The following is a 144,179-nucleotide window of genomic DNA, read 5'->3' as shown; positions in this document are numbered from 1 at the left end:
TCATTTCATAAAGAAGTAAAAACTAAAATGAAATCCCAAATAAGTGTTTTCTTTTTCAGGGCCAAACATTTTTTGTTATTATAGACATGTTTGATTATAGCTCCTGATAGAGCTCTCAACATTTGGTAAGCCAGGATTATAGTGAGTATACACTGTTACAGATTGCTGATTATCACAGTTGCTACTGTTGTTAATAAGAAGTATTCAGTAAGTACCTCCTATATATGCAGCGTGATGCTCCAGAATGCAGGAGATACAGCATTTACATGTGGCTCCTGCTGGCAAAGGACATATGGTTTGGTTGGAGGGATAGTATTAATGGCCCTAGTGTAGTCTGAGATCATGAATTGTGTGGTTCTGACAATGAAGGATCAACAGAGACTCAGGGCATTAGGGTGCTAAAGTATACTGAAGTATTGAAGCTGGTCCTTGAAGACTGATTAGGCTTGAAGTATGGAATAACAGTATGTGGGTTGTAGTCATTATCTATTGCTATTTCATATATCAGTTTAGAACAATATACATTTATTATCTCATAGATCCTGTGGGTGGGGAGTCCCTGTGGAGCATAGTCGAGTGATCTGACTCAGGGTCTCTCATGAGATCAAAGTGTTAGCCAGGACCAGGGTCTCAACTGAGGCTCAAACAGGGAAGGAATCAATTTCAGGCTTTCATGACTCTTGACAGGCTTCAGGTCATTGAGGGCTGTTGGAATGAGGGGCTTATTCCTCCTGGCTGTTGGTGGAGACTGTGCTTAGTTCTTTACCACACGAACTTCTCCAACACGGCAGTTTGAATCATCAGTCAGCAAGAGAGAATCTCCTGGCTAGATGGAAGTTACTGTTGTATGTAACCTAATCAGGCCAGTGACCTTCCTTCACCTGTGCTGTATTTCACTGGTCAGAAGCAAGCTCCAGGTCCTGTCCACATGCAAGGGCCATGCTACTGTGCTTTCTGCTGTGGACCAAGCCTACAGGAGAAAGATGAGCACTGAATAGAGCATAACACACACAGAGGCATTGGGGGGACCATGAGATGCTTCAGATCAGGTACAGGGACAGTGTGATATGGGCAAGGAGGGGAGGCACAAGTCCAGTGGCTGAGACGCTTGCCTGCAAATAAAAGGTGGCTCAGGGATCTATGTGACCAGAAAACGCCATGAGAAATACCCACATGGATCTCCTATAGTGTTCTTGCTAAAAACATTTAAACTCAAATCTCATCAAACCTTTAGACATAACTCCAGTTATAGGAAATACAGGGACAGAGGACCAATAAAATAATGCCAGCAGGAAACAATCTGGCAAAATCCTTGCTGCTGCTGCTGCTGCTGCTGCTGAGTCGCTTCAGTCGTGTCCGACTCTGTGTGACCCCCGAGACGGCAGCCCATCAGGCTCTCCCATCCCTGGGATTCTCCAGGCAAGAACACAGGAGTGGGTTGCCATTTCCTTCTCCAATGTATGAAAGTGAAAGGTGAAAGTGAAGTCACTCAGTCGTGTCTGACTCTAGCGACCCCATGGACTGCAGCCTACCAGGCTCCTCTGCCCATGGGATTTTCCAGGCAAGAGTACTGGAGTGGGGTGCCATTGCCTTCTCCGGGCAAAATCCTTAGTGAGACGTTTCTCATGACAAGTGGTCTGGTCTCTCCGACAAACCAATATTATGCAAATATAAAGGTTTAGGAAGGCTAGTTTAGATAAAAATAGAACGCAACACTTGGATCATGGTTCTAAAAAACAACTATGGGAGACATTTGAGATGGACATTTACATTTGGAAATTATTAATTATGAAGCATTGAAGGGTAAAATGTCATGAAAACCATAACTTATTTTAAAATGGTTCAGAAAATACACATACATAGCCTTGTGTTGGAGAAGGCAATGGCATCCCACTCCAGTACACTTGCCTGGAATATCCCATGGATAGAGGAGCCTAGTGGGCTGCAGTCCATGGGGTCGTTAAGAGTCAGATATGACTGAGCGAATTCACTTTCACTTTTCACTTTCGTGCATTGGAGAAGGAAATGGCAACCCACTCCAGTATTCTTGCCTGGGAAATTCCATGGACAGAGAAGCCTGGCAGGCTACAATCCATGGGGTGAAAAGAGTCAGACACAATTTAGTGGCCAAACAACAACACATCAACAGTTGAATTGCAATGTTGTGTTAATTACTGCTGAACAGGAAAGTGACTCAGTTATACATATATGTTCATTCTTTTTCATGTTCTTTTCCATCACGGTTTGTCAAAGGGTATTGGATGTAGTTTCCTGTGCTCTTCAGTAGGACCTTGCTGTTTATTCAAGTATTAAGCCATTCTGAACTCTCTTAGCAGGAAGCAAAGGAGTTGAGGTTATGAACTGGATTCTGGAGGAGGAGCTAACAAGCAGGTTTGAGCTCCAACTGTTTCCTACCAAGTCTACAAGTATCTTCTTAGTGGATTTCTTTAGCAAGTATCCACACACAAAGGAAAACAAAAAATTGGAAAAAAAAAAAAAAAAAAAAACTAATTTGACAAGTTATTGCATTTAGTGTGGATAGAGCATGAATTCTTCCCATAAACATTTCAGAAGGCCCTGGATACACACCAAACACTGGGCTGAAATCCGTGGAGATGGGGATGAATGAGGGATGTGCCATATCCTTAGAAAGTTTACAGTGCAACTGTGGAAACAGGCCTGTAAGTGGATTATTACAATATAATGTGGGAAAGGTCCTGTAAAAGAAACTCTAAACAGACAGTGATAAACTAGCCCAGAGACTCAGAAGTGTTCGAGGGAAAATTTGGCTCAAGTGAAGGCCTGGTGATGAGGACAACTTGGAGCCCGAGAGCTGTGAACAGTATTATGTGACCACTCTTGTGAGGACTTGGGTGTGTTCTAAAAATTTTCCTCTTTCAGCTTTGCAGAAAATGTGCAAGATGTGGAGTCAAGAGTCTCCTTCTAGTCCTGCTACTGATGGGCTGTGGAAGCTCACGCTTGAAATTCAACTCAGGGAGTCCCTTCATTTAGCACCTCAATCCTAGAATGATTCCCGTCCTGTAAGAACACCGGTGTTACGTGCTGGTTCTTAACTGCGGAGCTGCTGTGGTGGTTGGAATGGCAGCCATCTGCCAGCACTGGGTAAATTTTGGGGCTAGAACAAGCCAGACATAACTTACTATGGCAAATCTGTACCTGGAAATCACAGCATCATGATGGCAGACAAGCCCTGTGGTCTTGGAGGAGTCTCGCCAAACTGCGAAGTAAAACCTGAAGGACTTCCTGGGACAACACTGGCTTTCTGATGACTAGCAGCACCAACACCAACCATGACCAGGAGGAAAACACTTTAAATCAGGAAATACTGAAATAACTTTGTATCTGCCAAATCCAGAGAGAGAGGAGAGAGACTGCATGCCATCATCGGCGCTCTAATTTCATTTATTTATTTATTTGCAGATAGAAGACCTTTACCTCTCCTTTTTTGGTCCTTTAAGCTTTCCTTGCTGGTGGTTTGAAAATGTCTTTTATTCCATGACATTATAGGAAAGGCGCTTTTGGAGCCATAGTTTAGTTATAAATGACTCTCACACAACTGTTTTTTATTTCCATTTTGTTTCACTGACTGAGAATGTAAATTGAACTTTAGTGCTATTGTGCTTTGTTCTGCCTCTCTTTGTGGAAATGTGTTCTGAATTAAAGCCCACGAATAAACCAGAGCGGTCCCAAATATTGCCCTTCAGCTTTTGACTAGCCTGAGAGCCAAGAAAAGATAGAGAATGTGGTTTTATGAGCCCCAGATGGCGTAGTGGGTGTCATGATGTCTTTATGCGGAGAGGTCACGGGTTCAGTCTCCATCTGGAGCCGGCTCAGAGCTACTTTGTATCCAGAGGAGTCAAGATGGGATCTTGGGAAGGGGATGTGGTGCCCCCTCCACCTCCCCACGCGACCTTGATCAGGGTCCATCGTCTGCGCCTTTGATGTAGAGCAAAACACTATCCTGAATGATTTCCCCACAATCTCTTGTCTCCACCGACTTTATCTTTGCTACAAACCCATGTTAGCTTCTTCCTTGCTCATTCCTGGGAAACTCACAGCATCCTTTTATTTACTCACTCCTGAAGCAAGTATGAAACTCCAAAGAAATACTTTCTGGACATTCTTATGCTATAGTCCTCGGGGAAGGAATAGCTAAAAGAAATTTTCTGAGACCATTTTCTGCTTCTCTCCAGAGCAGACATAAATCTAGACATAGTGATGGCTTGGTTCTTAAATAAAACTGATATGGTAAAATCATAATTGATTTGTGTCACTGTTATTAATTAGTATACCTTTTTTCATTTTTAATTAAACATTTTTTTAATTGTGGTGAAATACACATTATGAAATTTACCATCTTAACTATTTTTTTAAGCATATGGTACATTCGCATGGCTATGTTACCACCATCCCTCCACAGAACTCTTTTCACCTTGCAAAATTGAAACTCTGTCCCCATTAAACACGAAGTTTGCATTCACCCTTCTCCCCAGCCCTGGCAACCTTAATTCATGTACATTTGCTTGACTTTCAGGAATAAGCTGTAGGGAAATCATCTTCCCTCCTATACTCACCCACAGCATTCTGAGCTTAGCCCAGAAAAAAGGGATCTCTTCCCCTTCACTTCAGTCACTGCAAGGGAAGAGGGAGACTTCTCTGATGGGTGTTTGGGGCGGGGGGGAGCTGAGGGCATCGGGATCATGCATGATTTGGGAGATAACAGGCTCTCTAGATCTGGTCATTGGGCTCCACAAAATCTGGTCATTGGGCCCTGCCTTCTCAGGGACTGTAGTGGCTCAGCTCTGCCCGTGACTGGGTGGGTCTGGGGGTGGGGGGACAGATATTAAGAAAAAGTCCTTAGAAAGTAGAGGAAAAACCCTTTTCTTCAATCTAACACCCGTGAAACTAATATTTTGATCACTGATTGTCTTATTTGTCAATTTGTTCAGACCAGGAGAAGAAAAGAGAGGTGTTAATTTTTGCTCCCTCCCAATCTCAACACGAGTTTGAGAACATTGAGCATGTCTTCCATTTTAAACTATGAACAAATTTAGTCAGTTTGTAGGCATATCTTTGAAGATTCCTTTAATTCAACTTTCTGCTCAAGTCATATACCAATCTTGGTGAGAAAGAGCCAGTTTCTCTTATTATTAATAACTCTTACCTTCCCATTTTGCACAAGACTAAATAAATCTTGGCCTTAATTCTCCTGGGACTGTTGCTCATGAGAGAAGCAGTCAGGTCACTGAGCAAAAATCCATGCCAGCCATGGAGAGCAACCCGCCTTGGGACTTATGATCTGGTGTTCAAGTGGGAGGAAATCATTCTCTCTGCTGCCATGTTTCTTATCTTTATATTTTGACATATTTTTAGTTTTGCAGAAAAGTTGCATGATAGACCTGAGAGTTCCTGCGTACCCTCCCCCAAGCCCTGCTATGTTAACACCTTCCAAAGGATGGTGATCAAATCCAGGAAATAAGTGTTGATAGGAGGCTACTAGACAAACTGTAGGTAGACCTTATTTAAGTCCCATGTTTTCCCACTATGTCCCATCTCTGTTCCAGGATCCCACCTGGCATCTAGTTGTCAAGACTCCTTAGTCTCCTCTATTTTGGGACAACTCCTCAGTCATCTTTATCCTTCATGACCTTGACACTGTTTTGAAGAGCCCTGGTCAATTCCTTCTATAAGATGTCTCTTGATTTGGGTTTTTCTGATGCTTTTTCATGATTAGACTGAGGTTACATATTTTCAGCAGGCATACCATCCAAATGGCGTTGTGCCTTTCTCAGTGCAATGTCCCCTCTCTGGGTTCATCACGTGGGTCTGTCTAATTGTTGATGAGATTACCCTCAGTCCCTTGGGAAAGTCGTCTGTTGGGGTCCGCACTGTGCCGTGTCATTGTTAGAAGGGGGATATTTTGAGATAATACAAATATCCTATTGCTCCTCAAACTTTACCCCAGTAAATTTCACATCCATCAGTGGATCTTGCCTACGACAATTATGTCGGTATCTGACCCCTCCCAATCTCAAGCTTGAGAGCTTAAGAACATTGCTAATTTTCTATTTCCCTCATTCTTTATACCATTCTTAATTGGAATTCACCTGAAAGAAAGAGTTATCACTACTTTCCAACTTATTTACTTACTCAAGATTTTATTTTGTATCAGTATGAACTTTCAGATATTTATTTGTTCAAAGAGTTAGATTCCATTATGTAGTTGAGTGCTCCATTTGTCATCCCTTGGGTTCAAATTCTGGTGCCCTGTCTCCCTCATGGCATGTGTGTAATTGATGCAAAATGGTCCTAAAGTCAGAGGCAGCCTTTGTTTTATGTTAGTTAGTATTCCAATTGGTGCTCCATGCCAAAGGCACTGGACTTTTTATAATATCTTAATATAATATCCTGCCAATTAATCTGGATTTAATGATTAAATTTTTAGTTATAAAAAGTTTGTTATTCATGAGGTTTTGCCAGGTTTTGGAGGGAATCAAATAAATCCTTGACAAAGTATAGGGGTTCATTAAATGCTAATTTTTGATTATGTTTATTGCTCTGATTTCTCAGGAACAGTATCATTATGCAAGCAGAAAAAAATTTTTTCTGAATTTCATTCAGAAAAAAATTCCTCATTTATAAATCAGGGAGAAACACAGAAAGTCGCTCAGTCATGTTTAACTCTTTGAGACCCTATCGACTGTAGCCTGCCAGGCTCCTTTGTCCATGCAATTCTCCAGGCAAGAATACTGGAGTGGCTGCTGCTGCTGCTGCTAAGTCGCTTCAGTCGTGTCCGACTCTGTGCGACCCCATAGGTGGCAGCCCACCAGGCTCCCCCGTCCCTGGGATTCTCCAGGCAAGAACACTGGATTGGGTTGCCATTTCCTTCTCCAATGCATGAAAGGGAAAAGTGAAAGTGAAGTCGCTCAGTTGTGTCTGACTCTTCGCAACTCAATGGACTGCAGCCTACCAGGCTCCTCCGTCCATGGGATTTTCCAAGGCAAGAGTACTGGAGTGGGGTGCCGTTGCCTTCTCCACTGGAGTGGCTAGCTATTCCCTTCTCTAGGGGATCTTCTCGACCCAAGGATCAAACCCCGGTCTCCTGCACTGCAGGCAGATTCTTTACCACCTGAGCCTATCAGTATCAGTATCGTGTTCGACTCTTTGCGACCCCATGAACCACAGCACGCCAGGCCTCCCTGTCCATCACCAACTCCCAGAGTCCACCCAAACCCATGTCCATTGAGTTGGGGATGCCATCCAACCATTTCATCCTCTGTCATCCCCTTCTCCTGCCCTCAATCTTTCCCAGCATCAGGGTCTTTTCAAATGAGTCATCTCTTTGCATCAGGCTGCCAAAGTATTGGAGTTTCATCTTCAGCATCAGTCCTTTCAATGAATATTCAGGACTGATTTCCTTTAGGATGGACTGGTTGGAGCTCCTTGCAGTCCAAGGGACTCTCAAGAGTCTTATCCAATACCACAGTTTAAAAGCATCAATTCTTTGGCGCTCAGCCTTCTTCACAGTCCAACTCTCACATCCATACATGACCATAGCCTTGACTAGACGGACCTTTGTTGGCAAAGTAATGTCTCTGCTTTTCAATATGCCGTCTAGGTTGGTCATAACTTTCCTTCCAAGGAGTAAGTGTCTTTTAATTTCATGGCTGCAATCACCATCTGCAGTGATTTTGGAGCCCAGAAAAACAAAGTTAGCCTATAGAAACATATAATTTTGCTTTTAAGTGTTACATGGACCATCTTCAAACACGTCTTCTTTAAAGGTTATTCCCCTCTCCCCTGAGCTAACTATATCACTAATCAAGTTACTCTTTTCATTGTTACCTCTGTGGAGAAGATTAAGCATGATTTTTGTCCTTGTTCTCCTGAACATTTGAAGTTTTTAAACAATGAACACATATTTTTTTCTATTATAATAAAATGTCATTTAAAAGATTTTATAATGTAACCCTTAAGCCCTGCTTGAAATGAAGTAGAAATCTCACTTTTTTGAAGAGACAGGACATCTTTCCTGTTCTGCTCCTTGTATTGAAATGCTCAGTTGTTTTCCCCCTGGGCACACACACTTGTTTATTTATACATCAGAATGGTGTCAGGGAGATTATTTTGTTAGCTTGTAACATACACACAATTGGATTCATCGTTCTCCTTTTGAAAGTAGTAACACCAGGAAAATGTGATCTGTTCAAATTTCCCCAATACAGTAAAGAATTTTAATTTACTTATGTTTTGGCTTTAAGAAACAGGATTGCTTAAACAAACTCCCTCCAGACCATGGAATGCTGTGGGCCAAGTATTGGATTAAATTCAACAAGCGCGTTTCCTTACTGAACTGTTAACTGTATAGGCATATTAGCACTGCTTTAAAACAGTATTTGCTCAACAATTTCTGTTACTATCTTGAATGGAGTTTTAACCTAGATGGGTTTAATTCAGAAAACTCTATGGAAATAAACCTCGAAAGCATTGTTATTCAAGAAAACCTTTGAGATACAGCTGCCTAGGCTGAATTCCAGGTGAGATGGAACGAACTAAGCGGCTATAAGCAGTGTCCCTGATGGTTCAGGAAACACTGGAGGGGCAAGGGAGGCCCTGGCGCTGGGAAGGTTCCCCCAGGGACCCAAATCCCACGGCCTCACAACTTCTGGTCACTGAGCTGATCCAAGTCCCCAGAGCAATTATTTGCATAAAATATCCCTCTGGTTAAAATCTCCAGGCTGTTTGCTTGTTTAATGAAACTGAATGACCCTGTCCTGGGAGAAGGCTGGTGGGACAGAAAAGGTGGTGTTGGTAGTAGTGATGGAGACATCTCTCACGGGAAAGATTCTGATCTTTGACCCGCTGATTATTTTGAACTGAAACATTTGAGAAACAGCAGATGAAAGAAGGGCTCTGACCTCCTGCTTCCCACCTAAAAACAGGTCATCGATTTCCAGTGATAAAGTGCCCTCTCCATACGAAGTAGAGAATATTCTTATTGCCTGAGACAGAGTCAACACAGAGATGGATCATTACAAACAAACCTTACTAAAGCTACCGTTATCTTCCATTCGTTTCCCTCATAGATTTATCTTCTTGCAATTCACTGCCCCTAGAAGCATAAATTTCTTTCCCTTTGTCCTGTTTCCATACTCTTTCACTCTTCATTAAAAATGGTATATAAGCTCCATTAAAAATGGCCTAACCCCATTGGGTTTGGGGTTTTCATTTTATTTCTGTGAGGCTCCCTCATATGGATATAAAATAAACTTTTATCTCCCCCTAATATGTTTTTTATTTGTGTGTGTGTTGGTGGGGGAATGGTGGTGGTGTTCCTTTAATCTGCATTGTCCCAGGAACAGAACACAAGAGGGTGTGGAAAAGGATTTTTCCCTCTCCTTACAACATCTTTTTTTTTTTTTACAGCATCTATTGACTCTTCTTTATTCACTTGAGTAAAGCTTGCTCATGGAGCCCCTGCAGCTCAGGGAAATTCGAGCTCTGGTCATTGTAAAAGTAAAAAGAAGAAAGCTCCATGTGTTAGTTTTTTTGGGGAGCTTAAGATTTAGACTGGTAAGTTTAATGAGTAAATTAACCTTGTTTGGGATGATGGGCCCTTTTGAGAATCTGATGGAAGCTACAGACTCTCTTCCCAGAAGAACCCAGTTGTGTATAATGAGGGTGGGTGGTCCCTCCTTATTGCATTCAAAGGCATTTCTTGCTAATTTATGGGAGATGATCAGGGAACACTCCCCAGGGCACTGTGGGCTTAGGAGGAGGACTCTAGCTGACACCTCATGTCTGGGTCCATGGCTCTTCATATGTTGGTGTGGGCCTCAACCAGTAGTTCTTTAGAAACTTGAGATGTCCCTGCAGTAGCTAAGGAGTGGTTATCAGTCCTTTTCAAATGATCTCTTGTCTAAACATTTCTTTAAAAAACTGAATTGTTGTGAGTACTCCTCCCAGTAGATAAAAGAGCAGAAATTGTAACTTCACCTTGCCTGCCCACTCCAAGATGTCTTGGGCAAGTGTCCTAGTCTCTTTGTTTCTCAGTTCTCTCATTTGTAAAACTGGGGTAATAATAGTATCATCAAATAGCATTGTTGGGAGGATCAGATAGGCTAATATGTGTAAAACTCAAAACTGTCCCTGGTACCTGGTAAGTGTTGTCTAAATAGCATTGATTTGATGGTCAATGGACTCAGTGATTTCTAAGGTTCTTTCCTGCTCTAAAAATCAGAAAAGCTACCTCTGTATATTAATCTACTACCCTATTGACATACTTTGTTTCACTTAATTTCCTGAATAATCCTGAGTTGGATTATATTGCCTTGTTAGAAGAGAGGAGGCTGAAGTTGAATAATTTGCCTAAGATAACACAGTGGTTGGTTCAGTCTCAAAGATGACACAGCCAATCTATCAGGGAAAAGAATCTGAAAAGAAATACACATACACATATAACTGAATCATTGTGCTGTTCACCTTAAACTAACATGATACTGTGAATCAACTATGTGCTGTGTGCTAAGTCGCTTCAGCTGTGTCTAACTCTTTGCAACCCCATGGACTGTAGCCCACCCAGGCTCCTCTGTCCATCGGGTTCTCCGGGGAAAAATACTAGAGTGGCTTGCCATTCCCTTCTCCAGGGGTTCTTCCCGACCCAGGGATCAAACCCGTATCTCCTGCGTCTCCTGCATTGGCAGGTAGACTTTTTACAATTGAGTCACTGGGGTAAAAGGAACAAATAATTCAGTCTTGAAATGCCTACATACTGGATGATTCTGACTATACCACATTCTTTAAAAAGCAAAATAATGGAGATAATAAAACACTGGTGGTTGTCATTGGAGGCAGAGGAGCAAGGGATGAACAGGCAGAGCTCAGAATGTTTTTAGGGCAGTGAAACTATTCTGTATAACACTATCAGGATAAACATATACTTTAATATATTTGTCCAAACCCATAAAATGTACAATATCAAGAGTGCACTCTAAGGTAAACTGTGGATTTGGGGGTGATGATAATGGGTTAATGTTGGCTCCTCCTTGGTAACAAATGTACCATTCTGGTGAGTGATGTTGATAATGGGGGAAGCTATGCACATAAGAAGTTAGAGGATTTATGAGAAATTTCTGTACCTTCTTCTCAATTGTTACAGGCCTAAAACTACTCTAAAATAAAAAGTCTTTAAAAAAAAAAGATGACACAGCCAAAATGCTATGTCATTTAGCACTAATCTCCCTAAATCACAGACTGTGAGAAGTTATTTTCAACATAGAGAATAAAGGGTTAGAACCCGAAGAAAAAAGAAAGCTTACACATCAATTAGGAAAGAGCAAGGAATTCAAAGTGTATAAAATGAGTGGACAGTGGACAGTAGAAGAAGAAATCTACATACATGACCAACGAATCTGTGATAAATGCCAAGCCTCACTGGCTATCAGCAAATTCAAATTACAATGAGAGTGGGAGGGCTTCCCTGGTGGTCCAGTGGTTAAGAATTCACTTTGCAATGCAAAGGTCACCGGGTGGATCTCTGGTCCAGGAAGATTCCACGTGCCATGGGGCAACTGAGCCCAGGTAGAGCCCGTGATCTGCAAAAAGAGAAGCCATGCAAAGAGAAGCCCACAGACCACAACTAGAGAAAGCCTGTGTGCAGCAACAAAGACCCACCATAGTAAAACAAACAAATAAATAAATCTTTAAAAATAATGACACTGAGAAACCATCGGATAGACCATTTGAAGTGCTGGTGAGGACAGAGGGAAATGTGACTTGTCTCTACTAATCTCTCACTAGCTTTTAACTTCTCGTATGACTGCTGTAAAGTTCCATGATACTATTATTTCTGATTCTTTGTATGTATATTAATTAAGCTGTGTTAGGTAGCAAGGAATCGTAGAGGAGGAAAAACTTTATCTACCTTCTTAGTTTCTGTAGTTGCATTTTCAAATTAAACTGGCAAAAGACTGATTAACAGGAGGAAAAAGCACACACATTTTCTTTGATGTTAACTTATATTTTTATGTGTACACAAAGGACTTTATAGATAAAAATAAGGACCCCAAGGGGTGCGTAGACCTGGAGGCATACACATCATTTTAACAAAGAGTGATAAATTGTGGAGATGCAAAGAGATAAAGGAAAGGGGTTTAAGTTAGGCTTCTAGAGGTAGTAAATATATGGGAGAAAGCAATGAAAGATAAGGGTTATTTAGTAAGACTTGTTTATGCAGACTTATCACCTCCATCTGTAGTAATAAAGGTGATTCTTCCCTCCTGGTACGGGAAAGGGGTACACCTTCACAAACAGAAACTTCTGCCCTGTTTTTAGGTAGATAGAGAGAGGCTAGAGAGCTTTTCCTACAGCTGCCGCTTCTCAACTGCCTTCAGTTCAAAATAATTCTCATGCCAAAGTGATATATGTTAGGGTGTATTCTCCAGATTCTTCCCAGAACATAGCATCTGTCTAAAAATAGCACAAATACCTTGATTGCTCCCTTAAAGAGAAGTGGAAAAGGAAGCAATCTTAAGGTTGGATTGACAACTTCCCATGTGCTTCAAGGCTCCAGGCTCCTTCCCGCTCTGCTCCTCTATCAGTGTGTTAGCAATGGTCTTCATTGGGATAAGATGGCTGCACCAGCTCCAAATATCACAGCCTGAGTAACAAGGAAAGTAGCAGGAAGTTTAAACCAGTCCCTGTAGTTGTCTCCCTGCTTTTTCTTGGTCAGGGCTGTGCCACACCACACCCCGTTCAGTAACTGACCAAGGCACCCTGGATGATCATGCCTGGCCATGCCTCTTTCCCTGGGAGGAACCACACTATAGGCCTCTGTTCCGAGGACATCCACAATGACTGTCACAATAGAAGATCTGTATTTTCCCTCTATGGAAGTTTAGGATTATCAATTCTCCCTGGTGTTCTGGGTAGAAATAGATAACTCTAAACCTCATGTTCTTTAATTCAGCTTTGGCTAGAACATTTGGTTGAAGCAGAAGTATTCAATAAAAGAAACCTGAGTGAATGGGAATCCATTAAGCTTTAAAAATTTTTCAGTTGTTTCCTTCTATGCCCTGCTGAGTGTGCATGCTCAGTCATGTCCGACTCTTTGTGACCCCACAGACTGGATGTAGCCCACCAGGCTCTTCTGACCATGAAATTTTGCAGGCAAGAAATCTGGAGTGGGTTGCCATTTCCTTCTCCATCTTTATTTCTATATCTTCAGTTAATTAGATGCTGTTCATCCAGACGGAGGAGCCTGGTAGCTGTAGTTCATGGGGTCGCTAAGAGTCGGATACGACTGAGCGACTTCACTTTCACTTTTCACTTTCCTGCATTGGAGAAGGAAATGGCTCCAGTGTTCTTGCCTGGAGAATCCCAGGGACAGGGGAGCCTGGTGGGCTGCTGTCTATGGGATCGCACAGAGTCAGACACAACTGAAGTGACTTAGCAGCATCCTAGAATGATTTTATAATTTTCTTATATTTTCTTTTATTTTCCATTTCTCCATCTTTCTTACCCTGATATTTCCTTAACTTTATCTTCCACTCCACCTACTGAACTTGCAATAAAAATTAGGCTATTTTTTTGATCTCTGATAATTATTCTCAACTCAAAAATGCAGAGTTTTCTCTACTATTGCTGATGATACCCAACCATAGAAATGTGTGTATAAATAATTCCTTACCTGATTATGTTTGGCTGGTTCATTTGTTTTGGACCATCCCACAAAGGCAATTTTCCTCCATCTATTCATATGGAAGAGTCAGGGGCTGAGAAGCTGGCTGTTCGTGTGTGAAGGAGGCTGTGGCTGGTATCCCCAACAAGAGTGTTCCTGGCAGGAAGCCAGTTCTTTCACTCCACATGTCAGCGCATGGAGGTCTTTTCTCCAAAGAAGTACCCTCAGAGGGAGTGGCCCTGGGCAGTGACAGCCTGTCTGCCAGAATTCTAGAATGTACTGGACAGACAGGCCATCCAGTTACTCCTTTGAGGAAGGGCTTGTTGCCCCCAGCTGTCAGTTGCTTCAGAGTCTGTCTCAGTTGTAGGGAGCCCTTTACCTCAGGAGCAGCAGCTCTCCAATGCCTGACCAGGGAGAGAACCTGCTGTCTGTGACTGGACTTGAACTTGAGCGGCAGGCCAGGCCTACTCACCATGAAGAGAACAGCCTGGCAGGGAGCTTCCAGGTCCTTCAAAGTCCTAGGTTTAACTCTCTGTTGAAAGTGACCATTGTCTCCTTGGGGACTTGGTAAATGCTGAGTTCTCTCTTGCAAAACTTATAGTAGCAGTCATAGCAGATATTGTTGATGCTACATTCCTTCAGGGCTCATATCTGCCCCTCTGTGACCCCTACAGCAAGTGCCTGTGGCCTCAGGAGCTTGTACAGCATAGGCAAGAATGTGTGGGGCAGCCCTCATTCAGAGGGGCAGGAGTGGGGCCATGACTGAGGCTTCTGGCTCACCAAACAGTCAACTGGGAGGGTCCCAGCAGGACAAGCCCCTGATGCCTCCTGCTATCCAGCAGGTGCTTCTGGGGATCACCGCCCAGATACACTGCTGTCACTTTAATCCTTATTTCAGGGTCTGTGTTTGGGGGAGCCCAAACTCAGCCACAGTGAGTCAGTAGCTATTCAATGGGCACCAAGTTAGATGCCCTGGACAACTGGCTTGATGCTGGTCATGGGCATCCATTCTGATTGGCTGTTGATTGTGAGCATCCATTCTGAATGGCTATTGCTGGAATCAGGGCTCTGTGCTTAGTGTGCTGGGTATCCTATCACCTCTGCCCTGTGGAACGGCCACATATCACCAGGAAGCTGCTTGTCTTACCTCATTTCACAGAAGGGGAAACTGAGGTTCCAAACATTGCTTGAGGTCACAGAGCTAAGAAATTGAGTCTGTTATTGAAATTCCACCTTTTATTTCCAGAGTCCATTTTTGTTCTTATTTTTTTAAATCTTTTAGCTGCACTGTTTGTGGGATCTTATTCCCAGACCAGGAATTGAAAATGGGTCCCCTGCAATGGAAGTGTGGACTCTTAATCACTGGAAGTCCCCAGTGCCCTCTGTTCTTAATATGGAAGTCTGCTTTGCCTGTCCAGAAACAGATGAAAAGTGATTCAGAAACAATATTCCATGAATATTAATAGTGCTTCCAAGACTCATTTATGAGTTATTTTGATATGCAGAAGAAAAACAAACAAACAGACACCATCATTTGAAGGAGAAAAAAATCCCAAATTTAAAAGTAAAAGGTGGGACACAAAGTATGTTAACACTTCAGTGGGACAAAAGAAGGTCATATTGGATTAGAAGGCAAGGGGGATTCAAGGGCCATTTTGGAAATTATTGTTTTCCCAGGATTTGATCTTCCAGGGCTGTTTTTAGCCCAGTTTGGATTGCTGTGTGATAGAAAAGTCTAGCAAATGGAGTGAACAGGAGTCAAGAACAAGTCTCGGTGACATCCTGGCAGTAGAAAGAGAGGCAAGTCAGTTTCCTTCATTTCTCATCTGTTAGTAGATTTTATGGAGGTTCCGATGAGTTGCAATTTCTTGGAGAGCTTTGAGACATAATACGACAGATGTTAATAGTCTACAATCTTGGATGCTTTTAATCTAAGTCCTGGGGAGCAGAATAAGTGGGATACAATTGTGTCACCCTGACATGTGTGTGTACAAATGAACATCGGCATTCCAGATCTTCTTGGTGCTTGATCTCTTCCCAAAATATTTGTTAAAGAGGCCTTTCAAATTTGAAAGCTCATCAAAATAACCCACTCGTCTTTGAAACATAAACGCACTTGGAATTTGGTTTCTATGAAATTATTTAAGAAATGGCTGTGTGACTATTTCTGAAACAACATAAAAAAGGAAATACAGACAGTCGGTAAACTCTTTAGATGTTAAAGTGTCTTTTTTCCCCCTCTTTAACCAGACTCTGATTGTGAGAAAATAAACCTTCAAATATAAACATTCTCGAAATCAGAAAATTGTACACATGAGCTGCTGAAAACTGGGTTTAAAACCAATTTTCCACCCTCTTTTTGAACTCCTGACCACTGAAGATGCAAAGGGAGTGAAGCTGTTGGACATGGTGTGCAGATAGCCACACAGCTGCCCACGCACCCTCTGGAACACACTCGCGTGTTCTTAATGGTAGGTTGCTAATGCTAACTATGCTAACTCACTTCAGTCGTATCCGACTCTGTATGACCCTATAGATGGCAGCCCACCAGGCTCCGCCGTCCCTGGGATTCTCCAGGCAAGAACACTGGAGTGGGTTGCCATTTCCTTCTCCAATGCATGAAAGTGAAAAGTGAAAGTGAAGTCGCTCAGTCGCGACCCCATGGACTGCAGCCCACCAGGCTCCTCCATCCACAGGATTTTCCAGGCAAGAGTACTGGAGTGGGGTGCCATTGCCTTTTTTGGGGGTAATTTTCCATTCATTTAATAAATATTTACTGAAGAGCCTATTTAGTGTCACTTATGCCTCTGAAGTTACAAGTTAAATATTAATAAAATGCTCCAGGTGTAATTTATCTTTGGCATGAAAACCATCACAACCAATGAAAGATAAAAGGTGACATTCTAGAAGCTTAGAAAAATGGGATACTGAAACAAGAAAGTTGATAATTAATATAAATTTTATTTCTAAGTATTCAGAACTCATCTAATTTCCCATATCATCTTGGGGAACAAGGGCTGTCTGCAGTAGCAGTTTCGCAGGCGGGTGGATGCCAGTGCCACACAACCTAATTTAAAATAATCAAGTCCAGATGCCATCGCCAAAAAAGAGGTTTGCACCATTCACCGCTGTGACCTGGATCATATTTCAAAAGTGTCAAATCAAAGCTGTCCCACCAAAGCCTGATTTCTTAATGAACTCCTTATGTGTTTCATCTCTTGAATACAAAAAATGGGGTATCCGTTGGGGAGTAAAATTCAAATTTACAAAAACAAAACCTGTGGGTGTGATCCACTGTGAAGCACACCCCTCACAGATGATCTCCTCACTGTAGAGCTATTTACTGCTTCATTAAGATGCTTTTATTTTAAAAGCCACATCTGAGAGGCATCATAATATTCACAGAGAAAAGGGACTATGAGGTGAAGGGAATCTCATTTAAATCTCAACATTAATGTCTTTAAAAAATGCAGACATTCTGTCATGTCAATCCAGTGTTATTAACAGCAATTTTTTTTTTAATTTTAACATTTCTGTATCTTAAATACTTGACCTTTTTCTTGAAGAAAGACTCAAGCCAAGAGGGTGTTTCTGAGTCCTTACTAACTATGTTAAGCTGTCTGAATACTGAAGAGTAAGTTTTCTTCCTTTTGGAAAAGAGCAAACAATAATTGTTCCTTGAGGTGAATGTATATGTATATATATATACACACACACATATAGATATAGTAGTGTCATCAGTGTTTAGAAAATAGCAGTCTCCTACCTCAGGCTACCAGTTCATTATGGTCTTTTCTCAGAAAGATGAAGCCTAAAAGCCTTGAGAAGTACTTGTCCAAGAATTCAGGGAAATGGGGCTCTGGCTTATATATGCCTCTAGGACACTGAAATCAAAGTATGAAAACTCCATTTATTCATTCATTCAACCAATAATGATTACAGAATGCCCACTCTATACCAAGGCCCAGCAGTAGCTCCTGTAGCCATGCAATTCAAGTGCTTCATTCTGCTTTCCATGTGCAAAATCTTTAATAGAATTTTCAGTTCCAGAACAAGAAAGTGTAGGCTCACTTATCCCTCATCCACCTCACTGTCAAACAACTAAATAGCCTGGAAATAATCCAACAGTCATGAATAAAGGATTCTGAAAGCTGCAAAGAAGAGGTTGACTAGTTAGAGACCTCAGGACTGATGATGTGGTGAGTTCCTTTCTCTCATATGCCTCATATGGGGCCAGAGAGACCTGAAACCTGGAGACACTAATGTACACAGACATACAAACAAACAAAGGCACTGGCCAAAGAATCAGAAAGGAGAAACCCAACAGAGCCAAAATGGGGCGGGGGGTGCTAACTCCTACTTCACAAGGGGCACGTCAGAGGTCTCCAATTGCCCTCAGAGCCACACTGGAACCCCTTCTCCACCTCTTCCTCTGAGTACTGGTGAGTAGACTGATCCACTGCAGGCAGCATCAGCACAGCCTAGCTCTGCCCTCCACCCAATGGCATGAGAAGATCCAGGCCCAGTGGCTTCAATCTCTCTACCTCCCTTGGCTGAAGGTGGCCTTTCGCCTCTGCATGCCCCAGGAAAGCAACTTCAGGCAGCACCTGTAGGGACTGAGCGAGAGCCACATAAATGCCAAAAGAATGAAGCAGACGAGAATAGAACGCCAAGGGCTCTGAAAACTAAATGGTCACTGGACTATAGCCTACGAAAATAGGCTAGAACCTAGATATTAAACTTAGAAAGGGTGAATGTCTAATAAAATAGATTTAAAGAGCACTTATAAGTCCCCTAATATAATAACCAAAATGTCTAGGATACAATAAAATTTCACTCATCACACTGAGAACCAGGAAACCAACACTTTTAATGAGGAAAAAAAAAACTCCAATATTGAAATGAGAAAAAATGCCAATAATGAAATATTTGACAAGGATTTTAAAAGTTGTAATAAGAATGCTTCAATAAACAAATATGAACTCTCTTAAAACAAATGAAAAAATAGAAAATCTCAGTAAAAAAATAGAAACTACAAAAGACAGCCATATGAAAATTACAGAACTGAAAAATATAATAGCCAATATTAAAAAAAAAAAGCCTCAAAGGGCAAACTCAACAGAAGAGTAGAGATGACAGTGGCTAGAATCTGTGAACCTGAAGGGAGGTCAATTGAGTTCGTGCAGTATTAATGAAACAAAAAAGAGACTGAAAAAAATGAACAGTGCCTCAGGGATCTGTGAAACAGATATGGAACTAAATATATAATGAAAAACTAGAGACAAAAAAATTAATTAAAAAAATCTTAAAAACAATCAGAGAGGAATGGTGTATTAACTCTACAGGAGGACCGAATTAATGACTCTCGATTTCTGAAACCATCAAGCCAGAACTTAGTAGCACAACACTTTGCAAGAGATAAAAGGAAAAAACTAAATGAATTCTATATCTGGAAGTTCATAGTATTTGATAGAACTATGAGAGATAAAATCAACAGGAACACAGAAGACCATCAGCCTAGTGGATCTAACTGACATTTATAGAACACTGCACCCAACAATAGCACAATGCTCATTCTATTCAAGTGCTCATGGAACATTCATCATGACAACCATGTCCTTCCTAGGTCATACAACAAACCATAATGAATTTAAAAGAACTGAAATCATACAGAGTATGTTTTCTGTCCACAAGAAAATCAAATAAAAAGTTAACAACTGAAAGACAACAGAGAAATTTCCAAATACTTGGAAATTAATACACTTTTAAATAATCCATGGGTCAAACAGGAAGTTTCAAAAGAAATTTTAAAAATAAAATTAAAAATTGTATAAATGAAATAAAAATACAATATATCAAAATTTGTATGGTTTATCTAAAGAAGGGCTGAGAGGGGAGATTTGTAGCACTAAATCTTTACATTAGAAAAAAGATAATATATCAATAATCTGAATTTCTAGCTCAAGAGACTGGAAAAAGAAAAGAAAACAACAACAAAAAGAAAACAGAAAGAACAAAACAAACAAAAAGCAGAAGTCATTGAAAATAAAAGCAAGAGAGAAAATTAATGAAACAAAAACTCATTTGTCAAAAAAATCAATAAAATTGGCAAACTTATTGACAAAGATATAAAAAGAGATTATACAAATCACCAATGTCAACATGAAAGAAGGGTATCACAGTGGATCTTTCAGGCATTAAAATGATAACAAATAAATACTACAAACAACTCAATCCTCATAAATTTGACAGCTTAGAAGACCAATTCCTTGAAAACCACATACTAGTAAAACTAAGCAAGATAAAATAGATATATGAATAGTCTTATAATCATTAAAGAAATAGAATTTGTAATACACTTTCCTGAGAAAGAAATCCCCGGGTTTCAGGTATTTTCAAATACAGAATTTCTACAAACATTTAAGGAATTAATAACCAATTTTTATAAACTCTCTCTGGTAAAGAGAAGAGGAGGGAACACTTTCCAACTCATTTTGGAGTAAAGGCAAATATGCCCACTACTACTGCCACCATTTATTCTTGTTTTGGAGATCCTGGACAATGCTATAACGAAAGAAAAAGAAATAAAAAGTATAATCTACTTGAAAAAACAAAAGAACCAACAAATTATTCAGCAAGTTTTCCAGATAAACTTACAAAAATCAATGCTTTCTCTACACCAATAACTGACTAGAAAGATAACAAAAGTAAAATACAAATCACAATAACTAAAAGTAAAAGATATCTAGAAATTACCCAAGACACCAAAAATGCCTCAATGGGAAAACTTAAAAACTCAAAGGAGATTGAAGATCTGAATAAATACAAAGACATCCCATTCTCTTAGAACAATTCAATGCTGTAAGATATTGATTCTTCCTAAATTAATCTATGAATGAAATGCAATATCAGACAATTCCACTTGGATAGTTTGAGGAACTCAACTAAATTTACTTAAAAACATACATGAAGGAATAAAAACCTGCTGCTGCTGCTGCTAAGTCGCTTCAGTCATGTCCAACTCTGTGCGACCCCATAGACGGCAGCCCACCAGGCTCCCCTGTCCCTGGGATTCTCCAGGCAAGAACACCGGAGTGGGTTGCCATTTCCTTCTCCAATGCATGAAAGTGAAAAGTGAAAGTGAAGTCGCTCAGTTGTGTCTGACTCTTAGCGACCCCATGGACTGCAGCCTACCAGGCTCCTCCATCCATGGGATTTTCCAGGCAAGAGTACTGGAGTGGGGTGCCATTGCCTTCTCCGGAATAAAAACCTATGAATGGTGAATTCAATTTCAGAGAAAACAAAGGGTGAATGTGTGCTGTCAAATAATAAAGGTAGGTTAAAAGACTATAATTTAATAAAGACAGTGAAATTGGCATGAGAACAGCTGAAAACAGCAAAGGAACATAGTAACTTAAAGACTGACACTTGCTTGCATTAGACTTAATATAAGATAAAGTATAAAAATAAATTTAAGGGGAAAACAATAGATTGCTTAGTGAATGATTTTGGGAAACAATCTCACCATATGAAGAAGAATAAAAATGAAACTGGACTCCTACCTAATCCTGATACAGGGTTAGCCTTCAGATGGATTAAAGACCTAAATATGAAAGACAAAGAACTGAAATCAGTGGGGAGCTAAGAGTGTTGAAAAGTCCTTAACTAAACTTCAAAAGCACAAACTAAGGGAAAAAGAAATCAATAGCTTTCATTACATCAAATGCAGGCAGCTAAGATACAGATGACAGTAATACAACTGCATGAAATTGTAAGGGCTTGTTACTTGGCATAAACTAAGAACTCCTAGAAGAATAAACAAGTGGAAGGTAGTAATTCAAATAAAGAAATGAGGAAAAGATATGTAGAGAACATTTTCAAAATAGGAGATCTTAATGAAGGCTGATAAATGAGGAAATGGGGCATAACAATATATAGACAAATACTTGGTTCTCTAGGAGAAATAAAGAGGAAAAGGTTTAAGTGGACTGCCTCTCTTGAGAGTGTGGCTGAAGGTGGGAACAGTTGGTAATCCTTCAATATAATTTGATTTTTAAGTTTTAAAAGAAAAAGAACTAATGTCAAATAGCCTCATCCATATCTTTCAAAAAGTTAAAGGAAATGTCTCACTTAGAGTAATCTGGTCAGTAATAATTACACTGAAAATGCTGCATAAGAACAAAAATTTTTTAATAATTTCAAAAATGATGGCAACATACTGTTTACAAAATAGAAGGATTTAACTAGGTAAGGATAAGTGTTTGACAAATAAAAAACAGGTCTAACAAATCTTATATAGCAATTAAATATATCATGTTTTAAAGATATTTTTGGCATATTACAAGAACACAAAAATACACTGAGCAGAGAAAATTAGATTGCAAATGAAATAGGTATGCATGCAAAAGTTAGAGTGTATAGAAATCAGTTCAGTTCAGTCACTCAGTCATGTCTGACTCTTTGTGACCCCATGGACTGCAGCATGCCAGGCCTCCCTGTCCATCACTAACTCCCGGAGCTTGCTCAAACTCATGTCCATCAAGTCAGTGATGCCATCCAACCATCTCATTCTCTGTCATCCCCTTCTCCTCCTGCCTTCAATCCCTCCCAGTATCAGGGTCTTTTCCAAGGAGTCAGTTCTTTGCATGAGGTGTCCAAAGTATTGGAGTTTCAGCTTCAGCATCAGTCCTTCCAATGAATATTCAGGACTGGTTTCCTTTAGGATTGACAGATTTGATCTCCTTGCAGTCTAAGGGACTCTCAAGACTTTTCTCCAATGCCACAGTTCAAAAGCATCAATTCTTTGATACTCAGCTTTCTTTGCAGTCCTACTCTCACATCCATACATGACTACTGGAGAAACCATAGCTTCGACTATAGAAGCTTTGATATAGAAATACAAACCAATAAATGTTTGGGGTGGGGCAATAAAACAATGGTAATTTATTCTCTCAGAGTTCTGGAGGCCAGAGTCCAAAAGCATGATGTTGGTAGGTCTGCACTCCCTCCAGAGGCCCTGGGGGAAGATCACCAACTTTCGGCAGCTGCTGGCCATCCCTAGTATTCCTTGGCCTGTAGCTGCATCACTCTTATCTCTGCTTCTGTCTTCGTGTCTTCTGTCTCATCTCCCCTATGTCTCTCTTCTGAAGATACTTATCACTGGACTTAGGTACATCCCCCCGACCCCTTTTTTTCCTAAATAATTTGAAACATTCACAGATTCCTGGAATTAGGATGCAGAAGTCTTTTTCAAAAATTAATTTTTAAAATTGAAGTTTAGTTGATTTATAATATAGTGTTAGTTTCAGGTGTATAGCACAGTGATTTGTAAATGAAATAAATCTTTTATTTCTAAAGTACTTTATAGTTTCCAAAGCATTTTCCTTTTGAATTTGAATTAATATCAGCTGAACATCACTCCAGACACCTTACTCTGGAGATAAATATGTATCAGTGAGAGGGGCATCTAAGATTCTTAGGAGACTCAGACACATATCACCAAGAGAGAGAGCACAATGAAAATGTGATCTTGCATGAAAAGATGTGTGATTTCAGATTTGAGCACATAGATGTTGGAGCCCAAATCAGATCAGATCAGATCAGTCGCTCAGTCATGTCTGACTCTTTGCGACCCCATGAATCACAGCACGCCAGGCCCCCCTGTCCATCACTATCTCCTGGAGTTCACTCAAACTCACAGAGCCCAAATACCTGGATTCTATCTAGATTCTACCTCTTTCTGTCTGTGTGATGATGGGCAGGTCACTCCACATCTCTGTATCTCAACTTTCTCAACCATAAAACATGAAGTCAATAATCCCCACCTCATAGGATTTCCTTGAGGATGAAAAAGAGGTTAGAACAGAATCTGGTACATTGTAAGCCTTCAATTAAGGATCACTGTTTTCCTTGGTCTGATTTCTGACAACCAGAAGGCCTTTCTGACAACCAGAAGGCCAAGAAAGAGCCTTCTGGCCTTCCCAGGGTCTTTTCCCTGGTAAGGACAAGGAAAGAAGGAGGGGGTGTTGTTGGGTCTGGGTTCTGTACACACTAGTACAATTTTGTCATGTTTTATTTATTTATAGTATTTATTTATTTTCAGCTGCTCTGGGTCTTTGTTGCTTTGCATAGGCTTTTTCCAGTTGCAGTGAGAGGGAGCTACTCTAGTTTTGGTACACAGGCTTCTCAATGTGGTGGTTGCCCTTGTGGCAGAGCGCAGGCTCTAGGCATGTGGGCTCAGCCGTTGTGGCATGCAAGCTCAGTAGCTGTGGTTCATGGGCTCTAGAGCATGGGCTCAGTAGTGGTGGCTTAGTTGCTCCACAGCACGTGGAATCTTCCTTGACCAGGGATCGAACCCATGTCCCCTGTGTTGGCAGGCGGATTCTTATTCATCGTGCCACCAGGGAATTCCTTGTCAGATGTCTGAAGCAGAGATTCAGCCATCATTTGAGGTGTTTTACTCCCCCAGGTCTCATGCTGCTCCCTAAAGCTTCTGAGGATCCTGAGAAGTACCTCTCACTTCTTTCCAAGTTTTTTGTGGGTGGCTGAGGGAAGTATAGCAGACAGTTGAAGAAGAAGATTTTAATTTCTTGCCTAGCTTTTACCCATTGTTCCACCTCGCTCTCCTTTTCATTTTGTTAGGATGTTTTACTTTACTTTTTCCTAGTGCTCTGGCACTGCATGGTACTCATTTAGTTCCAGAATCCCCCTGCGAGGTAGGCAGAACTTGTAAGACTGTGGCCATACTACTGATGAGAAAGCCAACTATCATAGAGTAAAGCTATCTGCTCAGGGTTGTACATGGCCATGACTTTCCAAATGATGCTAGTGGTAAAGAACCTGCCTGCCAATGCAGGAGGCATAAGATACTCAGGTTCTATCCCTGGATCAGGAAGATCCCCTGGAGGAGGGATTGGCAATCCACTCCAGTATTCTTGCCTGGAGAATCCCATGGGCAGAGGAGCCTGGTGGGCTATGGCCCATAGGGTCACAGAGCCGGACACAACTGAAGCGACTTAGCATGCATGCACGTATGTGCCTGTGAGAAAGAGCCAATGCCATGAGTCTGTACCAAGAGCTTACTGCTCTTGTCCTAGAATGTCTTCACTCAACGTTTATTGTGTCAATGAGGATCTGGTTGCACTGACGCAGGGGGCAGGGGGAACAAAGATGAGTAAATATAGTTTTTTCCTGCAGAGCTTCTAATCTAGCATGCTCAGAAGAGGCTTCCATTAACATAGCTGTGTGGAGCATTTGATGTCACCAGGCAGTTTGCACCCCAGACAATAAAGGTCTCTATCAACATGTTTGAAGGCAGTATGATGCAGACACAACCACTCTGATTTTAAAATATGGTAACCTGAATCTTACAGTCTTCTGCAAGAGAAAAAGTGCAAGAATGTCAAAGCGTATTTTGAACTAGAGAAAGATAGGAGACTTGTTCTACCAGACAGGGACACATATCAGAAATCAACAATAATTGCAGTGTTCTGATGTTGGCCAAGATAAGACAAACAAGCTCACAGAGTAGCTATGGATCCATAGGAAGAAGTATTCGAAGGAGAAAGAACAACTTTCTTGTAATTCTGGAGTGTGGACACCTCTTTTTAGCAAGCCAAAATTTCTAGGCCATATGGAAGAGACTGGCAAATTTGATAGCATAAAAATTTGAAACAGCTGTAAAGAGAAAAATAACACAAGAACAGCAAGAAAAGAGAAAACCTGTCATATAGATACCTGACAAAACTATTTGCTGGTATTTATACAAAGAAAGATTTTGCAAACTCCTGGGCTCAAGATTCCAGTTCTAGAAGTCCACATCATGGAAATTCCACAGAAGCACATTGTTACATGTCTGAGGATGTTCATTTCAACATTGTTTGCCATAAGAAAAAAATAAGATACTTAAATGTCTACAAAAAGAAAACTAGTCAAATAAATTGTGACACATCCAAACTACAGAATACTCTGCCCAAAGTAAATGGAATGAGGTGCCGTTACAGAAAAATTCCTACCTTAAGTCAGAATAAGAACTATGCAGTTGTTCTGTGCTTTTAAAAATCCACTTGAATATAGGTATACATGCAAATAGAAATTGTTTCTGGAGGATCTCTAACAAACTTTGAATAAGAGTTACCCCTGGGGAGTGGAATTGGGTGGAAGTAGGATTTTCAAGTTTTATTCTTCGTGCCTCCTTATATTTTGGATGTTTAATTTGAACATATAATCACTTGTGTAATTTAAAAAATGTAAACAACAAGAAAGCAAGGTTCTTCATCCCCAGGGATGAAGAATAAGGACTTTGCATGTCCATTTAAGCTGGGGAGTCAGATGAGTCAGGAGGCCAGCCAGATGCTAAGGGACAGGAAACAGATGTGGAAGAACAGTGGGCCCCGAGCACTCACAAATCCCCTTATTGCTCAGTTCTAAGCAGAGACTGTGTGTTGACTGCATAGGGTGAATGAGGGTTTCCTCTTCACTTGAATGAAAGAAATCAAGAATATGGAAGAAGCAGATATGACAGCCATATAGCATGATGTATCACCTGCAGGTCTGAGGCCCTGGAGCTGTCCCAACCCAACTCAGCTCAGCTCAGCTCAGCAGCAGCGTCAGGACACTCAGAGACATCCCGGCGGAGGACTCAGGTCTGCCTGCATGAGGCAGCCTATTGGGAGGCCTGGCCTCCAGATCTCACTTACTAGTTCTGGGCTTGTGAGCTGAGGAAGGGCTGAGCTGCAAATACAAGTCTTTCTTATCTGGGAGGAGCTGGGAAACCAAACAGCATACCATACTTTATCAGCCTTTCACTTTCAGTGCCATCCGTGACTGAAGAAACACACTGGGAATTTGAACAGAGGGTTTCTCTCTTCAGCTCTAGTCGCCAGGATGGGTGGGGCACTTTCTCAGGTTTCTATCAGTCCCTGTGTGGGAGATGAGGGGTGGGCCTGGAACTGACTGCCAGATCTGGATTCTCAACAGAACGTGTAGGAAGCTGGTTCTAAGCCATGCATGTGAATTAAGGAGGCAGAAATACCTTTCTTGGAAATCTTCAATATTTGGAGTGGCTTCTGTAAACCAGTTGCAGGAAAAAAAATCACAGACCTGGATGTTATGTGAGTCCCAAGTCCTTCTGGAATGACTTCCTACTGGAACACGTAAGCAGGAAGAACATGTAAGCAGGCAAACTTTTTGCCAACTTGTCCCAATTATTATCATTAATAACAACATATATTTTGTACTCAGTACACATCAAGTGCACTTTAAAGTATTTGCATGTATTGTCGTACCCAGTTCTCACAATGGCTCTACGGGCTGCGGCACAATTCCTCTCATTTTACAGACGGAGAAACGAGGCGCAGTCCGTTTAGGTCACTGTCCGGGCCCACACGGGCGGCAGGCGGTGATGTTGGCCCTTCTAGGTATCCAGACTCTGGGGCACCCTCTGCACTGTGCATTGAACCCCTGGCGGCCTCCTCAGATGTTGCAGTCTGTGGAATAAATGTGAGAGGAAAACGGGGCCTGAGGTGATGCACAGCATGGGGAGTGCCTCCAGGGAAATTCTTGGATGCCATTAAGCAGGGGAGAGATGGCTTGGGGTCTGGGGGGACAGAATCACTCGGAGGGTAAATAGCAACAACCAGGGGAATGGAACCCAGTCTTGAAGTTTTCTGGCTTGTGAGTTTTCATCAAAATAGGATACTGATTGGTGTGAGTCACATTCCCTGTGGGAAAGTGTGCACAGGTAGTTCTTTCTCAGTGACAGAGGTCTCTCTGGAGCCAAAGAGAATTTTCCAGCTTGGCTTGGGAAACACTATGACAGCAGGAGGATTTAAGATAATTCAAATATAGTCCATCAGCCCAACTCTATTTCATAAAGAACTTGTTCAGTGAGGAGGACGGTCCTGTCCAAGGACTCATGGCTACTGAGCAGATAAGCTAGGACCAGACCCTGTTCTGCTTTCAAATTAGCCTTGAGAGGCCTCCTGTTCTATTTTGGCATACTGTCCTCTGCTGCTGAGACCTGCCACCCCACTCATGTCGTGGACTTCCAGATGTTCATCAGGGACAACACAGATAAGAACACATTTGCTGAAATGACTGGAAGAGTCAATTGATTCGTAATTATGTTCATTATCACAGATTTGTACTTGATTCAGTATTGCTGTTGTTCAGTCGCTAGGTTGTGTCTGACTCTTTGTGACCCCATGGACTGCAGAACGTCAGGCTTCCCTGTCCTTCACTAACTCCCGGAGTTTGCTCAAACTCATGTCCCTTCAATCAGTGATGCCATCCAGCCATCTCATTCTCTGTTGCCCACTTCTCTTGCCCTCAACCTTTCCCAGCATCAGGGTGTTTTCCAATGAGTTGGCTTTGCATCAGATGGCTAAAGTATTGGAGTTTCAGCAACAGTCCTTCCTATGAATATTCAGGATTGATTTACTTTAGTATTGACTGGTTTGATCTTGATTCAATGCTTTCTAGTATATTCAGAGTTGTGCATCCATCACCACAATCCTATTTTAGACCATCTCCTGCAAAGGTCCCCTGTGCTGATAAGTTTTCATCAGTCAATCTCAACCTCAGCCCTAGTTGCAGACAACCACTAACTTTTTATATCAGCTTTCTATGGGCATTGAATATGCATAGAATTACATAATTTCATGGTCATTTTCATCTGTTTTTTTCCAAAAAATTTTTTGACTTTTTATTGCTAACTTGTATTCCATTTTATGAATATACCACTTTCTGTTTATTCATTCAATCATCAGCTGGCAGACATTTGGACTTATTTACGGCCATTATGAATAGCGCTTCCCAGGTGGTGCCAGTGGTAAAAAAAAAAAAAACCCTGCCTGCCAATGCAGAAGATGTTAAGAGATACAGGTTTGATCCCTAGGTTGGGAAGATCCCCTGGAGGAGGGAACGGCTACGCGTCCAGTATTCTTGCCTGGAGAATGAATGAACAGAGGAACCTGGCAGGCTACAGTTCACAGGGTCAGAAAGAGTTGGACATGACCAAAGCGACTGAGCATGCACACACACATGGCAAATTTATGTTAAATTGAAGAAGCCGCCAAAGTGTTTTCCAAAAAGTTGTACCACTTTACCTTTCCACCAGCTATGCATGGGGTTTCCAATTTTTCCATATCTTGATGACATTTGGTATTATCTATCTTTTTGATTACAGTCATTCTAGTGAGCGTGTAATGGTATCTCGTGGTAGTTGTAATTTGCATTCCTCTGATGACAAATCAGATCAAGTATGTTTTCATGAGTTTAGATATTTGAATGTCTCTCTTGGTGAAATGTCTAGTCTTTCACCATTCTAAAATCATACTTTTTCATTTCTTATTTTGGAGTTGTGCTCTTTACATTCTTTATGGATACATATCTTTTCTTATATATGACTGGTAAATATTTTCTCATAATCTGTGGCTTATTTCATGTCTTTCAAGCTGTCTTCTGAAGAACAAATTAAACAAAAAAAAATTAATGAAGCTTAATTTACCTGTTTTTTTCTTTTATGGCTTATACTTTTGGTATTATATCTATGTTTGCCTAACCAAAGATTTGAAATATTTCCTTCTGTGCTTTCTCTTAGAAGTTTTGTAGTTTTATCTTTGTATTTAGGCCTATGGTCCATTTTTCCTAACCTGGCTAAAAGTCCCACTTTTCCTGAGCTGGCGTCTCCTATAGACAACAAAAAGGGAGCAGCCCTGTGTGGCTTCTTCCTCCCCTGGAGGCAACCGCTGAGTGGGAATCTGCTCCAAAGCTTCCCACGCTGCTCACCTAGTCACTGCCTTTCTAAACAGAGGACAACCGACAGAGCACTTCAGACCCTCTCACTGTCTCTAAAACAGCAATTTGCATCCTGCTTTATAGACTTGAGATACTGTTTCTCAACGTTTCACTTGTTTTATACAATTTTTTTGTTTCTAATAGATGTTTTTTTGTGGTGTGTATTACTGGATTGTGGTCACTCTACAGCTTTAATTTAGGCTTTGTTTTTGGTTCATGTTGAGGTGTTTCAAGGATTGAAGTTAAATAATATGTGCTGCTCCATCATTTTTTTTCAGGAACTTCCAATCATTTTTTAAAAGTAGCAATAAAAATCTAGATATTACAATTTTGACTTTGAAAGGTTACAATCTTAATCTGCTTATAAAAAGAACAGGCCTTGTATTTTTGTAGTCATATGGGGCCAAGGCTTAAATCAGTGTGAACCAATGAAATTTCTGATACTATATTTTGAAGAAAGGCATTAAGGAATTAAACACCTCCATAACATACATACACACTCACACACACAGACTGCCACCCTAGGTCTGCAGAATTTAAAATTAAGAGACCATTCCGTTGAATATATTACATATACAAATAGACTGATAATCAGGAATGTAGGTTTATTTAATTAAAAAACAAAACAGAACAGATTCATCCCCCAGAGTACTGTATCTTTTAAAGCAGCAGCAATCACAAGGCACATATGTACAAAATACCTCAAGCAAAATAGAAACTAAACATTAAAAAATATATGTTATCTAAAAAGATGTTGAGGACCATTTGTTAATATGAACATATACTATAAAAATGATATTTTCAATATAATTTTATTCTTTTCCCTTTAACAAGAGATGGAATAATAATGTAATATCTATGTACTATCTTGTGGCACATATCAAACATTCACATCACCCGCTTGGTCTGCTAAAGAAAAAAACAGATAGCTAAAGCACAGATTAAAAATTGTATTTTCAGTGCTTTCACATCTTTTTCAGATATCTGGAATTCATTAAGCTGAAAAGAAATAAGTCTCATTTTCTTTAGCTTAGAAAAGCCCCATGGTTATATGTCCCTAGGCAAACCCACTATACAGAAAAGAATACATTCAAGATATTCTAAAATATCAAGGACATGATTTCCATTTTGGGATGATCACAGTAACCCTCTTCAGAAAACAGATTAGAAATCAACAAAGAATAAATGTAAAGGTCAACTATACTAAAATAAAATAGTATTTGATGTAAATTATTGCTCACTTAGGAAGTATAATGACTGTTCTCTGGTTAGGGATGCTAAGATTCAGTGTTAGAAATGGTGCAACATCATAGTGTATATAAAAATTCTAGGATTCAAATATATTATAATGAAAAGTTTATAATAATTACACAAAAGTGTTCCTTTATATATTAGCCACCACTGAGCTTCACATGACAAAGACTGAAAAACATGTGGTTGGATTAGATCTTCAGTACATTTTGTATCATATATGCTGAAGTGCCTCTAAGCTTTACCGGTGTAGACAATTTTGTCTAATTATTTAGACAAATAGTACTAAATAGCAAAATTTAAGTATCAGTTAGACGCTGTCATTAGTTTATCCTTTAAAAAAAAAATTAGATTTTGGGTTTTTGGATGTTTTCCTTTAAAAAGTCACCAGCATCCATCTCATGGTCACACAACATGTTGACATCCACACCGTCTAGAGACACCTTATCGGGTAACTGCAAGGCACCCTCTGCTCACTCGGCCATGATTCTGAGGCCTGAGTGTGGTACGTGGAGTGGCCACCAGGTCCCAGACTAAAGCAGCACGGTCTGGGCCACCTCGCTGATCGTGGATGCAGCTTTCTCCAGGTCCTCTTCTGTTTGTTCCACTGTGACCACAACCCTAATGCTGAGAAACCATAGGGACACACAAGACAGTCCAATGAGAGTCTACACAAAGGGTCGGCGGCCATCTGTTTTTGTGCATAAAGCTCTTCTACTGGAACACGGCCTACAGTCCATAGCTGCTTTCTCACTGCCCCGGCAGGGCTGAGCAGTCGTGGCAGGGACCTTGTGTCCTGCGAACCGCCAAGTACTGACTGCCACTTACAGGAGTGACTGTTCCTCCCTGGACTACCAGTGATCTGGTCAAGGTAACCCTGCAGTGGGGCTCTGCTAGGGCCGACAGGAAACTCTATGCTTTAAACCTACCACTGCAAGCAGGACCAGGTTCAAAGCAGGAAGTCAACATTTCTCAAATAAATGAGTCTGTGGTGTTCACAATTTTAATTCAGTAAGTCATACAGAGTTCTACAATATTTTGATGCAAGGCAAAGGTTTTCAAGTTTTCAAGAAACTAAAGATAAGAAACATCAGCCTAACAGCTCAATACTACCCCTGTGCCTCTTATTCTGCTCTGCAAATATCTGCATCAGCCACTGGACACATATGGGCTGAGGTGGGCTGGGCTTGGAGTCCTGGAGGCACAAAATTAGGGTGGCCCCTGTCCTCATGAAACACAGGCTCATAACTCGGGATGGTATGATTAGAAGAGAGAGAGCAGGATCTTCAGGGTGCGTTCCAGCTGCTGCCAGAACAGTCTTCCAGAACCCCGCCTGGTGCTCCATGTCTGCATGGTGCTCTGACTCCATGTGCTCTTCTAGGTCTTTCCAAGGCTCCCTCTCGATGGTTCCTCTCAAACCTGTGCTCTGGGCTCCCCTGATGCACCTGTAGATCTCGATAACCCCGCATTCCCTGCTGGAAGGCCTCATGCCCACCCCAGCTTGTCTGATACACTCAATTTTCCTGGTTTAACTTATGCATCACCTGCTCTGGGAAGCCTGAGTCCCTCCCAGGCTAGAATTAACCATATCCTCCTCCTCTGTGACCTGTGTCATGACCTTGAACACTGGATGTTTTGGGTATCTACCTCCTTGGACTACCCTGTAAAGACTTAAGGGCAGAATAAGGATGTTTTGTTCAATGAACAATGATTTTATTTATTTTTAAAAATTAATTTATTTTAATTGGAGGCTAATTACTTCACAGTATTGTAGTGGTTTTGCCATACACTGACATGAATCAGCCATGGGTGTACATACGTTCCCCATCCTGAACCCCCTTCCCACCTTCCTCCCCATTCAATGAACACTGATTTTAAATCATGAGTCAAGGTACTTTCCCTGGAGGGCTGCTCAACCCTCTCTCGATTTTCCCCACTGATGCTTTGTTTTTCCTTGGGAGTTTAATAAATGTTTGTCAGATTAAGTATCACACACAGTGCTTGGGCCAGAGGTGAGATGACACCACCAACCAGACTGTGCCCTTCCCTGCAGGACTGTCCGCGTGGCAGAAACGGCTGCCACAGCACAGTGGCAGGTTGTCGCCAGTGGGAACCTGGGCTGTCCCAGTTCAGTCTCGGGATCACAGATGTTTCATTTACTAGAGTCCTGAGGGATTTTCAGTTAAAAATGGGAAAACATCTAGTTTAAGAACAACAGGTGATATACTATTTTTTTAATGATACATATTCTTCCTTATCCTATGATGATCTTTCAAATAATTTCAAAACATATTTCAAAAGAGCTTAAAGTAGTAAACAAAATGATACCTCAGGTCACATTTTAAAGTCTACTAACCTCGGAGGGGGGAGGTACTTTTCTTCTTTCTCCAAGTAGCGCGCCTGAGTCAACGCGATGCCTCTGTCCATGCACTGTATGGGAAAGGAGTACACCCGTGACCCGAACTGCAGATGTGTGCGGGCGCTAAGCTGCTTCAGTCACGTCTGACTCTGTGCGACCCTACAGACTGTAGCCCACCAGGCTCCTCTGTCCATGGGATTCCCCAGGCAAGAATCCTGAAGTGGGTTGCTGTGCCCTCCTCCAGGGGGACTTTCTCTACCTAGTGATCCAAACCACGTCTCTTGCCTCCTGCAGTGGCAAGTGGGCTCTTTTACCACTAACGCCACCTGGAAAGCCCAGACTGCAGACACTGGTCATTAAAACAGGAAGGTACACTGAAATGCCACCCTCAATAGAAGTTTTAATTCATTTTTCCAATTATAACTACCAGAAGACAAAATAACTACAAAATCATCCTGAGCAACACTGTTCTACAGAGCCTCCTGCAATGAGGGAGGGGTTTACTCTGCACCGTTCATGGGCAGTCAGGGACCCATGTGGCTTTCGGTCACTGAGACATGGCTACCGCCAACTGTGCCACTGAGCTCTGAGTCTGACTTAATTCAAATAGCCATAGGTAACTAGGGATTACCGTTTTAGGGAAAGCAGAGTTAGGACAAAGGGAAACAGGACCAGCAAAGCCCTACAGGCTAACCAAGAGCTGGATTTAATAATGCCAGCAGAATCACTTCAGAAAGAAATTGCTCACAGGGAAATGGCAACCCACTCCAGTATTTTTGCCTGGAGAATACCATGGACAGAAGAGCCTGGCGGGCCACAGTCCATGGGGTCGCAAAGAGTTGGACACACCTGAGCAACTAACACTTTCAAATGCTAGCGACACCTCTAATTCCCATGTGCTACACTTGGGCATGGTGCTACCAGGCACAGAAAAGTCTGGTATCACACATTTTTTGAACAGTTTTCCGATACATTAGCCACCTGTCAACAATTTAAAAAAATTAACTAATGCTATCAAAATAAAGAAAGCATAAAGTCAGACAAGGGTAATGACTTATAACAATTTCTCTTTGGGGTGATGAAATGTTTTCGAATCAGAGTCTGCACAACCCTGTGAAGATACTAAAAACCACTCAACAGGATACTTTAAAGGGTGAATTTTACAGGTGAATTGTATTTAAACAACAACAACAAGACCCAATCAGAGCAAGAGGTGCTATAAAAGAGGGAACAATCACAGCCAGCCTGTGGCAGCCATCGGCCTGAAGAGGAGCCACTCTGTCAGCTGTGAAGGCAGGTTTTCCTCTGCTAGGAAAAGATGGAAAACAACGGCAGGCAGTGACGTTTGCTAATTCTACATTCTGGAAGTGTACTTGGAAAAGTTAACTCCTTCTGCAAACATCTGGACTGGCTCTGCTTCCTGGCTAGTTAAGAAACATTATAAACCATAGTTCAGTTTGTAAAAACAGTTGTTTTGTCAAGCAACTCAACAAAAACTTGGCAGAACCTCCTCTCAGTTCTACAAAGCTTAAAAAAGGGCTACTGTGTCACAATTCTCTTTTCTCTTTCAAATACGGAAAAGAAAAGACAAAGAGGAACAAAGGCTTTTAAGGTGGAAGCTGTGATGATGCAAAAACACTGTAAGAACTGCCTCTTCCTTCTTACAGATGCAGCTTTCACAGAGTATTCTCTTCCCTGCTCTAGAGCCTGTTCTCTCCTCATGCGACTCTCAAGATGATTTCCCAGAGACAGCCAGTATCGATCAGGCCCACAGATACTACTTTGGGATCTGTGAACTGTCCACAGACTCACTTTTTCTTTTAGTTATGAAGATAAACTATGTTAAGTACAGTATGGAGTCAACTGATTCACATGCCCTCTTCTGAGTCTCCCTCTGGAACAAAGCAGCAGTAAGACTAGCTGCTGCCATGAATGAGAAGAGGACAGAGGTGAGTCTGATCAGAACGGACACTCTGGCACCTAGACAAGGCCCACATCCCATGACACAAAGTATGTGTGGAGAAACATTACTATTACCCTGACACCTGTCAGCGCAGATTCAGGGCAGGAGGCTCAGAAAGCAACTGTCAGGACAAGCAGGACAAGGAAGCAGAGTGAGTCTGTATTCATTCGCAAATATGTATGTATTCACCTAATAACAGGATACTCACTTGAGTTACTATTTCCTGAAGCAGTTTAACATCTCTTTCTCGACACCCAGTGGTCTCTTCCAGTTGGAGGTGCAATGCTGGAGAAATAGACTCCCCCACTACTTTTAGTCCAGGAATGCTGAAAGGGAAACATACAGACGCGTAATTCCCCTTCCAAGCTCAGGTTGTGCTTGTGCTTAGTTGCTCAGTCAAGTTCAATTCTTTGCGTCCCCATGAACTGTCATCTGCCAGGTTCCTGTCCATGGTGATTCTCCAGGCAAGAATACTGGAGTGGGTTTCCGTGTCCTCCTCAAGCTCAGGTTCCTCACATATCAATAATCATATGAAGTCTGCATTAATGAATTGACAGAAACTTGGAACTTTCATGGGAAACACCATGTGATGGGATTCTAGATCTGACAAAGCAAGTAAAAATGCATGCTCTGGGCAGTGCTTCCCGGTCTAGGACACCCTGCAGCACGGCTGGGAAGACGGTTCCCTGTCTGGAGGGTCCCCCTGGGTTCACATTTCACAGAGAACACAGACATCGTCTCCAGCCTCCCACTAGGTGGTCTGCATGCCTCACCCAGCTTGGCTGGGACCGCCCTGCCTCAGTGGGGCCCTTACAGGTCCCACGCGGGTCGTGGGCCCCAGGCTTACAGCTTCCTTTCCTCATCTCTTCTCTCCTGTCCTCCTGCTGGTGCCAGGCACACCTGGTCCCGGCCCACTGCCACTCCCCTGAGGGCCTCCCTCATCACCCACTCCAGGAAAGCACCTTCAGTTTCTATTATTTTGTTTTCTTCATGGACAACTTATTATAGTTGATAATGTTGCTTCCTTATTTTCTAAATCTTTAGTTTGAATCTTGTTTTTCATAAATTACAGGAATGGCTTCTGACATTGAAATTTTGTATTTGACCACCAGCAAGGTTCAGGTTGTGAAGCTGCCTTCTTGTGTGCATGTTTTACTTGAATTACAATTCTCTTCTTCTTTCTTAGGATTAACAGCACAGAAACCTGCTCTTTCTCAAGGAGAAAAAGAGATTTAGAAGTGAAAGTCTGTATTTTCAAATGATTATTATAGATGTCATGAGAACTGCAGGCCATATTACTTAGTCAGGAATGGTATGATTTTTGACCTATCTCGAGGGACAGAAACCATAATACATGTCTATTTGAAACTGGGCCAAACATTTTACATTGCTTTCATTTAGTGTGCTTTACTTGGAAAGATTTGCTTTTCCCTTAGACTAAAATGAATACAAAAAGTACTTGGTAGCATATTCAATTCCTCAAATATTTTTAGAACTCACCACGCTTTTCCTGAAGAGCACGTGAGGTGGGGAGGCTAAGATCACCTGCTTTCCAAGCCAGCCTTGAACATCATTAATTTATGCCTACTTTCTTTACATGTAATACATCATGCTGCTGCTGCTGCTGCTGCTAAATCGCTTCAGTCGTGTCCGACTCTATGCGACCCCAGAAACGGCAGCCCACCAGGCTCCCCCGTCCCTGGGATTCTCCAGGCAAGAACACTGGAGTGGGTTGCCATTTCCTTCTCCAATGCATGAAAGTGAAAAGTGAAAGAGAAGTTGCTCAGTCGTGTCCGACTCTTAGCGACCCCATGGACTGCAGCCCACCAGGCTCCTCCATCCATGGGATTTTCCAGGCAAGAGTACTGGAGTGGGGTGCCATCGCCTTCTCCGAATACATCATGCTAGGATCTCTCAATAAACCAGGCTGCAGATTTGAATGGAACCTTAGATTCTAGGACTTCTAGAATACTGGGAAACCTTATAGATCAGTTGTTTTACTAATGTAGAAACTAAGTAATATGGTTTCAAAACTCATTTCCTAGGTGAATTGTGAATATGTTAAACTGTATACAAAGAAGTATCAATTATTTTAGGTCATATACTCTCAGAGAGAACTGAATATATTACTTTCCAAACAGCATTTCCTATGAATAAAATGGCCTGGATTTTCCTTGTTAATAACAAGGCACCTAAAAGCCCAATCAAGCTTACTATTTGATCAAATGGGCTCATTTCACATGTTGGGTGGAGCAAGCTGGTGGGAGAGGAATGAAACAAAATGGCCTCTTTCTGGCTGCCTGGATACTGATGCATTAAAGTTTAACTAAAACCAATGGACAGAGTTATAACTCGAGTTCAGAAACTTAGAAGCTGTGTTTCAGAGCCTAAACGGAGAAGGCAATGGCACCCCACTCCAGTACTTTGCCTGGAAAATCCCATGAATGGAGGAGCCTGGTGGGCTGCAGTCCATGGGGTCGCTAAGAGTTGGACACGACTGAGCGACTTCACTTTCACTTTTCACTTTCATGCATTGGAGAAGGAAATGGCAACCCACTCCAGTGTTCTTGTCTGGAGAATCCCAGGGACGGGGGAGCCTGGTGGCTGCCGTCTATGGGGTCACACAGAGTCGGACACGACTGAAATGACTTAACAGCAGCAGCAGCATACTTAAAAAATCTTTTTGGAGACCTTTTTATCTACCATATTTTTTTACCAAATGGAAATCCTAAGCATTGATCTAAGTCCCATGGACAGAACAGTCAACAATTCAGACACGGTCTCTATCATGTGCTTACTGTGGGGAGAGCACTGGGCATGAATAATTATCTGTTGGAATTTAAGGACTTCAAGATTCCAGCAAGGACTCAAACTAGCATAGGCCATTGACTTCCTCTCCCAGATGCAGCCTCAGAGATGACAGCAGCAAATCTCTGATTAGAAGAGATTTAAAAAATTACTTAGAACTGAATGTTGGAAATACTGCCTTTGAAAATGTTTATCTTTAAGACATTTACTGGAAAATAATAAAACCAATAAGCTAAATGTAAAAAGCTAAAAAAAAAAAAAAAGAATAACATCAAAATTCAATGAAACAAGGAAGGTAGAAAAATAAGGGGAAAAAAGATCAATCAAAGAAAACAAAATCAAACTTAAAAAAAATGTGCTGGGCAAAAATCCTGGAAAAAGGAAAAATGATAGAAACAGAAAATAAAAAGAGGAAATAATACAGACACAGGAAAGATAATCATAGACTATATGCCCAACCCAAAGGCCCCAACTCCAGAGAGTCTGACAGAGGAGTCTTGCTCAACTCTGAAGAAATAAATCATCAAGCCTGGTCTTACACATAGTAGCTCCATAATGCAAGACAGCGGAAAAACTATCAATCATTTGAGGCTACCACAACACTGATTCTTAGGTTACGTAAGGCTGTTGGAACCAAAGATTGTAGCCCCATTTAAATCACAAATATGGATATAAAAATTCAAAATTTTAACAGTGAAGAAAAATATACTATAATCAAGTAGGGGTTTACTCAGGAATACAAGGATGTTTTAACATCAAAAAATACAGTCATGCCTGTTAGTGACAGGCATATGGCTGGGTAAAGTGCAGGAGAAGAGGTGGGTTTCAGTAGTTTCAAATGTACATGAGAGGTGAGGATGCAGAGAAGGCTAAACAATGGGGAAAAGACTGACTACACAGAGAAGCAGAGCCACAGGCTAGTTGCTAGAAGAGAGTGTGGGGTCATGGGAAAGAAAAATTTAAGACAAGAGAGGGCAGAGCTAATCAAATGACTCAGGAAATGGGAGAGACTGCAGAGAAAGGAGAGGAGACAATCAAAGGCACTCAGTTTTAAGAAAGAAGAGCTATGATGGATGGAGGAACACTTCTCTGGCTGTAACAGGAGGGAAGACTGGCTTGGATACCTGCAGGTGTACAAGTTTGTGAGGGAAAATTAAGCAGTTCCCAAGTGAAAGCATGAGACAAGGCTGTCAGCTAAAAGTCGGTGGAGTGAGACAAGGGTGAGGGATTTTAGAGAGGAGAAGTGTGAAAGAGCTGGGAACAATGGAGAATTGGACTTAAACATATTAACACTGCTAGACAGAATAAAGGGCATCTGAGGCATGTGTTCATGAGCTGACAGTGACTCCATGGTGCTGGGTTGAGCAGGTTTATTAATATTTCATAAACCAATGTAACTGGAAACAATAACAACAATATCTCTCTACCATAAATCATGCAAGAACTTTTGCTATGATCATAAAGTCAGATCCAGACTTTAATTATTTCTGCCCCTATAGTATCTGGAACATCTGTGACCTGCTTATTTATCAACTGTCTTTTTCTTTTAGAAGAGTTTCTAGACTCCATATCTGGGAATAGGGATAGGACTTCCATGACTGAGAAGGCAGGTTTCAGCTTAGAAAGGCAAAAAGAAACACAACAGGCAAGGTGAGATAATTTTCTATAAGAGCCTGAGGATGTCACCAGCCTCAATTCCCCTCTCCCCCTCAATTCTCAAGGAATTTTAAAGAACTACTCTTGTATAGTTAATATAAAAAAAATAAACAGAATACACATAAGGTTCACTTCACTTTCACTAGTTTAAGTAATTTAAAATAATAAAAGAGTAATTTTCTAAAAAGTAACATAGACAGTATGAACCCACCATCATCTAATACATCCTTCTATCCCTACAGATGTGCAGAGATTCTCCAATGTTTATCAGTTATTTCTGGTGGTCAAATGTTCTGTTATTTGTTAGTTTTCATCTTTATCTTTTGTCCTGCTTTAATTATTTTACTAACGAACTTATTATCATTTTTAGAAAAACAAAGCTATGATTCTTTAAAACAATGGCAAAATGGATGTTCTGGATTCACACAAACAGAAATTTGAATGAACTGTGTTTTTGGTTTCTTGGCTGCAATTTAGTCAAACTGACCCAGCCGATTAAATGCACTCAAAACCAAAGAGGTGACATTCAAAATTTTTCATGAGTTGTTTGAATGTGGTGAAGATAAACTTCAAGATGGTTGAAAAGATATAAAACTCACCCTTGTAAAGCTTTATGAATTCGTTTGCATTTTTCCTTCAACACTGCAAAAATACCTGAATGAAACAAATACATTTGATAGTACATTTGGAAAATTTGGTATTACTAATCTAAAAATGTTTTTAAAGACCCAGTTCATCAATTTATTTTAATTAATTAATTTTCCTTTTGGCCATGCCATGCGGCATGCACGATCTTAATTCCCCAACCAGGGACGGAAACCATGCCCCTGCAGTGGCTGCGCAGAGTCTTAAGAACTGGACCACCAAGGAAGTCCCCAGTTCATCAATTTCAAATGCTGCAAATCCTTCTGCCTACTAATAACACACAGACAGCTGGTAACTCCTCTGAAGACCCCCAACTTTCATCTCTGGCACATACTAGCTGGCACCTTCTCACCCTACTTTCAGCAAAATCTGGGAGGTTTTCAACAACAAAACAAAGGCTCTTGTTCTTACCAAGATTCTATAAATTATCTAGCTAAGAATAAAAGGGTACAAATCTGATTTCTGGACCCTAAAGAATTTGGGAAAACACAGAGACTGTGTTAATGTTTATGATCTCTTTCTTGATACTTTTGCTTTCTTTTAAGGAAATTTCACAAGCTGAAATATCGGAGGAGATGAGAGTGGTGGGCTATTGACAAGCAAGCATATGAATATGCACAGAGAAACGTTCACTTTTACTGATTCTCTGAATTAAAAAAATCAATGCTGAAACTTCAGAAATTTAGAAAATTTAAACTTTACAAAACCCAGGCCTGCTCTTGCATTTGTGTTTTAGCCCTTGGTGAGGAGGTGTTATCACAGCCTAGAATCACATTTTAAATTGAGTCACCTGCCCATTAAGCAAGCTTTAATGGCTGGTAAACCAGTTTGACTTTGGTCAACTCATGGTTCAAAGGCTGGAGGGGACAACCAGACAATACCTATAAAATTATATGTACCAAAAATTAGCATACTTCAGCAAATTTCTCAAAAAAATAAAAAAATAAACTAAACAGTGACTGGCCCAGAGGTAACCCTCCTGTTTCCAGCATCTTTGCCCACCAAAGGAGCCAGCTCAGCTGTGGCTCTGGCTTCATCTCTAGAAATGAGAGAAGCTCTATACCAAAACCCTGGGGGCAGGGACAACTTCCTCACCATCATCCTTCCCATAGGTTGCCAGATAATCTAATTCTGAGCCAGAGCTTTGTCTAGGAAATAATTCCCTCCAGCCAATGTCTCAAAAAAGCAAACCAGGAGCATGGCTAACATAACCTGTGATATCTTTGATTTCCTGGGATTAAAGGTTATACCTGGATTCTCTTCCATGATGTTGAGAGCCTCAATCGCAGCAGCAGCTAACAGGGGAGGTAAGGAAGCTGAAAAGCAGTATCCCTGGCCAGAAAGTCGCTGAAAAGAAACAAACAAGTCACAAAGCATACATTTGGTGAGGGGTAGGGGAGACAGAGAGGCTAAAAAATCTAAAGGCACTAAATCTCTGTACCATCTACCAAAAAGTGTGTACAACTGCTAAGGTGGTAAAACCCAGGCATGTACAGAAGTTATCATGTAACAAAAACAAAACCTTTTTTTAAAAAGGGAAACAATTTCTAAATGTAAATATTTTGAGTGATTCTTTAAGAAATCTATTTCTAAATAAAAACTGTATGATAAACTAAGAATGAAATTTTGCGAAAACAGTTACATGTTTGGGTGACTCAAATGGAGCAGTAAATTTCAGTTTTTGCTCTTTGTTTTTAAAAAGAACCCACCTGATGGTCAATTACAAAAGACCTGCCACAGCAGAAACCCCCAATAGATGCCAGTGAGTTCTCCATGTTGGCACTGATAAGATCAATATCATCAATCTGCCAGAAAAGAGGAACAGTGGGAGTTACTTCTCAATTTAAAGAAAAGGAAAAAAAAAAAGGCCAATGTCAAGCTTAGAGACAAAATTTCAGCAGCGATGATGTCAACATCTGGATTCAAACCACTTCTGTGAAAATAAAGGATAAGTCATACAAAATCAATTGTTAAAAGGACTGTTGCTTCACAACCCACCTCTGAATGTCTCATTTTATATATACTTTTCTGCATTTTGTCATGCATTGACAATTTGCAGAGAATAAAAGATGAAATCTAAAGCTGTTTGATACTAAACATACTCAGAGGCACAAGATCATTCCTTGCTAAAACAGTGGTCTCAGCTGGCGTTCTCCATAGAAGGTACTTCATGGAAACAAAAAGGAATCTTTTGAGCATTTTTGGAATGTGTACTACATTCATCTTTTCCACCTTTCCAAAAATGAAATCAATTTATTCAAACATGAAGGCAATAGGTTCTTTGAACAAATGAACCAATTTGGGCAGTGGATAAACCTAATGTGCCCAGTGGGCTCCTGAACACCCACCACCTTTTCAACTGCTCAGCACTCCTTGGGTCCTCACGTTCTGCTCCAGCCCCCAGCACCAAGTTCCATCCTGTGCACAACAGCCATTCAGTAACTACTCACTGGTGGCCATAATAACTGGTCAGATCACATTTGGTGTTATTCTAAGTGTTCCACAGATCCAACAAGGAAACCTGTGCCCTCTTATTCTTCTTCATCCTTTCCTTATGAAAAATTCCAAACATATATCAAAGTATTACAGAATTACCACCAGATTCAATAATTATCAACTTATGGACAATCCTGTTCTATGAACAGCCCCCTACTGCCCTCTTCATTTCTTTGGAGCAAATTTCGGACTTAACTTGTTTTCATCCATAAATATTTCAGTGAGCATTTCTAAAAGATAGGTACCCTTTCAAAAACATTATCAAAATTTCTTATATGTCAAACATTGAGGGTTCGAGTATCTCTGTTTCACAAACCTTGTTTTCCATAATATTTGTATGAATCAGGACCCAAATAAAGTCCATACATTCTGTACTTAAGCTCTTATAAATAATATCTCTGAGACAACTGCTAAGAGCAGTCAGAAAACCAGAACAGTGAAATTATATGGTGCTTTTATCTTCTTTAAAATCTTCATGTCTTAAAAGCTGCTCTGGTGTAAATTTTATTTGAATTACATTTCCATTTTTCTTAAATTCTTTAGGGCATTTAGTTGCCAAATGTCAGTCTGTCTCTGGGGAGCATGCTTCAGTCAAGTTTCTGTGATATTCATTCTGCTTTACATTTTTCTCTAGGTCTGTATGGGTAGAGGGATGCAAATATAATTGAAGGTGATTTTATGTTGCCTAAGTTCAACTTTTTAACACAAGTTGTGAAAATTTTTATACACAAGATTTGGAGAAAAGCTTCTTTAACTTGACCACACAGTGGAGGGCAAGGACAGGCTATGGCAGTGGTGAATGAAGACAGACTACAGCAGCGGTGAGCGAGGACAGAGTGTGCAGTGGTGGGAGAGGGCAGGCCACGCAGCGGTGAGTGGTGACCAGTTGTGCAGATGGGCCCGCGCTGCTCCTCCTTCCTGAAGATCTAGGCACTCACACCACCAAGGGTGGGGCCAACTGAAGCTTATTTTCCTTCAGCAAAAGAAAAACATGACATACTCCAGTTGTCTGGGACCTTGTGGGGCTTTTCTGTGAATACCATATTGGTAAGGGTTTCTGATATTGTACATATAAAAATCATCCCCATATATACACACTACAGAGAATATACAATTTTAAATATTAGAAAGAACATCTTTTCACTGCTATAATAAATATAAGGACAACTTGAGGAATTCTTACTGATTTTAAGAAAAAAAAAAGAAGGTAAATTTAACTGTTTCTAGAGGAGATACTGAAAGCTGGGATCAAATGCTACCTTTTAAACAGAACACAATTCTATGATTAGCCACTCTGAGTTCATAGATTTCAAGGGAAGATGGGGCCTCTGGTGTGGCTGAGCCATCCTCCATGGACGCAGTGAAGTGCTGCCAGTGCACACTGATGAGGAGCACTGTCTTGTATCCATGAAACCTGCCCAGCAGGATGCAACTGCATGGTTACTATATGAGGGAATGTTCCAAAAAAGGACAGCTTACATTGATTCCAAAATGCTCCGTGACTCCTCGGCCATGCTCTCCCAGGACTCCAAATGAAAGGCTTTCCTCCAGAAAGATTCTTGCTTTATATTTATATTTTAACTTAACCTATGTGGTAAATAAACACAACTTTAAGATACTGATAATTAGCAGTGCACAGAACATATGGTTAAGAACAAAATTAAACCTAAAATAAAAAGGAGAGGAAAAAGACATACAGTTGATCCTCATTATTGGTGGATTCATATTTGTGAAACTGCCAATTTGCTAATATTTGTGACCCCAAATGAATACTTAAGGCACACTTGCAGAGTGGTGACACCTGTGAGTCACCTGGCACACACTTTCCAGCGAGCTAACAGGCTACTGCTTCAGCTCATACTGTGCATAAGTGTCCTCTTCGCGTCCTGTTTACTGCCATGTTTTTCACATTTTGTTGGTGATTTTGTTATTTAAAATGGACCTCTAGCACAGTGCTGAAGTCTTGTCTAGTTTTCCTAAGTGCAAGAAGGCTATGATGTGCCTTATGAAAAAAAATGTATCTTACGTAAGTATCATTCAGGCCAGAGTTATAGTATTGCTAGCCATGAGTTCAATGTGAATAAATCAACAATATATATTAAATAAGGTGTCTTTTAACACAAACACATATAAAACAAGGTTGTGTATTGAGCAATGGATGAAAACGTTGTGATGAGAGCCCTGCAGAAAACTAACTCTGTATTTGTCCTAGGAGCAAAAGTTTTAGTATTTGATAATTTGGTATTGGCAGCATGTTAACAGAACATAAGTAAACATACCCACAGGTTTCCCTGGTGGCTCAGACAGTAAAGAACCTGCCTGTAATGCAGGAGACCCAGGTTCAATTCCTGGGTTGGTAAGATTCCCTGGAGAAGGCCATGGCAACCCACTCCAGTATTCTTGCCTAGAGTATTCCATAGACAGAGGAGCCTGGCAAACTATAGTTCATGAGGCTGCAAATGACTGAGAGATTAACACACACACTCTCTTCATAGATCAGAACTGCCATAAAAAATGAAAATAACGAAATCTGGATGCTCTAAAATGATTCAATTTAACTCAAATAAAACAGCACAATGCCAATTTTTTAAAAAGGAACTGTTTAGGCCTTATAAGTACAAACATGTAATATATCTATCAAATATTGGTCCAATTATGCATAAAAATTCCTAGGGAAATGTTGTATACATTCTTCCCTCAGAGGCACTATGTTTCAGTTTAGATTCATTTTTTTTAAATGCAGAAAAAGTTTTCATTAGTATGGTTTTTTAATCTTTTTTTCCCTCCCCCTTTGCTTTCTGGCTTGTAGGAAAGTCCTTTCCCATCAATGGTTTAGATGCATATTTATCTATACATTCTTCTAATTATTTCATAAATTTTTGGGTGTATACATTGGGAAACGCACAAGTATACAGTTTTTTTTTTCTCCTTCTGATGTCTAATTGATTTACCCCTTTATAATATATATGTGATCAGTTTTACAGCTGAATTAAAACATAGTGATTATCAACCACTAAATTTTTATATATGTGACATGAGAAGTTGGGTAATAAATCCTTCCACAACTCAAGTAATCTTCCCTTGTGCCACAACCATACTTTTAATTATCAAATTTTAATTATTAAAAGACTTTTCCCACTGAGACTATAGAACTAACGCACAAAAATATATAAGACTCTTGTATCATGAGTCTCTGATAATTTCTTTTTTAACCATAATCATGCTAATCAATATCAAATTGGGAAGGGATCCCCACTGGGCTTTTAGATAAATTTTCAGTAACAACGAACAAACCAATTTAGGGTGAATTACATTTTTTCAACACTGCCTGTGTCCTATCCATTAATATGAGATATTATCAAATGAAATAGTTTCTAAAAACTATGTTTTAGAAAATGTTTAATAATATTATTACAGTACTGGTACACAAACAGACAAGTGTAACAAAACAGGAATCCCTTTGTCAAACCCTAATTTGTATCCTATAATTTTACATACTCAATACTTACTGTTCCTACACTTATATTTTTTCCATTGGCTATATATCTGCCCATGAACACTGCTTTATTAATGTATTTCTGTAATATACAGTTCTAGTATCCCGTGGCCCACTCTTTCTCCCACATTATCCTATCAGGCTTTGACACAAAGGGAAGGAAAGGATAAGAAATCATCTCTTTTATTAACATTTTGGATGTATCTAGATTTCCTCAATAAATAGGGAAAAATTTTAAAATAAGATATGAAACTCTTAATTGTAAATCCTTATTCAATTGATGGACTCACAGATTCAGACTTTAATGGTCAAATGCAATGGTGGTTTACTACAGGAAAATCAGTGTAACAAACCATACTAATAGATTGAAGGAAAATTACATGATTAACTTAACTGATGCAGAAAAAGCATCTGACAAAACCCAAATCTCTTATGAGAAAAGCGCTCAACAAATTAGAAAAAGGAGGAACTTCCTCAACTTGATTAAGGGCATTTATGGAAAACCCACATCTAAAATCTATCCAATGGTGATGGCCTGAAAGCATCCCCTTAAAGATTAGGAATGAGACAAGGATACACACTCCTGCCACTTATAGTCAACACTGTACTGGAAATTCTAGCCAGAGCATTAAGGCAAGAAAAGGAAGACAACTAGATTGGAAAGGAAGAAGTAAAACTACCTCTGTCCACAGATGACATAATCCTAAATATAGAATAAGATCCACAAAAATATTATTTAAGCAAATAAACAAGTTCAAGAAAAGTTGTACAAGACCAATACACAAGAGTCAATAGTATTTCTGTAACCAGCAATGAACAATTGAAAAAGGAAATTAAGAAAATAATCCGATTGATAACAGCATCAAAAAGAATAAAATACTTAGGGATACATTTAACCAAAGAGAGATAAGACCTTACAGTAAATAAATAAAAAAAAACAAACCACAAACAGTAATGAAAGAAACTGAAGAAAATAAAAATAAATGGAAACACATTCCTTGTTCATCAATGAAAAGACTCAAAGCCTTTGACTGTGTGGATCACAATAAACTGTGGAAAATTCTGAAAGAGATGGGAATACCAGACCACCTGACTGCCTCTTGAGAAATTTGTATGCAGGTCAGGAAGCAACAGTTAGAACTGGACATGGAACAACAGACTGGTTCCAAATAGGAAAAGGAGTTCGTCAAGGCTGTATATTGTCACCCTGTTTATTTAACTTCTATGCAGAGTATATCATGAGAAACGCTGGGCTGGAAGAAACACAAGCTGGACTCTAGATTGCCGGGAGAAATATCAATAACCTCAGATATGCAGATGACACCACCCTTATGGCAGAAAGTGAAGAGGAACTCAAAAGCCTCTTGATGAAAGTGAAAGTGGAGAGTGAAAAAGTTGGCTTAAAGCTCAACATTCAGAAAACGAAGATCATGGCATCTGGTCCCATCACTTCATGGGAAATAGATGGGGAAACAGTGGAAACAGTGTCAGACTTTATTTTTTGGGGCTCCACAATAACTGCAGATGGTGACTGCAGCCATGAAATTAAAAGACACTTACTCCTTGGAAGGAAAGTTATGACCAACCTAGATAGCATATTCAAAAGCAGAAACATTACTTTGCCAACAAAGGTCTGTCTAGTCAAGGGTATGGTTTTTCCTGTGGTCATGTATGGATGTGAGAGTTGGACTGTGAAGAAGGCTGAGCGCCAAAGAATTGATGCTTTTGAACTGTGGTGTTGGAGAAGACTCTTAAGAGTCCCTTGGACTGCAAGGAGATCCAAACAGTCCATTCTGAAGGAGATCAGCCCTGGGATTTCTTTGGAAGGAATGATGCTAAAGCTGAAACTCCAATACTTTGGCCACCTCATGCAAAGTGTTGACTCATTGGAAAAGACTGATACTGGGAGGGATTGGGGGCAGGAGGAGAAGGGGACGACAGAGGATGAGATGGCTGGATGGCATCACTGACTCGATGGACATGAGTCTGAGTGAACTCCAGGAGTTGGTGATGGACAGGGAGGCCTGGCGTGCTGCGATTCATGGGGTCGCAAAGAGTCGGACACGACTGAGCGACTGAACTGAACTGAACTATCATTAAGATCATAATACTTCCAAGAGCAATCTAAATATTCAATACAACCCCTATAAAAAAATCTCAATGGCATTTTTTACAGAAATAGAAAAGCTGATTTTAACATTTAAATGGAATCTCAAGGTACTCCAAATAACCAAAAGAATCTTGAAAAAGAACAAAAATGGAAAACTCACATGTCTTGATTTCAAAGCTTACCACAAAGCTATATAAATTAAGCAATTAAGCATGGTACTCACATAAGGCTAGATAGACAAATGGAATTGAACTGAGAGTCCAGAAAGGAACCCATATATTTACAGTCAGATGATTTTGACAAAGGTGCCAAGACCATTCAATGGGAAAATAATAGCTTCTTCAACAAATGGAGAGACAAACAGATAATCACATCCAAAAGAATGAAACTGAACCCCTCTCTCACAGAATATACACAGACAAGTAAGAACAAAAAGTTAGATAAATTGGACTGTGCCAAAATTAAAGACCTTTGTGCATTATAGGTCACCATCAAAGAAATGGAAAGACAATCTACAGAATGAGAGAAAATATTTGAAATCACATTATCTGATAAGGGTTTAGTATCCAGAATATACAAAGAACTTAACAAAAAAGACAATCCAATTTAAAACTGGGCAAAAGGCTTCTACAGACATTTCTCCAAAGATCAACAACTAGCCAACACAAGAAAAGAGGCTCAACATCATTAATCATTTAAGAAGTGATCCTGAGGGATCCTCTGGAGTGACAGAAATGCTCTATATCATGACTGTGGTGCTGGTGATACAGTGGTGTACACCTGTCAGAACACACCAAATCACACACTTAAAATAAGTGTCTTTTATTACGTATCCATTACACTTCAATAAAGTTGATTTTAAAAAACTCAGTCGTGATTACTCTTTAAATGTCATGGTTGGCATTTATGTTCATCTACTTCCCTAATATGATCAGATTGTGCTTATGATATCTATTAAGCAAAGCAGTGTAGATGTTATACATTAAAAGTGGTCATAAACAAAAGGTATAACTGCCAAATAGTCTTAATTCTCAAATAATTAATAGACATAGTTGCTCACCAATTCTGGAAGAGGGCAAACAGTTCCAGTATTCATATACAATCCTTCAACTATAATGAAACGTCGAGTTACACGAGCCTTGCGAGGATTCTTTAAAAGAAAAAAACAGACATTTTAAACTTTAGTAACTCCAAATATAAAAATCTGTTAGGTGCTTTCTAGCACTTTCACATTACAAGATGTATTCACCAAGATAAATAAATAGACTAAATTAATTTCAAGTTTAAGGTTTGCGATCCTGTTACTATGAGATGAAAAACAGTGCTTTCTTGTCCTACATATGTTTTCAGGTCACATAGCCAATGAGGGCTTCATATACAATCCTTCAGGGCTTTCCTGGTGGCTCAGAGGTTAAAGTGTCTGCCACAATGCGGGAGACCTGGGTTCAATCCCTGGGTCGGGAAGATCTCCTGGAGAAGGAAATGGCAACCCACTCCAGTATTCTTGCCTGGAGAATCCCATGGATGGAGGAACCTGGTGGGCTACAGTCCATGGGGTCGCAAAGAGTCGGACACGACTGAGCAACTTCACTCACTCACTCAGCCAATGAGGAGGCCTCACCCACAAATACAAACTGTTTAGAATCTGAGAAAATTAAAACAAAAACACAACCCTCCAAAGCCCAGAATGACTGGGAAGGGACCCAGGGGAATCTTCTGGGGGAGAAGTGGATGTTTTACGTCGTGACAGGGCTCAGGACACCTGGGCTACATAGGTATAGTGAAAGTGAAGTCACTCTGTCATGTCGGACTCTTTGCAACCCCATGGACTGCAGCCTAACCAGGCTCTTCTGTACATGGGATTTTCCAGGCGAGAGTACTGGATTGGGTTGCCACTGCCTTCTCCAGCAGATCTTCCCGACCCAGGGATGGAACCCAGGTCTCCCACATTGTAGACAGATGCTTTACCGTCTGAGCCACCAGGGAAGTCCATACATAGGTATAACCACTGGTCAAAACTGTATGACTAGGATTTATGTATTTCAGTGTCTGTAAATTTTACCTAAAGTAAGAAGAACTATAATGATGATGACAATCATCATCTTCACAGAGATGGGGTGGGGAGGTAGGTGAAGGTTCAGATGACACAAGAATGACAGAATTTTGAAAACAGAGCTGAGAGAAGGGCACTGGGAGCTTCACTCTACTACTATTTCCTCTGAATGTGCCAGATCTTTTAATAATAAAAAGTTAAAAAAACAGACAAACCTTGATTTCCCTTGTCAACCAAAAAACAAATGAAACCTTTACCTTTCTTATTCCTCAAAACTGAGTCAAGTGAAACTGACTACGGCTTCATCCAGTGATGTTCAAAAGTAGTGTGGTGGAGGGACTTTTTCAAATAACACATGCCTTTCCACACCCCACTGATCTTTGACACCATTTCTGATTATCTTATCTTCTAAAGATAGAACTCCAGAGGATACGGGTATTTAAGAATCCTAGAATATATGCGCCCATTTATCCTCTAGAAAGGCTGTCACAACTGAAACTCTCATCTGAGCTAGAGGAGGACCCTTTGTATCATCACATACATCAGTGTGGCACTGATTACTACCATAAAAGTTTTCCCTAATTGGACAGGCAAAAACCTTTACCCTAATTTCTGTAATTGTTAGTGAGGTCAGACTATGTTTTATTTGCTCAGTTGTTTGTATTTCTGTGAACTGCTGTTTTTAATCTACTGTCTTTTTTTTTTTTCTTAAAGAAGGATTAATATGGGATACGAGAACTCCATAAGAAAAGGAATGAAAAAAACATATGAACCCCAATAAGTTGGGAAATTTTTGACAAAAAAAGTTTGATCCAAATCCAGACTAAACAGCAATATTTTAACTCACTTTCAAAGTAAAAACAAGTATCTAAGTAGAAAATATATAAAAATTTAAATATTAAAATAAAATTTTAAAGGATTTATTTCTAAAAATCAAAATGTAAAGTAATTTAGAAAGCTTACTCTTGGCAGGAAAATATGGTAGAATTAATTAGTAAAAAGGTAAAAACTATAAAATGGAAATAAATTTTAAGATAATTCCTGGTTATTCACTTTAAAAAAGTTCCACAGATTGTAAATCTTATAAAATACATACACACAAAACTTGAGTATGTTGTCTTCCAAATTTGTACAATGTTAACTTGGCAAAATAACTCTACAGCAGACCAGTTCATTGGTCATACCTTCTACAGCAGCGTTCTTCAATACGGTAGTATTCTATTACTGAATTATAATAAGGGGCATCATTTTACAATTTGTAGAAAGAATTCATAGGTGGTATGGTCTCAATTTTAAGCCGTTCCCTAACATCTATAGATTTTTCTAAATTGTATAATTATAAAACACAGCTTATAGCACATCTATCGCAGAACAGCAGAAGAGCAGAGTCTATGCATATTCACCACAAGAATGTGTATGATCATGTAGTGCTGCTCCTAGGCTATCACCTAAACAAAGACAACTGAATCCAAAAGAAATAAAACAAGTATCTAGAAAAATGGGAATTAACACAAAATTAAGAATGTGATGAGCATCTTTATCAGTTACTCTAGCAATGGATGAGTTGCAGTGGAAAAGTCCACTTGAAAGTGGTGTTTCAAACCAAGGATCTGGTGACCAGGTTACTAGTACATCTACATACAGTAGTTCCCGCTAATTCTAAGGGTGATGCTTTGAACACATTTCCTCTATTTCCCCCTTTATCACAACAACAAGGAGCAAGTTCCACTCCCCCAATTTCCTCCCTGCCCCAAGGACCTACGCAGGTGCTTGAGAAGTCTTAACAGGCTGCAGGAGGGAAGGAAACCATGCTTGAGGCAGTCGCTTCCCATAGGAAGCAGTCACTCAGAGACCTGGGATGAGGCTGGAGTCAGAAGTCTCACATAAATTCATAGATTAAGATACGCTGCCACTGTTTTTTCCAGTGGACTGATACATGATTTATTCTGATATAAATAAGTCCGTTTTGAATTCACTAGGTATATCCTGTTAACACTGTAATGAATTCTGGTGTTATTTCTGTAGAGTTGAGTATATGTTCCTCCATCTCCAAAGTGCATGCCGTTTTTCTTTTTCTCTTTTTAGAAAGCTGCCTAGATACCGTTTTTCCAAATTTGCCACATATAATGATGACAATGATGAGGCAATTACTATCAGACTTGGCTTTCTAACCTGAGGTACATTTAATAAGCAAGAACACCTTTATTTAATACCCAAATGTGATCCACAGGCCAGTTTTCATGACAAATTACCATTTCATTTATAATTTAGCTGGTTAGAAAGTACTAAAGAACTGTATCATTTTCTTCAAAAGAATCATACCTTTTGATCTTCAATCTCTTGTTCTTTTAGTAGTCGCTCCAGGTCGTCCATATCATTATGGTTAAACAGCTTAATGTCACTACGTGATGCCTGTAATCCCTTCTGAATAGCAAAGCAGGCAGCTTTATCTCTGCAAGAAAGACAGACCCACCAGACTGGGGTTTAAAGAGTCTTGTCAACATTCTCAGAAAAGGAATGCTTGTTTTTGTAAGTTGACCAACATCCACTTGTTAAACTGAAGAGGGTAAATAGATAAAATATGTTTGAACATGAATACATGATTGTTTGCACTTCACTCTGCCAAGTCTTTCCATCTAACTACCATATTGATTCTGTTCCAAGCACCACACTCTTGCCATATTTTGATCTTTGAAAAATCAGCATGCACCTTACTGTATGGATATTCACAGTAATTTTCTCATTCTGAAAACTAAATGAAACATTGATGTATCTTATCATCAATAACATCTCTGATTTGACTGGCCACCACTCTGCCATTACTTTGCCATGAAAATGAATACTGGACTGTTGACGCTACATAACCCAGGAGAGAATGCTGAGTCATGTAGATTAAACTTCAGTACGATCTCCCAAATTGAGTTATTTGTGGTGAGAGGGTGGAATATAGTTTTTAAATTAAGTGTATTATTTAAAAGTTCAAACAAGACTTCTACTTCTGGGGAGAAAGACATTATTAATTTTTCCTATTTTTCTCTCTGGGTAAAACCAAAAATCCTGGACATTGTGTATAAAACAAATATAAGACAATACTGAAAAATAAGAAAAAGCACACAACCAAGGGATGTAAGAAATGACATGAAACAAGTTTCTGGATTTTCCTGATTTGGAACTGATGCAGCAGGCAAACTGGAAATGCCAACAGGCATAGACAAAAAAGGTCTGACAAAAGTCTGCTCTCTGTAGCCAAGGACAGGAAAGGGGGCAGCTCAGCAAATGATAATGTCTCTCTGTGTGTTCTTAGTCACTCAGTCATGTCCGACTCTTTGCAACCCCATGGACTGAAGCCCGCCAAGCTCCTCTGTCCATAGGAATTCTTCAGGTAAGAATACTGGAACAGGTTGCCATGCCCTCCTCCAGGGGATCTTCCCAATCCAGGAATCAAAGCCAGGTCACCCATACTACAGGTGGATTCTTTACCTTCTGAGCCACCAGGAAAGCCCAATAATGTCTCTATTGCAGCCAAATCAAAAACAACCTGGGCCTGTCCCCTCCACATCAGCAAAGGCTCAGGGGGAACCTAGACTCTAGCCTTTACAAGGCAATAACAAGGCTCCCCAACACCCCCAAGGGCACTGTCACAGAAGACAACCAGAACTTGTATGTATCCCTACTGGATAGTAACAAGTGGCTCCCACTGTGAAGACCATGTGAGACCCAACTTCCAACCCTCTTGCATGAGAGGCACTCTCCCCTCTCTATGCTTAGGGCATGTCAGGGGAGGCTCAGAGAAGAGTAGGACTCCCATCAACAACCAGCAGAAATGAAAATAACCCCATGTCAGTGTCAATGGAGGCCCAGTGGAGACCCTGGACTTGTATTTCCATCTGGCAGTAATGAGGCAGCAGTGCCCCCTGCCCCTGCTGGAAGACTGTCAGAGAAACAATTAGAACATTTAAATAAAGCATAAACTATAATAGCATAATATGAAAATGTCATACCAAGAACCAAAAAACATCAAACAATGGAAAAAAAATCAACTAATATAGGTACTGAGATGACAAAGCTGTTACGATTATCTGTCAATGATTCAGAGCAGTCACAATGAAAATGCTTCAGTGAGTAATTACCAACATGCTTGAAACAAATGAAGAAACAGGAAGTCTCAGCAGAGAGAGGGAAGAAATAGAGAATCTTATGGAGATGTTAGAATTCAAAAACAAAATAGTCAAGAGAAAAAGCATAGTGGATGAGCTCAAAATCAGAGAGCTAAAAATACAGAACAGTAGAAATCAAGTCAATGTAGATAGCAAAGAGAAAACAGACTGGAAAGAAAATAACAGAGTCTCAGGGACCTGTGAGACCACAATAAAATACGCAACATTCAACTCTGCGGAGTTCCAAAGAAGAGAACCAAATAGGTACTTAAATAAATAATAGCTGAAAAAAGTCCCAACTTTGGCAAGAGGCTTCACCCAACAGATTAAAGAAGCTGAGTGAAATTCTTGCAGGTGAACCCAAGCATATAAATGCCAATACAATTTTAGTCAAATTTCTGAAAACTAGTGACAAACAAAAAATTCTTGAAAACAGCATGCAAAAAATGACATCTTATATATAAAATAAAGTTGAGTGGCAGTATATTTCTCATCATAAACCAAGAGCACCAGAAAAGAGCATCACAATGTATTTCAGATACTGAAAGAAAAGACTGGCAACCAAGAATCCAAAACTAGTAAAAATATTCTTTAGTAATGAAGAGAAGATGACATTCTCAGTTGGAAAAAACTATGAAGAGTTTTTCTCAAGCGGGCCTCCCCTAAATGCATAGCTAGGGAAAGCTCTCCACATAGAAATAATAAATAAATAAAATAAAATAACTGTACATTCTGATGAAGGAAGAAAGAACAAAGTAAAAAGTATGAACACACACAGTAGGCTTTTCTTCTCATGAGTTTTCTAAATTATTTTTGGATGGTTAAAGTAAAAATTACAACACTATCTCATGTGGTTCTCAAGGTGTTTACAAGAAATACTTAAAACAACTGTATTATAAAAAAAAGATATAAGTGATTGTATTAGATAAACAAGATAAATAAAAATGGAACTCTCAAAGACATTCAATTAACCCTGAGAAAGGCAGGAAAAAGAAAAAGGAAAACAAAAAACAAACAGAACAAGTAAAAAATGAAAAATAAAAATTGGTAGATCTAAGCTCTCAGATGGTTAGATAGCATTACCCATTCAATGGACATTAATCTGAGCAAACTCCATGAGATAGTGAAGGACAGGGAAGCCAGGCATGCTGCAGTCAATGAGGCTGCAGAGTTGACACAACTCAGCAACCGAACAATAAGCTCTCATATACCAATGATTACATTAAATGTAAATGGCTTAAATATACAATTTAAAGACAGAGACTGGCACAGAGGATTAAACATACTGCCTATAAGAAATTGCCTTCAGATGTAATGAGATAGGTAGGTAGTAAGGGAATATGTATGTATATTATATACAATAATACAGGCAGTGAACATATTTATTACATACAATAAATCCACCACACAAAACTTTCAAAAGGGAAGCAGAGTGCCTGTGTTATTAACTGATAAAGACAACTCTGGAACAAAGAAAATTATCAGAGACAGAGAAAGTCATTCAGTTCAGTTCAGTTGCTTAGTCATGTCTGACTCCTGCAACCCCATGGACTGCAGCACACCAGGCCACCCTGTCCATCACCAACTCCCAGAGTTCACTCAGACTCATGTCCATTGAATCAGTGATGCCATCCAACCATCTCATCCTCTGTCGTCTCCTTCTCCTCCTGCCCTCAATCTTTCCCAGCATCAGGGTCTTTTCTAATGAGTCAGTTCTTCACATGAGGTGGCCAAAGTACTGGAGTTTCAGCTTCAGCATCAGTCCTTCCAATGAATATTCAGGACTGATTTCCTTTAGAACAGACTGGTTGGATCTCCTTGCAGTCCAAGGGATACTCAGGAGTCTTCTCCAACAGCACAGTTCAAAAGCATTAATTCTTTGGCGCTCAGCTTTCTTTATAGTCCAACTCTCACATCCATACATGACTACTGGAAAAACCATAGCTTTGACTAGACGGACCTTTGTTGGCAAAGTAATGTCTCTGCTTTTTAATATGCTGTCTAGGTTGGTCATAACTTTTCTTCCAAGGAGCAAGCATCTTTTAATTTCATGGCTGCAGTCACCATCTGCAGTGAAATTTTGGAGCCCCCAAAAACAGTCTTTCACTGTTTCCACTGTCTCCCCAACTATTTGCCATGAAGGGATGGGGACTGGCTGCCATGATCTTAGTTTTCTGAATGCGGAGTTTTAAGCCAACTTTTTCACTCTCCTCTTTCACTTTCATCAAGAGGCTCTTTAGTTCTTTTCCTTCTGCCATAAGGGTTGTATTATCTGCATATCTGAGGTTATTGATATTTCTCCTGGCAATCTTGAACCCAGCTTGTGTTTCATCCAGCCCAGCATTTCTCATGATGTACTCTGCATATAAGTTAAATAAGCAGGGTGACAATACACAGCCTTCATGTTCTTCTTTTCCTATCTGGAACCAGTCTGTTGTTCCATGTCCAGTTCTAACTAACTGTTGAGCCATTATATAATAATAAAAAGTGTTAATTAGTCAAGAAAACTTATCCTAAACATGTACCAAGTAACAGAGCTTACAAAAGGTAACAAACAAAAACTGATAAAAATGAAAAAAGAAATAGACAAACAACAACAACAGTTTGATAGACCTGTAGCACTAGTAGTTTGACAGAACTACCAAACAGAAAATCAGCAAGGATACAGAAGAACTCAGTAACACCAATCAGGAAGATTTAATTGTCATTTACAGAACACTCCATTCAGCAGAATATTGTTTTCCTATTTAATGACAGGGCTTCCCTGGTGACTCAGAGAATCCACCTGCCATGTGGGAGACCTGGGTTCAATCCCTGGGTTGGAAAGATCCCCTGGAGGAAGGCATGGCAACCCACTCCAGTACTCTTACGTGGAGAATCCACATGGACAGAGAAGACTGGCAGGCTATAGTCCACAGGGTCACAAAGAGTCAGACACGACTGAGCAACTAAGCATAGCACAGCACATTTAATGATAATGGAGAAAAATAATTTTCCTCAAAAGGTAAATAAAATTTCATGGAAATTACTCTTTGTTTCACTAAAACTATGATATATAGAAATATATCTTAGGAAGTTGACATGTAAAACTACCTCTCTCTCTGAGTGGATTATAAGATAGAAGTGGCAAATAAATCTTTTGTGTGGTTTCTTTTGGTTTTAATTTGTGTATCATTGACTTTCAACAAATAATGATCAGTACAACATTTGATCACTGAATACTATCATACGAAAAACCGAAATGCGTAAGGAAGGAAATTAATCACGTGTCCTGTCACGAAGTGACGCATTCTCACTGTTGTCCTCATACGGGCTTTTCTCTGTATTTGCCAAAACATTCTTTTTTAAAGTGACTATGGAACATATTCAGATACTTATATCTTTCCTTTTCTCCTTTGCTTTTCACTTCTCTTCTTTTCACAGCTATTTGTAAGGCCTCCCCAGACAGCCATTTTGCTTTTTTGCATTTCTTTTCCATGGGGATGGTCTTGTTCCCTGTCTCCTGTACAATGTCGCAAGAAGAGATAAGAAAGCCTTCCTCAGTGATCAAAGCAAAGAAATAGAGGAAAACAACAGAAAGGGAAAGACTAGAGATCTCTTCAGGAAAATTAGAGCTACCAAGGGAACATTTCATGCAAAGATAAAGGACAGAAATGGTATGGACCTAACAGAAGCAGAAGACATTAAGAAGAGGCGGCAGGAATACACAGAAGAACTGTACAAAAAAGATCTTCACGACCCAGATAATCACGATGGTGTGATCACTCACCTAGAGCCAGACATCCTGGAACGTGAAGTCAAGTGGGCCTTAGAAAGCATCACTATGAACAAAGCTAGTGGAGGTGATGGAATTCCAGTGGAGCTGCTTCAAATCCTGAAAGATGATGCTGTGAAAGTGCTGCACTCAATATGCCAGCAGATTTGGAAAACTCAGCAGTGGCCACAGGACTGGAAAAGGTCAGTTTTCATTCCAATCCCAAAGAAAGGCAATGCCAAAGAATGCTCAAATTACCGCACAGTTGCACTCATCTCACACGCTAGTAAAGTAATGCTCAAAATTCTCCAAACTAGGCTTCAGCAATACGTGAACCGTGAACTTCCAGATGTTCAAGCTGGTTTTAGAAAAGGCAGAGGAACCAGAGATCAAACCGCCAACATCCACCGGATCATGGAAAAAGCAAAAGAGTTCCAGAAAAACATCTATTTCTGCTTTATTGACTATGCCAAAGCCTTTGACTGTGTGGATCACAATCAACTGTGGAAAATTCTGAGAGATGGGAATACCAGACCACCTGACCTGCCTCTTGAGAAACCTGTATGCAGGTCAGGAAGCAACAGTCAGAACTGGACATGGAACAACAGACTGGTTCCAAATAGGAAAAGGAGTACGTCAAGGCTGTATATTGTCACCTTGCTTATTTAACTTGTATGCAGAGTACATCATGAGAAACGCTGGGCTGGAAGAAGCACAAGCTGGAATCAAGATTGCCAGGAGAAATATCAATAACCTCAGATATGCAGATGACACCACTCTTATGGCAGAAACATCTGGTCCCATCACTTCATGGGAAACAGATGGGGAAACAGTGGAAACAGTGTCAGACTTTATTTTTGGGGGCTCCACAATCACTGCAGATGGTGACTGCAGCCATGAAACTAAAAGATGCTTACTCCTTGGAAGGAAAGTTATGACCAACCTAGAGAGCATATTCAAAAGCAGAGACATTACTTTGCCAACAAAGGTCTGTCTAGTCAAGGCTATGGTTTTTCCAGTGGTCATGTATGGATGTGAGAGTTGGACTGTCAAGAAAGCTGAGTGCTGAAGAATTGATGCTTTTGAACTGTGGTGCTGGAGAAGACTCTTGAGAGTTCCTTGGACTGCAAGGAGATCCAACCAGTCCATTCTAAAGGAGATCAGTCCTGGGTGTTCTATGGAAGGACTGATGCTAAACCTGAAACTCCAATACTTTGGCCATCTCATGCGAAAAGTTGACTCATTGGAAAAGACTCTGATGCTGGGAGGGATTGGGGGCAGGAGGAGAAGGGGACTACAGAGGATGAGATGGCTGGATGGCATCACAGACTCGATGAATGCGAGTTTGGGTGAACTCCGGGAGTTGGTGATGGACAGGGAGGCCTGGCGTGCTGCAATTCATGGGGTCGCAAAGAGTGGGACACAACTGAACTGAATTCATGGAATATATTCCAAGAAAGATCATATCACAGGCCACAAAACTGACAAATTTACATTTTCCAAGGGTTTGGAAACTAAACAACACACTTCTGCATAACCTATGGGTCAAAGAGAGTATTAAGGAAAATAAAATCCAAGGAACTACATGAAAATGAAAATAAACACATCAAATTCATGGAACACAACTACAGCATGATTAGGTAAATTTATAACACTAACACATTAGAAAAAAAGAAAAGCCTCAAATTAGTAATTGAAGTTCCCACTTCAAGAACCTAGAAAGAATAAGATAAACTGAAAATGAGGAGACAAGAAATGCACCAAAAATTAGCAGAAATGAAAACAAAAATACACTGTACAAAAAAATTCTATGAAAGAGTTGATTTTTTTTTTAAAAGATCAATAGAATTGACAAATCTCTAGCAAAAATGACAAAAAAGAGAATAGACAAAAATTACCAGTCAGGAAGGAAATGGGCTTCCAGACATTTGTACTTTGGCCACCTCATGCGAAGAGTTGACTCAATGGAAAAGACTCTGATGCTGGGAGGGATTGGGGGCAGGAGGAGAAGGGGACGACAGAGGATAAGATGGCTGGATGGCATCACTGACTCGATTGAGTCTGAGTGAATGGTGATGGACAGGGAGGCCTGGCGTGCTGCGATTCATGGGGTCGCAGAGTCAGACACGACTGAGCAACTGAACTGAACTGAAAGGTATACCACATTAGAAGGATAAGAAAGGAATACCACAAAGTATGCTATACATATAAATTTGATGATTCAGAAGAAATGGACCAATTCCTTGAAAAACACTAGCTACTACATCTCAATATTTAAATAGCCTTATAAGTACTAAGGAAATCAAATTCATAGTTAAAATACTTCTAAAACAAAACAAAACAAAAAAACTCCAGGCTCAACTGTTTTTACTGGAGAATTCTAACAAATGTTTATAGAATTTCTCCAGAAAATACTAGAAGAGGAGTGAACACTTTCAAATTGACTTCAGAAAGTATTCTGATGCCAAGACTACTGCTGCTGCTGCTGCTAAGTCGCTTCAGTTGTGTCCGACTCTGTGCAACCCCATAGACAGCAGCCCACCAGGTTCCTCTGTCCCTGGGATTCTCCAGTAGAATACTGGAGTGGGTTGCCATTTCCTTCTCCAATGCATGCATGCATGCTAAGTCGCTTCAGTTGTATCTGACTCTGTGCGACCCCACAAACAGCAGCCCACCAGGCTCCTCTGTTCACAGGATTCTCCAGGCAAGAATACTGGAGTGGGTTGCCATTTCCTTCTCCTATGCCAAGACTAACAAAGTCTAAAAACAGTTAAGTATGGCTAGTTATCAGGAAATATAAACTAAAACCACAATGAGATATCTTTATACACCTACAGAATGGCTAAAACGAAAAATAGTGACAACACCAAATGCTGCTGAGGATGTCGGAGAAACTACGTCACTTATATACTGTTGACAGAAATGTGAAATAATATAGCTCTCTGGAAAAGTTTGGCAGTTTCTTGAAAAATGAAATGTGTAACACTGCATGACCAGCACCTGCACTCTTTGGTCTATATTCCAAAGAAATAAAATTTAAGCTCACAGAAAAACCTATACATGAATATTTATTGCATCTTTACTTGTAATTGCCCTAAACTAAAAACAACTCTGATGTCCTTAAGAGGTGAATAGTTCAACAAACTTTGGTGTATCCGTACTATGGAATGTGGCTCAGCAATCAAAAGGAACAAACTCCTGTTTTACACAACAACTCTAAAGAATCTCTGGAGAATTCATTCAAAATGAAAAAAGGCAATCCTCAAATATTACCTACTATATGATTACATATGTACAGCAATCTTGAAATGATGAAATTACCGAAATGGAAGAAAGTAGTGGCTGCTGCTGCTGCTGCTGCTGCCAAGTCGCTTCAGTCGTGTCCGACTCTGTGCGACCCCATAGACGGCAGCCCACCAGGGTTCCCCGTCCCTGGGATTCTCCAGGCAAGAACACTGGAGTGGGTTGCCATTTCCTTCTCCAATGCATGAAAGTGAAAAGTGAAAGTGAAGCCGCTCAGTCATGTCCGACTCTAGCGACCCCATAGACTGCAGCCTACCAGGCTCCTCCGTCCATGGGATTTTCTAGGCAAAAGTACTGGAGTGGGGTGCCATTGCCTTCAGGGGTTAAAGAGAAAACAGGGTAGAAGGGACATGAGTGTGACAAAACCAGGGATTATCTTGACTTTATCAGTGTCTACATTCCAGTTTGAAACTGTATTAGAGTTTTGCAAGAGGTGACTTTTGGGGAAGACTAGGTAAGGGGTCCAGAAAATCTCTGCATTTCTTACAGGTGTACGTAAAGCCACAATTATCTCAACATAAAGCATTTCATTAGTAAAGGGTACATAAAGTAATAGAAAGATAAAGTAATAAGGAAAGATTTAAGTATATGAACAACCATTGCTCTGAGATCTGCAGACAAAGCATTATCACAGTTTACTACAAAAGAAAGAAAATGAAACCTCAGGCATATTGCCTATGCCTAATGAATTTATCAAAAACAATTCATTAAATCATTTACTAAATACCATTTTTACCTCCAGGGTGCCTACCTTCAAATAGACTTCAGGTGGAATATTTAAAATTATGTACAAGGAAATAATTAAGTTGTCTAATGATGTACTAGAAATTTAAGTTCTAAGACACCAAGTGTAAGACTTGAAAGTGAATTTAGACTAGGTTTCCCAGCAACTAAACCAAAAGGACAATATAGTATTTATTATCTGACAAAGGAAGCATACAAGTTCAACTGTTAACTGTAAGCTTTTTCTGGACTTTAAACTCAAAAAGAATTTATGGGGCGGTACTTGTACAAAGCAACACTGATAACACTGTAGTTGTAACTATGCTTTATTAAAAATCTAGTCCCTTGTTGGGGACTTTCTTAACTTTCCAGAAGCAAACATACATGGGCACTGGATGTGTGGTACTGCTGTTTACCATAGAGGGGAGGAGCAGAGTGAGGGCTGGCAGAGCCCAGGTAGCAGGTTACAGGCAGCATCAAAAGTACCTGCCGCTAGCCCAAGCCTCTGTTATCTTCTGCGCAGATTATTAAATAACTTTTCATTTTAGGTCTCAGACTGACTTTTGCTTCCTCTTTAACACTGTAGCCAGAATTTGGTTTTGTCACACTTCACTTAATAGCTTCCATTGTTCATAAAAAGAGAGACACAAGTCCTTATTATAAGTCCCCAACTCAGGACTTCAGTGTTCTAAACAACCCATGGGGCAAGATCAGCAGAGACCAGGAGTTGCAGCGAGGGCGCTGCGAAGTGGAGTGATTTCAGCAGGGAGTGTGAGTGGGTTATGATCACAGACTCACAAGGACACCATGCTGTCAGGAGCTGCATAGGGAAGGCACAGGGCTGGCCCCTTCCTGCAGAAGTTTGACCTTCTCAATGTTAAAAAAATATCAATATTTTAGGTAGATGATCTCTAACAGAGACATTTTCTAGGAAGGCCAATATTATTTCCAAAGGAATTTTGAAATGTAGGTAAAGGTAACTTACACAAACACAATGTCCCCTCTCTTAGAGTAAGCAGGAATAGCACTGGCTATCGTGGCAAATCCGTATGAGTATATTATGGCTTCTTCTGTCTTCATAAATTTTGCCAGGCGGTCTTCTAAATCCAAGTGCACATCTAGTTAAAGAGTAAAAAGTTAAATGGTTAAAAGGTCTTTTAATTCTTTTTCTTTGACTAAAGAAGAAAGAAAACAACATAGGCAGTTTAGTTATTAATAGTCACCTTGTGGTCAAATGTAATTGTTTTTAGTTACAAGTTATACAATATCTACTAAGATAATTCCAGGCCCAAACTATTTCCATACTCTGTGAACTGAGTCAGCTACTCATTTGTTCATAAATATGTAACTGAGATGGCTGTGACTCTGGGTTTTGCTTTCATACCACTCTAGCAGTAAGAATTCAAGGCCCTGTCACTTTGCCTGCTTTAACTTCTCTCAATCAACAGTGCTGAGGTGTTATCAACATATGTTAATTTATTAATGCCTTTTAGCATTTTAGCAGAAGTGACCAAACCAGGCATTAAGACAACTGTCAACCAGCTTTTAAAAGGAAAAGAAATACAAAAGCAAAGTGGTTAAAAAGAACTCCACACTCTCTGCATTGAGAGGGAGCCTTTCTCAACTATGGTGGTCACTCCGCTGACAGTTTGTGTCAGCATTTATTGGTGGCACCTGCCATTATACTGTAGGACTGAGTTTCTGTCTGAATTTTCTTTCTAAGAGTACTGGTGAATCCAAATGTAGAATACAAAGAGAAATATGGCCCTTTTATGGAAGCAGCTTAGGAAGAATGTTGATATAATTATAGGGATAAACTGTAATTATTAAACTGTTTTTTTTCTTCTCTCTTACATCATGGTTCCATATAGCCTTTCACCTTCCTAGACCCTCAGATGAAAAGACCAGCGATATCCGGAATAAACAGTATACTGACTGGCTTTGAACTGGAAAACTTTAAGGCATCTTGAAGCATTACCCAAGAGCAGAAAAAATTTTTTAACTTCCTTTAGCTCTTTTAACTACAGCAGGACCCAAGCCTGGAGAACCAGATCAGCATTTTACCCATGCCCTGTGCAAGGAGAACTCAGAAGCTGATACAGGGAAGATGCAGCCAGGCCCCTCTAGCCTTGCAGTTTCAAGAGAAAGAGGACGAGCTCAGAGCAGTAAAGGCAGACTTTCAGATAGAGCCGGGGTATGTCCAACTGAGAGGAACTAAGAAGCGTAGGCAGTGGCAGAGGACCTAGGTGTTCTCCAGTAAGGGGTGAAGAAGGCTGATGGCCCAGCAAAACCCTCCCTTCAGCCTAGATGTCAAGGACCTGTAGGTGGGAGCATCGCACCAAGAGGCCCCTTCAGCATGAGCCTTCCCTGCGGTATGCCTCTCCCCACCAGAGGCATTCCTGGTGAGAAAGGGGAGAAAGAAAAGACCTGAAGGACTGAGATATACAAAAGAAACAATCCGGCCCACGGTAAGGGACAGGGACCTAGTTAATTATAAAGCTTCCATCACCTTCCAGGGAGGGATAAGTTCAGCAATAGGAATAAACCACTTTTTAGAACATTTGACTAAAGTGTCTAAACCCTGTAAACCCACTTACTGATATATCAGAGGCAAACTAATCTTATTGCGATGCCTTTTAATTAATAAGACAAAATTGAGAATTATAAAAGATACAACTTCACAAAGGACTACATTTTAAAAAGGAGATGAGGGCTGTCTAACAATCTCAGTTAACTCAACTGTTAATTAAACATTTAGTAAGTATCACATACAGATACTGTGATAAGCACTGGGTCAGGGAGAAATAACAGGGCTCCTGCCACCTGAGAAAGTGAGACAGCTAAGACAGGCATCTGGCAGTTCTCAATGGAGAACTCTGAGCCTACAGGTGCCTTCGGTCTCCTGGTCTGAAGCATCTGGGTCCCTTCTACACTCAGAACTGCAACACCTCTGTAGTGACTTCTGACTAAAGGCAGAGGTCCCTCAGTCATGAACTGAAGGCTGCAGGGGTGGGAGCCAGTCACTGAGCAAGAGATGAGACAACACAGAGGGTCCAAACTAAATCCCAATTTGATGGCAAGAGAGGTACAGTGAGGAATTAGAAAATTTAGCAGCAATATCCAAAAAATAAAATAAATCAAAGTCTAGACTTTCATAGACTTCTTAAAGGATGATACAGAATTGTGAAAATGAACTATTTACCCCATTCTAATCAAGCAATGATTTAAAAAAAATCTAGGCATGCTTCTGCCCATTTTTAAGTGTAAAAGTATACCTATATAGCCTGAAAGTGAAAGTCACTCACTAGTGTGCGACTCTCTGCAACCCCATGGACTATACACAGTCCACGGAACTCTCCAGGCCAGAATACTGGATTGGGTAGCCTTTCCCTTCTCCAGGAGATCTTTCCAACCCACAGATAGAATCCAGGTCTCCTGCACTGCGGCAGATTCTTTACCAGCTGAGCCACAGGGGAAGCCCAAGAATACTGGAGTGGGTAGTCTATCCCTTCTCCAGTGGATCTTTCTGACGCATGAATCGAACCAGGGTCTCCTGCATTGTAGGTCGATTCTTTACGAACTGAACTATCAGGGAAGCACTCCCATATAGCCTATTACATAAAAAATACATGAAATATCACTTGATTTCCATGACCAAATAGTTATTTTTATAAACTGATACTTTAATTAGATCAATATTAAATAAACATGAGATTTCACAATTACAAGGTCTAGAAAGATGCATCCTGGTTGATCGAAATAGTACCAAAGGAATGCTTAGCTTTTCAAGCATCAAACCTGTGATAGCAACACCACCAAGTCTACAGGCTTGATTTTGCGCCTCCCTGCCCGCCATTCTATAAGGTATGTTGCCAGGGAAAGGTTTCAGGCAAAAATCTGACAAGAACAAGGAAAGCAGAAAAGCACTCGACATCCAGCTTCCTCCATGCGGCTGAGCACGAGCATGTCTCATGTGTGCCTTCCTTTTCCTCTTTGTTAGTGTCCTCTGAGCACCTTCCCTACACGAAGACCCCCATCTCTCCACTGCCTCTCATTTCTGATCAGATGAGAGAGCAGGTCCCATGTAGGAGGCCTCCTTCAAAGTACCATGCTACCTCTAAATAGGGAATTATCTATGGCAAGTCTCAACAATTTAGCTAGCAGAAGTACTACCCAAGTCACAGTGAAATGCTTTCATTCATTATCTCCATTTCAAAAAGAAAAAACATGCTGTGCATACAGACAAACTTTCTGCCAACCGCAAAAAAGGATTTAAAGTCATTCTGTAGATCTAAATGATTCTCTTCATTGATCAGCAATAAAACAAATAAAAATAAATAAAACAAATACATCTTGGCTCTGCTTTAAGGGTTTAGAGTTAGCAACTCAGTTGATAAAAAAATTATGTTAATACTCTCATCACACATACTCATAACCATTTTTATGTTATTACCATGAAGTGGTAAAAAGAATCTCTCTACAATAAGTCAATGATTTACTGGTTCTTGTCTAGTCCCAGAAGCTTAAATAAGACAGGCCTTTTCTCCTAACTAAAAACACTGGGCTTTAGCTGATGTCAGCCTTGCAAAGCAGGTTTTGTGACAGGTGAACAAGGATAGCTGTGTGACTTCTTTTTATGTATGATATTACTCTGCAATGAAGAAATTCTCAACAAAAGGGCGGGGGAGGCAGCAAACAGAAAAAACTGCCAGGGCATGTTCTTTCACTCTGGATGTCTATCTTCTGTGTGTATGATCCATTTCAACAATTAGATTCATAGATTTGCATGCGGTATTCTTTAATTCACTGCTAGGAAACAATATGGCAGGCAAGAGGCTATGGCAGGAGGTGACCAGAAGGCCTCCGTGTCCTCTCTGCCCTTTCTGCTGCCCTTGCTGGCACTTGCTCCCTCACCAGAATGTAACAGATGGGAGGCAAGGCTAAGGCAGGATGCCCCACACCAAGCACAGAGCCTGGCCATGGTGGTCATCACAGGGGCTCAGATCTGGGCTCCCTCACTGCCAGCTGTGAACCCCAGACAGGGCTAAAACTGTTCTGTCCCTCTCAGGTCCTTCCTCTGTCAAATGGCAACAGGTGTACCTACCTGAAAGAATTGTTAGGAGAACTGCAAGAGTTAATGCTCATAAACACTCAGAATAATGCCTGGCATGGAAAAAGCAACATACTGTGTGTTTGTTCAACTAAATTAATATTTGTAGAATAAAAGAAAATGTTTTCTTCTTTTAAAAGGAAATATCAGATATGTTATCTTCTAATGAAGCTATCCAAATCCTGGATATCCAAATATAAGGGCTATCTTATATTAAAGCCCCTCGGTTCAATTTCCTATTTATCAGAATAAAAGGAGGTATTATGGCCAAGTTCTAGTTTGTTGTTCAGAGGAAAAACCATAAAATTGCCAACTTTAAAACAGTTTAAAAACAACCTACTATATTTTCTCTTTATATCTCCATATTTTTATGTTACATACTTTTTTTAAATACCTGAGACTTGGACAATTTTTCTTAAAAGTACAAATATCCCATATGTACTCATTAAAATACAAAAACAGTGTTGAATGTTTTCCAGAATGCTTTCTCATGCAGTATTTTTTTCACAAACAGTATCTTACGTGATTCTTACCAAAATGTTCTAAGTTGCACAAAGATCATTCCTTGCCTACACTGAGAAAACTACAATCCCATGACTGGTAGAAGGAAGTGGCAAATCTAGGAATTTTATGACCAAATGCTTTTCCTACTAAAACATGCAGTCAAGATACTACAACAGAGAAAAAGTATCTTTAAAATAAACAAATGAACAGTTCTTTACTCTTGTCTCTAAAACACAATTAAATGTCACTATCTCTCACCATGAAACCCTGCCAGTAACTGTCTTTTGATTTAGTTTAAGACCATAGAGCCAAGTATGTATTACATATGCAAGGCAGATCCCAGGCCTGAGGAATAAACAAATAAATGAGATCTGAATGCATTACAAACAATATAAAAAGGTTCAACAAGAGCAATTATCAAAGGCACTGGGACTGCATTAGCCTTAGAGAAAAGGAAGGCTCCACAACTTGATAACATCATTTGATTGATTCTAAAATACACATTAAAACAATAAGATGAGAAGGTGGAAAAACCTCTGGTTCACATGGTCCTTTACTATATAAGACAACTTGCTGGGCCTTGAGGAGGCAGGTAAACATTTAGCCTAAGAAACTAGAAGAATTTTAATTCAACTCTCAATTTTCTTTTTTCTGTGGTAATCATCTGCTACTGCTAAGTCGCTTCAGTCATGGCCAACTCTGTGCAACCCCATAGACGGCAGCCCACCAGGCTCCCCCGTCCCTGGGATTTTCCAGGCAAGAACACTGGAGTGGGTTGCCATTTCCTTCTCCAATGCATGAAAGTGAAAAGTGAAAGTGAAGTTGCTCAGTCGTGTCCGACTCTTAGCGACCCCATGGACTGCAGCCTACCAGGTTCCTCCGTCCATGGGATTTTCCAGGCAAGAGTACTGGAGTGGGGTGCCATCGCCTTCTCCGGTTAATCATCTAGTATCACCTAATTTTACTATCAAACAATAAGCGGAAAATGTTTTAATAAGGACATTTACTTTTCCAATAAGTGATTTTCATTCATTACTTGAAATGTTGAGAAAACAGCTAAAACAGGCAACATTTTCTTCACTGAAAATAGATGCCTGAATGATCCTTTCAGGAAAAAGACAAAATTAAAAGCAACCTTTCGCTGGGCCAGGGAAAGAGACCCTAGTCTCACAAACGCACAAGCTACTAAAATGAAAGGAAAGGGGTCTTTACTTCTGCTTTAATGCTCAGTGCAAAGGGTTAATGTACCCTAAATATTTAGAATAATTTAACTGTAGAAGGTATTTTAGAGATTTAAAATATAGCCTTAGCAGATCTCAGGTAGCTTTCCTGAACTTACCTACACTGAAATTTCAAGGTAATGTAATACAACTACAATAATTTAAGTGATCAGTTCCAGAATAAGGAAAAATATAGAAAATATCCTATTGAAAAAACAAAAAGTAAAAATATATGCAATATACATATAAAGAAAGGAAAAAAGATGATAAGCAAGCATGGGTAACCGCTGAAAAGGAACAAAGCAAGTTAATAGGAAGGACGATACACTCAGAAAACATTACACGTTACTCCAGGCTGTAGTTTTGGTGTCTTATTACAAAACCATCACACTGCAAATTAACCTTCAATCTTTATCCAGATACCACAGTCTGTTTGAACCTTGAACTACAATACGATAAGAATGATACGTGTGAGTGGGTGTGTGCGGTCATTTAGTCGTGTCCAGCTCTTTGAGACCCCATGGACTGTAGCCCACCAGGCTCCTCTGTCCATGATATTTTCCAGGCAAGAATACTGGAATGGGTGCCATTTCCTACTCCATGGGATCTTCCTGACCCAGGATGGAACCCACGTCTCTTGCATTTCCTGCACTGGCAGGCAGATTCTTTACCACTGTGCCTGCCACCTGGGAAGCCCAAGAAAGACACAGTGACAAATAAAGCTGTTCACCAAAGAGCTGATAACACAACCATGTGTTTATTACATTCAGACATATGAGAGACTAAATTTAAAACAAACTCGAACAGCATACTACATATATATGGTATGCTATCATTTTTGTAAAACTGGGGTGAAAAAGTATGAAATGGTTTGCATACACTGAAAAAAAGTCTCTGGAAGAATTAACAAGAAACTACTGACAGTAGCTGACTTTTCTGGGAGGCAGAATGACAGTGGGTAGAGACTTCACTATCTTTTTAAACCTTTTTGAGATTTATATCATGGACTGAATTATTCAATCAAGAAAATTAATTTAGGGTTTTATGAAAAGTGAAATAAGTCAGACAGAGAAAGACAAACACCGTATGATCTCACTTATATGTGGACTCGAAGAAACAAAACAAACCACAATGAAAACAGATTCATAGATATAGAGAAGAAATATGTGGCTGCCAAAGGGAAAGGGGATGATGAGTGGGGATAATTAGGTACAGGGGGTTAAGAGGTACAAACATCCCGTTATAAAATAAATAAGCAATGGGGATGTAATATACAGCATAGGGTATATGGCCAATAATATTGTAATAACTTTAGGGAAAGATGGTTGCTAGACTTGTCATGGTGATCATTTCATAATGTACGCAAATGTCAAATCACTATACACTTGAAACTAACAATATTTTTTGTCAACTATATTGCAATTTAAAAATTAATCTAAAAATCATTAAAGATCCCCCACACACAAATCTGGAAGCACACAGCATCCTATTATGCATATTTCAGGTGATTCAAATGAAAAATTGACTGGGCGATTACAATAACATATTTCCACAGTTCTGGGAAAACTGGTCTTAAAGATTTGAAACTTTTTTTTCACTAAATTTTACAATAAATCTCTTATTGGTCTTCTCAGATAACTCTCGAGCAAGAGTCAAGGCCACATGGGCAAATAAAATCTGCTAGAAAGAGAGGGTTTTAAGAAAGCAAATTCTTTACCCTAGAAAGCAGATCATGGAAAGAAAGGCTTGTTGATCAGATTACAACAAATAAACCTGTAAAAACAAAAAGTGCCTTTTCCAGTTTTCTAATTCTTATCAAGGAAATAATACCCTACCAATAAAAAGCAGGCAAACAACTCATGTTTGCATTAGGCTAGAAGAAAGAGGGAGGTTCTGATCTAAGCTCTTTAAAGTCTTTGATCTTCCCATTAAGACTGCAAATCAAGAAACTTGTTTTCTAGTTTTAGGGTTGAAATTAATTAGCAGTGTGACCATGAGGAAGTCACTTAACCTCTCTGAGCTTTCTAGTTCTTTTCTGAATAGCTGGGATGCAGGAATACAAGGTTTTAAAGATCCTGTCCAGCTGCAGGATTCTTGGACACCAACTCCCATCATCTGTTTCCAATACAAATAATTCAACCACTAAACTAGCTAAAGGATAAAGAAAGGTGCTCCCTTAAATAAAAACATCTTAACTGCAGAAGTGAAAAAAAAAGCAGACCAAGAAATGAAAATGAGCAGAGAAGACAAAAGAGACTTCCTTCCCTGACCTCTTTCCCCAGCCTCTGACATTTCATAAACCAGAATGTTGTTTCCAGTAGTATACTCACTTGAACAATTATATAACAACACTTCTGAAATTTTCAGAAGCAAAGAACAATATACATTTAACAAAACCATCATAAAATTCCAAGGTCTTCTTTGATGGCTCTGATTTAGGGAGTTTACTGTGTTTGAAATCATACTCATCCTAACATGTAGTTAATCCATCCCCAGGTCATCCACACGTAAGGAAATCAATGATCCTTCATCTTCATTCCAGAAAGAAAAGGGCTATACAGTTGACCACTGCCCCCCATACCTCCAATCTGTTCTCACCTTGCTCCTGGCATGTGGTTGTCCAGCTAGGGCAACTTCCCAGTCCCTCTGCTGGAGGCGTGATCCGAGTTATGTTTTCACCAATGGAATGTGGGCAGAATAATGAGCAATACCACCTGCCCACCCAAACGGGTACAGCAGCCCTGCACTCCCGCTCCCCCATACTCATCATTTGGCTACAGCCACGCAGACAAGGAAGGTGCCCCTATTAGGCCAACAGCAACAATACAGGGAAGATTTGGGTTCCTGCACAACTATGAAGAGCAGAGCCATTCAAACCAGATGCTTCCCATCACAAATGTCACGCACGGCAGACAGTCTCCTCACACCATTGTCTCTTGGGGCAAATGCAATAAGAGCTCAGTCTTCGTCCTGCTGAGACGGTGCGCCTTAGGTACCCATGGCCCTTCAACACAAGGGATAGTCAGCTTAAGATCAACATGTCTCCCACCAATGGTCTCAAACACAAAATCTTCTAGAAAGTTCATCTGCTTATTACCACAACTAATAAAGGATACCTTTTCCAAGAAGTTTTGAAATCAGATTGGATCTTAATTGTTGAAAGCAACAGTCTAAAAAATATGACAGTAAACATACCAAATGTGCCATAAAATCCTCTAGGTCCACAAGTTCCCACACCATACTTCTTTAGAGATGCCAAAGCTGCTGCCTTTGTGGAAAAAAAAAATATATTGTAATAATTTATCCTTAAGAACTCAAAAATGAAATTTCCTGTTTTTTCACCCACATAGCTCACATACCTCTCTAGTTGCCTGGCTTTTCCTCCTTTATAAGAACTAAGACAATTCTGACAGGATATAAAGAATGGAGGGACGGAAAGATATAGGCATATGACTAAGAACATGGAAAAGTTATATTAGCTTGACCATTAAAACCTGGTTGTTAGTCACTCAGTCGTGTCCAACTCTTTGCGACCCCATGGACTGTAGCCTACCAGGCTCCTCTGTCCATAGGATTTTCCAGGCAACCGTACTGGAGTGGGTTGCCATTTCCTTCTCCAGGGGATCTTCCCAACCCAGAGATCGAAACCAGGTCTCCTGCACTGTAGGCAGACGCTTTACCGTCTGAAAACCTGGTTAACTCAATGCATTCGCACTTTTTGGCATTTTGGGCATAAGTTTTACCTCAAAGTTCATGGACATGAACTTGTACAAACTTTGGGAGATGGCGAGGGGCAGGGAGGCCTGGTGTGCTACAGTCCAAAGGGTTGCAAAGAGTTGGACATAACTGGGCGACTGAACAACTTTCCTCAAAAAATGTTTACTGGCCCACAATCCCAAAAGGAGATGAAGCAATTTCCTGGACACATCTCCAACTATTACTGGGTTTGGTTCATATAGTTCTCTGGCTGTCACCTAACACTAAACCATATTAGGACACTCCTGCCTTCCCTTGTTGAAAACTAGGTTACAGCTCTGTCAAGAAAGAATAATGATAAACATTTACATAGCCCTTTCAGATATTCTGCATTTGTCTCTTATTTTATGCCCAGTTGCTTAAGTCAGTCATGTTATCTGTCCACTTCAGCATATGTGCTACCTACCTTGAGCCTAGGGTTATCCAACAATCCAAGAAAATTGAATGAAGCAAAGTTTATACATTCTTTTCCATTCACCACAATGTTATGGCTTGGAGGGCTGGGGAAAGAGCAAGAGTGGTATACTTCAGTCATTTGTGTTGCAGGACACACATTATTATAACTGTCTTGGAGAGGGAAGGGAACAGGACACACAAGTGTGTCATTCTACTCTATTCGCATACTCCTATCTCTCTTTTTATTCTTAAAAAGTAAAATTAGAAAATGGTATATTAAAAATCAGATACTTGGTAATTAACTCTACTCTTAATAGGCCCCTCTATACTACTTAAATTAAAAAAAGGTGAGCTAGAATTTCAAGATTTTGGATAGATGAATGGCAAACCTTTGCTTGGTTTTGAAACTCACTTAAGTTGCTAAATAAAGTACCTCAGGAAAACATAGAAACATTAAGATCAAAGGCATGAAGAGACAGAGCGAGTCACAATCTTACAGACAAGAGTTTAAAAATACGTGTTATCTACAGGAAGCCACCACAAGAATAAGTAAGCCATGGCCCCCATTTCTAAAGTTAATGCTGAAATGCTATTTAAAAGGAATTCCCCACCCCTCCACAAAGGGGTAAAATAAGAGTGCCCGGTTGCATAGAGCATGGATCTGAGTTCAGCTGAACAGGAGATGGGCTCTTACTCAGACAACCTATCGTCCTCTGCTGAAAAGTACTCGAGCTACAAGTCATGCTTTAAAAATACAGGCCAAACTATGGGACATGAGTTATTAAAGGGTGTGATTAATGGATCACAGCCAGCCTATTTCACCTAAAGGAAATCGTAAGAATAAAGAATAGAATGGAATAGAAACATACCACACAGGGCCAGGGAAAGGACAGTGGCACAGAACTGATTCTGTTTCACAAACTCACTGCTCTGTCACTGGGCTGTTCTTTAAAATGTACTGCGGCCAGAAAAGATTAGGGAACACCCCTCTCACCAGTATATTCTAACAGAACTGGTTTTCTGTGAGAAAAATAATGAAAAAATGCTGGGAATCCAGGGAAGGAAAAGAATGACTACTAGAAGTAAATTAACAAAAGCAGATGAACTCATACAAGACTCTGAAAAGAACAGCTGTAGATCAGTCAGGCAGATTCTGTCTGCATTGTGGCTAGTGACGGCTTCAGAAACTCAGGGATGTCACTTGGCCTCCATGAGCCTCAGTTTCTTCATCTATAAAGTGGGGTGAGAAGCTATGGCTCAACTTGTCATTATAAAAAGTGCTCATTAACTATCTTCTTTCTTCTCTATGGCTTCAAGGGCTTTTTCTCTTTCAAATCATCCACTATGATTCTAAATCTACTATGTCACTTGTTTTCCCAATTTCTGCTGCTGCTGCTGGGCTAAGTTGCTTCAGTCGTGTCCGACTCTGTGCGACCCCATAGACCGAAGCCCACCAGGCTCCCCCGTCCCTGGGATTCTCCAGGCAAGAACACTGGAGTGGGTTGCCATTTCCTTCTCCAATGCATTAAAGTGAAAAGGGAAAGTGAAGTCGCTCAGTCGTGTCCAACTCCTAGTGACCCCATGGACTGCAGCCTACCAGGCTCCTCTGTCCATGGGATTTGCCAGGCAAGAGTACTGGAGTGGGTTGCCATTGCCTTCCTAATTCCTAGGACTTCTTCAGTTTCACAAAACTGAAGTTTCATAAAATTTCCTGAGGTGGTGGAGCTGGCACCCACAAAAACATGAAAAAGCAAAATATTCATATAGACAAGGGCTGCACACAAAAATCTCAAACATTCCAGAATGGAGGGCAGAATCAGTAATATGAAAGGACCCACTCACTGATCTTAAGAGAGCCTCCCAGAGAGGCAGGAGGCAAATGGGACTTAATATGGAGACAGAGATAGCGGCAGCCGTCATTTTTGGGAGATCATCATACATGGCAACACTGGTGCTGACAAGGGCCATTCTGGAATTCTCACTCTAGCTTATTAGCACTGAAACTGAGCTGTCTACCAGCCAGTCAGCACTAGTACTGGGAAACGCCAGGCCAAGCGATGAGATGGGCAGAAACACAGTCCCACCTACTAGCAGGCAGGCTGTCATAGGACCCCATGAGCTGCAGGAACCCCAAGACTAAACCTGCCCACCAACACTAGGTAAACACTAGCTCTGGGGCTCCTGGCCTTCAGTCAGCTACTTCGTAACCTGGGCCCACCCACCAGGGGGTTGGCACCAGGACTGGGACTCCACTAGCCATGTAGCCAGCTGTGCAGGATCTGGACATGCCCATCCCGGGCCAACAACTTCTGCACAACTTCTGTGGTAACCAACTAGACCAAGGACCAGCCACAGCTACCAAGTATCCATAGGAGTCAGTCCACTGAAACAGACTCACTTAGCACACACAGGGCATGCTCAGAACATGTAGCTCTGGTGGCCAGATGGAAGAATGCTGTTGCAAGCTTAAAGCAATACAAGAGTATCTCAAGAAACAAAAAATCCCTCAGATAAACAACAACCTTACACTTAAAGGAGACAGAAAAAGAACAAGCAAACTCCGTAGTTAGTATAAAGAATAAAATGTCACACACAAAAAAATTACAAAAATTTCACACAAAAAGGACATTATAGACCAGTATCATTGATGAACATAGATGCAAAAATCCTCAACAAAATATCAGCAAGCTGAATCAAACAATACATTAAAAGGATCATACACCATTATCAAGTGAAATTTATCCCAAGGATGCAAGGATGGTTCAATATCCAAAAATCTATCAACATGATCTATCATATTAACAAACTGAAGAATAAAAATCATGATCATCTCAACAAGAAGACAAAGTTTTGACAAAATTTAACATCCATTTATGATAAAAATACTTTCAACAAAGTGAGTACAGAGGGAACATACCTCAACATAATAAAGTTGACACGGAACAAGCCCACAGCTAATATACTCAACTGTGAGAAACTGAAAGCATTTCCTTTAAGATTAGGAAAAAGACAAGGATGAGCAAGGAATCTAAATAGATATTTTTCCAAAGAAAACATACAGATGGCTAACAGGCACAAAAGATACTCAACATCACTAATCATCAGGAAAACACAAAACAACGATGAAATACCACCTCACACCTGTCAGAATAGTTACCATTAAAAAGACAAATAACCAATGTTGGCAAGGATGTGAAGAAAAAGGAACCCTCATGCATTATTTGTGGGAATGCAAATTGGTGCAGCCACTATGGAAGACAGCATGGAATCACTTCAAAAATTAAAAATGGAGCTATCATATAATATAGCAATTCCAACCCTGGGTATTTATTTAAAGAAAACAAAAACACTCATTAGCAAATATTTTTCCACGCTTATGTTTATTTCAGCATTATTTATAATAGCCCAGATATGAAAGCAATCTGAGTGCCCATCCGTATGGATAAAGAAGATGTAAGGAGGAGTATTACTCAGCCAAAAAATAAAGAACAAAATCTTGCCACTTGTGAGAACGTGAATACATTTACAGGGTATTATGCTGAGTGGAATAAGTCAGAGAAAGACAAATATGTATGATTTTACTTACATGTGGAATCTGAAAAGCAAAACAAATGAACAAACATAACAAAACAGAAGCAGTCACAGAGAAGCAGAGTCACAGCCAGAGGGAAGGGAGGCTGGGGGAATGAGAAAAAACGGGTGAGGAAGATTTATAGGTACAAATTTTCAATTATAAAATAAATGAGTCATGGACATGAAATGCACAGTGTGGGGAATATACTTAATGATTATTGTTGTATCTTTGTATGGTGATAAATGGTAATTAGATTCATCATTGTGATCATTCTGAAATGTATACAAATATAAAATCACCATGTTGTGTACCAGGAACTAATATAGTGTTTTAAGTCAATCACACTTCAAAAAGAAACAAACTCACAGGAAAAGAGATCAGATTTGTGGTTACCAGAGGCAGGTTAGGGAGGAGGGGTATTGGATTAAGGTGATCAAAAGGTACAAACTCCCAGTTATAAGATAATTAAGTACTGGGGATGTAACAAGCTTCCCTGGCAGCTCAATCGTAAAGAATCTGCCTACAATGCATGTACAACATGACAAATATAGTTAACACTGATGTTAAATTATATATGAAAATTGTTGAGAGTAAAACTTGTTTTCCTCAGAAGGAAAAAAAAAATTGCTATTTAATTTTGAATCTGTATGAGATGATGTATGTTCACTAAACTTAATGTGGTAATCAATTCATGATCTATATAAGTCAAATCATTATGCTACACACCTTAAACAGTGCTATATGTCAGGTCTATCTTAATAAAACTAAAAAAAATTATTTTCTAATTTTTAAAAGATACTTTATTGCTAACAAATGACAACCATCATCTGACAATACAAGGTTGCCACAAACTTTTAATTTGTAAAAAATGCAGTATCTATGGGAGTGCAATGGAATTCCCAAGTGGTAGAGTGATAAAGAATCCGCCTGCCAATGCAGGAGACACATGAGACGTGGGTTTGATCCCTGGGTTGGGAAGATCCCGTGGAGCAGGAAACGGCTACCTGCTCCAATATTCTTGCCTGGAAAATTCCATGGACAGAGGAGCCTAGTAGGCTATAGTCCATGGGGTCGCAAAGAGTTGGACATGACTGAGTGCGTGCACACACACACACACACACACACACAGGAGTACAACAAAGCAAAGTGCAATAAAATGAGGTATGCCTATATATAAATACCTGCAAACAGCAGCAGCTGCACCCACTAAGTTACACATATTTTGTTCTCAATGGGAAAAAATAAAATTGAATAACCATATACAAAGGTGAATTCCAGGCATTTTAAAAGCCCAAAAAGTACTCTGAAAAAGATAACAGAAGAAAATTTAGAAAATCTTTGTGACCTCAGAATAGGAAATGATTTCTAGAGCAAGTCTCCAAACACAAACCATGAGGCTAAAATGGATGGATGTGACAAGTCAAAACTAAGAATTTTGGTTCAATGAAGATACCACAGACAAAAATAACAGATGGGTGACAGAAATTTGTTGTATTTCATGAATGCAAGATGGCATCGACTGTATTTTATCTACCACTAAGGAAGAAAGACATGGCCAATTAAAATGTAATGACAGTTTTCTTATTATATGTGTTTCAGGTTATATTTAATGAAAAGGCATTCCTGACACAGATTTTTGTCATTCTATTTTCGCACCTATGTATGGAAAAATATAAACAAGATGAATCAGTTAAGACATTCCTAATTTTTAGTCAGCAGTTCTGACTGACTGCTCCCTGCTACATCATGGATATCACAGGTATTCACACTCCCTGCTAACCGGAGTATCCTGGTATTGCTTAGGAGGATGCTCTGCTATCATCTCTGAGATTACCTGACAAGTCACCCATTCTCTAAATTTCGTGCTGGAACTTTCCTATTGGACTAAACTCCTAATTTAATCTTTCCTCAATTGAATCACGTGTTTCTAGAAAGTAAGCTCTTATTATCCAAAGGCAGCAGGAATTTGACAAAGGAATGCTTAAAGCCATAGTCCCAACAGCCTCTGTTCATCCGTCTAGAGGAATCTGAGCATTTCTCCTTCCATCAGCTGTCTTATACGACTTATGGCCACGTAACTCAACTGAGGTGTTGGTAGTGAGTACAGCCATGACCAAGTTCATCAGTGCTAAGAAACGATACCACCCCAACTGCCCCCAGGTAAGAATGACTCCCAGCAGCTGTAAGATTCATATCCATTTCAGAGATCTTAAAATAGAAAGAAAAAAAAGGTTTCTTAGAATCATTGTAATAAATCACTATACAAGAACTGACCAAGAATTAAAATCTACACAATAATGGGGATTCCTGATAATTGAAAAGTAGGCTGGGAATTAGGTAGAAAAAGAAGTAGAAGATACTAGTAGGCATTCACAGAAGAGAAGAGCCCCAACAGCTAATAAGTAGATAAAATTATACTTAATGGCTCAAATAATCAGAGAAATGCAAAATAAAACAATGTTGTCCAGGAATTGGGTACTGGTATACGCCTGTCTCATTTCCCTCTGGGACTTTCCTACATCATGATTCTCCTGCTGGGCCCACACCCCTAGAGAGACTCAAACAGGTCCAAAACAGGATATCAATTGGCATTAATAACCACACTGTTTGTGGCAGTGGGGAGTAGAGGCAGCTGAGGTATATATCACAAGGAAAATGGCCAAGTAAAACATGGTAGCCATATACAGCAGAATAATATGTACCAGTCAAAAGAAATGATGAGAAGTACACTTAGCAATTCCACCTCTCTGTGCTCCCTCATATTTCTTTACACCACTCAACACCAGCTAACACTATATTTACTTCATTTTTGGTCTGCCTGGCCTAAGAGAACTAAGATTTTGATTATTGCACATACTCAGCATATTCCTTGAACACAGCAGGAACTCAAACATTTGTCGAAAAATTGTGTTGAGTAGAAAACTTGTTTAAAAAAAAATCAGAATGGAGTCTAGAGCACAAAATTAAAAACACATTCATAAAACATTAAAAATAGTTTCAAGAATCTATACATGCTAAAAATAATAAAATACATGTTTTTAATGACATAAAATAATAAAAGAAAGTAAAATACAAGCATTACAGTGAGATACATTACTGGTGGAGAACAGATGCAGGTGCTGGGGATAAAGGAAATCAAGAAAAAAGCAAATGAGAATGCTGTCTTATATGGGTGCTGATGAGAGCAGTGCTGAAGAGAAGGTCAATACCTGTGCCTGCAAGAAAGGCCCAAAATGAAGAAAATAAAAGAGACTGAACTAAACCAGAGGACAAACCTTTAGCAAATCTGAGTGAGAAAGGAGACACAAATGACTGTAATGCAGACATAAACCCCACAGATGTGTTGTTTTACACATCTGTATATAAAGTTGTGTGTGTGTATATATATATATATACATATAGCATATATATTGTTTTACATATGAGGAGGACTTCCCTATAGCTCAGATGATAAAGAATCTACCTGCAATGCAGGAGACCTGGATTTGATCCCTGAGTCAGGAAGATGCCCTGGAGAAGGAAATGTCAATCCACTCCAGCATTCTTGCCTGGAGAATCCCATGAACAGAGGAGCCTGGAGAGCTATAGTCCATGGGATAACAAAGAGTTGGACACGACTAAGTGACTAACACACACATATATATATTTTATATATATATATATATTTTTTTTAGTCCATGGGATAACAAAGAGTTGGACACGACTAAGTGACTAACACACACATATATATATTTTATATATATATATAAATTTTTTTTTTTACATATAACTGTTTGAGAAAATTCTATGAACTAATTCATGCAAAAGCATTTGAAAACACAAGAAATGAACAATTACTAAATGACAATAACCAAAACTTACTCATAAAGGAAATAGAAACGGTTTTACAAACTCACTGAAGACATTAAATTCATGATTAAAAATCTATGCTCAACAGAACAAACAACAAATACATATTATTGCCAAGAAAATTACAAGACTACTAAATTTCTGATACCAAACCTGGGCCAGCATAGTAAGGGAAAAGAAAAGACTAAACTCGTTTTCTAATACTGATACTAAAAGTACCAAATATTAGCAAAAAAACAAAAAACAAAAAAAACCCCCCAACAATTAATAAAAATTAACCAAACAGTCATGCTTAAATAGGGTTTATCACTAAGTTGTAAGAGTTTTCTAATATATATTTTGGATACTAGCCCCTTAACAAATAAATGACTTGAAAATATTTTCTCCCATTTTGCAGGGTTTTGTATTATTTCTCTGATAGTGGACTTTGAAACACAAGTGTTTTTAATTTTAATGAATTGCAGTTTATTTTTCCTTTGGCTGCTTGTGCTTTGTGTGTCATATCTAAAAATCTTTGCCCAACCCAAGATTACAAAGAATTACTCTTTGTTTCCTTTCTTCTACTAAGAATTTATAAATTTTGCTCTTAAATTTGGGCCTGTAATTAATTCTGAGCTAATTTTCACACATGTTGTGAATCTGAGGTCTGTCATCATTCTTTTACACATGTCTATCCAGTTGTGCCATCACCATTCACTAAAAAAGACTATTCTTTCCCTACTGAATTGTCTTGGCACTTTGTTGAAAATCAATGAACCATAATTTAAGGTTGTCCACCCATTTTTTAGACTAAGACACTGAAATGCTAACCAGAAAGAAAAAAAGTGAAAGTGTTAGTTGCTCAGTCATGACCGACTCTTTGCAATCCCATGACTGTAGACTGCCAGGCACCTCTGTCCATGGAATTCTCCAGGCAAGAATGCTGGATTGGGTAGCCATTCTCCAAGGGCTCTTCCTGACAGAGGGATTGAGCCCAAGTCTCTCTCATTACAGGCAGATTCTTTACCATATGAGCCACAGGGAAGCTAATTGAAGCACTGTGTAAATAGGCCTGGCTTCTTGACTCACAGTGGGCTTCACTCTATAATAATCAGACATGAGTTCATCTGTGGAAACCCTAAGCTCAAAATTTTCTGTTTTTATTCTCTTGACTTCGAGTTTCACCAAAGAGAACTCCTTTGGTATATATGAGGTATAAATCTGGTTTCCAACTTTCTCTAAGAGCTGAGACGGAGGAAATGGGATCAGCATCCTACTATTCATTATAAACATTTTACTTACATTCTGTTTTCAGAAGGGCACCCATTCCCTAACACATCCTTCGGACTTTTCATTTATATTTAGCCTTTCCAGAGGGTAAATCTCCATCTTTCTGCAAGTCTACCAAGCTAGAATCTGAGTGACGATGAGTGGTGTGGCTGCTTGCAATTTTCTTGGGAAATTTTATGTATATGCTTAATTACTGTAAAAAAATTAACCAGTACAATTTAAAACTAATGGATTAGAGGAGAAGAGTCACAATCATCTCAACAAATTTAACAAAATTTAATACTCTGATTTTAAAACTAACAAAAAGTTGCCTTAGCAAATTAGGATGAGAAAGGAAGGCCTGTAACACCATACAGATTATCCCTTAAAAGCTATCAGGAACAGGACACAGAAGTCTTTGTTACCACTCCTATTCAACACTGCATACAAAGTATCCCAGCCAGTGTAATAACACAGAAACAAGAAGAATATGATGCTCTTCATGACAGAAATGAAAACTCTCTGGTATCTAGAGATAAAGCTATTAAAAGATATGCAACGTCAATTTCCTGGCTGTGATACTGTACTACAGTCAAGCAAGATGTTACCACTGGGGGACATGATGAAGGGTATATGAAATCTATCTGTATTATTTCTTATGACTTCATGTGAATCTATCATGTTTCAAAACAAAAAGTAAGAAAAGTTAAGCAAAATCTTTATGAAAAACATTATCCAATTTTTCTCAGAAACATGAAAGACCTAAATATACAAGTTATACATAAGATACATGGTGATGAGATTCAGTATTAGCAATATGCCAATTCTTTCCAAATTAATCCACAAATTCAATGCATTACTAGTCGAAAGTTCAAATTCATTTTCTGGTCAAATCTGATCAGCTAAACCTAAACTATTAGTGAAGAGTCAAAAAACAGCCTAGACAATTCTGAAGAATAAGAAGGTTAAGGATCCATGCTAGCCAAGACCTATTATTAACCTAGTGGTATAAATGAAGTTCCTGCATAAGAAGAACAAATAACTCTGTGGACGGAGGTTTGTAACACTGTACAGGAGGCAGTGTCAAAAACTATCCAAAAGAAAAAGAAATGCAAGAAGGCAAAGTGGTTGTCTGAGGAGGCTTCACAAATAGCTAATGAAAGATTAGCAAAAGGCAAGGGAGAAAGGAAAAGATATGCCCAACTGAATGCAGAGTTCTAGAAAACAACAGGGAGAGATAAGGGCTTCTAAAATGAACAACACAAAGCAACAGAGGAAAACAGTACAATGGGAAAGACTAGAGATCTCTTTAAGAAAACAGAAGATATCAAGGAAACATTTCATGAAAAGATGGGCAGGATAAAGCAGAGAAACAATAAGGACCTAACATTAGCAGAAGAGATCAAGAAGAGGTAGCAAGGAGATGGCAAGAGTGAATGTCGACATTCTAGGAATCAGTGAACTAAAATGGACTGGAATGGGTGAATTTGACTCAGATGACCATTATATCTACTACTGCAGGCAGGAATCCCTTAGAAGGAATAGAGTAGCCATCATGGTCAACAAGAGTCTGAAGTGCAGTAGTTGGATGCAATCTCAAAAACGAAAGAATGATCTCTGTTCGTTTCCAAGGCAAACCATTCAATATCACAATAATCCAAGCCTATGCCCCAACCAGTAATGCTGAAGAAGTGGAAGTTGAATGGTTCTATGAAGATCCACAAGACCTTTTAGAACCAACACCCAAAAATGATGTCCTTTTCATTATAGGGGACTGGAATGCAAACGCAGAAAGTCAAGAAACACCTGGAGTAACAGGCAAATTTGGCCTTGGAATACAGAATGAAGCAGGGAAAAGGCTAATAGAGCTTTGTAAAGAGAACGCACTGGTCATACCAAACACCCTCCTCCAACAACACAAGAGATGACTCTACACATGGACTTCACCAGATGGTCAACATTGAAATCAGACTGATTATATTCTTTGCAGCCAAAGATGGAGAAGCTCTATACAGTCAGCAAAAACAAGACTGGGAGCTGACTGTGGCTCAGATCATGAACTCCTTATTGCCAAATTCAGACTTAAATTGAAGAAAGTGGGGAAAACCACTAGACCATTCAGGTATGACCTAAATCAAATCCCTTATGATTATACAGTGGAAGTGAGAAACAGATCCGATAGATAGAGTGCCTGATGAACTATGGACTGAGGTTCGTGACACTGTACAGGAGACAGGGATCAAGACCATCCCCATGGAAAAGAAATGCAAAAAAGCAAAATGGCTATCTGAGGAGGCCTTACAAATAGCTGTGAAAAGAAGAGAAGTGAAAAGCAAAGGAGAAAAGGAAAGATACAAACATCTGAATGCAGATTCCAAAGAATAGCAAGGAGAGATAAAAAAGCCTTCCTCAGTGATCAACGCAAAGAAATAGAGGAAAACAACAGAATAGGAAAGACTAGAGATCTCTTCAAGAAAATTAGAGATACCAAGGGAACATTTCATGCAAAGATGGGCTCGATAAAGTACAGAAATGGCATGGACCTAACAGAAGCAGAAGATATTAAGAAGAGATGGCAAGAATACACAGAAGAACTATACAAAAAAGATCTTCACGACCTAGATAATCACGATGCGTGTGATCACTGACCTAGAGCCAGACATCCTGGAATGTGAAGTCAAGTGGGCCTCAGTAAGCATCACTACGAACAAAGCTAGTGGAGGTGATGGAATTCCAGTTGAGCTATTTCAAATCCTGGAAGATGATGCTGTGAAAGTGCTGCACTCAATATGCCAGCAGATTTGGAAAACTCAGCAGTGGCCACAGGACTGGAAAAGGTCAGTTTTCATTCCAATCCCAAAGAAAGGCATTGCCAAAGAATGCTCAAACTACTGCACAATTGCACTCATCTCACACACTAGTAAAGTAATGCTCAAAATTCTCCAAGCCACGCTTCAGGTATATGTGAACCGTGAACTTCCAAATGTTCAAGCTGGTTTTAGAAAAGGCAGAGGAACCAGAGATCAAATTGCCAACATCCACTGGATCATGGAAAAAGCAAGAGAGTTCCAGAAAAACATGTATTTCTGCTTTATTGACTATGCCAAAGCCTTTGACTGTGTGGATCACAATAAACTGTGGAAAATTCTGAAAGAGATGCAAATACCAGACAACCTGACCTGCCTCTTGAGAAACCTGTATGCAGGTCAGGAAGCAACAATTAGAACTGGACATGGAACAACAGATTAGTTTCAAATAGGAAAAGGAGTACGCCAAGGCGGTATATTGTCACCCTGCTTATTTAACTTATATGCAGAGTACATCATGAGAAACGCTGGACTGGAAGAAACACAAGCTGAATCAAGATTGCCGGGAGAAATATCAATAACCTCAGATATGCAAATGACACCACCCTTATGGCAGAACGTGAAGAGGAACTCAAAAGCCTCTTGATGAAAGTGAAAGTGGAGAGTGAAAAAGTTGGCTTAAAGCTCAACATTCAGAGAACTAAGATCATGGCATCTGGTCCCATCGCTTCATGGGAAATAGATCGGGAAACAGTGGAAACAGTGTTAGACTTTATTTATTTAGGTTCCAAAATCACTGCAGATGGTGATTGCAGCCATGAAATTAAAAGACGCTTACTCCTTGGAAGGAAAGTTATGACCAACCTAGATAGCATATTCAAAAGCAGAGACATTACTTTGCCAACAAAGGTCTGTCTAGTCAAGGGTATGGTTTTTCCTGTGGTCATGTATGGATGTGAGAGTTGGACTGTGAAGAAGGCTGAGCACCGAAGAACTGATGCTTTTGAACTGTGGTGTTGGAGAAGACTCTTGAGAGTCCCTTGGACTGCCAGGAGATCCAACCAGTCCATTCTAAAGGAGATCAGTCCTGGGTGTTCTTTTGAAGGAATGATGGTAAAGCTGAAACTCCAGTACTTTGGCCATCTTATGTGAAGAGTTGACTCATTGGAAAAGACTCTGATGCTGGGAGGGATTGGGGGCAGGAGGAGAAGGGGACGACAGAGGATGAGATGGCTGGATGACATCACAGACTCTATGGACGTGACTTTGAGTGAACTCTGGGAGTTGATGATGGACAGGGAGGCCTGGTGTGCTGCAATTCATGGTGTCGCAAAGAGCCGGACACGACTGAGCAACTGAACTGAACTGAACTGAGCAAGAATATACAGAAGAACTACACAAAAAGGTCTTGACCCGGATAACCATGATGGTGTGGTCACTCGCCTAGAACTAGACATCCTGGAGTATAAAGTCAAGAGGGCCTTTGGAAGCATTACTACAAAGTTAGTGGAAGTGATGGAATTCCAGCTGAACTATTTCAAATCCTAAAAGATCATGCTGTTAAAGTGTTGCACTCATATGTCAGCAAATTTGGAAAACTCAGCAGTGGTCACAAGATAGGAAAAGGTCTGTTTTCATTCCAATCCCAAAAAAGGGCAATACCAAAGAATGTTCAAACTACCCTAACACTGAGTTCATTTCACATGCTAGCATGGTTATGCTCAAAATCCTTCAAAGTAGGCTTTAGCAGTACATGAACCTAGATACATAAGCTGGATTTAGAAAAGGCAAAGGAACCAGAGATCACATTACCAATATCTGTTGGGTCATAGAGAAAGCAAGAGAGTTCTAAGAAAAAAAAATCTACTTCTGCTTTATTGACTATGCTAAAGCCTTTGACTGTGTAGATCACAACAAAATGTGGAAAATTCTTAAACAGACCAGACCACTGCACCTGTCTCCTGAGAAACCTATATGCAGGTCAAGAAACAACAATTAGAACCAGACATGGAATAATGGATTGGTTCAAAATTGGGAGAGGAATACAACAAGGCTGTATTGTCACCCTGCCTATTTAACTTATACGTGGAATACATTATGCAAAATGCCAGGCTCGTTTAACCACAAGCAGAAATCAAGATTGCTGGGAGAAATACCAACAACTTCAAATATGCAGATGATACCACTCTAATGGCAGAAAGTAAAGAGGAACTAAAGAGCCTCTTGATGAGGGTGAAAGAGGAGAATGAAAAAGCCAGCTTGAAACTCAACATTCAAAAATTAAGATCCTGGAATCTGGTCCCATCACTTCATGGCAAACAGAAGGGTAAAAAGTGGAAGCACTGACAAATTTTGTTTTCCTGGGCTGTAAAATCACTGTGGACAGTGTCTGCAGCTATGAAGTTAAAAGACGCTTGCTTCTTGAAAGAAAATCTATGAGAAACTTAGACAGTATATAAAAAGCAGAGACATCATTTTGCCAACAAAGGTCCATATAGTCAAAGCTATAGTTTTTCCAGTAGTTGTGTATGGATCTGGAGTTGGACCATAAGAGAAAGCTGAGCTTCCCAGAATTGACGCTTTTGAATTGTGGTGCTGGGTAAGACTCTTGAGAGTCTCTTGGACTGCAAGGAGATCAAACCAGTCAATCCTAAAGGAAATCAACCCTGAATATTCATTGAGGACTTATGTTGAAGCTGAAGCTTCAATACTTTGCCACCTGATTCAAAAAGCCAACTCACTGGAAAAGATCCTGATGCTGGGAGAGACTGAAGGTAAAAGGAGAAGGGGGCAGCAGAGGATGAGGTGGTTAGACAGCATCACTGACTCAATGGACATGAATTTAGCAAACTTAGGGAGATGGTGAAGTACAGGGAAACCTGGTGTTCTGTAGTCCATGGGGTTGCAAAGAGTTGGATATGACTTAGCAAGTGAACAACATAAACGAGGTTCTGGCACAGGGAGAACAAATATACCAAAAGAACAGAAATAAAGCCAGAAATAGATCTTATATAAGGGAACTTAACATATGAAGGCTTCCCTGGTAGCTCAGATGGTAACGAATCTACTTGCAATGCAGGAGACCCAGGTTCGATCCCTGGGTCAGAAAGATCCCCTGGAGAAGGATATGAAAAAGGAGTCCGACACGACTGAGTGATGAACATGACATATGAAAGTAGGGAAATTTCCAATCAGTAGGTAAAAAATGGATTATTTCAACCAATTATGTTGGGACAAGTGACTGTCATACAGAAAACAGGCAAATTAGACATCTGTGGTAGGAAGGATTTTATGATCATAACATTAATGATTGGTAAGTTTGATTTAAGAACAAGTAAAACTTTCATAAGACCAAAGAAATTCACCCAAGTGAAGAATACAAGCCTCTCCCATGTCAGACCAGAAGTAGAAGGACAGTCTCAGGAGAATGTTGCTCAGTGGTGTCTGATTCTTTGCGACCTAATGGACTGTAGCCCTCCAGGCTCCTCTGTCCATGGGATTTCCCAGGCAAGAATACTGGAGTAGGTTGCCATTTCCTTCTCCAGGGGATCTTCCTGACCCAGAGACTGAACCCACATGTCCTGCATCAGCTGCACTGGCAGGCAGATTCTTTACCACTAAGCCACCTGGGAAGCTCTCTCAAGAGAATATGCTGCATCATATTTTATAAACAAATACTGAAAACTTTCATAGCAACAGGCATATTGTTGTAAAAGTATAAATATAAGCAAAGGAACATCCACCAACTTCAAGATTGTAAATAGTAGTAAAACCACGTATCGGGAGGGATGTGTTAAAACCATGTATCTGGAGGGCTGACTGTAATTTAGTTGTAGGTTTCTGACTTCATGGAGGGTCAGCACCCCTGCCATACTGTTCAAGGATCAACTATATTTCTAATGCTCTATTTCTTTTAAAAAACAGATTTGAAGTAAACAGCAAAATGTTAATACCTATTACTTCTTGATGGTGGATACTATGTGTCTATTATTATTTTCTCTATACTGAAATAGAAGAACTAAAAATATAAACAGATAAAACACTGGAAGTCCAGGAGGGACTAGCGTGAGTTGAAGTTTCATAATTCATACTGTGAGAGTCAATAGGGACTGTCTGTCTATACTAATCAATCAAGAAACAGTGGTGCAAGCATACCATTACTATCTACTTATAAAGATCTACAACAGATCTAAAATCAGAAACAAACCAGGTGGGAAAGAGGAGGAATGCTGTTTTTCATTTCACTGTCTCACCATCTGAAATATTATATGTCTGTATTACTTTGAAAAATAAATATGTTTTAAAGAGACAAACTCTGAAACCCAAACTGGAGACTATTAAAGAGCATTTCCAGTCTCCAGAAATTTCTGAACGTCTTATTTCAGTTAAAAAGGGAATACTATATAAACCAACGTATACTTTGCTGAATTTACTTTCAGGAAACCAAACATCAGTCCTTGACTAACAAAACCAATTTACCCTGAAACAATGTTGTAGTTGAGAGCAGGATGGTCTTTTGAGACAGGCGGAACAAGAGGCTCTGGTTGCCACTCTTCAATCAATTCTTCCTTTTCCTACAAGAGAAAAGCAGTTAAAATACAGTGCAGTGCTACTTACTGGACAGCAACTCTAGCAGTATCTAAACTGTTTGTTGTAATGATGCCATCGTAATGAACACGCTGCTAGAAAGAGGTCCAGATGCTGTGGCTGGAAATGACACTAAATCACCACTGAGTTTTGTGCACTTAACCCCTCACCTCTTTCCTCAACTCAGACTAAAGGCTCTTTTCCCATGAAAACTTCCTGGGTGATGGAAAATTTTTTTAATTTTATTTTTGTTCAGAATTTCTCACTGTAGGAAGTATAACTGCTACTGATGATAAAACAAAAAGTCTACAACACAAAGACAAGAAGCATCACTGCAGGTTAAGTGACCTCAGCCTCTTGCAAAAGATTATAGACAGCCACACCTTAGGTTCTTATAGACATGACAGTCATAGGAAGGGATCAATTAGACTACAAAGCACTGTTTCTATAAGCCACTGGCAAGGATTCAGAAGCAACTGAAATATATCAAAAAGACTCTCTAATATTGATTATCATAATAGGATTTAGTTGTTTGGAAATTTCTCACAGAAAGCCACTTTATTCCTTTTACCCGTTATTTCTTGCATTACAGGTATTTTGACTATTTTGAGTTTCCTATCCTTTCTTGAACCAGAAAAGGAAGTGTAATTTTGAAAATGTACTCTGGATGTACACGATGAGATGAGGCACACTGATGAACATGACAGAGACAGGAATTCTAGCCTTAGATAAGCCCACTCTTAATATTTCTATTTCCACACTCCTGTTAAATGCTTCTGTGTATGTTTCTCCTAATAGACAACTCTAGGGCATGGCCAGGAACATACTCACTTAAGGCTCAGGAACTCAAAATTGCTTAGCTGAATAAATCAACTGCATGGAAGAACAGTATCCTGAACAAGCCTAGAGCACGTGTGATACATATACACAGTCCACTCGCTACCATGGAGACAGATTTCAGAATCAATTCAAGACTGCCTGGTATTCAAGAGACTCTGCACATCTGCAAAACTGAGAAGGGCATTTCTTCTTTGCTGCCATTAAGTTAAGCTTTAGAAACGCTCACACAGTTGTTGTTTTTCCTTCCACAGCTTTTAGGGTAAGATGTCAGTGACTACTAAATCTTGCTCTAGGTAAGCTTTGATTTTAGAGGGTTATCCTAAAATTATGTTTAGGCATTATTCTTTCAAAATGCACATTTGTGTGAACTGATATGCTTAAACTTAAATTAAGAATATTAGGAATGATCAACCCCTTAAACAGCTGGGCTAGAAATCTGTTCCATGGCCATGTAATCATTCATATGGAGTTTCTAAATACCAAGGGAAAAAAAGAAGACAGGATTTCTGGGCTGGAGGACTCAATCTTACTGTAATACTATCAAAAGAGTGTTCTATGGTACACTAATCCCACAAGGATTAGTGTGCCATAAAAAAAGGCAGGGGTGGGGATCTGTGGTCAAGTTTAGGGTATTTCTCCAGAGGTTCAAATAGCCACTGGTGTACAAAAAACCTTTTATATAAGAAATCATGCAATGAGACACCTCTTTAGTTTGCTTTACTCAGGTTTCCTAAACTTATTTGCCCTAAGAGTCACTTGCTGCATATCCCCTAGAGGGGATACTGTCTGACCCTCTCATGATAAACATTAATGATCAAGACAGCAGGGGCCAGCCAGTGAAAACAAGGCAACACTTGCCACACTGCTGTAATTCTATTCCACTTGCACCTTCTCCTGTGAATGCTCCAGCAAGCAAAGAAAAGAGCAGTGTCCATCTTTGTGCTACACTTAACGCTGCCTTGTGAACTTCTGAACTGAAGTTTTAAGCACTTTTGTGGAATCTCTAACTGTACTTGTCTCTAAGTATTCTGGCATATTGCTATAGAGGCTGGACAGGGAAACAATCAAAGTCACAGAAACCATGCTGCAGTCAAAACTGCTCTTCCCCTCTCATACCTGGGGCACAGTTACTCAGTGTTCCTACCTGCACGAGAAGGTGGGGGATTCCACAAACCCCTTGGTCCTCCATACTAACAGCGCCCAGAGGGCAGCACTGAAAGTCCTCTTGACACTTCTTCCTAAGGTTTGCCAAACTTGGGCTTGAGCTGGGTCCTTTACCATACAGAACACATCAAAATTCGCTTTGGGGTGGGAAGGTGGAGAGTGGTGGGATGGAGAGGATTCTCTCCGACTCTGAATCTCCTTAATGAAGACCACAGGGAAAACTTTCATTCACACTTCAGAAACAGTGCTGCTTTTCCCAAGCAACTCATGTAACCTTACAGGTGGACACTGGCAATTCAGCAGTAGCCCAAGTTTCCCTTCCAGCATCTAGTATGTTTCCAGACTGCTGTTTACTCCTAGCAAAATATAAAGGCCTGTAACATGGTACTCCTTTGGGCACTTACTTTATCCCTGGATTCCTTGTAATTTGTTTACCCTGATATTTCATTCCCGTTTTCCTTACATTCCAGAAAACATTTTAACATATATATATATATAGTTGGGCCACCACAAGTCCTTTTTGAAAGATGTAGCAACTATAATTGGAGAAGGCAATGGCACCCCACTCCAGTACTCTTGCCTGGAAAATCCCATGGATGGAGGAGCCTGGTAGGCCGCAGTCCATGGGGTTGCTAAGAGTCGGACATGACTGAGCGACTTCACATTCACTTTTCACTTTCATGCATTGGAGAAGGAAATGGCAACCCACTCCAATGTTCTTGCCTGGAGAATCCCAGGGGCAGGAGAGCCTGGTGGGCTGACGTCTATCAGGTCACACAGAGTCGGACACAACTGAAGTGACTTAGCAGCAGCAGCAGCAACTATAATCATACACCAAATAATAAAATAGAAATTTAACTTCTCACCTTGAGTGTAAGATCAGATCGTTCTTGTAATTTGTAAGTTTTAGAGAAAAGAAGTCTGATTATCCAGAGTATTAAAATTCCTTCTAAAATAAGATGATAAGCAGGAGCCTAGGAGTCAAAAGCAAAAGTAAAACAAAAACAAGAAATAAACAAATATTTCCAAACCTGCACATATAACTTAATGCACCTGCATATACTACTACCCATGACCCTTACAAAACCTATTTATTACTTCTGAAGATTTACTTCCAAAGCTCACTTTATTTCTGCTCATTCCATTTCCCATTTCTAACAGAAGGCATTTCTCCTAACATGAAAAATCTCTAGAACTGCAGCTTTAAACCATCTTTAGGAATAAAAATTAATTTTTAAAATAAAATCTGACACAGAATTTCAATAATTAAACAATATTAACTATCAGATCCTTCAGGTAATTTGTATTTTTACTGGCAGGAAATGACTGTAACTAACAAACATTTTGCAGCGTCACAAGCCTTCTGTCACCTTCACATATCACGGATGAACTGAGAATTATTTGGAAACCAGTTTCCACAATTTTCAAAGAATTTTGCAGATCTTACTACATTTTCTGTATCCCTGATAATCCTCTTTAAATTCTCCTTGGAACATGGCAGAAAGACTTTATTAATGCTTAAAGAAACAGCATGTCTCTTTTCTACCAGAGTTTTCCAAAAGTATGTAGTGTTTTCCATGTCAACAGGCAAAAAGTTACCTTAATGAAATTATCCATGTCAGGTCTTCTTTTCAACTGTACATTTCCAGGATAAAGGCCAAGCTAGCTGACTTTTATGTTTTATACAACTAAACATACCAAGTGCATGTAGAAGATTCCAGATATCAACTAAACCACCATCAGTCAGTTATGGAGTGCTGTATTCCAATAGGTTGTCATTGGAAAGTCATTTAAAAGAGGTATTTAGAAATGTAAATACAAACTACTGTAAAGCATTAGACAGAAAGTGATGAGTCACAGTAGTTCAAAAAATTCTGAGGTGGTGACAGGGAAACTGATGACAAATGCATACATAAACTTTCAGATCACTGCACAGCTACCTTTAAAACTCCATACATGTTATCTACGTATAGGTACACAACAAGACTCCTTAAATTCTACATCCAAGGTACACAGAAATTAGAAGCAAAACCAGAAATCTCTCTAAGATTATTTTTAAAATTTGCTGATCCCTCCTGAATATAATTCATTTAAGAATAAGGGCTCTACTAAAAAAAACCCTTTTGGTTTTATCAATAATTGGATTATAGCTGACAAACAAATATCCAAGTCACTAGTTAAACATTCCACCCCACAAAGACATCATCCTAAGAAAAGCTGAAATGTCTACTGAATTAATAAAAATTATAAATGCAGGTTCTTTTCTTCCCTAGGAAAGACATCCAAGACTCCTCTCAAGGCTCACTCATGGTCAGTACTAAGGTATGAGAAGTTACATAATCGAAGGGCAGTCTTCAGAAAGACAGCAACAATATACAGTAGAAGTTATTCATTTCTGTAACACAAATCTTAAATTTCACTGGCTCTTCTTAGTCACTGATAGCTCAGTTGGTAAAGAGTCCGCCTGCAATGCAGGAGACCCCAGCTGGATTTCTGGGTGGGGAAGATCCGCTAGAGAAGGGATAGGCTACCCACTCCTGTATTCTTGGGCTTCCCTTGTGACTCAGCAGGTAAAGATTCCACCCGCAATGCGTGAGACCTCAGTTTGATCCCTGGGTTGGGAAGATCCCCTGGAGAAGGGAAAGGCTACACACTCCAGTGTTCTGGCCTGGAGAATTCCAGGGAGTCGCAAAGAGTGGGACAAGACTGAGTGACTTTCACAGTCACTATGATTAACCTATGGTTGGACATCTCCTAAGCCATATTCTCTTTCTCAACTGTTTGTTTTTTCCAAAAAGTCCTGATGGGTCCTGATGCATCTTTCATCATCACCGCTGCCAGTAAGTGCAATATTAAGTTTTAAGAAAATTATCTAAAGAAACTGAGATTCACTCTACATGAATGTGAGATCCATAAGCACAGCAACTTTTACCTGTTCGCTCACTGCACTGCTTCTAGCATTTACATCAGTGCTGCCCAATACTAGAGTCACTAGCACCATTCAACTATTTAAATACACATCTAACTTGAATGAAAAATTCAGTCCTTTAGCGGTACTAGCCACTTTTCAAGTGCTTAACAGCCACATGTGTTTAGTGGCTACTGAACAGCTCAGGGAACAAGCAGAAAGTTCTACTGTACAATGCAGGGAAACTCACTAAATGTCGAATGAACGTTTTACACAAGAACGACATTTAAATTTTATATTATCTTACTACCTGAAATGGCTGGCCTTTCAAAAAACATCCCTTAACTAATCTTTCTTCAACGATTTACTAAAGTATCTCTGCAAGACAGAAAATGGGACGTATGCGGAAGAATGGCTATTTCATATTCCTAAATCATTCGGCTTCCTTTCCAACAAATCATTCGGCTACCTCCCAACAAAAACAAACTCCAACTTATTATTTTTTCCCCTATTATCTGCTCCACAGTTTCAAGGACCTGTCTTCCCTAGGACTTCTCCAGACTGAGATTTTCCATTCTACTTCCATCTCTCCCGTTTTAACAGTTCTGGCTTTTGACTAGTCTCGCTCCTGTATCCGGACAAGACCTGGAGAGGGCTCTCCGCTAGCTGGAAAGCAAATCGAGACCCCCCAGTTCGGCTCCCACCCGCGCCTCCCTACATTCTGCCGCTGGGAAATATGTGCCTCTGAGCCCTTCCAGGGAGCGACGCCGAGGGTCCGGGCGTGACTGGGCCAGGCCCGCCTAGGCCCTCAGCACAAAAATCCACACAAAACGTCCCACTTCCCCAGGGTTGGGTGTGGTCGTAAGCCCTTGAAGTCGCCAAGCTCACCTCGTAGAGCGCCTGGACCATCTCCACCAGCACCCACTGCTCCGCGACGGTCGCCATAGTTCGCGGCCGGGGTTCCCTTCCGGAAGGCAGATGGCAGGCCCTTCAGATACTGAGCGGCGCTGCCCAGTGACGTCTAGGAGCCCGGGAGGCGGGGCTGCCGGGAGTGGGCACCGCCTTCTCGCGCCTGCGTTTTGGATGGCTGGCAGCTGCGACATCTGAGGGAGAATTAGCATGGTGTAGTGAATGTTGACTTCAGGATCTCCCTAGGGTGTGGGGAGTGGTGAGAATCGGCAGGCTGGTCCCCGCAGCATGTGTTCACAGCCAGGCCATTAACTGCTGGACCCCATGCTGGGCTCTTGGGATGGAAGGGTTGTAATAAATGACCCTCACGCTTGGTAGGTAGTTGGGTTCAGGGAGTTATTAATGTAATCGCAAACATATTATTTACTTTTAAATTATGTAAGTAATGCAAGAATGCATTATAATTAAAAAAAAAGACAACTCTTATTATTACCATTTATCATGTAAGGCTTTGTACGTATTAAGCCGTATAGCAGTTAGCTGTGGAACCTTCAAGAGTGTAGGTATCCAAACGTGATGTGTGCATATTTCGGTTGAATTTCTTAAATATAACTGGGAGCATAGGGATAATACTGTTGCACAATTGTCTTCTATTCTTTTTTCTTTTTGGGGCTATAAATTTTATATTTATGATCAATGAAGACTATTTATTGTAATTTGTGTGTATTTCTCATTGCATTTTATTTAAACATTTTTCTTTTGGGGGGCTTCCCTGGTGGCTCACTTTCTCCCCACCCTCCCCCCCCCCCCCCCCCCCCCGCGCCGACCACCACTTTTTCTCCTATTACAAACAATGCTCAGTAACCATGGATGTGTGTATGTCTTTCTGTGCATATTGGGGTATTTCCAACAAGTTTCCTCAAAGTCAGATTTTACTCAGTGTGCATGTTAATGTCAGTAAACACTGCCATACTGCTCTCCAGAAGGGCTCAATCAATATTAAATATTTGAAAGTGTTGTTATTCTGTTGTTAGTCGCTAAGTCCTGTCTTTTGAGACTCCATGGTCTGTAGCCTGCCACGCTCCTCTGTCCATGGGATTTCCCAGTCAAGAATAATGAAGTGGGTTGCCATTTCCTTCTGCAGAGGATCTTCGTGACCCCAGGGAGTGGATGTCACCTGAAGTTTTCAAAGGTGATCTAAATATAATCTGGGGGGACAAATGATTTAGATGAAAATAAATGAGATAAAACTTTAAAATATCTTCCAAAATCATTTGGTAACTTAAAACTGTACAGCTTTTCTGTAAATAAAATTAAATGATGAATATTCATCAAAAGTCTAGATCATTTCCAAATATGGTAAAATATTGAAATATTAATTGCTAAAGTCTCTTACTTATTTTTGTCTTTTTATTATAGCAAAACTAAATATGTTTAGATTTATTAGAAACATGTCATGTACCAGATTTAAAAAATTATTATGTTATGAGGAAATGTATATTTCTGGAAATCATGAAATGTATTCACAAGGTTGCCAACCAAAAAATACTGGTATAACAAGCAGTTCACAATCGCTTACTGCTGTTTTCTTAGAAATTAAAGTTTCTAAGGGTTCAGTTCAGTTCACTTAAGTTCAGTCGCTCAGTCATGTTCGACTCTCTGCGACCCCATGAATCGCAGCGCACCAGGCCTCTCTGTCCGTCATCAACTCCCAGAGTTCACTCAAACTCACATCCATCGAGTCGGTGATGCCATCCAGCCATCTCATCCTCTGTTGTCCCCTTCTCCTCCTGCCCCCAATCCCTCCCAGCATCAGAGTCTTTTCCAATGAGTCAACTCTTCGCATGAGGTGGCCAAAGTACTGGAGTTTCAGCTTTAGCATCATTCCTTCCAAAGAAATCCCAGGGCTGATCTCCTTCAGAATGGACTGGTTGGATCTCCTTGCAGTCCAAGGGACTCTCTTCAAGAGTCTTCTCCAACACCACAGTCCAAAATCATCAATTCTTCGGCACTCAGCTTTCTTCACAGTCCAACTCTCACATCCATACATGGCCACTGGAAAAACCATAGCCTTGACTAGACGGACCTTTGTTCGCAAAGTAATGGCTCTGCTTTTCAATATGCTATCTAGGTTGGTCGTAACTTTCCTTCCAAGGAGTAAGCGTCTTTTAATTTCATGGCTGCAATCACCATCTGCAGTGATTTTGGAGCCCCCAAAAATAAAGTCTGACACTGTTTCCACTGTTTCCCCATCTATTTCCCATGGAGTTATGGGACCAGATGCCATGATCTTAGTTCTCTGAATGTTGAGCTTTAAGCCAACTTTTTCACTCTCCTCTTTCACTTTCATCAAGAGGCTGTTTAGTTCCTCTTCACTTTCTGCCATAAGGGTGGTGTCATCTGCATATCAGGTTATTGATATTTCTCCTGGCAATCTTGATTCCAGCTTGTGCTTCTTCCAGCCCAGCCTTTCTAAGGGTTAGGAATTCTAATTAATATGCAATTAAAATTAATAAGGAAAACATCTTCCTATGTATGGAAAAAATGTACAAGGAGTAGAAATGCATTTTGCTAAGGGGAACACATGTAATTTTGTCCTCAAAAGAAGTTTAAAAAAAAAAAGAAGGAAAGCACAGGACAAAATTTGAATATATAAAATAAAGAAATTATATAGAGGCTTATGGAAAAGAAACCCTGAGAAAAGTTTTGTGTGTGCTTAGGACTGGCTAAGGTTAAAATAAATTTAATTGGATGAATGAATTTTAATGTTAAAACTAAGCTGTTGCTGGGAATCCCCTGGAAGTTCAGGGGTTAAGACTCTGTGTTTCCACTGCAGAGTGCGTGGGTTTGATCCCTGGTCAGGAACTAAGGTCCCACAGGCCACTCAGGGTGGCAAAAACCACCAAGCTGCTGCAAAACTAGAATTTTACTTTCTCTGTCTGCTAAGAGGGCAAAGTTTTCTTGCAATATCTATCTGTTTGATAGCAGACTGTAGAATTTATTTACCTCTTAAGTAGTTTGTTGAAATTTTCTGTATTTGCCTTTGAAATATTTTATTGTCACTTTGGTTAAGTGAATATTCATTTATACTGATGTATGGTCCTATTTGAATGAGTGTTTTAAAACCTTTTGATATCTTTGACACATTTCCCAAAATCAAATTCTGGATAAAGTCTTTTTGACCTCAAACTAAGCTTGAGATTTTTCAGCAGGCCCCTGGAAAAATCTCAAAAATGTGATATTAAACTTATTAGGTTGCAGAGTTCAAAAGAACAGCAATGAGAGATAAGAAAGGCTTCCTATGTGATCATTGCAAAGAAATAGAGAAAAAAAATAGAATGGGAAAGACTAGAGATCTCTTCAAGAAAATTAGAGATACCAAGGGAACATTTCATGCAAAGATGGGCTCAATAAAGGACAGAAATGGTATGGACCTAACAGAAGCAGAAGAGATTAAGAAGAGATGACAAGAATACACAGAACAATACAAAAGAGGTCTTAATGACCCAGATAACCATGATAGTGTGATCACTCACCTAGAACCAGACATTTAACTTCTATGCAGAGTATATCATGCAAACTGCTGGGCTGGATGAACCACAAGGTGAAATCAAGATTGCCAGGAGAAATATAAATAACCTCATATATGCAGATAACACCACCCTTATGGCAGAAAGCGAAGAAGAGCTAAAGAGCCTCTTGATGAAAGTGAAAGAGGAAAGTGAGAAAGTTGTCTTTAAAGCTCAACATTCAGAAACCTAAGATCATGGCATCTGGTCCCATCACTTCATGGCAAATAGATGGGGACACAATGGAGACAGTGAGAGACTTTATTTTCCTGGGCTCCAGAATCACTGCAGATGGCGACCGCAGCCATGAAATTAAAAGATGTTTGCTCCTTGGAAGAAAAGTTATAACCAACCTAGACATCATATTAAAAAGCAGAGACATTACTTTACCAACAAAGGTCTGTATAGTCAAAGCTATGGTTTTTCCAGTAGTCATGTATGGATGTGAGAGTTGGACCATAAAGGCTGAGCGTTGAAGAATTGATGCTTTTGAACTGTGGTGTTGGAGAAGACTCTTGAGAGCCCCTTGGACTGCAAGGAGATCCAACCAGTCAATCCTAAAGGAAATCAGTCCTGAATATTCATTGGAAGGGCTGACGCTGACTTCGAAGAGCCGACTCATTGGAAAAGACCCTGATGTTGGGAAAGATTGAAGGCAGGAGGAGAAGGGCACAAAAGAGGGCAAGATGGTTGGATGGCCTCATGAAATCAATGGACATGAGTTTGAGCAAGCTCTGGGAGATGGTGAAGGACAGGGAAGTCTGGTGTGCTACAGTACATGGAGTTGCAAAGTCGGATACAACTGAGCAACTGAATGACAATAACAACAGGTTTATTTGGTATGTTTAATTACATTGGAAGCACTGTCAAATGAGTAATGATAAGCTTTAAGTTGTATTATATGAAGGTTACTAATATAGATGTAGAAATTATATAAAATTCTTAAAACTCAGATATGTCCTGGTATAATATTATCAATCACAATTCTAGTAATTATTTTAAAAGGCAAAAGTTTTAATTTGAAGAAAAACATGAGTAAGAATCTAGTTATGATTTTAAAATATTGTATGTCACAGAAATAACCAAATTTCCTTGTCATTTGAATTAAAAGATATTTAACCATGCCATTTTAAGTATTTTGTCATTTATAGACAGTTACTGTTTTACTCTGATGCTTTCTCAAAAATGCTTCATCTTCATGAAGATTTACAGAAAGGATTTTTCTGAGAAATGCAGATTTCCCAATAACTTTCAAATCATACACTTAATTGAATAAGGAATTAACAAATAAAAATTGCCTACAGTAGGACTTCCCTGGTGTCTCAGGTGGTAACGAATCTGCCTGCAATGCAGGAGACCCAGGTTCCATCTGTGTGTGGGGAGGATATCCTGGAGAAAGAAATGGCTACCCACTCCAGTATTCTTGCCTGAAAAATTCCACAGACAGAGGAGCCTAGTGGGCTATTGTCCATGGAGTGGCCAAGAGTTGGACATGGTTGAGCACCACACAAGTAAGTATCCTGTTTGCAGATTTCCCAGCAACCTTACCAGCTGACTGAAGCAGGCACAAGAATCTTAGGATATTTGGGGGACCTCAAGAAGAGAAGAATTCACCCAAATATATAGGAATTACAGGGAAACCTGATGGCAAGTCCTTGATATGGCTTCATGACTTTGTGGCCTCCATAGGCAAATAAAAATTTAACTTGGAATTCCATGTGAAAAATTCCAGCAAAGCAAATTTTAAAAAGCCTTTATGGTCAATCATCATTTTTTTTGGACATATTTAAGTAATCAGGCCAGGTTTAATGAAACTAAGCTTGTTTTACAAACTAGTCTTTATTCAGCTATCTTTGTTAGAAATGAAGGTGATATTACAGAAAAATGTTTTTCAGTAGAACTTTAATACACAGTTATAGATATTAGATTCTAGTTCTGTTAGTTATCTTCAAGGTTTTGCTTTTCCACTTGTTAGCTGAACTGGATCCTGAATTCTAGTTTCCTCAAAAGTTTTACTATAACGTTCAAACTAATGTTTCAATATTTCTCCCACTTTTGACTTGGAATCACTGAGAACTAAAACTTCCCTTTTCCTAAATCTCTGTAAACTGAAAATGAATAACTCGATATGAATTTAAGAGAGATGACCACAGTAGCGCATGTTTAGACAATCTTTGTGCTTATTGCTATGTAAACCAACAGAAAAGTTACCTAAACACCCAAAGACATTCTCAGAGACATTCCAAACTGCAAAAGATGCTTCAGACCTGACACTGAGAAATCTGGACTGGCAGCACTCAGGACTCAAGACAGTGGGTTTACAACGTGCTCCAATCATTAAGCATTGTTTTTCTTTCATCTCCATAGAAATGCCTCTTATTAAATACCTGACTGCCCATACCCTATAGACCTAACTTTGAGAGCCCACCTGCATCTCCACTTCCTGAAATAAGTAACGAAACTGATCTAGTATCAGGACTAAAACACTGGTTCAAAGAGATATAAAACAATCTATCAGTTTAACTTCTGGACCGTGAAACTTAAGTTTCAAAAATGGGACTGCAAAGGAGCAAAATTTACCCCCTCCAAAATGTTTCTTTGGCATGCAGATGATTTTGAGCTGAAAAAAGTCAAAGCCCAAAAGACTCAGAAAGAACCTTTGACTTTCCTCCTAACTGCTCAAAGAATGTAGATAAAAGAGCAGTTACCATAGATAACTATGGTATGAACTGGGCGTGTAGCAGGAACCTAGCAAAGTGCTTGTTAGAATTCCTCTCTGTCCCCCTCTGCATGACCCAGCAGACATTTATTTATCAAACATTTGTTTTTCCATATCCATGTAAATTGCTTTCCTCCTCTTTAAAGTCCCAAACCACTACCCACAACATCCTATTTTGTCTCCAGCCAAAGATGATATGTAAGGTGAGGGTTTCTGCCATTTTGCTGAGTTACCCAGTTTTCCTGGGTCTCTACAATGTACACATTGTTATTAAATTTTTGAGTGATTTTCTCCTGTTAATCTGTTTCATGTCAATTTAATTCTTAGACTAGCCAGAAGCACCTACAAGGTTGAAGGAAAAATTTCTTCCTGGACAGAGTGAACCTGCAAAACCCTAAGCACCCCAACCTTGGACCCTATCAAAGGCAGAGCCCCAGATTCTCTCCAAGTTCTCTTTCTCTCTCCCCTCTCCCACCCCATGACTTCGCAGTGTGGCCCTGAAGCATGCTGTGGACTCTCCAAGACCTGTGAGTAATAATCTTGTTCTTTAAAGTTCTCTGATGGTTTCTGCTGAAGTGCATACTGCAGTGATCATAAGATTCACAAGGGCCAGACCAGGGACGTTGGCTCAGGTCAAGAAAATGCCTGTGGAGGCTGCCACAGTAATACAGGCCCTGGGCAAATGTCTCAGGCATTGCTAACCAACAGTATCTCTATCAGTAAGCTGAGACTAACACAACATACACATACAAGTATTATTTTTAGTAATGTTAAACATTTTTTGTTTATTTTGCTAGGTACCAGGTGGTTTATTTCAGGCTGAAGCATCATGTCTTTCTTCAGTTCTAGAACAATTTTTTTGGACTATTTCATTTATGTGATTTTTAAAAATTTTATTTATGGGAGAAATTATTTGCAAACTACATAACTGGTAAGAAATTAACATTCAGAATAAAGAACCTCTACAATTGAACAACAACAAAAAACAAGCTACCAAGTCAAAAAATGGACAAGAGATTTGAGCTGACATTTCACCAAAGAAGATATACAAATAGTCACTTAGCACATAAAAGAATTCTTAATGGTGTTGAATTACACACTTAAAAGTGGATAAAATTGTAAAATTTGTTATGTGTGCATGTTGTACCACAATGAAGAACTGCTTTTTCTTTATATGTATATATTTATATTTTATATAAATTAACTTTTTCTTCAAATTTCCAATTTTTGTCCTTTTAAGCTTCATTTTGGTAAACTTCCTGGTGTCAACTTTCTAATCCACTTAATTTATTTTTAGTTGTTCTTATTCAGCCCATCTGATCATTGATTTAAAATCTAATTTCAGTGATCATTTTTAATTTCTAGAAATGCTAATTGTTTAAAATTTAAAATTGAGCACTTACTTCCTAAGGCGCTGGAACATAGAAATGCACAAAATACTCACATCCCTGCCCTCCTGGAGCTTACACTCTAACTAATAGATAATAAACAGATAACATGGCTTAGTGTTATGAACTGCTATGAAGAAAAGGAAAGTATGTACAGAGAGAAAGAATTACAGAGAGTGCACAGGGAAGGCTCTCTGAAGAGATTTTGTTTGGAAGAAATGAAATGTATGACTCTTTGGTGAAAGAGTGATCTAGGTAGAGGAAAGACCAAGCGATGAGAAGGTGTTTTGGGAATTCAAGCAACACCAAAGATGTGAGGTAATTGTATGATAACGGTCAGTTCAGTTAATTCAGTTGCTCAGTCATGTCTGACTCTTTGCAACCCCATGGTCTGCAGTTCGCCAGGCTTCCCTGTTCATCACCAACTCTCAGAGCCTACTCAAACTCATGTCCATTGCCTCAGTGATGCCATCCAACCATCTCATCCTCTGTAGTCCCCTTCTCCTCCCACCTTCAATCTTTCCCAGCATCAGGGTCTTTTCCAATGAGTCAGTTCTTCGCATCAGGTGGCCAAAGTATTGGAGTTTCAGCTTCAGCATCAGTCCTTCCAATGAATATTTAGGACTGATTTCCTTTAGGATGGGCTGGTTGGATCTCCTTGCAGTCCAAGGGACTGTCAAGAGTCTTATCCAACACCACAGTTTAAAAGCATCAATTCTTCAGCTCTCAGCTTTCTGAGAGTTGAACTCACATCCATACATGACCACCATGGCAGAAAGCAAAGGAGAACTAAAGAGCTTCTTGATGAAAGTGAAAGAGGAGAGTGAAAAAGTTGTCTTAAAACTCAACATTCAGAAAGATAAGGGAAGTTCCTGCAAAACTCCCGACTTAGATGCAGTTGGTAAAGTTGGATGAGGTGAGAAGCCATCATTCCAGAGACATCATCTGAAGGTAGAACTGATAGGATTTGCTTTTGGGGGTTGGGAGAGAAAGGAGGGTCAGGATGCTCCAAGGTCTTTATCCTGAATCAATGAGTAAATGGCAGTACCATTTCCTGAGATGGTAAAGATAAGGTGAGCAAGTTGGAAAGCACATGTTAGATATATATGTGGAGATGTCCTGAAGACATGTGGATATTTGGATCTGAATTTCAGAGGCGAGATCAGGAATAGAAATGAAAACAAGTGTAGATACAGAAGAAAAGAGGTATAAAGGCTATGCCTTAAAGCACTCCTTTCTGGGTATATTAACTGCATTTTCTTTAAAATTGTCTTCTGTTTTCTCCATTATCATATTTCCTCAGATATTCTATTTGATCATATTAGGTATTAGTACATTTGAAAAATATTTCTAAAGTTAAAATTTTTTTCTAAAATTTTAATTTTTTCCTACCTTGGACTGCTGCCACTCAGAGATTGAATAAAATGAATATTAATATAGTGAGAGACTTTACTATAGCCTCTGAAAAGACTCTTTAAGTAAAGCCCAGTAAAATCCCATTTACTTTATGTATCAGGATTTCCCTAACTTTTCAATATGAATGGCCATCCAAGATTCACCACAAAGTTGACAAAACCTTTAACATGAAAGAAAAACACTAAAACAAGGAATAAAAAGGACTTGACCCAAGTGACTTTTTAGCTGTGACAAATGTACCGTACAAGTGTAAGCTGTTTAATAATAGGGGAACTGGTTGTGAGTTATGTAGGACTTTTACTACCTTCACATTTTTTTTCTGTAAATCTAAAACTATTGTAAAATTACAAAGCTTATTTAATAAAAGAACTTGGGGGAACACAGTTATTATGAAATGAAGAAGGAAAAAATATATTTTCAGGGAAAAAAAAGAAGAATATAATGCAACCACAAGGCAAGAGCCATATGTCATAAAAATGAACATCTAGCTAATAAGGAAGAACTCTTCAGAATTAAAGCATGGAAGCAGAAATGAAAGAATGTACTAAAAGTCTTGAAAGATAAAGTTGAAGCAATGTTCCAGAAAGCAAAACCAAAGCGCAGAGATTTTAAAAATTAGGGACAAAAGACAGAGAGATGAGAGAATAAGTTTAGGAACTGAAAGATTTAAAAACTTGAGTTCCAGAAAGGTAGTGCATGAGAAAAGGTGGAGAGGAAGCAAGCTAAGACATAATATAAGAAAATTCCCCAAAGGACATGAGTTTCCAGATTGAAAAACTCCCTCAAGTGCCCAACCCGCTGAATATTAGAAGTCCCACAACTACTTATACTTTGTAAAGGTTAAGAAAAATGAGAATATAGAAAGCTCCTAAATCTCCTAAAAGAGGAGATAAAACAGTCACACAAAAAGGATCAAGTGTAAAATGGCATCAGGCTTCTCATTAGTATTATTAGAAACTAGACAGTGGAGCAGGGCCTTCAGACTTCTGAAGGAAATGATTTCCAGCAAAGGATTCTATCATTAACTGTCTATAATTAATAGAAGCAGAATGAAGATACACAGTGTGTATAAATTAGGATCACCTAGGTGATGCTGCAGTAACAACCATCCGCCAAATCTTTGTGGCTTATTAAAACCAGTTTATTTCTTATATATGCTACATGGAACAACAGACTGGTTCCAAATTAGGAAAGGAGTACATTAAGGCTGTATATAGTCACCCTGCTTATTTGATTCATATGCAGAGTACATCATGAGAAATGTTGGGCTGGATGAAGCACAAGCTGGAATCAAGACTGCCAGGAGAAATATCAATAACCTCAGATATGCAGATGACACCACCCTTATGGCAGAAAGTGAAGAGGAACTAAAGAGCCTCTTGATGAAAGTGAAAGAGGAAAGTGAAAAAGTTGGCTTAAAGCTCAACATTCAGAAAACTAAGATCATGGCATCCAGTCCCATCACTTCATGGCAAATAGATGGGGAAACAACGGGAACAGTGTCAGACTTTATTTTGGGGGGCTCCAAAATCACTGCAGATGGTGATTACAGCCATGAAATTAAAAGACACTTGCTCCTTGGAAGAAAAGCTATGACCAACATAGACAATGTATTAAAAAGCAGAGACATTACTTTACCAACAAACGTCCATCTAGTCAAAGCTATGGTTTTTTGAGTAGTCATGTATGGATGTGAGAGTTGGACTATAAAGAAAGCTGAGCACTTAAGAATTGGTGCTTTTGAACTGTGGTGTTGAAGAAGACTCTTGAGAGTCCCTTGGACTGTAAGGAGATCCAACCAGTCAACCCTAAAGGAAATCAGTCCTGAGTATTCATTGGAAGGACTGATGCTGAAGCTGAAACTCCAATACTTTGGCCACCTGATGCGAAGAAGTGACTCATTGGAAAGGACCCTGATGCTGGGGAAGATTGAAGGTGCAAGGAGAAGTGAATGACAGAGGATGAGATGGTTGGATGGCATCACCAACTCAATGGCCATGAGTTTGAGTAGGCTCCGGGAGTTGGTGATGGACAGGGAAGCCTGCAGTGCTGTAGTCCGTGGGGTCACAAAGAGTCGGACACAACTCAGTGACTGAACTGAACTGAACTGAACTGATGCTACCTCCCTTCATAAATTTGAGATTAGAGGAGATTCTGCAATGTCTCTCTTCTTCATGTTCCAGGCCAACACAAAAGCCACCATCCTGGACATCACCTGAAATTGTGTCACTGCCAGGTTCACACTAGCAATTAGTGCTCTGGCATTAGGTGACATGCCCTTTTTATTCATATGGCAAGAAGGTGTGTTGCTAGCCCATGTTTGGAAAACAGAGCCAGAAATATTGGTGAGTAGCACTAATGCCTGGCAAACAAGTTCTTAATAAATGGTATACTTTGGTACTCTTTCTCAGGAAACTCCTGAGTGATATGCCACACCCAAATGAGTAAGCAGAACAAGAAAGCAGATGGCATGGGGCATCTCAGGGAGAAAACAAGGGAAGAAAATTTCAAGATGACAGCTGTGGGCAGGGCTAAGTGTGACTAGGCCAAATTGGATTAAACTGATGAAGGGCAGAAGGAATGGACCAAAGTAGGTCCAACATCAAGGAAAGAAAAAAAAAACTGAAAAAAGAAAAATGTAGAGATGAATCACTGTTTGGCTTGATAGTGAACAATGTATAAAGTCATTTTGTGATAGAAACACTATGAATGAACTTCATTGAAAAATGGAAAGATTGGAGTTGGTGAAATGTGTATGAGAGAGAATATAAGACACATTACCTGGAGGTAAGGTAAGCTCTTAACAAACAACAGCAAAATGAAAACATCATAGCAGAATAGCATGAATAAATAGCAGAACAGTATGCTGTTTAAAACCAGAAAGCAATTTTTAGAAATAACTTTGTCTTTTGGAAATGGGAATCTGGGGTGAGGAAGGGTGAAACAGGACTAATTTTTAAAAAAAATAAATCTTGTTCTTTTATCTGAATTCTCAAGATATAATGTACATGCTACTGCTGATGCTGCTAAGTCGCTTCAGTCGTGTCCAACTCTGTGCAACCCCATAGACGGCAGCCCACCAAGCCCGGCTGTCCCTGGGATTCTCTAGGCAAGAACACTGGAGTGGGTTGCCATTTCCTTCTCCAAAGCATGAAAGTGAAAAGTGAGGTGAAGTTTCTCAGTCGTGCCCGACTCTTAGCGACCCCATGGACTGCAGCCCACCAGGCTCCTCCGTCCCTGGAATTTTCCAGGCAAGAGTACTGGAGTGGGGTGCCATTGCCTTCTCCGATAATATACATAAGCATGTATATATAAGTATAGAAGATTATCTGGAGAGGGAATGGCAACCCACTCCAGTATTCTTACCTTGGAAATCCCAGAGGAGCCTGGTGGGCTATAGTCCATTGGGTCGGAAAGAGTCGAACACAACGAAACAACTGAGCACACACATACACACACGTATATATGAATATGTACTAAATTGGAAAAAGCAAAAAAGTTGTATCCTTAACTGTCCTTTACAATATTTTACCTAACGTTTAGCATTGTGTGTCAGTTGGTGTTTTTGGTAATTTCTGTGAATTGCACAGTGGAATATCTTATTTTGGGATGTAGAAAGATTGCTGTTTGTATCTAAAATCAAATAGATTTGTTGGCATAATGAAATTAACTCTGAAAATTCCTTAAATCTCATCATTCAAATAATTTGTGAGAAATTTAAAAAGTGAAGTTCAGGTCATCCCTGAATAGCTCTAGCCCTGTAACTCAATAAAGCCATTGAGGACTCTGATTTTTCTGAGACCCGTGTTCCACTATCCAGAGCAGAAATTCTTTGTAAGACCAGTATCAAGGTAATTTTAAGACCAGTATTCCTCACTGGTTATAAGACAGCAGCTGATGCTAATCAGTTCTGCATGATTCCACGTTCACATCCAGGCAAAGAAAGACTGGCTTCCTGAGGTTTTTTTTCTTACGGGCAAGGAACCAACTTTTTCAGAGATCCTGAGAGCTCTGCTTGGCCCACACTGGCTTGGATCTGCCCACTCTTGAATCACTAAGTGTAAAGGAGCAAAGAGGTGATTCACTGGTACACAGTGGGAAGAACAGAGTGGATATTGGAGTCAATCACAGTCCCTTTCACTGGTCTCCTCATTTTATCTTCTTTTTCACCAATCTATTTAATATAGTAGCTATCTGACTATGCCACTTATCACTTAAAATCCATAAACAGTATGGAAACTAGTCTTCAAAGATTACCTTCCTATTGAATTACACCTCCTGGTATTCACGTCTTGCTTCTGAGTTGGCTTTGCAATTTGACTTTGACCAATGATTCCATGTAACATCTGAAGGTGGGTCATAAAGAGCTTTACTTTTTCAGCCTAAACCTCTAGGAACAGTCTTTTTTGAGAATACTCCCTGTAGGAAACCACTCTACTGTGAGTTTTTTAAGACCAGTATTCCTCATTGGTTATAAGATAGCAGCTGATGGTAATCAGTTCTGCATGATTCCATGTTCATATCCAGGCAAAGAAAGACTGGTTTCCTGAGGTTTTTTTCTTAAGAGCAGGGAAACAACTTTGATTCCATGATTCTGAAGCCACATGTAGAGGTCATGGATGCTAAAGGTTCTGTGATGGTAAAGCCACATATAGAGGCATGATGGTTGACAGCCCCAGTTGAGCTCCCAGGCAACAGCACATCATTGAGCCACTTGGGGCAGTTGGCCCAGCTTAGCCTTCACATGACTGCAAGTCCCAGCTTCTAAATTTCTGCAACCTCCTCCAAGGCCGCTAGTGATAACGGCCCAGCTGGGCACAATCAACCTACAAAACTGTGAGATAATAATAAATTGGTGCTTTTTGCCATTAAGTTCTGAGGTGATTGATGACTTAACAACTGATCACTGAAACAAATGCCTTCCCAAACATATCAGTTTTGGTTGCATTTGGCTGTAAGTAAGAGGACCGACCAACAGTGACTTAAACGATGGCCTTAAATGATCCTACATATCATAAAGCCTGGGGAAGGCAGTTCCAGGATTTGCTCAGAGGCTCAGCAAAGTCAAGGACCCAGATGCTACTTTTCCATTTGGCCATCTTCAGCCTGGTGGCTTTGTGTTGTTAAGATTGTCATGGGTTCCAGATGACCAGTGTCACCCTGTCACATAGAGTCAGGACAAGAGGGACAAGGTGAAAAGGACGTCTTCTCTTGACCTCTGAAGTTTTGCTTGAATATCTGATTTTTCCCAGTGACCCTCCAGCATTCTTCCATTTTTTTCTTTGTTAATTAGAACTGGTCACTTGCCAGCTCCTCACTGATCACTGGGAAAGGAGGCATAGAATTAGCCAACCAATTATAACAAATATTTTGAGCCTTGGAGCTGGGCCTACCTTCACTGAGATCAAGGAGTCTCTCCCCACTGCCTCAATAAAATGGGGTTCTGTTTTTAGGAAATAAGGTATAGAATTGGATGTGCCATGGTGCCTGCCACATCATTACATACAGCCCAGTCCTCAACCATCATTTGTTCTGTGCCCTATTCCCCACTAACCTTTTCCTTCTTCTTGTCCGTATATCTTGGCAGGATGTACCTAGAATGCTGTCTTCTTCCAGCCTCGATCTGAGACATATATCCTTCAGATCTCAGCTCAAACACTACTTTCTCAGGGAGTTCCCCCCCCAACCCCCAAGTTATATGGTCTCTACTTCTTTTTTTTTTTTCTTTTTAGAACTCTGCACTTCTTGATTCCTTGTAATAAAACCTAAGTATGTAGTTGTGTATGTTTGAATTAATGCCTGCCTTCTCCATTGACTAAAGAGCTGTGAAAATATTTTTGTCCCTGTTTTCCCAAGAATTTAGTGGATATTCAACACATAATTAAGAAACATGTGAAAGACTGTGTTCTACTCCCTCACCTTCACCCATACGTCCCTACACTGTTATTGTATAAACACTGAGTCATTTAAAAAATTATTCTGGATCTTAAATCCTGTAAAGCTTCAACAGGGTGATCTTAGATTGTCCCAACAGTAAGTTCCATTTTACTTAAACAAGAGTTTATTTTATGCTTGGTGAAATTATTGTTTCAGTTCAGGATACTATAAATAAACAATTCTTAATGTCATAGAATCCTATTTATCTTTCAAGTCTTGGATAACTATTACACATTTTTCTAAAAGTCCAGATTAACATAATTAGGAGAGCCCTCTTAAAGAAGGATAAATTAATTTTTAGAAACTAATGTATTTTATCACATACTCAACCTAAGCGTCCTGAGATGACCCTGTAACTTGAGTTTCTTAGGGAACAGAATCTTAGAGGAAGTCTTAAAGGGTAGATGATTTGGTAGTGGACAGTCTTCTGTGCCAATAGTCTACAGAGATACATGTGAAAAAAACAGTATTTCCATACTGTATTTTAAAGGAGAAACCCTGTTTTAAGTTACTGTCTGTGCATATGAATTTCCCTCCTATATATACCAGCTCTTTAACCTTGGGTTGCTTAACCTCTCTGTGCCCTAGTTTCCCCAGCTGTGAAATGGGATGAGACTGTTGTGAGGATTAGGTGAGTTAGCATACATAAAGTGCTTTGAACAGTGGGCTGGCCGGTGGTAACTGCTGTGCAACTGGGTTATTACTCCAGTGTCTAGCATAGTGGCAGGATCTCACTGCGGAGCCACCAAAAGCATACGTTTTCAAAGTTTGAACCCAAGCTCTACCACTTAACCAGCTCTAGGAGCCTTGGTAAATCATTTATTCTCTTTAAACCTCTGTATTCTCATCTGTGTAATAGGAACAATATCTACCTTATGAAATATAGGTTAAGTTAAATTAAATCAAGTAGTGGCTGCAAGTACCTGATAGACAATACTGCTCTATTTGATGTCTCAGCCACTAAGAAGCCATCATACCTGCACAACAGGCCAGAGTGCCTGGGACTGCAGGGCACAAAGGGAATTAAGAAACCATTAAGCTCAAGTTTGATCATTTTTCAGAGGGAAAAAATCCAGGCCGGAAGGAGAGGGGATAAAGTGACTTGTTCAAAGTCATCCAGGTAGTTAGAGACAGAGACCTGTTGTAAAAGAAAAACAATTGTGCACCTCTCTGTTTTATGATGACATGCTTTTGTTTTATTATATTTACATTGGGTTAATTTGTAATCACCTTCTTTTCTAGGAGTTGCAAATATCATTACTTCCTGTAGTCCAGCTGTTACCCATCAAGGTAAGAGAAGCAGGGATAAGTTAGTTGCATGAGCTGGGACCCCTTAACCCTTCACTGTCTTTTAGGAGACCTGTTACAGACAGGTCCTCTGAATAGGAGGAGTTGATGGATTAAAGCTAGTCTGGGAAACCCTGGGGCAGAGGCTGTCCTGGTTCGGAGGCCAGTGTAAGGGCCCAGGGTCAAGAGTCAAATTCTATCTCAGTTCCCTATAATGAGCAAAACAGAAACATTTTTTCAAATGACTGTATTAGTTTTTAATGAGAATCAGCCTTCTCTTGGGCTTCCCAGGTGGCCCCAGTGGTAAAGAATCCGCTTGCTAAAGCAGGAGATGTAAGAGGTGCTGGTTTGATTCCTGGGTCAGGAAGATCCCCTAGAGAAGGGAATGGCAATCCACTCCAATATTCTTGCCTGGAAAATTCCATGGACAGAGGACCCTGGTGGGCTACAGTCCATGGGATCACAAAGAGTCGGACATGACTGAGCACCCCTGTACACACACACACACGTAAGGTCTTATCTTAATGGGTAATCTTTAATACTACCACTATGTACCTCTCAAAGGTCATATCAGATAAATATCTGGAAGGCAGAAAGTGATCCTACTGGCCTAATTTCTTGAAGGTTCATTGAGCCAAATGGGAGAGCCCTGAGTGGCCCCTCAGTGACTCCTGAGTGAGCTTGCTGTGTCTGAACTGGAGGCAGCTCCAGTACCCATTGCAGGGCAGTGTGTGGAGCTGCCAGGAGTGAACATTGGGCCCAGACATGCATCTGGGCCATCAGGGGGGACTCACCCCAGCAGCAGTTGTGGGATTTTCATCTCTCAGACAGACAGTTGCTCAGCGTATTTGACCCTGTATCAGGCACGAAGGGTGACCCAGTGCCAACTTAGAATTAGCCCAGATCTATGCTGGCTTCTACTGATGAACTTTTGTCCACTTCCTCTGAAGAATAGAATTTTACCCACTTAAAAGTGGTTTGGGGGAGAATGGATACATGTATATGTATGGCTGAATCCCTTCACTGTTCACCTGAAACTACCACAACATTGTCAATAGGCTATGTGCTGTGCTATGCTTGGTGACTCAATCGTGTATGACTCTTTGTGACCCTATGGGCTGTAGCTTGCCAGGCTCTGCTATGGGGATTCTCCAGGCCAGAATACTGGAGTGGGTTGTCATGCCCTCCTCCAGGGGATCTTCCCAACCAAGGTATCAAACCCAGGTCTCCCGCATTGCAGGCAGATTCTTTACTGTCTGAGCCACCAGGGAAGCCAAAGAATACTTGAGTGGGTACCCTAGCCCTTCTCCAGGGGATCTTTGTGACCCAGGAATCAAACTGGGGACTTCTGCATTGCAGGCGAATTCTTTACCAGCTGAGCTACCAGAGAAGCCCCATTAATAGGCTATATCCCAATACACGACTGAGTGACTGAACTGATATTCTATTTTGTTTTTTCCGGAAATAGGATTTTGGTTGAATTTTGTTTCCTGTGAAAGAATAAACACTTTCTTTTCTTTTTTCCTTTTTTCCCCAAACTTTAAACTTTTTATTTTGCATTACTTTACTAGCGTATGAGATGAGTGCAATTGTGTGGTAGTTTGAGCATTCTTTGGCATTGCCTTTCTTTGGGATTGGAATGAAAACTGACCTTTTCCAGTCCTGTGGCCACTGCTGAGTTTTCCAAATTTGCTGGCATATTGAGTGCAGCACTTTCACAGCATCATCTTTCAGGATTTGAAATAGCTCAACTGGAATTCCACCACCTCCACTAGCTTTGTTCGTAGTGATGCTTTCTAAGGCCCACTTGACTTCACATTCCAGGATATCTGGCTCTAGGTGAGTGATCACACCATCGTGATTATCTTGGTTGTGAAGATCTTTTTTGTACAGTTCTTCTGTGTATTCTTGCCATCTTTTCTTAATATCTTCTGCTTCTGTTAGGTCCATACCATTTCTGTCCTTTATCGAGCCCATCTTTGCATGAAATGTTCCCTTGGTATCTCTAATTTTCTTGAAGAGATCTCTAGTCTTTCCCATTCTGTTGTTTTCCTCTATTTCTTTGCATTGATCGCTGAGGAAGGCTTTCTTATCTCTCCTTGCTATTCTTTGAAACTCTGCATTCAGATGCTTCTATCTTTCCTTTTCTCCTTTGCTTTTCACTTCTCTTCTTTTCACAGCTATTTGCAAAGCCTCCTCAGACATCCATTTTGCTTTTTTGCATTTCTTTTTCTTGGGAATGGTCTTGATCCCTGTCTCCTGTACAATGTCACGAACCTCCGTCTAGCAAATCTAATTTACTAGGGAAGGAAAATGAAGAAGGCAATGGCAACCCACTCCAGTACTCTTGCCTGGAAAATCCCATGGACGGAGGAACCTGGTGGGCTGGAGTCCATGGGGTCGCAAAGAGTTGGACATGACTGAGCGACTTCACTTTCACTTTTCACTCTCATGCATCTTGCCTGGAAAATCCCAGGGATGGCAGAGCCTGGTGGGCTGCCATCCATGGGGTCACGCAGAGTTGGACACGACTGAAGCGACTTAGCAGCAGCAGTAGCAGGGAAGGAAAAAAGAGTGAAGAGTTCACGTGAGATCTGAGGAGTCAAATTTAACACAGAAGCTGCTTGTAGGAAACTTGAAAATGAATATGAACCACTAAAATGAATATGCTCAAGAGAAAAAACCCTGTTGTTAGTATTTGTTGTACTCTGGTGTTGTGTCTTTGTGTTGGGTGGTGAAAAGCATGTTGTTTAGAGGGAAGTCCCAGGAACACTGCACTTCTCAGCTCTGCTGCTCATAAAAACAGAACCCTGAGCTTAAAACCACCAGGGGCCTTGGGCTTGGACAAAAGGAAGTTCTATTTTAGATGCAAAATATGGTGACTGCAGCCATGAAATTCCTTGGAAGAAAAGTTATGACCAACCTAGATAGCATATTGAAAAGCAGAGCCATTACTTTGCCAACAAAGGTCCGTCTAGTCAAGGCTATGGTTTTTCCTGTGGTCATGTATGGATGTGAGAGTTGGACTGTGAAGAAAGCTGAGTGCCGAGGAATTGATGCTTTTGAACTGTAGTGTTGGAGAAGACTCTTGAGAGTCCCTTGGACTGCAAGGAGATCCAACCAGTCCATTCTAAAGAAGATCAGCCCTGGGTGTTCATTGGAAGGAATGATGCTAAAGCTGAAACTCCAGTACTTTGGCCACCTCATGCGAAGAGTTGACTCATTGGAAAAGACTCCGATGCTGGGAGGGATTGGGGGCAGGAGGAGAAGGGGATGACAGAGGATGAGATGGCTGGATGGCATCACCGACTCGATGGACATGAGTTTGAGTGAACTCTGGGAGATGGTGATGGACAGGGAGGCCTGGCATGCTGCAATTCATGGGGTTGCAAAGAGTTGGACATGACTGAGCGACTGAACTGAACTGAACTGAACTGATTATATCTAGGATGGATAAACAACAAGATCCTACTTTTAGCCCAGGGAATGAGTTGACCAGAAAAGTCCATTTGAGTTTTCTATGTTACAAGAAAATCCAAACAAACTTTTTGGCCAACCCAGTATAGTTACTGTCCTATGATAAACTATAATGGAAAAGAATATGAAAAAGAATATTTATATGTATAACTGAGTCACTTTGCTGTACAGCAGAAATTAAAGTTTGAGGGGAAAAGGAAGTTTACTCAACACTGTAAATCAACAAAATTTGTAAAAATATTTTTAAAAAGAAGAGACTATTTTGCAAGTGAGGCTTCTGACCTTTTACGATCTATGCTTAGTGTTGGGGAGAGAAAGAGGATGCAAGGTGGTTAGGAGGATGAGTTAAGCCCCACATACACCCTTCCTAGCTGTGTGCCTCATTTCCTTATCTGTCAGGCTGGGATGATGGTGGAAATCATTTCCATGGGTGACTGTGGAATAATAAACAGGATAGAACAAGACAGAACATGCTAAGTGCTCAGAACTGTGCCTGGCACATAACCTAAATTCACTTAGACCCTTACTGTTACTCTGTAACAGTAACAGTTTTTGAGTACCTGTCATGTTTTAGACTTAGTGCTGGAAGCTTACCTCCAAACTCCTCATAGCAACCTCAAAGTAATGGTAGAGAAGAGCTCGTTGTATAGAGTTTCAGACAAGAGAAGAATTGTGAGCTTGTGTTGATCAGGGAAAATATTCCTGGAGTAGGAAGACTTAAGCTGGACCACTTAAGGAGAAAGAGGATGAACTGAGGGGTTGGGTAGGGAGTTGGTGATGAGGTTTTCAGGAAATGGGAACACCGTGGGCAGCGGCACAGGGGCAGGGATAGGGCACTTCCCACCCAGCACAGCTAGAGACATTCCTTGATGACAGGAAAGAAGAGAAGTCAGAGCTACTCAGATCCCACCAGGTAGTCACAGGATGCACAAGCATCCTCTCTTCCAGTTCTACTGGTTGAGATGGATGACTTGCATTTGTCATTCAGGAAGCATCTTTTCACATGCATTTAGTTTCAGTGACTCACAATCATGTACAACCAATCCTTATCAGTTTTATACATTAGAGTCAAATATATACATTACCTATATATTTATGTCTGCACACTCCTGCATATATAAATGCATTTGTGTATATGTGTGTGTGTATGCATGTATATATCGATACACTACTTTGCATTACTTTGAATACCCCCAGGGTAGTGAGATATGCAGTATAGTTTCTTTCTCTTTCTCCCTTCCTCACTTCTCCTTTCTTCTGTTTTTCATCTATTACATTCTTTTACTAGATGAAGACTTATAATCAAGTAATCATATCAGTCCTCTCTATTAGACAGTCAAGCATCCCTAGGCTGTGAATCCAGCTTGGGTTCCATGTGTGATGCATTCATGGAATCAAAAAAATTTAAGTTTGATTCTTTGGGAGGGCTGCAGGCACATGTCTGAGAACTGGAATGGGGACAGGAAGTGACAGTCCACAGAATGGGGGAATGACTGTAGTCCAAGCCCAGTTGAATGGATCTGGTCTCCTGTCTTAGCTTTTCACGCTCTCAGCACATTAAAACAAATCCCTCTGCTTTCTTAGTTTTCTTATCTGTACCATGGGAATAGTAATTTCCGCTTAGATTGTCATGAAGATAAGACGGTTTCGTAAATATGAAGCATCTAGCATAGTAATAGACAGTAATAACTAACATTTGCTATCATCATTGGGGAAGTTCCAGTTTCAGTGGGGACAGAAGGGCAGGGACCCTTTATCAGGAAGTTGAAGTCTGTATTCAGAGCCAATTTAGAGAGCGACCAGGTGACTTGCCAGGATTTCCAGCTGAGATGGACCAAACACATATACCTATAGTTTCATCTGGGTCATCTAGGGTGAAAAAAGCATTCATATGTACCCTGAACAAAAATATAATCAGGGAATAAGGCAAAAAGACTCTCCAAGCCGTGCTTATGATTTCACCTCATTTCTTCCTCACACGTCAACCACCAGAGTTAAAGGAAGGAGTTAGAGAATTGATGCAATTCATCTGGGCTCGATAAAGGACAGAAATAGTATGGACCTAACAGAAGCAGAAGATATTAAGAAAAGATGGCAAGAATACACAGAGGAACTGTACAAAAAAGATCTTCACGACCCAGATAATCACAATGGTGTGATCACTGACCTAGAGCCAGACATCCTGGAATGTGAAGTCAAGTGGGCCTTAGAAAGCATCACTATGAACAAAGCTAGTGGAGGTGATGGAATTCCAGTTGAGCTATTCCAAATCCTGAAAGATGATGCTGTGAAAGTGCTGCACTCAATATGCCAGCAAATTTGGAAGACTCAGCAGTGGCCACAGGACTGGAAAAGGTCAGTTTTCATTCCAATCCCAAAGAAAGGCAATGCCAAAGAATGCTCAAACTACCACACAATTGCACTCATCTCACATGCTAGTAAAGTAATGCTCAAAATTCTCCAAGCCAGGCTTCAGCAATATGTGAACTGTGAACTTCCTGATGTTCAAGCTGGTTTTAGAAAAGGCAGAGAAACCAGAGATCAAATTGCCAACATCTGCTGGATCATAGAAAAAGCAAGAGAGTTCCAGAAAAACATCTATTTCTGCTTTATTGACTATGCCAAAGCCTTTGACTGTGTGGATCACAATAAACTGTGGAAAATTCTGAAAGAGATGGGATTCAGATGGGCACCTGATCTGCCTCTTGAGAAATTTGTATGCAGGTCAGGAAGCAACAGTTAGAACTGGACATGGAACAACAGACTGGTTCCAAATAGGAAAAGGAGTTCGTCAAGGCTGTATATTGTCACCCTGTTTATTTAACTTATATGCAGAGTACATTATGAGAAATGCTGGACTGGAAGAAGCACAAGCTGGAATCAAGATTGCTGGGAGAAATGTCAATAACCTCAGATATGCAGATGACACCACCCTTATGGCAGAAAGTGAAGAGGAACTCAAAAGCCTCTTGATGAAAGTGAAAGTGGAGAGTGAAAAAGTTGGCTTAAAGCTCAACATTCAGAAAACAAAGATCATGGCGTCCGGTCCCACCACTTCATGGGAAATAGATGGGGAAACAGTGGAAACAGTGTCAGACTTTGTTTTTCTGGGCTCCAAAATCACTACAGATGGTGACTGCAGCCATGAAGTAAAAGACGCTTACTCCTTGGAAGGAAAGTTATGACCAACCTAGATAGCATATTCAAAAGCAGAGACGTTACTTTGCCAACAAAGGTTCGTCTAGTCAAGGCTATGGTTTTTCCTGTGGTCATGTATGAATGTGAGAGTTGGACTGTGAAGAAAGCTTAGCGCCGAAGAATTGATGCTTTTGAACTGTGGTGTTGGAGAAGACTCTTGAGAGTCCCTTGGACTGCAAGGAGATCCAACCAGTCCATTCTGAAGGAGATCAGTCCTGGGTGTTCTTTGGAAGAAATGATGCTAAAGCTGAAACTCCAGTACTTTGGCCACCTCATGCGAAGAGTTGACTCATTGGAAAAGCCTCTGATGCTGGGAGGGATTTGGGGGCAGGAGGAGAAGGGGACGACAGAGGATGAGATGGCTGGATGGCATCACTGACTCGATGGACGTGAGTCTGAGTGAACTCCGGGAGTTGGTGATGGACAGGGAGGCCTGATGTGCTGCAATTCATGGAGTCGCAGAGAGTTGGGCACAACTGAGCAACTGATCTGATCTGATCTGATCTCTGATCTTGGCACAGTGAACAAGGGTGACCTATTGGTGACTGACCTCCCTTCTGTTCAGTTCAGTTCAGTCACTCAGTCGTGTCCTACTCTGCAACTCCATGGACTGCAGCACGCCAGGCTTCCCAGTCCATCACCAGCTCCTGGAGCTTGCTCAAACTCATGTCCATCAAAGTCAGTGATGCCCTCCTACCATCTCATCCTCTGTCGTCCCCTTCTCCTCCTGCCTTCAATCTTTCCCAGCATAGGGTCTTTTCCAATGAGTCAGTTCTTTGCATCAGGTGCCCAAAGTATTGGAGTTTCAGCTTCAGCATCAGTCCTTCCAATGAATACTCAGGACTGATTTCCTTTAGGATGGACTGGTTGGATCTCCTTGCAGTCCAAGGGACTCTCAAGAGTCTTCTTCAACACCTTTTCCAACAACACTCCCTTCTGTACTTGCTACTTATTCAGTTGATGTCCTCAGGTGAGTCATTCTGCCTTTCCTGACCTCAGTTTCCTGATATGTATGCAAAAGGGTTTGACAAGGTGCTTACTATGATTGCTGGGGTCAATGGAAATAATGAATAAACAAATTTATGATAAGAATAGAGGAGAGTTTTAGTCTACTCAAACTGGGGACAATAGCTCAGAAGACATCTTCTCAAATTCCTCTGAGAAAATCCTCCAGGGAAATGTAGTTTTCAGGAGTTTTATATTTTGTCAGAACAAAACATCAGGCATGATGGGGGCATATTTCTTCAAGGTTTCAAAAAAGGCTGGCACATACACAGTGAGTCAGTATGACCTCAGCGTCTGGGAAGGGAGAGCCCATCATGAGCTGCCATTGGTCCAAGTGCTAGCTCACAAAGGATGTGGTGAAATCAGGGCAGTGCCAAGTGGAGGCCAACGGGGGCGCTAAACTCCTTAGAGTCCCTATTCTCCTCACTTCTCATCATTACTTGATTTGAAAGTCAGCTTGTTCTCCACCTTGTACAAAAGGCCCTCCAAATGCACGGTCCAGGACCTCCTAGGTGGAACCACGAAACCCTTCCTTCACCCAAATTCTGGACCAAGTTAGGTTTAGTTAGATTTTTAATATGAAATCCTATTGTGCTTTTTGTCTGCAAGCTCAAGCTCTCAAACTGAGTTTGTTTGTTTTTTAATGTCACAGACTGGAGATCATTAATAACCACTCTTTCTTTATTTTAAACATGGAAGAGTTTAGGTGTGTGGTAATGCTAGTCCTGAGCCCAGAGTGCATCTTGTTTTGGTGGGAAATGGTGACAGAACCAAGGAAAGTAGGCATGTTCTGTGTCTTCTTGAAAATCTTGATTAAAATTAAGTGCCAGGTTTCTGGAGTCAAGCATTCAGGATCCACAAGAAGTAGGACAAGTTTGACAACATGTTGATCTCCTTTGCTGGATTTCTCTTAGCTGGATTTCTCCATGATAGGCTTGCACAATAGCATATCAGAGGTTTACCAGGCTACCGACTTTAATGCTGTGTTCCTTTTTATTTCTGTGATTAAATGTGGATTTAAGTCCTAAAACTGTTTTTTGATGAAGAGTAAGTAGGTTTCCCAATGAGTTATAAAATCCCAAGGGAATGAGCAGGCGGTTAGAAATTTATTAACATATCTAAAACACGTCTTCACTCTCTATAAGGAAAATCAGCAATGTAATCACCATACAGATAACAGCAGAACACTGTTGTTCATGTCTTTGCTACTTGTGGTTGTTTTTGTTTGTTTTTTCAAGGAATATGCTATTTTTTAGAGTAGTTTTAGGTTCACAGCAAAACTGAGCAGAAAGTACAGAAATTTCACATTTACTCTCTCTCCATACAAGGCACAGTCTACTCCACTGTAAAAATTGATTATTAACACCCACCACCAGATAGGTATGTTTGTTGCAATTGATGAACCTACATGGATACATCATTATCACACAAAGCCAACAGGCTATATTAGGGTTCATTTTTGATGTAGATTCTATGGGTTTTGACGAATTTATAATGACATGTATACAGCATTATAGTAACATATAGAATAGCTTTACTGCTCTAAAAGTCTCTTGTGCTCGAAACTGTTCATCCATTGCTCTTTTCTAACCTTGGGCAGTTCCAGTTCATTCGCTCAGTCATGTCTGACTCTTTGTGACCCCATGAGCTGCAGCACGCCAGGCTTCCCTATCCATCACCAACTCCCAGAGTCCACCCAAACCCATGTCCATTGAGTCGGTGATGCCATCCAACCATCTCATCCTCTGTCGTCCCCTTCTCCCCCTGCCCTCAATCTTTCCCAGCATCAGGGTCTTTTCAAATGAGTCAGCTCTTTGCATCAGGTGGCCAAAGTATTGGAGTTTCAGCTCCATAGTTTTGCATTTCCAGAATGTCATAAAGTTGGAATCATAGGGTTTGTAGCCTTTTCAGATTGCCTCCTTTCATTCAGTGATATGCATTTAGGGTTCCTCCACATCTTTTCATAGCTTCATAGTTCATTTGTATTTAGTGCTGAATAATATTCCATTATCTGGATGTATCACAGTTTATTAATCTGTTCTCCTTCTTAAGGATGTCTTGATTGCTTCCAAGTTTTGGCAATTATGAATGATGGCCTTAGAAAGCATCACTACGAACAAAGCTAGTGGAGGTGATGGAATTCCAGTGGAGCTATTTCAAATCCTGGAAGATGATGCTGTGAAAGTGCTGCACTCAATATGCCAGCAAATTTGGAAAACTCAGCAGTGGCCACAGGACTGGAAAAGGTCAGTTTTCATTCCAATCCCAAAGAAAGGCAATGCCAAAGAATGCTCAAACTACTGCACAATTGCACTCATCTCATACGCTAGTAAAGTAATGCTCAAAATTCTCCAAGCCAGGCTTCAGCAATACGTGAACTGTGAACTTCCTGATGTTCAAGCTGGTTTTAGAAAAGGCAGAGGAACCAGAGATCAAATTGCCAACATCCGCTGGATCATCAAAAAAGCAAGAGAGTTCCAGAAAAACATCTATTTCTGCTTTATTGATTATGCCAAAGCCTTTGACTGTGTGGATCACATAAACTGTGGAAAATTCTTAAAGGGATGGGAATGCCAGACCACCTGACCTGCCTCTTGAAAAATCTGTATGCAGGTCAGGAAGCAACAGTTAGAACTGAAGATGGAACAACAAACTGGTTCCAAATAGGGAAAGGAGTACGTCAAGGCTGTATATTGTCACCCTGCTTATTTAACTTATATGCAGAGTACCATCATGGAAATGCTGGGCTGGATGAAGCTCAAGCTGGAATCAAGATTGCCGGGAGAAATGTCAATGACCTCAGATATGCAGATGACACCACCCTTATGGCAGAAAGAAAAGAAGAACTAAAGAGCCTCTTGATGAAAGTGAAAGCGCAGAGTGAAAAAGTTGGCTTCAAGCTCAACATTTAGAAAACTAAGATCTTGGCATCTGGTCCCATCACTTTATGGCAAATAGATGGGTAAACAGTGGAAACAGTGTCAGACTTTATTTTTTTGGGCTCCAAAGTCACTTCAGAGGGTGACTTCAGCCATGAAATTAAAAGATGCTTACTCCTTGGAAGAAAAGCTACGACCAACCTAGACAGGATATTAAAAAGCAGAGACATTACTTTGCCAACAAAGGTCCGTCTAGTCAAGGCTATGGTTTTCCCAGTAGTCATATATGAATGTGAGAGTTGGACTACAAAGAAAGCTGAGCACCGAAGAATTGATGCTTTTGAACTGTGGTGTTAGAGAAGACTTTTGAGAGTCCCTGGGACTGCAAGGAGATCCAACCAGTCCATCCTAAAGGAAATCAGTCCTGAGTGTTCATTGGAAGGACTGATGTTGAAGTTGAAACTCCAATACTTTGGCCACTTGATGTGAAGAAGTGACTCATTGGAAAAGACCCTGATGCTGGGAAAGATTGAAGGTGTGAGGAGAAGTGGACGACAGAGGATGAGATGGTTGGATGGCATTACTGACTTGATGGACATGAGTTTGAGTAAACTCTGGGAGTTGGTGATGGACAGAGAGACCTGGCATGCTGCAGTCCATTGGGTCGCAGAGAGTCGGACACAACTGAGTGGCTGAACTGAACTGAGATGATATGTGGTAGGAAAAAGCTAAGGTCTGTCTAAAGGGGAATGATTGTGAATGATGCTGTAGCAAAGGCTGTTTGTACCTCCCCCCCACTCCACAACACCCCACACTTACCATTTCTCTGCCAGCGCCTGTGGGACTTCATCTGGTTTGCTTTGCCTGTTTTCAGGGCAGGCCAGAAGTGCCACGGAAGGAACTGATTTGGCAACATGCCCTTCACCAACTTCCTTCTCTCTCTTGCCCACTTCCCCACTGCAATCAGGGGTTTATAGGGGTCATCTCCTAAATAAGCCACTTGAACCCTCATTCTGAGATGCACTCACATCTCAGGGTCTTCCTTGCAGGGATCTTCAGTAAGACAGATGCATACTAGAATCTCACTTGGTTGCTAAAATATCCCCCCTCCACACACACTCAACATGGATATAACTTTAAAATTAAGTACTAGATGATAAAAGTAGGACATAAAACAAACTTTTAAAGCACATGCCATTTGTATAAACAAAAAAAATCTTACGGGTAAAACTAAAAAACAGGATATACTTTTTGAGACTACATATATAACCAACCGCAAAGAGTCGGACACGACTGAGCGACTCCACTTTAACTTTTCAGTTTCATGCATTGGAGAAGGAAATGACAACCCACTCCAGTGTTCTTGCCTGGAGAATTCCAGGGATGGGGGAGCCTGGTGGGCTGCCGTCTATGGGGTTGCACAGAGTCGGACACAACTGAAGCGACTTAGCAGCAGCGGTAGCAGCATATAACCAAAGACTTATACTAAACACATTATAGAAAGAAACAGGAGTAAGCTATCAGGAAAGAAATGTAAACACCATGCTGTGAACTGAAATTTACACTTATATATATATTTATTTCTATAAATATATGTTTTATATAGGGCTTCCTGGTGGTACAGTGGTAAAGAATCCACCTGCCAATGAGGAGACACAAGAGACACAGGTTCAATCCCTGGGTAGGGAAGATCTCCTGGAGAAGAAAATGGCAATCCACTCCAATATTCTTGCCTGGAAAATTCCAGGGACAGAGGAGCCTAGCGGGCTACAGTCCATGGGATCACAAAGAGTTGGACACAACTGAGCTACACACACACATGTTTTATATAATACATATATTTATATTTTGTATTAATATGCATTTATATACCATATTAATACAAAATATAAATATATGTATTATATAAAACGTGTGTGTGTGTAGCTCAGTTGTGCATTTATATACCATATTGGAGAAGGAAATGGCAACCCACTCCAGTACTTCTTGCCTTGAAAATCCCATGGACGGAGGAGCTTGGTGCAGGCTACTATCCATGTGGTCGCAAAGAGTCGGGCACGACTGAGCGACTTCACTTCACTTCACTTCACTTATATACCATATTATATTTTTATATGGGCTACAAACTATTGTACATTTATGTATAGTATATAATATACATGTATTTGTGGCTTCATTGATAGCTCAGTTGGTAAAGAATCCACCTGCAATGCAGGAGACCCCAGTTCAATTCCTGGGTCGGGAAGATCTGCTAGAGAAGGGATAGGCTACCCACTCCAGTATTCTTGGATTTCCCTTGTTGGCTCAGCTGGTAAAGAATCTGCCTGCGATGCAGGAGACCCTGGTTCAATTCCTGGGTTGGGAAGATCCCCTGGAGAAGGGAAAGGCTACCCACTCTAGTATTCTGGCCTGGAGAATTCCATGGACTGTATAGTCCATGGGGTCGCAGAGTCAGACACGATTGAGTGACTTTCACTTTCATAAATTTATTCATATAAAACATATTTTATATAAGTTATGGATTTGTATATTATATACATTTGCATTTATGTATATTATGTATTTCCACATAAATAAACTTTTAATTTTTCAAGGGCTAAAGAAAAGATAAAAAGCGAAACATATATCCTTTTTCTTATTTCATGGTCTTTTTGATGATCAGCCTACTCTGCTGCTCTGACCCTTAATGTCCATGTCTCAGACACATATTCCAAACATGCAGCTTGGCACACAGCATAATTGCTTTAGTTCTGGCTTAGGAGCCTGAGGGCTTCCCTGGTGGCTTGGATGGTAAAGAATCTGCCTGCAATGCAGGAGGCCCAGGTTTGGTCCCTGGGTCAGGAAGATCCCCTGGAGAAGGGAATGGCTACCCACTCCAGTATTCTTGCCTGGAGAATTCCATGGACAGAAGAGCCTGGTGGGCTACAATTCATGGGGTCACAAAAGAGTCAGACACAACTGAGCGACTTGCACTTTCACTTTGGGAGCCTGTGGGTGTGTTGTTTCACCATCCCTCCTCCTTGGCTCCTTGTATCTGCTTTACATGGCAGCTCACACTAACATTTTAGGGCTCCAGGGATTTAGTCCTCCAGCTCATCCTGCCATGTTATGCATGGCAAAATTGGGGTTCTGGTCTTCCCCATGTTGCCAACTCTGGGCAAACGCAGTGTGGGGGGAGACTATGGATGTAGTTTCCCGAGTGGCCTGTGTAAGTTCAAGTCCTGATTCCATCTCTTTCTAGTTGAACAGATGTGGTGAGCTAATTAACCCTGTGTCCCTTAGAAGAACTGGGGAGTCTGTATGTTATACTACCCAGGGTAGCTGTGGGGATAGAACAAAACTACCCTTGTAAAGTGTTTCCTGGTGCATGATACATGCTCAATAATACTCACCTCTTAGCCCAGGGCTTCTGAGATGTTCGCAGTGTTCTAGCCAATGCTTGGCCTGGACCCTGATCTGTTCTTGTCCTAACAAAGGTTTGCCTCAGTTTCTGTTCCATGCACTCTGTAAGGAAAGGCTGAAAATGCTAACGATGCCATAAACCGGTTAGGCCAGTGGGTACAGAACATTCTTTCATCCATTTTGGCTTCAGTTTGAAAAATCACAGTGGAAGTCCCAGGTTTTTTTTTTTTTTCAGGTTCCTAATGTTTAAAATGGGGAATTAAGGATCTACCTTCTTCACAGAGTGACTGTGAGGTCCAAGCAAAATCATCCACATGAAAGCACATAGAAGACTACACTCCAGAGTGCATACTTCTGAGCTCTGAAGGCTTAAGCAGTCCCATCACCCACACACCTATTTTCAGAAACTCAGCTACTCCCCTGCCCCTTTTTTATTATGGTAAAATACACATTATATAATTTTTGCCATCTTAGCCATTTTTGAAGTGTACCATAGTCCAAAACTCTTTTCATCTTGCAAAATCAAAACTCTGTACCTACTAAACAATAACTCCTCATTCCTCCTTTCTCTCAGGCCCCCAGGAACCCCATTCTACTTTCTGTTTTTATGAATTTGACTGCTCTAGATACTTCATGAGTGGAATCACACAGAATTTGTCTTTTTGTGGCTGGCTTATTTCACTTAGAATAATGTCCTCCAGGTTCATCTATGTTGGAGCCTGTGTCAATATTTCCTTTTTAAGGCTGAAGAATTCCATTGTATGCATACACCGTGTTTTGTTTATCCATTCATCTTTCAGTGATCACAGTTGTGTTTCTTTCATGTTCTGTTTTCTTTGTGATTACCATGGTGATTACATTTAAAACCCTCACATTAAATCACTCTAATTTGAATTTGCCTGTGTGCCTGCCAAGTCGCTTCAGTTGTGTCCAACTCTTTGTGACTCTGTGGACCTTAGCCCACCAGGCTCCTCTGTCTATAGTATTCTCCAGAAGACTGGAGTAGGTTGCCATGCCCTCCTCCAGGGGATCTTCTCCACTCAGGGATCAAATGGTTCTTTACCATCAGCACCACCTAGGAAGGCTTAATTTGAATTTATGTCAGCTTTAATTCAATGGCATAAAATAACTCTGCTCCTTTACAGCTCTGTCCTCACTATTTTCAGTTACTGATGTGAAAAAAATGTGTTAAAATACTTGTGATGTAAAATTTACCATCTTGACTACTTTTAAGTGTACAGTGAAGTGGTATTAAATCACATTCACACTGATGTGTAACCATCACATCATCCATTCCCACAAATCTTACAAATCTGAAACTCTGTGCCTATTAAATAACAGCTCCCTCTTTTCCCTTCCCTCTAGCCCCTGCCAACCACTATTCTACTTTCTCCATGATTTTGACAACTTTTAAGTACTTCATATGGGCTTCCCTGGTAGCTCAGCAGTAAAGAATCCACCTGCCAATGCAGGAGACCCAGACTGGGATTTTCATAAATCCCAGTTGTCTGCTATTACTTTTGTTGCCTGTGCCTTTGGATCCCTAGGTCAGGAAGATCCCCTGGAGAAGGCAATGGCAACCCACTCTGGTATTCTTGCGTGGGAAATCCCATGGACAGAGGAGCCTGGTGGGCTACAGTCCATGGGGTTGCATAAGAGTTGGACCTGACTTTAGTGACTAAATAACAACAAGTACCTTATATAGGTGGGATCCTATGTTTATTTTTTTGTGACCAGCTTATTTCACTTAGCATAATATCCTTAACGCTCATCCATGTTGTAGCATATTGCAGAAGTTCCTTCCTTTTTAAGGCTGAAAAATATTTCATTGCATGTATATACCACATTTTGCTTATCTATTCATTGGTAATGGACATTTGAATTTCTTCCATATTTTAGCTATTGTGAATGGTGCTGCTGTGTACATGGATGTAAAAATATTTCTTTGAGACTCTGCTTTCATTTCTTTGGGGTATATACCCAAATGTGGTATTACCAGATCATATACTATTTCTATTTTTCATTTTTTGAAGTACCCCCATAGTGTTTTCCACAGTAACTTTACCATTTTGCCCTACCAGCAACACTGCTGTTCAGTTCAGTCGCTCAGTCGTGTCCGACTCTTTGCAACCCCATGAATCGCAGCACACCAGCCCTCCCTGTCCATCACCAACTCCCGGAGTTCACTCAGACTCATGTCCATCGAGTCAATGATGCCATCCAGCCATCTCATCCTCTGTCGTCCCCTTCTCCTCCTGCCCTCAATCCCTCCCAGCATCAGAGTCTTTTCCAATGAGTCAACTCTTCACATGAGGTGGCCAAAGTACTGGAGTTTCAGCTTTAGCATCATTCCTTCCAAAGAAATCCCAGGGCTGATCTCCTTCAGAATGGACTGGTTGGATCTCCTTGCAGTCCAAGGGACTCTCAAGAGTCTTCTCCAACACCACAGTTCAAAGCATCAATTCTTTGGCGCTCAGCTTTCTTCACAGTACAATTCTCACATCCATACATGACCACAGGAAAAATCATAGCCTTGACTAGACGGACCTTTGTTGGCAAAGTGATGTCTCTGCTTTTGACTATGCTATCTAGGTTGGTCATAACTTTCCTTCCAAGGAGTAATTGTTTTTTAATTTCATGGCTGCAGTCACCATCTGCAGTGACTTTGGAGCCCAAAAAAATAAAGTCTGACAGTGTTTCCACTGTTTCCCCATCTATTTGCCATGAAGTGATGGGACCAGATGCCATGATCTTCGTTTTCTGAATGTTGAGTTTTAAGCCAATTTTTTCACTCTCCTCTTTCACCTTCATCAAAAGGCTTTTGAGTTCCTCTTCACTTTCTGCCATAAGGGTGGTGTCATCTGCATATCTGAGGTGATTGATATTTCTCTCGGTAATCTTGATTCCAGCTTGTGCTTCTTCCAGCCCAGCATTTCTCATGATGTACTCTGCACATAAGTTAAATAAGCAGGGTGACAATATACAGCCTTTTCCTATTTGGCATCAGTCTGTTGTTCCATGTCCAGTTCTAGCTGTTGCTTCCTGACCTGCATACAAATTTCTCAAGAGGCAGGTCAGGTGGTCTGGTATTCCCATCTCTTTCAGAATTTTCCACAGTTTATTGTGATCCACACAGTCAAAGGCTTTGACATAGTCAATAAAGCAGAAATAAATGTTTTTCTGGAACTCTCTTGCTTTTTCGATGATCCAACGGATATTGGCAATTTGATCTCTGGTTCCTCTGACTTTTCTAAAACCAGCTCGAACAACTGGAAGTTCACGGTTCACGTATTGCTGAAGCCTGGCTTGGAGAATTTTGAGCATTACTTTACTAGTGTGTGAGCTGAGTGCAATTGTGCGGTAGTTTGAGCATTCTTTGGCATTGCCTTTCTTTGGGATTGGAATAAAAACTGATCTTTTCCAGTCCTGTGGCCACTGCTGAGGTTTCCAAATTTGCTGGCATATTGAGTACAGCACTTTCACAGCATCATCTTTCAGGATTTGAAAGAGCTCAACTGGAATTCCATCACCTGCACTAGCTTTGTTCGTAGTGATGCTTTCTAAGGCCCACTTGACTTCACATTCCAGGATGTCTGGTTCTAGGTCAGTGATCACACCATCGTGATTATCTGGGTCGTGAAGATCTTTTTTGTACAGTTCTTCTGTTTATTCTTGCCACGTCTTCTTAATATTCTGCTTCTGTTAGGTCCATACCATTTCTGTCCTTTATCGAGCCCATCTTTGCATGAAATGTTCCCTTGGTATCTCTAATTTTCTTGAAGAGATCTCTAGTCTTTCCCATTCTGTTGTTTTCCTCTATTTCTTTGCATTGATTGCTGAGGAAGGCTTTCTTATCTCCCCTTGCTTTTCTTTGGAATTCTGCATTCAGATGCTTATATCTTTCCTTTTCTCCTTTGCTTTTCGTTTCTCTTCTTTTCACAGCTATTTGTAAGGCCTCCCCAGACAGCCATTTTCCTTTTTTGCATTTCTTTTCCATGGGGATGGTCTTGATCCCTGTCTCCTGTACAATGTCACGAACCTCAGTCCATAGTTCATCAGGCACTCTATCAGATCTGCTGTAATTTGTCTACTTCACCAGCAAAACGTTGTCATTGTTGTTTTAGAATGTAGCCATCTTAATGAGTGTGGCATGGCATCTCGTTGCAGTTTTTATTTGCGTTTCCTGAATGATTAGTGAAATTGATCACCTTTTCAGATGCTTATTGACCTTTTGTATAGCTTCTTCAGAGAAATTATCTGTTGACGTCCTTTGCCCATTTTTAAATCACGTTGTTTGTTTTTAGTTGTTGAGTTTTAGGAGTTATACATGTATTCTGGACAATTATCCCTTATCAGATATATAATTTGCAAATATTTTTTCTGAATCTGTAGGCTGCCTTTTTACTCTGTGAATAGTGTCTCTTGATATACAAATAAAAATAATTTAACATTTTCATAAATCCCAGTTGTCTGCTATTAACTTTTGTTGCCTGTGCCTTTGGTGTCATATCTAAGAAATCATTGACAAATACAATGTTGTGAAGATTTTATTCTGTATATTTTTTCAGAGTTTCATTGTTTTGGGTCTTATATTAAACGTTTGATCCATTTGGAGCTAATTTTTATATATGGTGTTGAGTAAGGATCCAACTTTCCAACTTTATTCTTTGGCACATGGATATCCAGTTTTCCCAGGACTTTTAGTTGAAAAGGCTTTTCTTTATTGAACGATTGGCACCATGGTCAAAAATCATTTGGCCAAATATACAAGAGCTTATTTCTGGGTCGTTATTCTGTTACACTGACCTGTGTGTCTGTGTTTATCCTTGTGACACACTTTTGATTACCACGGCTTTGTCGTAAGTATTGAAATTAGGACATGTGAGTTCTCTAGTTTTGTTGTTTTTTTCAATATTGTTTTTGGTTATTTGGGCTCTGTTGAAATTCAATATGAATTTTAGGGTGAGTTTATCTAATTCTACAAACAACATCTTTGGGATTTAAATAGGGATTGCATTGAATTTGGGGAATACTGACATTTTAAAAATATCAAGGCTTCTAATCCATGAACATGGAATGTGTTTCCATTTATTTTGTCATCTTCATTTCTATTAGCAATATTTTGCAGTTTTTCTTATATAAGTTTTTCACTTCCTTGTTGAAGATAGTTCCTAAGTATTTAATACTTTTTGATGTCAGTATAAATTTGCCTTTGTAATTTCCTTTTCATATTATTCCTTATTTGTATGTAAGATGCAGTTAATTTTGTGTGTTGACTTTGTATCACTTCATTGAATTCATTTATTCTAACAGCTTTTTGGGAGAATCTTTAGGATTTTCTACATAAGATCATATCATCTGCAAACAGAGATAATTTTAATTTTCCCATTCCAATTTAGATGTTTTTTCTTTCTTTTTCTTGCCTATTTGCTCTAGTTAGAACTTCTAGTACTCTGTTGAATAGAAGTGGTGAAAGGGGTTGTCTTTGTCTTGTTTCTGATCTTGGAGAGAAAGCTTTCAGTCTTTAACCACATGTTTGCTGTGAGCTTTTCATATGTGGCTTTTATCATGTGGAGGTAGTTTCCTTATTTTGTTGAGGGTTATTTATCACAAAAGAATGTTCAATTACTTCCAAATAAATTTTCTGCATCAAATTAAATGATCATGTTTTTTCCTTCATTTTGTAATGTGGCATATTACATTGATTTTCACATTTTGAGCCATCCTTGTGTGAGTGAAGTGAAGTCGCTCAGTCGTGTCCGACTCTTTGCGACCCCATGGACTGTAGCCTACCAGGCTTCTCCGTCCATGGGATTTTCCAGGCGAGAGTACCAGAGTCGGTTGCCTTTTCCTTCTGCAGGGGATCTTCCCGACCCAAGAATCGAACCAAGGTCTCCCGCATTGCGGGCAGACACTTTACCCTCTGAGCCACCAGGGAAGCCCTGAGCCATCCTTGTATTCCAGGGATAAATTTTGCCTGGTTAAGGTGTATAATCCATTTAGTGTGCTGCTGAATTGTGTTTGGTAGTATTTTGTTGACGATTTTGCATCAAGTTTCATAAGGGATATTGATCTATAGTTTTCTCTTCTGGTAGCATGTTTGTCTTGCTTTTGTGTCAAAGTTATGTTGTCCTCATAGAATGAGTTAGGAACTGTTCCCTCCTCTTTAATATTCTGATAAATTTGAGAAGGATTGGTATTAGTGCTTTCTTAAATGTTTGGCAGAATTCACAGTGGAGCCATAAGATCCAGGGCTTTTATTTATTGGGAGATTTTTGATGCAGTCTCCTTACTAGTTACAGGTCTAATCTATTTCTTACTTTGTGATTCAGTCTTGGTAGATTTTGTGTTTCTAGGAATTTTTATTTTAGGTTATTCAGTATTTTGGGGTATAATCATTCACAATACAATCTTTTTTATTTCTATAGAATTGGTAGTGATGTCTATACTTTCACTTCTGATTTTAGTAATTTGAGTTTTTTCTCTTTTTTAGTGGCCCATCTAGTTAGATCTTGCCAATTTTGTTGCTCTTGTCAAAGAATCAACTTTTGGTTTTATTAATTTTCTCTGTTGTTTATATGTACTGTATTTCATTTATCTCACCTAATCTTTATTATTTCCTTCCTTCTGTTAGCTTTAATTTTAGCTTGTTCTATTGATCTTAGATCTTTCTTGTTTTTTAATGTAAGAACTTATAGCTATACATTTCCCCCTTAACACCACTTTTTTTGGGAACTATAAGTTTAAGTATGTTATGTTTCTGTTTTCATCTACCTCTAATTATTTTTGAATATCCCTTGTGATTTCTTATTTTATCCACTGGTTGTTTAAAAGCTTGTTGTTTAATATCCACAGTTTTGTGAATTTTTCCAACTTTGTTATTGATTTCTAACTTCATCCTTTTGCATTAGTCTCTAAATGTATAGAAAACAAAAAGTAAAGTTACAAACCAATGTTACAATAATACTAGCTTTTATATTTGTCCTTGTATTTTATATTTATTCATACAGCTTTGTGTTATGGTCTTTGTCCTTTCATTTTACCTCACAGGACTCCCTTGACCATTTCTTGCAGGGCAGGTCCTGTGGTCACAAACTTGCTAAGCTTTACTTTCTCTGGGAAGATCTTGATTTTCCCCTCGTTTAGGAAGAACACTGTGCTTGAGAGATTTTTTTGGGTTTTTTTTCCCCCCCTTTTAACCCACTTTCTTCTGGCCTCCAGAGTTTCTGATGGGAAATCTGCTTATAAACTTATTGAGGATCACTTGGAACTGATGCTTCATTTCTCTCTTGCTGCTTTCAAGATTTGCTTTTTATTTTTAGCTCTTGAAAGTTTGGTTATAATATATCTTGGTGCGGGTCTCTTTGTGTTCATATTAGTTGTAGTATAGCATATTCTTGCCTTTCTTCAAATTTGAGATCTCAGTCATTATTTCTCTGTTCATTTCTCTCTATTCTACTTCTTCCTCTAAGACTTCCCTGATATTAATGTTTGTTATTTTGATGACGTTCCTATTTCTCCCAGGCTCTGTTTAATCTTTTTTTCTTTTTCTCCTCAGTCTTGATAATTTCCATTGTCCAGTTTTTAAGTTTACAGATTCTTTTTTCTGCCTGCTCAAAACTGTCTTTGAATCCTTCTAGTAAATTTTTAAATTTTAATTTTTGTACTGTTCATTTCCAGAATTTCTTTTTGGTTTCTTTTAGGTTTTCTCTTTATTAATATTTTTATTTTGTTCATACTTTGTTTTCTTGACTCTCTCCACATTTTCCTTTAGTTTCTTGTATGTACACTAGTTTTTGAATGTTTTAGTCTTTAATGTCTGACTTCTGAATGAGGAAAAGCAAAATATGTAGGGGTAGTAAAATGGCACCTGCCTTTGAAATCTCCCGGAAATCACATTAGTCAAAGAAGGGTTTTGCAACAATGGGAAGAGGTACAACAATGATGACTTGTGCCTATTCGTCTGTGCCTATGTGATCAGAAGCAGCAATTAATAATCAAAGCACAAATTACCCTATAATTAGAGAATATAAACCTTTTTGCACATCCCATATCCCACAAGTTGTGTTCAGGTTGCTCAAAGAATACCTGCACAGCTGCCTGCCACATGGCTGGAGTTGGGGGGATGGGTAACTGCTACTGTGTTAAGAGCTGAAATTGGCCCAAATTGACTGCAATTTACTGTCCAAGACTTTCCATGGAAGTTGCAAGCCTTCAATAGGCTCCAGATTTCCAAAATAGTTACATCAGACAGATTCTGTCAGTATAATTTTTGTCTAGATAGAGACAGATTCCTGGCACATCCTAATTCTCTGTGTTCCCTGAAATGCCTCCTGCCAGAACTTTTTCTCCAGCTGCACCATTGCATATTCCCACTGGCAATGTATGAAGGTTCCAGTTTCTTCACATCCTTGCCAACACTTGTTATTATCTCTCTCAACAAGTGTCTTTTGATCAATGACCAAGTGACGGGAGGGAACTAGAGAAACAGAAAAGAACTGTTGAGAAGAAAAAGGCTTGAGTGAAAATTCTGAAAAAAATTGAGTAGGAGAAATAGGGAGAAGTGCTAGAGACTGGGTAGGAAAAAGGTTGGAGGAAACCTAGTATGAATAGTGGGTTTAAACCTAGTATGAACCCACTCCCACAAATATGAAGTAAGGAGAAAGACAAAAGCAAATATGTGGGCTGGGAAAGGCCACAAAAGTGGGACTCACTGGCCAGATGTGAGTGTATGGGGTGCCAGCTGGGGGACTATGAGGACAGAAGCCTTGGCTGTAGCTACACTGGCAATGGTTTGGGACTTTATTAAGGAAACTCAAACCTGCTCTGTGTTCAGTTCCTTGGAAAATACCTCTTTACAGGACAAGATTTTTGGCCATTTGTGATGTAACAATTCTTTTATTACTGAAAAGATAGCTCTGCTAAGCTGTCACTTGAGAATTCCATGAGGCTGGACCATTTTTTTCCCCAAAGGCAATTTACATGAGTTACAAGAGGGAATAAAACCAAAAGAGGCCTGATGAAGTCTATGTATCTGTTCTATGCTCTGTAAACTTTTATATGCTTCATTCAAGTTCAGTTCACTTCAGTCACTCAGCCATGCCCGACTCTTTGCGACCCAATGGACTGCAGCACGCCAGGCTTCCCTGTTAATCACCAAAACCCAGAGCTTACTCAAACTCATGTCCATAGCGCCGGTGATACCATCCAACCATCTCATCCTCTGTCATCCACTTCTCCTCCAGCCTTAAATTTTTCTCAGCATCAGGGTCTTTTCCAATGAGTCTGTTCTTCACATCAGGTGGCCAAGTATTGGAGTTTCAGCTTCAGCATCAGTCCTTCCAATGAATATTCAGGACTGATTTCCTTTAGGATGGGCTGGTTGGGTCATAAAGATCTTTTTTGTATAGTTCTTCTGTGTATTCTTGCCACCTCTTCTTAATATCCTTTGCTTCTGTTAGGCCCATACCATTTCTGTCTTTTATTGTGCTCTTTTTTGCATGAAATGTACCCTTGGTATCTCTAATTTTCTTGAAGAGATCTCTAGTCTTTCCCATTCTATTGTTTTCCTCTATTTCTTTGCATTGATCACTGAGGAAGGCTTTCTTATGTCTCCTTTCTATTCTTTGGAACTCTGAACTCAAATGGGTTTATCTTTCCTTTTCTCCTTTGCCTTTCACTTCTCTTCTTTTCTCAGCTATTTGTAAGGCCTCCTCAGACAACCATTTTGCCTTTTTGCATTTCTTTTTCTTGGGGATGGTCTCGATCTCTGCCTCCTGTGCAATGTCACGAACCTCCATCCATAGTTCTTCAGGCACTCTGTCTATCAGATCTAATCTCTTGAGTCTATTTGTCACTTCCACTGTATAATCGTAAGGGATTTGATTTAGGTCATACCTGAATGGTCTACTGGCTTTCCCTACTTTCTTCAATTTAAGTCTGAATTTGGTAATAAGGAATTCATGATCTGAGCCCCAGTCAGCTCCCAGTCTTGTTTTTGCTGACTGTATAGAGCTTCTCCAACTTTGTCTGGAAAGAATATAATCAATCTGATTTTGGTATTGACCATCTGGTGATGCTTCCTACTTGGTGATATTTCTTTAATAGATGGCCCACTTCCCTGAGTGCCAAATGAGAAAGGAGTTAGAATCAGATGTCATTACTGTTTTGTCATCTCAGACATGAATGAGTGAGGCAGGGGCCCAGTCTCCTCATCATGCTTACAGAGTTGTGGCAACACAGTCTGCCTCTTTGCCTGTCTCAGGATACGTGAGTAGCGACTTTTACCATAAGCCATTCAAGGGAGGAAATATCACCAATAGACTATCTGATGATTACTAATGTTGAGTTGAAAATTAAATAAAGTTTACTGAAAAATTCTTGTGACGCTGCCTGTCCTTTGCTGTACTTCATCTTTCACTCCTTACCTTACCAGGAGAAATGAACCTCTCTTACATATAGTCAGTTGATCTCAAAACTTCTGGTACAGTTGGGCTGCAGCAAAAGGCTCTGAGAGACCTTAGCACCTTAGCTGTGGGACTGGCCTTTCTATAAGTTGATGTTAGTGTGTAAAATATGGTGAGTGCACAGGTTAGTATGTTTCTCTTTTCTCCTTTCTTGTATTTAGTTTTCTTTTAGCACAGTAAAAATGTAAGACATTGGACAGGTGAAAAGGAAAGTCCAATGAGAATTTCCATTTTCTAGTGGTCAATTATGAGATTGGTTCACTGAACCAGAAATGAGCCAAAAGGAGAATGATTCCTAGTTTACTCACAAGTGTAGGAAAATTTTTTTTAAAGAATTCAGAGAAGGACCAGGACAAAACACACACTATCAATTGAAAAGTCTTCAAAGAATCCTTTTACTTCTTGGCTACAACTGCATTTGCATTATTTATTTTAATTTATGCTGTTTTAAAAATGTACATATAGTAAGTTAACTTTCTTTTGTGCACAGTTGTATGAGTTTGAATACTTGTAGAGTACCGTAAAAATGGAGTCATATAGTATGTGATTTTTTGAGGTTGGATTTTTGCACTCAGTGTAATGTCCTTATGCTTTATCAAAGTTCTTTTTTAAATATAAATTTATTTATTTTAATTGGAGGCTAATTACTTTACAATATTGTATTGCTTTTGCCATACATCAACATGAATCCACCACGGGTGTACACATGTTCCCCATCCTGAACCCCCCCTCCCACCTCCCTCCCCATACCATCCCTCTGGGTCATCCCAGTGCACCAGCCCCGAGCATCTTGTATCATGCATTGAACCTGGACTGGCGATTCATTTCACACATGATAATATACATGTTTCAATGCCATTCTCCCAAATCTTCCCACCCTCGCCCTCTCCCACAGAGTCCAAAAGACGGTTCTATACATCTATGTTTCTTTTGCTGTCTCGTACACAGGGTTATCATTACCATCTTTCTAAATTCCATATATATGCGTTAGTATACTGTATTGGTGTTTTTCTTTCTGGCTTACTTCACTCTGTATAATAGGCTCCAGTTTCATCCACCTCATTAGCACTGATTCAAATGTATTCTTTTTAATAGCTGAGTAATACTCCATTGTGTATATGTACCACAGCTTTCTTATCCATTCATCTGCTGATGGACATCTAGGTTGCTTCCATGTCCTGGCTATTATAAACAGTGCTGCGATGAACATTGGGGTTCACGTGTCTCTTTCAATTCTGGTTTCCTCAGTGTGTATGCCCAGCAGTGGGATTGCTGGGTTGTATGACGTTTCTATTTCCAGATTTTTAAGGAATCTCCACACTATTGTCCATAGTGGCTGTACTAGTTTGCATTCCCACCAACAGTGTAAGAGGGTTCCTTTTTTTCCACACCTTCTCCAGCATTTATTGTTTGTAGACTTTTGGATCGCAGCCATTCTGACTGGCGTGAAATGGTACCTCATTGTGGTTTTGATTTGCATTTCTCTGATAATGAGTGATGTTGAGCATCTTTTCTGTGTTTGTTAGCCATCTGTATGTCTTCTTTGGAGAAATATCTGTTTAGTTCTTTGGCCCATTTTTTCATTGGGTCGTTTATTTTTCTGGAATTGAGCTACAGGAGTTGCTTGTATATTTTTGAGATTAATTCTTCATCAGTTGCTTCATTTGCTATTATTTTCTCCCATTCTGAAGGCTGTCTTTTCACCTTCTTATAGTTTCCTTTGTTGTGCAGAAGCTTTTAATTTTAATTAGGTCCCATTTGTTTATTTTTGCTTTTATTTCCAATATTCTGGGAGGTGGGTCATAGAGGATCCTGCTGTGATTTATGTCAGAGAGTGTTTTGCCTATGTTCTCCTCTAGGAGTTTTATAGTTTCCGGTCTTACGTTTAGATCTTTAATCCATTTTGAGTTTATTTTTGTGTATGGTGTTAGAAAGTGTTCTAGTTTCATTCTTTTACAAGTGGTTGACCAGTTTTGCCAGGTTAAATATATTGTCTTTTCTCCATTGTATATTCTTGCTTCCTTTGTCAAAGACAAGGTGTTCATAGGTGCACGGATTTGTCTCTGGGCTTTCTATTTTGTTCCATCGATCTATATTTCTGTCTTTGTGCCAGTACCATACTGTCTTGATGACTGTGGCTTTGTAGTAGAGCCTGAAGTCAGGCAGGTGATTCCTCCAGTTCCATTCTTCTTTCTCAAGATTGCTTTGGCTATTCGAGGTTTTTTGTATTTCCATACAAATTGTGAAATTATTTGTTCTAGCTCTGTGAAAAATACCGTTGGTAGCTTGATAGGGATTGCATTGAATCTATAGATTGCTTGGGCAGTATACTCATTTTCACTATATTGATTCTTCCGATCCATGAACACGGTATATTTTTCCATCTATTACGGGACCCCATGCACTGCAGCCTACCAGGCTCCTCCGTCCATAGGTTTTTCCAGGCAAAAGTACTGGAGTGGGGTGCCATTGCCTTCTCCCTCCATCTATTAGTGTCCTCTTTGATTTATTTCACCAGTGTTTTATAGTTTCCTATATATAGGTCTTTTGTTTCTTTAGGTAGATATATTTCTAAGTATTTTATTCTTTTCGTTGCAATGGTGAATGGAATTGTTTCCTTAATTTCTCTTTCTATTTTCTCATTATTAGTGTATAGGAATGCAAGGGATTTCTGTGTGTTGATTTTATATCCTGCAACTTTACTGTATTCATTGATTAGCTCTAGTAATTTTCTGGTGGAGTCGTTAGGGTTTTCTAGAGGATCATGTCATCTGCAAACAGTGAGAGTTTTACTTCTTCTTTTCCAATTTGGATTCCTTTTATTTCTTTTTCTGCTCTGATGGCTGTGGCCAAAACTATGTTGAATAGTAGTGGTGAAAGTGGGCACCCTTGTCTTGTTCTTGACTTTAGGGGAAATGCTTTCAATTTTTCACCATTGAGGATAATGTTTGCTGTGGGTTTGTCATATATAGCTTTTATTATGTTGAGGTATGTTCCTTCTATTCCTGCTTTCTGGAGAGTTTTTATCATAAATGGATGTTGAATTTTGTCAAAGGCTTTCTCTGCATCTATTGAGATAACCATGTGGCTTTTATTTTTCAATTTGTTAATGTGGTGTATTACATTGATTGATTTGTGGATATTGAAGAATCCTTGCATCCTTAGGATAAAGCCCACTTGGTCATGATGTATGATCTTTTTAATGTGCTGTTGGATTCTGATTGCTAGAATTTTGTTAAGGTTTTTTGCATCTATGTTCATCAGTGATATTGGCCTGTAGTTTTCTTTTTTTGTAGCATCTTTGTCAGGTTTTGGTATTAGGGTGATGGTGGCCTCATAGAATGAGTTTGAAAGTTTACCTTCCTCTGCAATTTTCTGGAAGAGTTTGAGTAGGATAGGTGTTAGCTCTTCTCTAAATTTTTGGTAGAATTCAGCTGTGAAGCCGTCTGGACCTGGGCTTTTGTTTGCCCAGGTCCGATTACAGTGTCAATTTCCATGCTTGTGATGGGTCTGTTAAGATTTTCTATTTCTTCCTGGTCCAGTTTTGGAAAGTTGTACTTTTATAAGAATATGTCCATTTCTTCCAAGTTTTCCATTTTATTGGCATATAATTGCTGATAGTAGTCTCTTATGATCCTTTGTATTTCTGTGTTGTCTGTTGTGATCTCTCCATTTTCATTTCTAATTTTACTGATTTGATTTTTCTCCCTTTGTTTCTTGATGAGTCTGGCTAATGGTTTGTCAATTTTATTTATCCTCTCAAAGAACCAGCTTTTGGCTTTGTTGATTTTTGCTATGGTCTCTTTTGTTTCTTTTGCATTTATTTCTGCCCTAATTTTTAAGATTTCTTTCCTTCTACTAAATCTGGGGTTCTTCATTTCTTCCTTTTCTACTTGCTTTAGGTGTAGAGTTAGGTTATTTATTTGACTTTTTTCTTGTTTCTTGAGGTATGCCTGTATTGCTATGAACCTTCCTCTTAGCACTGCTTTTACAGTGTCCCACAGGTTTGGGGTTGTTGTGTTTTCATTTTCATTCATTTCTATGCATATTTTGATTTCTTTTTTGATTTCTTCTGTGATTTGTTGGTTATTCAGCAGCGTGTTGTTCAGCCTCCATATCTTTGAAGTTTTAATAGTTTTTTTCCTGTAATTGAGATCTAATCTTACTGCATTGTGGTCAGAAAAGATGCTTGGAATGATTTCAATTTTTTTGAATTTACCAAGGCTACATTTATGGCCCAGGATGTGATCTATCCTGGTGAAGGTTCCGTGTGCACTTGAGAAAAAGGTGAAATTCATTGTTTTGGGGTGAAATGTCCTATAGATATCAATTAGGTCTAACTGGTCTGTTGTATCATTTAAAGTTTGTGTTTCCTTGTTAATTTTTTGTTTAGTTGATCTATCCATAGTGTGAGTGGGGTATTAGAGTCTCCCACTATTATTGTGTTATTGTTAATTTCCCCTTTCATACTTGTTAGCATTTGTCTTACACATTGCGGTGCTCCTATGTTGGGTGCATATATATTTATAGTTGTTATATCTTCTTCTTGGATTGATCCTTTGTTCATTATGTAGTGTCCTTCTTTGTCTCTTTTCACAGCCTTTGTTTTAAAGTCTATTTTATCTGATATGAGTATTGCTACTCCTGCTTTCTTTTGGTCTCTATTTGCATGGAATATCTTTTCCCAGCCCTTCACTTTCAGTCTGTATGTCTCCCTTGTTTTGAGGTGGGTCTCTTGTAGACAACATATATGGGGGTCTTGTTTTTGTATCCATTCATCCAGTCTTTGTCTTTTTTATGTTTAAGGTAATTATTGATAAGTATGATCCCGTTGCCATGTACTTTATTATTTTGGATTCGAGTTTATACTTCCTTTTTGTGTTTCCTGTCTAGAGAAGATCCTTTAGCATTTGTTGGAGAGCTGGTTTGATGGTGCTGAATTCTCTCAGCTTTTGCTTGTCTGTAAAGCTTTTGATTTCTCCTTCATATTTGAATGTGATGCTTGCTGGGTACAGTAATCTGGGCTGTAGGTTATTTTCTTTCATCACTTTAAGTATGTCCTGCCATTCTCTCCTGGCCTGAAGAGTTTATATTGAAAGATCAGCTGTTATCCTTATGGGAATCCCCTTGTGTGTTATTTGTTGTTTTTCCCTTGGTGCTTTTAATATTTGTTCTTTGTGTTTGATATTTGTTAATTTGATTAATATGTGTCTTGGGGTGTTTTGTCTTGGGTTGATCCTGTTTAGGACTCTCTGGGTTTCTTGGACTTGGGTGATTATTTCCTTCCCCATTTTAGGGAAATTTTCAACTATTATTTCCTTAAGTCTTTTCTCATGGTCTTTCTTTTTGTCTTCTTCTTCCGGGACTCCTATGATTCGAATGTTGGGGCATTTAACATTGTCCCAGAAATTGTCTCTGGGACATTTCATTGTTTCATTCTCTGAAATTGTCCTCATTTCTTTTAATTTGTTTTTCTTTTTTCCTCTCTGCTTCATTTATTTCTACCATTCTATCTTCTACCTCACAAATCTTATCTTCTGCCTCTGTTATTCTACTATTTGTTCCCTCCAGAGTGTTTTTGATCTCATTTATTGCATTATTCATTATATATTGACTCTTTTTTTATTTCTTCTAGGTCTTTCTTGCATCTTAAAATCCTGGTCTCCAGGCTATTTATCTGTGATTCCATTTTGTTTTCGAGATTTTGGATCATTTTCACTATCATTATTTGGAATTCTTTATCAGGTAGATTCCCTGTCTCTTCTTCTTTTGTTTGGTTTGGTGGGCATTTATCCTGTTCCTTTACCTCCTGGGTATTCCTCTGTCTCTTCATCTTGTTTATATTGCTGTGTTTGGAGTGGCCTTTCTGTATTCTGGCAGTTTGTGGAGTTCTCTTTATTGTGGCGTTTCCTCGCTGTGGGTGGAGTTGTACAGGTGGCTTGTCAAGGTTTCCTGGTTAGTGAAGCTTGTGTTGGTGTTCTGGTGGGTGGAGCTGGATTTCTTCTCTCTGGAATGCAATGAAGTGTCCAGTAATGAGTTATGAAATGTCACTGGGTTTGGAGTGACTTTGGGCAGCCTGTATATTGAAGCTCAGGGCTGTGCTCCTGTGTTGCTGGAGAATTTGCATGGTATGTCTTGCTCTGGAACTTGTTGTCCCTTGGGTGGTGCTTGGTTTCAGTGTAGGTATGGAGGCTTTTGATGAGCTCCTATTGATTAATGTTCCCTGGAGTCAGGAGTTCTCTGGTGTTCTCAGAATTTGAACTTAAGCCTCCTGCTTCTGGTTTTCAATCTTATTTTTACAGTAGTCTCAAGACTTCTCCATCTATACAGCACCGTTGATAAAACATCTAGGTTAAAGATGAAAAGTTTCTCCACAGTGAGGGACACCCAGAAAGGTTCACAGAGTTACATGGAGACGAGAAGAGGGAGGAGGCAGATAGAGTTGACCAGGATGAGATGAGGTGGAATCAAAAGAGGAGAGAGCAAGCTAGCCAGTAATCACTTCCTTATGTGCGCTCCACAGTCTGGACTGCTCAGAGATGTTCACGGAGTTATACAGAGAAGAGAAGAGAGAGGAAGGAGACAGAAGTGACCAGGAGGATAAAAGGGGGGAATCAAAAGGAGAGAGACAGATCCAGCCAGTAATAAGTTCCCTAAGTGTTCTCCATCGTATGGTACACACAAAGAGATTCACAGAGTTGGGTAGAGAAGAGAAGGGAGAGGGAGGAGATAGAGGTGACCTGGTGGAGAAAAAGGAGAGTCCAAAGCGGGAGAAAGCAATCAGGCCAGTAATCTCGCTCCCAAGTAAAAATGGGTACTGAAGATTGGGTTCTTAAAGGTACAAAATTGATAACAAATACCGAAAAGCAAAGATTAAAAATCTAGAGTGGAGGTTGGATTTTCAAAAATTCAATATTAAAGAAAAAAAGGTCACAAAATTAGAAAAAAAATATACATATGAAGTTTGCTTTAAAAAATAGGGTGTGTCTTTCTCTCTTTTTTTTTCTTTTTTGCAAAGTAATAGTAAGTTATAAAAATGAAAATTAAAGGAGTAATAGAGGACTTAAAATTTTTTAAAAAGATTAAAAAAAAAGAATAATAGTAAAAATATATCTAGGACTTTCTCTGGTGGTGTTGTGGACAGTGTGGGGTCTGTTCATTTTCAGATAGTTCCTTGATCCGGCTTATATTTCTCAAGATCTATAGGCCCCTTCCTATGTAGTCAGCACTAACTACAGGGTTTTAATCTATTGCACCTGTCACTTCCAAGGCGGTTCCCTCTGTTTTAGCTGCTTCTGTTTGCTGGTCTCTTCAGTGTCTAATTTCTGCCCTGACACAAGGGGGAGGTGGTGGACACTTTTTCAGGCTCACTTGTTGAGTCGTGTTATGGGGAGGGAGGGACACAGCAAACAAATAACACTGGCGTATGCTTGCAGTGTCTCGGCCACACTGGGTTTGCCCCAACTCACGGCATGTGTGCTTTTCCAGTCTACACTGCTTTGCCAGGAACTGTCTGAGGCCAGCCCTGAGTTGTATGCACTTCCCAGGTCTAAGCTGCTCGGGTTCAGGTACTCAGATACTCCTCAAGGGCGCAGATTCAGTTGGACCTGCATTTTGTGCCCTTCCCAGGTCCGAGCAGCTCAGGTGACCAGGTGTTTGGCGAGCGAGGTCGCTGCGACTTATCATGTCCCCGGTCCCTGCTGCTCGGTTTTCTGAGTGTACAACCGGCGCACCTTCTCAGGCGGATGTTGACCATCCAGAATCCCAAGAAGTCTTGGTTAGCAACGAAGCTTGCCTGCAGTTTGGTAAATAATGCCTCTCTGGGGCCGTGATTGCCCCCTTTTGGCTTTGGCTGCCCTCGCCTGCCCGTCACTGGAGGGGGATGGGCTGGCCTGTAGCCATCTTGCTTGCTTGCTTGCTAAGTCACTTCAGTCGTGTCCGACTCTGTGCAACCCCATAGACAGCAGCCCACCAGGCTTCCCTGTCCCTGGGATTCTCCAGGCAAGAACACTGGAGTGGGTTGCCATTTCCTTCTCCAATGCATGAAAGTGAAAAGTGAAAGTGAAGTCTCTCAGTCGTGTCCGACTCTAGCGACCCCATGGACTGCAGCCTACCAGGCTCCTCCGTCCATGGGATTTTCTAGGCAAAAGTACTGGAGTGGGGTGCCATTGCCTTCTCCGTCTACCTCTGCTCAATCCTTTATTCTGTGAGCAGACCTGGTGGTGTCTTAGGTTAACGCTTTTTACCTGGTAGCTATCCCACAGTCTGGTTTGCTATCCCGAGTTAGTTCCCT

The 144,179-nt window shown here is 40.0% G+C and overlaps 1 protein-coding gene across 3 annotated transcripts; it reads right to left on the bottom strand.

Moving 5' to 3' along the window:
* Window positions 1-26,992: 26,992 nt before the first annotated feature.
* Window positions 26,993-95,278, bottom strand: SPTLC1 (serine palmitoyltransferase long chain base subunit 1). Of its 3 annotated transcripts, none has more exons than XM_025282099.3 (15): window positions 95,123-95,278; window positions 92,193-92,300; window positions 89,215-89,309; window positions 73,268-73,361; window positions 72,301-72,373; window positions 63,257-63,389; window positions 52,657-52,786; window positions 49,342-49,431; window positions 44,155-44,262; window positions 41,889-41,984; window positions 41,430-41,526; window positions 40,134-40,188; window positions 35,279-35,396; window positions 33,105-33,178; window positions 26,993-27,186 (listed from the first exon to the last, which is right to left on the bottom strand). In XM_025282099.3, the coding sequence occupies exons 1-15, from the start codon at window positions 95,177-95,179 to the stop codon at window positions 27,114-27,116; spliced, it is 1,401 nt and encodes a 466-aa protein (XP_025137884.1). In that variant the 5' UTR covers window positions 95,180-95,278; the 3' UTR covers window positions 26,993-27,113. The 3 variants fall into 3 exon arrangements, with proteins under 3 accessions (XP_025137884.1, XP_006068042.1, XP_044796252.1); XM_006067980.4 differs by lacking the exon at window positions 26,993-27,186 and adding an exon at window positions 30,083-31,375; XM_044940317.2 differs by lacking the exons at window positions 26,993-27,186; window positions 72,301-72,373; window positions 73,268-73,361; window positions 92,193-92,300; window positions 95,123-95,278 and adding an exon at window positions 30,083-31,375.
* Window positions 95,279-144,179: the final 48,901 nt, after the last annotated feature.

This window comes from Bubalus bubalis, chromosome 3 (assembly GCF_019923935.1).
Source record: "Bubalus bubalis isolate 160015118507 breed Murrah chromosome 3, NDDB_SH_1, whole genome shotgun sequence".
Classification (NCBI taxonomy): domain Eukaryota; kingdom Metazoa; phylum Chordata; class Mammalia; order Artiodactyla; family Bovidae; genus Bubalus; species Bubalus bubalis.
This window is presented reverse-complemented; position numbering and strand designations above follow the sequence as displayed.

Excerpts from the sequence above, each read along its gene's own strand:
- SPTLC1 (XM_006067980.4), bottom strand. The coding sequence starts at position 95,179 with ATGGCGACCGTCGCGGAGCAGTGGGTGCTGGTGGAGATGGTCCAGGCG. Across the intron at positions 92,301-95,122 it reads TGGTCCAGGCGCTCTACGAG|GCTCCTGCTTATCATCTTAT; the intron begins GTGAGCTTGGCG and ends TTTGACTCCTAG. Across the intron at positions 40,189-41,429 it reads CATCATGGAAGAGAATCCAG|GTATTTTTGCAGTGTTGAAG; the intron begins GTATAACCTTTA and ends TGTTTCATTCAG.